This window comes from Mesocricetus auratus, unplaced genomic scaffold, assembly GCF_017639785.1.
Source record: "Mesocricetus auratus isolate SY011 unplaced genomic scaffold, BCM_Maur_2.0 Super-Scaffold_4256, whole genome shotgun sequence".
Taxonomy (NCBI): Eukaryota; Metazoa; Chordata; class Mammalia; order Rodentia; family Cricetidae; genus Mesocricetus; species Mesocricetus auratus.
Window position 1 is genome coordinate 34,816,744 of NW_024429182.1, and position 136,997 is coordinate 34,953,740.

Consider the following 136,997-nt stretch of genomic DNA (forward strand, 5'->3'; position numbering starts at 1 on the left):
TGACCGGTTAAGGACTACTGACCCGCATCTAGGGATGCCTTGAGCAGCAGAGAAAGTTTTTCTGGACAGTCACCTACCAACACTGTCTCAGTGGGGAAGAAATGGCGAAGTAGGAGCTGGCTGCCTTTGTATTAAAAGACCCGCTCAGTACCAGGATAGAGGGGCTGGCTCTATGCAAGTGCTGGCCAGTCCTTCAGCTTCTAGAACTTTCCAGCGACTCTAGCCTGGGGGGGCACACTCCTCACACACTCAGCATGGTTGAGACTGCCTGGCTCCAGCTTTTGGGGAGTGTATCTCCTGTATCACCCCACTCAAAGATTTCTAAGGGTCTTCCGATGAGCCGTCCTCCCCCGCCCCCCCTCCGTCCCCCCCAGCTTCCTGAGACCGTCCTGTTTTGGAAGGGAGACAAACCCTTTTGCTTAAGTGTGTGTCTAGGGGAACCGGATCTGCTGCTAGGTAAAATGATGGACGTCGACTTTATAACAGTTCAAATACACAGCCTTTCTGTAGTTTTAAAAACTCAAGATTGAAAAACAAAACAAAAAACCAAAACGAGACAGGTAATTTGGGAAACGTTCAGGGGACAAAGTAAATGTTTCCCTTCCCAAGGTCAACACCTCAGGAGCGTTAGGTGGACTTCTCCATGACTTTTTTTCCCCAAAAAACCTCTCTCCCCTTTCCCCCTCTCCACTCTGCCTTCTAACAGAGAACACAGCCGCGAGTAAAGCCAAGGTGGTACAGAGGGAAATTTCCCCTGTAGGGCGCCAGGGCCAGCAGCCCATCAGCAGGAAGAGGTGCGCTGCCAGCACCCTGTAAGAGTGCGAGCTCCACTCCTGGAGTTCGAAACTGGGGGACACTAGAACCACCAGGACTTGAGGTACAGTGCCTTACACAGGACCACAGTAGGCCTAGAGCTGGCCCCCTTCCCCCAGCACAGCGCAGCCAGAAGGGGCGACTTCCGGCGAGCATCCCCGCCCCCGCACACCTTGGCTCCTCCCACCACCTTCGCCCCGCCCCCGACCGTGGCTCGCCTCCACCCAGGCGCAGGGGGGTGGAAGAAGTTCGTGCGTCTTTTCCGAGTGTGGGCGGGAAGCAACTTCACGATCGCTGAGTGGACGACTAGAGGCCGCTAGTCTTCGCCTGTGTCCGGGACACGTTTCTATCCAGGCCGTGTGCACGCTCTTGACTAGCGGCCCTTCAAGTCCCAGACGGCCGAGTGGGACTCCAAAGGCCGCGTGGGAAAGTGGCCGGGCACTGCCGAGCCAGCAAAGCAGAGGCGCTCGGCTTCCCGCGTGGGCAGGCGTCTTCTAGCCGACCTGCAAAACCGCTGTGTGGGAGATCCGTGCTCTGCCGGCGAGGCTGGCCCGCTGGGGCCACTCTGCCTTTTTAAGTGCGTGGACAGCAGGCAACGGTCTACTGCCGGGGTGGCCGTGGGCCAGGTTCCGTGCGCAGTCTACACGCTCGTGGTGTAGGAACCCAGGGGCATCTGCGCAGTCGATCGCGTTGAAACGACCGGGCAGGGATCCCTGCGACCCCCAGCCTGAGCGACAGCTCCCTCTTAACCCTCAGTACTAGTCCTGAGGTAGGAGCTTGCCTGGTATCTCCATAGGAAGGTCAGCCTGCCTCGGTTTCCCCCCTGCGGGGTTTGCAGAATGGATAAGGCAACGACTCCCCGGGAACGACCCCGCACCCCCACTTGCACGCATGTGTTTACACTCGCTTCCCACACAACACTACAGAACCACAGGACTAAGTGGTTTTGCTGCTACAATCTGGGCGCATTTGAGTGTGTTGGTAAAAATCCCGCAGCTTGCGGCTGGCCAGATTTATTTTGAACTGGCTCTGAACTGGCCTCCTCCTTAGCAATCAAGAATAAAATCAAAGGTCGCCTCAATGCCGCTCTGCCAACAAGACCCAAGTCTCTTCCAAAAGCACATATTCCGCAAAGACCTGCCAGCCGCTGACACCCAGCTACTATCACTGGGAGTAACTCGGGGTGTGGCCCGTGTACCGAGTCCTGGACGCTCTCACACTGGGTTTTGGGCGAGCAGGTGGACATCAAGGCATTTTCCCTCGGGACCAGCGCTGACAGCTTGGGGGGGGGGGCGGACTGGACCGGACTGAGAGACTGAGGGCCAGGCCCCTCCAGCCTGGAGAACCTCAAGACTAAAGCCTGCTCCCAAGCTACAAAGATTGAAAGGGGAGGGGACCCCAACCATGGGCACAGCCTGGGGCCAGCGACAGGCCTCACGCAGGGACAGGGAAAGCCACTAGGAACCGTTCCCCTTCCCCGGCGGACTCCGATGTCGTCGCCACAGTAGCTACAGCTGCAGAAGGGCACAGGCTGCAGTAGCAGCGGCCTGACAAGTGTGATAAAATGATCTTCCTTAACTAAACTCGTAAAGCACTGGGCAATAAAACTCAATCTTCTGTAAAATCCAATTAAGTCATTATCTGACTGATTGTATCTTTAATTGAAAACAGAAGTGACAGTAAATTTCTGTGATATATCAGGATCAATCGATACCGCTATACGATTCAGCCCCAAGAAGTGATTTATAATGTCAAACCTATATAGGTAACTCCACATTATTCTCTCTAAAACCACTGGTGGATGAAATTAAGAGTAAGTGCATTTAATAAAAAACAAGATGGTCAGGTTATTGATTACAACAGATGGGGGTGAAATCAAATAGATGTTTTCAAAGCACAGAGCGAAAAAAATACAAGTAATTTCTTTTTTTCCTGTTTAATGCGGCTCCCCAAATATACACACAAGAAAATGCAGTCATCAATAACGTTTTTATTTCAGGTACAGCTGCAACCACACACCACAATTAATTTTTTAGACTAGTTTCATTTCAGGATGGCTTCTGTTACATAAGGAAGTACTCCAAAAGCAATTTTTAACAAAATAATGAACTCAAATTTCAGTGGTAACTTTTAAAGATGTACTTATTTTCAACTCAGATTACAACCTAAGGTTACAAAATCATCTAGATTGCATCCACTTTTCCCCTGTAGTAAAGAAAATATACACATTAAACTCATTCTAGGAACACCACCCAGGAAATACCTCACCAGGTTACTTCATGTTGTATTGCTTTTAAGTTACCCTTTATCGGGGAAAGTAGTAACAGTTCTCTCTCACTGTATTTCAGTTACATTTGGAGTTTGGATTTGGAGTGTGTGATACAGCTATTTCCAACAGCAACACAGAAACAGTGTCATTCCCATTTACTTTCTGCATATTTCTAAATCTTGCCTGCTCTTCTCTCTGGTCAAGTACTTGGCTTTGTTAAAATCCTGAAAACTTTCGAAGGCACCTAAGATTTCATTTTAACTCCAAAAGTAGCATGTAATTGTGACTAACTTGGGCCAATGGTCAATTAGTTGGGGGGGGGCAGGAGTGGGGAAGGGGAGAGATTCAACTATGGATTAAACTTGGTGAGCCAGACACTTAATTCTTGCAGTTGGTAGTCAGGAATCCTACACTGTAACAAGTGTTTTAACCTAACCCTAAGGAATATCAACCAAAACTTCAAAACGGAAAAATACAAATAACAAACCCTGTGGATAACAAGCCTTCTACTATCCTGTGGACACCGAGTCGACCCGACCGGCGGCTCACTCGTCGTCATCCTCTTCCAGGACCTGGTTGACAGTGTAGCTGCTGGGCTCAGAAGGTGCAGACTCGCATTCCAGAACTCCCTTGGTGCTCTCGTTGCTCATGGGAGAGCTGCTGGAGAGGGAAACCAAGCCCGAATCTTGACTGCTGGGCGGTGAGAACACTGGGAAGGGAGTGGAGAGAGTACATTAAAAATGACTAGCCTTTCTTCAGTGTTCAATTAGGCTCCAACAAAGAGGCACTCTGTGTTTATGGCCCCTCCGAGCCCCTCCTTCACTTCCTTAGAATAAAAGCTGTCATATTTACAGCACATCTGCTTAACTGAGGGGAAAGTGAGGTAGCAGAATCCCAGACTTACGGTTCATTGAGAAGCAACCACCAACCCACCACTCCACTCACTCTGGAAGACTTTCCACCCCTCCCCTTTATGTGAAGGATGCTGAGGAAACTCCTCTCCTAGAAAGATCCCCACCTGAGGCGTGATCCCTAAGCAGGACTCCGCCCCCTACACTTTCACCCAAGGAAAGGCAAGATCCAGCAGGTGAACTCGGCAGCCTGTCAACTCTCCTGCTATGTCTCTTGGCTACCACTGGGCAACAAAGTGGGGGAGGGGTGGTCAGCTTGCATAACTATGAAGAAGTAAAAGGTCGTAAGCAGAAGGGATTTTTAATAAAAAAAGATAAATTATATCACACTGAAATATGAGACTTAAGGAACTAGTCTACAAACATGAAAATTCCACTGGGAAACTGACCTTAAATATGAAGGATATAAAAATAATAATGGGCCCAACAATTTTTTTGAAACCTTAGAAGCCACAGTAGATACAAAATTTAAGCAAAAGGGTCTCTGACCTTCTTAACCTTAGCAGAGTTTAGATCCACCCCTAGAACTCCCTTCATGCCTAGTGTGAATGTAATTAAGGGGAAGCTGCCTCGGTAATTTCTCTCCTCATTAACTTCCTGATTGGTTTCGGCCTCAGGATTCTGCCGGGCAGTAGTTTGTCACCAATTCCAAATGGCCAATCGTTAATACTAATGTTTGTGTAACTAACTGCCAGCATCTGCCACGGCTTCTTGTACGACAATAATGGTGAAAGGGTACATTAGTGCTCCTGTGTTAATTCAGCTTGTGTTCATCAATAGGGAAATCTATGATGTAATTAGCAAAATGCACTGGGAGCTGAGTGCTGAAGTCATCTGTAGAGAACTAAATCACAGTGGAAGCTGAACTGGGTCCTGATGTGTTTGCCATCAATACTTATTATGTTTGGAATTTAATAAGGTATTTTACCATGCCGAAAAGAGATCCTTTTACAAGAGAACACTATTTATATTTGTTATGGGTTTGGAAATGAATGCCATTCGGTGCCACACAGAAATAACAGAACCCAGATCAAGAAGTGGGCCTGTAACCACTCTGCCCAACCACATTACACCCCAAAGCTCAAAAGTGACATTGACATAGACACTTCAGCATCCAACAAGGAAAGAGATCATCTGAAAACTCATTGTACAGAGTTAAGGAGCAATTTTCTAACAATTCATTTTTGTATTGAAGGTATTTGTTCAATTTTCTTTAAGAGAACACATGAGTTTGTATACTAAAAAACATATTAAATAGTATTTTATAGGTATCAAAGAATAGGTGTGTACATATATAAATATAGCAAAAACAGCACGCGCGCGTGCGCACACACACACACACACACACACACACACACACACACACACACACACACACTGGGGGCCCAAAAAGCTCTTACATTATTGCAGTACATAATGGCTTCTTACTAAAACCCATGAACTCATGAACTTCAAATTTTTTGCAAAAGAATTTGCATATGCATATGCCCCTCATCAAATACATCTACAAAGAGATGCCAAAAACACTGGACTTTTGGGCTGGAAAGTTGGCTCAGAGGTTAAGAGCACTGGCTAGTAGTCTTCCAGAGGTCCTGAGTTCAATTCCCAGCAACCACATGGTGGCTAATAAACACTAGACTTTTGCTCAGAGACCATCTTTGTAGGCAGATCTGAAGAGCAGATTGGAGTCTATTTGTTCATCTGCATGTTCTCACACCAACACCAAGCCAGGGAATCTTCTGTCTCCAAGCCAAGGGGGGGGGGATGAATGTTTATTGACTAAACTCCAGAGGTCACTTACTGTAGAGAGGTATTTCACCTTCAAGCCATTCACTAAGAGAATTCCTCTCCCTGTTTTATACACAGAGGACCCAGAGTCTCTGGCCTGCTCTTGCCCTTATACCAGCTTATTTTGAATTATCACACCGAGAAACTGGCTACTCAACCTCCCCACACCCAGTTCCTGTTTGAGATTAAGGGACCAAACTGTCCTTCTCAGACTGATGCAGAGGGCTTATGGGAATAAGCAAGGGCCTCCAGTGAACTGTCATTGGCACTTGGGGAGAAGCTGAAGGAGGTGCCCTGGTCCCTTCTCATTCTGCCAATTTAGCCCTAAGAAAGGCAAGAGTGAGAATTCTGCAAGAGAAGAATTTGGGAGAGACCCCCTTCTGTCTCAGTTGCCCTTTATATCTGTGAATTGGGACCACAAATATACCACCATTGAGGTTCTAGGTGCCTGGAACTGAGTTCCAGAGAGGAGGCAAAGAATGAACTCTATCTATCTGGAAAAGCACTGCTATTCTTTTAAGTTTCTCCAGTCCAAACTTAAAGCCCTGTTAGTTTCACATTCGCTCAAGGGCTAGTACTATCTTTAAGTAAGAGACTGTTGTTTCCCCCAGAGAACCTAGGTAACAAAGATGATCCTAAGAGGGACATACATGAATCTGCCTGAGAAGGGAAAAAGACAAGATCTGAGTAAATTGGGAGCTTGGGGGGGGTGGGGGGAGGCGGAGAGAGGAGGAGAGAAGGGGAATGGGGGAAAGTGTATAGTTAAAATAAATAAATAAATAGAAAGAAGACACTGACTCTAGAGAAAATGTTTCTAGAGGAAAGGAGGTAATAGTAGTAAGAATATATGTCTCAGAGTGTTAGTTCATATACTATTATTGTGGCTTCACTAGGAAATATATGGTAGAGTCAGGGTTGTTAGTAAAAGGGCTGGGAAAATAGTAATGTCCCTACATTATTCCGACAGTCACATAGTCTAGATTCTCTGGGGAAAAAAAAAGAGTTGAAGTTAATGTCACAATCTGTTTAACTCATTTTGGATAGCATCTCCCAAGTGCCCACTTGGTGTTGTTCGTGACAAATGCACACAATCTATTTTATTAGCATCCTTAAATATTGTCCATTTAAACAGACTTTATTTAACTTTTCTGGAGGCAAACATAGCAACTGTAGTCATAAATGATTTAGTACCAATTAGACAATTAAAAAACTCGACAGGATCCCTTTTGCCTTTTGAGTTGACCCTCATGGGCCCTGCAGGGGAATTTGTTTCAACCCAAAAAGCTTGTCTGTGTCATTTGGTAAGCCTGCTGCTAACTCCTGGTGTCCTCCCCACTGAAGGGACACAGGCAGCACTGCTATGAGGAGAAATTTGTTCAATCATTCTGGACAGCAGTGTAGTGACATGTGATAAGGAACCGTAAAACTGTTCATCCCCTCTGACCTGGTAATTCTACTCTGGGGAATAACCTAAAGAAAGAGTAATTGGTCCAGAGATGCTCAACCCACATAATCTTCACTGATGATGCCATGGCTTCACTCTTGTGCGCAGGGGAGAGGGCAGATGCCTAGGAAGGGGCAGGAAGCATGAGTAGCAAACATCAATTAAGGGTTCTCCTTCCCAGTGAGCATTGGGCCTTCGCAGAAACAGAAGAAATGCATTAAAATGTAGACTGCAGAGAGAAAAGGAAAACCTGCCCTCTCCGACTGTCCTTCTGTCACAGTCAGGGGTCCTAAGCCAAGGAGGCTGGCCCTTGTGTGAACCAGCAGGACTGGGACCACTTCCTCTCAAGCCACCAATTAGGCTTACAGCATCTAAGGGCTAAAAACAAACACACCTTACACATCAGGGTCCTCACCAGCATGGAGGAAACAGTTGAGATGGTTTCAGATGCTATCTAAACAAAGTGTTCTTTTCTGAGACACAGTACACACTACAAAAAAGCTAAGTAAGAAAAAAAACCTGGGAATAGTAAACACACTCAAAGCCACTCTGTCTTTTGACATTGCAAAGACCCCTGACTTTTAACTTGAATGATCTGTAGGAATGAAGTTGATGGCCTGGAACGAATAATTCTCTGTTGGTGATTTGAGAAAACACACGATATTCATGCCTGAAGAAAAAAAATGTTTTTTCTCTGTAGGTTAAACACTAGCAAAGCCTTACTAAGAAACCCTTCGAAAATAAAATGCAAATGGCCTTCCCTGGGGCTATGGGCTCTTTACCTGCATGCCCCTGCCAAGGGGTACTAAAAGTGCTTGCCTCTTGATAGTCTGTAGGCTTAAAGGAATCTGATGAAAAGCTGTGAAAATGTCTTCAACAACAAATCCTTCTGCTTCGAGATAACCATAGTGTTTGGAAATAAAATCGTGTCCAATCAATACCACTTAGCAGATATTTAATGTTTCACAATAGAACCCTCTTCCAGAGTGGGACTGTGGCCCTTCTCACTAACATTGAAAATAATTAGGATTATCTCAGCTGCCGGAGCTTGGCAGGATCAGTTTGTACTTTCAAACAGCATTAATTCTTGGCACTCAGAACAAGGGATGAAAGGTAAAGACCTGAATGGAGGGCTTTCTTCCACCTGATCTATCAGGATTAGCTCATTCTTTTCCAGTTCATGCCTGCTCTCCAGTTAAGAGGAAGGCTGAGCTGTAACTGATGTAATTAGAAACCACAAGCTGAGAAAAAAATAGCCCATTATTAATCTCCCCATTTACTAGAAATTTACTTTAAAAAAGTAATAATCTTTGAAACAATTAAGCATGTTTTCCCCCTAAGTGGAATTAAAGGCTAACGACAAGAGCTGGAAGGGATGTGTTGGGTAACTCGTTCCTTAAAACCGTGTCTTACTTGTCAGGTCCAAAATCTGGAGCCAGCTTCGGAAGGAGCCAGCTCTGTGTTTAGTGTGTTGACATGCAGCTACCCCGCCATGGCAAAAGGATGGGTCCAGAACCGGCTGCACTTCTCCTTCTCAAGGGATTATTCCAGCCCTTTCAAGCACCGGGAAATATGGTTCAAAAATGAGGGGAGCTGATACCTGGAAATACAAGTCTATGGAACAGTGGCCATATTTCTTTCCTTCTACCCGTGTTCACACACAATTCACAAAGTGACAGAATGTTTTTAATTCTCAAAAACCCACAAGCCTATCAAATGCCTTCTGCTACACGCCAGGAGAGCACTGTCCTGGGAGTCTGCCCATCTGTGCTCACAGCCGGCCTTGCTGTGCTGGGACTGGCCTGTTTGCTGCTGGAGGTCAGGGCTAACACACCTCCCGTGTTGTCCCGTTTGGTGTCAACTGTCAACTTGATAGAATCTAGGATCACCTGGAAGGCAGACCTCTGGGCACACCTGTGAGGGATTGTCTGTGGGAGATTATTTTAATTACAATAATTGAGATGGGAAGCCCCACCCACTGAGGGTGGCTGCATTTCCTAGTGGGGATCATGGACTGTGTAAGTGAAGGAAGGGAGCCGTGTTCATTCACTGCTTTCTGCTTCTGGGTTCAGATGCGGATGTGTCATAACCCAGCTGTCTTAAGCTCCTCCTGCAGTGACGTTCCCCAACATGATGGACCGTAATCTGAACCATGAGCCGGAATAAACCCCTTCTCTCCAAAATTGTTTCCGTCAAGGTATTTTATCACAGCAATCAGAAAAGAAATTCAGACACCTGATCACTTAAGAGTTAGCTGAGAGATGGTTCATCTGGTCAAGGAGCTTCCTGACCATGTGTGGCAAGCCAGAACTCATATAAAGGTGGAAGGAGAGAACCAACCCTGCAGAGCTGTGTCCTTTGAAACTCCCCGCCCCACGCACACACATTCCGTACACACAATAATACCTGGTTTTTAAAGTATTGTTTAAAAGGGGGAAATGGAGACAGGTGTCTGGGTGTTGCTCTTCACAGCGTGGTATCACTTGCTTGTGGGTCACCACGGTCGGCTTCAGTCTCAAAGCCTGTGAGTAAGGAATCCTTCAACCCGGCATCTCTGTCCTCATGAAGGCTCACCATCTCTCACCGTCTGCCCCCACAACACCTTGGCACTGGGAACTGGACCAGGAGCTCTGGCACCACAGTGGCCCCTTCTGACTCAGTTTCCTTAACCAGAAAAGGAATACGAGATAGGCAAGCCTCAATAACCAAAGGTTTGCATGTGCAGATCCAACCAACCTGATCGACAATGCTGAAGTCAAAAACATTTGTCTGTACTGGGAGGGAAAAAACAAAAAACAACAGCAAACTGCACTGTTTTGTTTTTTTGTTTTTTGTTTGTTTTATAACATCTATTTAAACAGTATTTACAGATTTGAGACAGTTTCACTGTGTGGCCCTGGCTGTCCTAGAACTCAGGAGATCGTCTTGCCTCTGCCTCCTGAGTATTGGGGTTAAAGGTGGGCACCACCACTGCCAGGCTCATATTAAATAATGTAGGTAATCAATATTAATTAAGAGTATATGGAGCATTCATTTCTATTATAGATAAGCAGGACACCATTTGTTTTGTTTTGTCTGAGACCGGGTTTCACTGTGTAGCTCCAGCTGTCCTGGAACTCACCGTGTAGACAAGGCTGGCCTCTGGGCAGATCTGCCTGCTGGGATTAAAGGTGTGTACCCCCTCTGTCTGCTTGACTTTATTAATTTTTAAGACTGTCTGAGACAGCTTCACATAGCTCGTGCTGACCTTGCTCTGATGACCCTGAGCTCACCTGGGACGCCAGGAGTGCACCACCTGCTTGGCCTAGGACACCATTTTATGGAAGGGATCTGAACATCTGACTTTATCACCCACAACCAGACCCTGATAACAGAGATTCCTGTAGCTATGCATCTGACACTGATGCTCAGAGAGACAAGCAGACAGATCTCCCATAGACTTTATGGTCAAAGGTTTGCCGTCACTCCTCTCTGGCGGCCCAAGACTGCAGTCTTCTCCACAGCACTTGGAGTGCATGTCTAAGGCAGAACCAAGAAATGAATAGATTCTTACTAAGCAGTGGTTTGGAAAGAAAAATAAGTCTCAGCCACACCACAGCTCAAATACCCCCCAAACTTCTCAGGCAAGTCTGCTTCATGCCTAATGTTCAGAGAAAGGGGGCACTGATTTCCTTCAGCTAAGTCTGCTTCATGCGTAATGTTCAGAGAAAGGTGGCATTGATTTCCTTCAGCTTTCTTTAACATAACAGAAAGGCCTGAGAGTTACCGTGAATTCCACACTGAAATCAGAGTCTACTATTTGTGCCTTTTGCAGCATTGCGTGTTGGACTTCAATTCCATATAACAGTTTCTGAAGCTGGGCCAACCTACAGGAAGACTTAACTGACTGCTTCAAGTCAGGGCAGAGAGCCACAGCAGCACCTCATAGCAGAGCTAGAAAGGCAGCTTGCGAGGGAAGAGACAAACCCTAGGTTACTAAACTAAGACTATCTGAGAGACCAGAGCAGTCTAACAATGGACACAGACATAAGGAGGACAGTAAGTAAGTGGGCATTAACTCAACCACAAAACTGGGCAAAGTCACACACTGGCAAAAAGAGCCCCAAGTCTAACACCAGTTTTAAGAATTTTAAGTACAAGGATTTTTTATTTATTTTTGTATGTGCAGTAGCATTAAAGTCTCTATGCAAAAACTTTAGAGTAAGACTCTTAATGTGTGGGTGGCAGGGGTGAGCGGCACGCCTTAGGAACTCTGCAATACAAACGAGCTCAAGTCCACTTAAAGATGCCATGGCAGGGATGATCACAAATGTGCAATTGTGTTTGAAGACAGACCTATGACTATCACAGCAACCATAGTCAACTGAACAAGAGAGAAACTCCATGGGCCATTTGCCTAACATGGTGGTGCATGCCTTTAGCACTCAGGGGTCAGAGGCAGGTGGATCTCCATGAGTCAAGGCCAGCCTGGTTTTCATGGTGAATCCTAAGCCAGCCCATGGCTAGTGAGAGCCTTTCTGGGACACAATGTCCTCAAAGCTCGTCCATATTAGAGCATGTGCCCCAACTTCCTTTCTATTAAAGGGTGAAGAATATCCCACTGCTTATGTGCAGAGTTTTGCTCACACAATCATCCACTGGTGGCCATCTGTGTTGTGTCTACAGTTGGGCTGTTGTGAATAATGCTACAAACAGGGGTTTACAGACGGCTCAAGGCTCTGATTCCCACTCTTTTGGGCAGAAGTGGAAATCACTGATCACACAATAATTTATTTAATTTTAAAAGCATTGCCACACAGTTTTACCCATGGTCTGTGTCTCTGGACTCACATATTCCTTGTACGGAACGCGGGTTTCACCGTACCGCTTTAGGCCACATGCCTAGGACACTTCTCAGGTTCACACCCCACTGCCCTGTCTTGCTCCTCCTCCCTCTTCCCACCGATTCCTCCATTTCCATATAGTGTCACCTCGGCCTCTGTGTCACACTGACACTTGTGTGTAGTTAAGGATTGGGTTTCGATCTTCGGGTACCCTCTTCCCCCTTCTTCCCATCTCCCTAACCCAGACTGGACCCTCTCTCCTGCCTCTTTTCATTATCCCCCAATTCAGCTGAAGAGTCACCTTCATCTCACAGTCCCTCCCTGAAGCATGTGAACTGCCAAGTGTCAAGAAAAGCTTCCCAGAACCCACTCACGATCTGCTGCTCATCCAACTCCATCTCCTTCTCCCATGCAGGATAAGGACACCATGTCTGTCCCCTGATCTTAGGTCACAAGGTTATCATGTCTCCAGAAGTTCATCCTTCTTCTCTCACCCAGCCCTGAGCACAGACCTCCTCCACACTGCTGGACTTGCCTCTTCTTGTCACAGATGGCTTTTGTACTAAGCATTCCCACAAAGGTGGCTTCATGTTTTGACTTCCCACAGAAAACTACATTTGCTTCTGAATGATACTGCTACTATCTCAACCCAAATGGGCTTCCAGCTAGCATAGTCAGCCTAAGAGGACCGCCCTTTTCTCCATCAACCACCCAGATCCTTGATGGTCTATATTACCTGTTCTCACCTGGGGCTCTGTGCTCACCCTACCCCCTCCACACCTAAGTAGCTACTGGGTCCTGCTCTCCTGATAACCACATGCCCCCTCCACTTGTCACCTTAACTCACTGGAATTCTGTCCCATGGTACCAGACACTTACCCTAATGGCATCCTCTCCAAGATAAAGGAAGTCTACTGGGGAAATAGATACTATAGCGATCATATTAGGTTTTACGTAGATTACTCTTCTTATAGATTGACTGACTGTCTAAAGCTGTGAGCAGTTTGAAAAATGAGCTTGATCAAGACACATCCAGCACTGTGTCCAATGACGGAGCAAACACACATCCGTCATATACACATACAAAATGATTGTGTAAAATGGCAGTGTATCAATTCACAAGATAATTCCACACAAGTGACAAAGATGTTTACCTTTCCAAACCTTTCAATCTTGGAGAGTTAAGTCTCTACTCTTACTATCAAAACATCCTCAAAAATGGGAAGGAAGTTCAATTAAAAAAATCAACACCACAAATGTAAATTCCACTGCCTCTCTGTAATTAACAGGCTGGCATCTGGTCACAATATAACGGATTTCACTCTTAATGCTACTGTTGGAAAGTATTTAAATGCCCGGGCATTGGCTGCAACCCCCACAGTGCGCCTTCCTGATCCCACATTCTGAGGAGAGCAGGTATTTTCACACTTGGTTCATCTTCAGTGAAGACTGTAATTAAATTTCTAATTTGAAAACAAGAATGAAAAGTCCAGCCCTCAGACCAAAGCAAATGGCGGGGAACAAGCATGTAACAGTCACCTCAGCTCCTTCAAGAAAGAGTTCTCTTCATTCTGAAAAGTACTGGGTTCATCTCCAAAGAGACTGATTTACATAAGGAGATGCTGCAAGCTTCCTAGCAACCAGAAATGTCAAATGGCACAAACTGTCAGGTCTACATACTAGCATTTGATGACACCATAGTTGCTAACGGATACATTTAAGGCAGTTTTCTACCCACATCTGAGATGCTGAACACAGAGTGTTCCATTAGGGGGTAGAATGCTTGGCCATGCAGAGTGGACCAAGTTCCTGTTTCTAATCTGCCTCCCAAACAAGCCAAACTCTCCCTAAGAATATGCAAATTGGTCACTTAATTCGGAGAGTTATTTCCTGTTCTGTGACTAGCACTGCACTGACTGATTACAAAAAAAAAAAACCTGTGAATAAAATGTCTCAACTCATAAGGAAATGCTTATGATCAGATATACTTGGGGGTCAAAAGCCAGCCTGATGACTTAGTAGAGACATGTCCCCAGACAATCACAGGACAGCTCTGAGCAACTCCTCATTCCTAAGGAAAAAAAGAGTTAATATTTGCTAAAAACATGAATTCCATATGAATTCCATTAGCAGAAGTCCTGACCTCTTCTTTGTTCCCTTAAGAAGGTAGAGCATCAGAAAGTATTCCAGACACATGACCCCAGAAACAGAATCAAGAACAAGATGAAGCTTGCTATGATGGCCTGTTTCAGAACACCTCATGCCTAGTGTTCTGATCTCAGATGTCCCCAGTCTCCTGGTCCTCTCCCAGTGTCTCCCCTCTGCCAAATTACAGCCCTGCCCCCCTTCAGGCAGCTCTAGAAACTGTTCTGAAGACTTGACATGGAGCTTTTTGATGAAAAGCATCCAGCTAAACTAACTCACCCAAGACACATGCTGCTCATTTTATTGTTGACAAGTTACACTGGGAGTTCTAGACACGAAGAAATGTCAAAACTCTGCAGCAGGGCAAACTTTTTAAAAAAAACATGTATTCATTTATTTATTATGTATACATTGTTCCTGCCTGCACACCAGAAGAGGGCACCAGATCTCATTATAATGGTTGTGAGCTACCATGTGAGTGCTAGGACTCAGGACCTCTGGAAGAGCAGCCAGTGCTCTTAACCTCTGAGTTATCTCTTCAGTCTCAGGGTAAACTTCAAGTGTCCTCTGCATCACTTACCACACAGAACACACTTATCAGTTGGCAAATCATGACCTTTCACTTTTCCTACGTAAGGGCTGGGCTCCATTTGAGACATGGCCTCACTATGCAGCCTTAGCTGGTCTGGAGCTCACCATATAAACCACGATGGCCTAGAAATCACAGCAATCCTCCTGCCTCTGCCTCCTAAGAGCTGGGACTGCAAGGGTGCACCATCACACCCAGCCATTAGATCACCATGTTCTACTGACATGCTCTAGCAGAGCGAGTTTGTAGCCAGTGCTCAGTCTGTCTGCATACTGGGACAATATCAGCTTTGGGACAGTATCAGCTTGCTCATGTGACTTGCCCCCCCCTCGGCACCAAGATCATTCCAGCTGACACACAATCAGTTTCCCTTCCCTCTGCCTTCCTGGAGATGAGTTAGGTGCAGCCCTCGTGACCACAAGTGGGCTACTATCTGAAAAGCAGGCATAGAGCTAGTTTTATTTTTCTGCTTACAGGGAACTCTCATGTTGCCCGATCCTATACTGAGGTCTTGGGGTTCTAACTTGGTACTTGTTAGAGAAATGACTACAATGACTATTCCATTATTTCCATTATGAAACAGTAATACTTATAACACTGAACTGGATAAAATTAAGAAGGGGAAAGACACAGATATTGGTAGCACCTAACTAATGCACTTAGAATTTATGGGGAGAATTTTTAATGTTAAACTTACTTATTTAAAATAATCATTTCTGAATGTAAAGAGGAAAGCAAAAGATTTCAGACAAAGTAGACAGATATCGATAAAACTGACATATATACTTAAATAAAATCACTTATAAGATAGAAAGTATTTAAGTAACAATTTTACATAAATACAATCTATTTAAAAAGCACCTAGAACCTTTTATGCCAAAACAAATAACCAAAAATAAAGAGTATAATTATTATTATTATTAGTTTAGTATTAAAAAGCAATATCCCAAAAGACGGCTGGCAAAGGAACCTGCAGGCGCCATGCTCCTGGATCCAAGTGCCTCACTGAAACTGTGGGAGTGAATCACTTCTTTAATGAGCACAGCTGGTAAGCTAGCACCAGGGACTTGAATCCCAGCCTTGGGAAGGCTGGACTCCAGCAAGGCAGCAGCAGCAAGTGCTGACTTAGGTAAGCCGGCTTGCAGATGAGGTGCAGCCCACATTATTTATTAGCATAATTATCAAACATAATGGCTCCTATTGTGTTCTGGGCATTGTGCTTTAAATGTCTCTCATCTTTACCAAAACCTTCCCTGGAGGTGCTCATTAATATCCTCCTCTGACAGGTTTGAAACATCAGACTCAGAGAAGATGATAAACATGCCCAAGGACACACCTGCTGGGTGTCAGCACCCAACCTGGACAGTCTACAAGAAGCCAGTGAAGCAGGATGGCTGGTTTCACCCACACCTGCCTACTCAGGACTCCAGTCCTTTGCAATCAGCATTCCCATTCTTCAGTTCAAAAAGTCAGGGGCCTGAGTACCTGCCCAAGCAGTCACAGCATTGTAGAAAAGGCAGCTCTGAGTGGAGTTGCACACTATTGTCTCCGTCTCTCTCTCTGTCTCTGTTTGTCTCTCTCTGTCTCTCTATCTCTCTCTCTGTTTTTCAAGACAGGATTTATCTGTATAGCTTTAGCTGTTCTTGGCTGTCCTGGAGTCCACTCTATATACCAGAAATCCACCTGCATCTGTCTCCACAGAGTGCTGGGATTAAAGGCGTGAGCCACCACCACCATCTGGCTGAATGTTTCCCTTCTAAAAATGAAACGAGGAGACAGCAATACAGGAATCCTAATTCCCAGTTCTCGTCTGATCCAGGAAATGCCATTATAGGTATGTAGCTCAAGGAAAGGAAATCAGGGTCATTTTCATGATCCCTGTTGCAGAACTCACAACAGCCATTATCATGGAAGCAACTTAATGTCTGTTTAGAGAGGTAGAGAAGGCATGCTATACACATCTGCATACTACTCAGCCTTCAAAAAGGGACTCTTGCTATTAACAGAAGCACAGGTGAACCTGGAGCTCATGCCAATCAAAATAAGCCAGACACGGAAGGCCAAGTGTTGCTGATCCCAGACTCATAGAGCATCCAGAAAAATCTCACTCACAGAAACAGGGATATGCAGACAGATTTGCAGGGTTCCAAGTTTCATTCATGCATGTGAGTAAATCCTAGAGATCTGTCATACGGCACCTACAGTTAGCTTCTATGTCAAGGAGAGAGATACAGTGAATGCAAATAAAACAACAGATGGCAAAGGAAGGGTTTGTCCGTAACTGTGGCAACGGTCCCCAAACACACCAAGTTGTTTGCTACATAGATGCGGTTTCTGATACTAACTATGGATCAACTGACTGCTTTATAGGAGATTTCAGGGATCCATCCTGTGACAGGTGGCTTGAAGCAGGGAGACATTGTGCAGCTGGACAGATTCCAGTGTTTGAAAAAACGAACTAGAAGTTACAGCAAAGACATGAATTTTCTTCTTAGAAGCACTTTTTTTTTTAGAGTCATAGCTGAAGTAAAGGGAATTCAAGAGTCCTAAATGTAAGGCACAGAGGAAATGTGGTGCTATCTGACCAGGGCAGAAGGGACGACACTCAGGGGCCCCGGAGAAGCCAATGACATCCATGGAAATGCCAACAATGGCCATGGAGACAGCAAGCACCCGATGCCTGAATGAAACTGTAAGATACGGGGATTTCAGAGTCACAGAAGTGATAGTAAAATGAGTTCAAGGAACTGTATTTTTCTTGGGAGAAGAGAAGGGAAAAGAAAAGGCAAAACAAACTCCCACCTTTCTACAATAGAGAGCGCTGTGCCTCCTGTTGTGTGCTTGTTTCCTGAAGGGAGCTCCTTAGGCAGGAAGGTAGATTACTCAAAATAGCTCCAGGAAGTCCCTGAAACTGACCAGATTTACTAGGCCCCTCCCTGACACAGTAAGCAATAAAAGCTGGCAGTCCCTCTCAGACAAGCCAAGCTGCAAAGACTGAGAACAGACCAGCTGTGTGGGAGAAGCAGAAACCAGTGAAGCTGCCTGGAGGAGGCTCTGGCCAGAGTTACTTGGACAGGACACAGCCTGCAGCCTGTGAAGTGTGCTCCAGGTTTCCCTGCTTTTGTGAGCTGTCACCCATGCTGGGGTGGGCCTTGGTGATACAGCTGTCTTGGAGTCATTTCTGCTCCTATAATAATAACCCTGCACCCAAATTCCTGTAAGTAACTCCAATAAAACTTATTGGCTCATCAAGTCTAACCCTGGTGGTGTCTCTTTGGTTTGTCACGGGCTCCCTCTCAGGGATGAGTAGATGTGTGAGTATCACCTCCCCACGGAAAGCTTTGTCACACAACAGCTCCCTTCAACGGACTCCTGCTGAACAGAGGAAAGCACACAGCCAGAAGGCAGAGGCTGGGTGGGCCCCTGGCAGGACTGTCCCCATAGGTCTTGTACCCAAAGCACAGAGTGGCAGGACAGGCCCGGTTGCACAGAGGTAGGTAAGTAATTACCCAACTCCACCTCCTGTGACCTGCCACGAAGCCAGGGGTGGAGACAATGAAAAATGAACCAATTCACCCCAGCAGGCTTCAGCACCCTCGGTCAGCAGTATCGGCTCCTGATACATCTAACAGAAACGTTTGCTGGCTGCCAGGTCCACTGTGGGGACCGATCTATCAATCAATGAAGCTAACACATTCCAACTCGGGCTGCAACTTGAAAAGCCTGAGTGAAAGGAAATGGTTAACAGCACAGTAATAAGCTCTTGGATTCTGACTGTCTCAGAACCATGCTGACACCCTGTGATGCTTTCTCTGGGGCCTCCGTTTTCAGATCTGTAAAGGGGAGGTATTGAGCTCAGTGACCACCTTATCTCCTCTCTCCTCTAGAATTGAGATCCCATCACTGTGCTGTGATTTCTCGGGTTTCCATCGCTGCTCAGCTCTAGTGGCTTAAGCACCTGTTCAAAGTCAGAATTAATGGAGTAAAAAACAAGAGTTGGGTAATTTAGCATCAAGTAATTGCTTCCGAAGCAAGAAATTAAGACCTTTCCATTCCTAACAGACATTAACATTTCCCATCAATAACAGACCGAGCTCTTTCCAATCGCCGGGACATGGCTGCTCAGTGGGATGAGGCTCAATTCCTCCACCTTTGGGCTGGAGTAGGAGACTTACTACCAGTGGCACAATGAGAGCCTCTGCCAGTCATGTAACCGTTTGATTGAAATCCAGTCAGCAGCAGCCTGGGCCGTGAATTTTCTAACTTGACTGGTTCTTTGGGACCCTGATGCCTCAGTCTGAGTCCAGCAAGAACAGCAATGGCTGCTATCTTGTGAGGCTCAGTGGTTGTGCAGTGCTGCCTAAACGGACACAGTAGAAACGCACACCCGTCAGCACAGAAAGGACATATCTTCCATCCTCCTACAAAGGAGACACCAACCTTGTATTTTAGACACAGCTATTCCGTATCATATCAGCAAGAGAGCAGAGTAATTCTCCTTTGTGTGTATGAGTGTGTGAGGACACGCATGTGAAGGCCAGGTGACAACCTCTGGTGATATTACTTCAGCACAGTCCACTGTAATGTTTTCTAAAACAGATTTGTATCTCTGGCCGGAAGCTACCACACAGGCTCAACTGGTTGGTCAATGAGTCTCAGGGATCCACCTGTCTCTGACTTCCCAGTGCTGGGAGTACAAACACAGGCTACCAAGTTGGTTTTCCCCCTGGGGTTCTGAGGTTTGAACTCTGGTCCTCAGGCTTGCACAGCAAGCACTTTAGTGATGAAGCTATCTCCACAGTGCTCAGAGCTGGTGATTTTATGCAGAGATGGATAGGGATTCAGCACAAGGTGGCTGTCAGGTAGACATGGACTATGATGGAGTGGACTTGATTTCTCACTGGTGACCCACTCTTACACTTTCCTTACAGGGTGAGGCAGGGGCAGTGGTGGAGAAAATGGTCCAGTTACCTAACACCTCAGGCACGGCCCACTGCTGGCTGAGAGTCCATTCACTACACCTGACTGATGGTGATGAAAATCACAGGACTCTACATTTCACCCAGACAAGAATGTAGATGTTGGGAAACACACCCTTGCTAGGAACATGCCACTGCTACACATGCAAGCTGGTCTTGAGGTTAACTTAGCAGCGTTCAACCCGGTCTGAAATGCAGGCAAGTCTCTGGAATGTCCCCTTTTCGTACCTCCACAAGAAACACCAGCACATCTATACAAGGACAGGCTTAGTATTTGGTTGCAATATCAAACAAACAAAAAAAGAAACAAGAGGGGAAATTCAAAATGAGGACATTAAGCAATAAACAATGATTCATCCAAACTGAATCATTTATTAGTAATTAATATTACCAGCTTAAAAGAAAAAAACCAGAGACATCCTACTTGTACCAGCATGAAAAATCTCTAAGATAACCTTTGGACTGGAAAAGAAAAAAGTGGAGAAACAACATGACCTAAAACATGACTTTGTTAAAAAATTCCAAACTTTCTGCAGAAATGCCAGCCTGTGTGCAGCTTCATGGCAGAAAGTCAGGAAGTCTCAAATGGGATAAACCAAGAGCTCAGCTTCAATAAAGTGGGAGAAAGAGAACACAATGTATTATTACACCAAGATTATAGCTGGCAGAAATGATGTGGTTTTCTTTTGCAAAGCAAGAAAAAAACAGATCTATGCATTCAGAAATATGTTCCTAGCACACAGCTTCCAAGAATTATTTAAAATTTTTAAAATTACATTTATTTATTTACTTATGTGTGCCTGCATCATGGTTTGTGCATGAAAGTCAAGAGGGCAACCTGAACAGTCAGTTAACCCTACATGTAATCCAGGTATCAAAATTAGACTGTCATCAGGCTCGTGGCAAGAGTCTTTACCTGCTGAGGCATTACCAGCCCAAGAATTACTTTATTCTCTTTTAAATTTGATTTTAAAGTACTTTTTAAAATGTTTTTATTAGATATTCATTTTATTTTATGCGCATTTTTATGTGCATCACATACTTGTTCCATGCCTGAGAGGTCAGAAGAGGGTACCAGATCCTCAGGAAACAGGGTAATGGTTGACTGTGAACTACAATATGGGTGCTGGAAAGTGAACTCCAGTCTTCCGCATGAACAAGTGCTCCTAACTGCTGAGCCATCTCTCCAGCCCCTAAAAGAGCTTTTTAAAGTGAGTGAATTATGAAAGCTATGTAGCAAGTTTCCCTTGAGGTCAGAACAGGCTGAAGCAAACTATTAAAGGAAAAGTCACTAGCTAGCACTTATACTGCTAAGATGAATCACCACAAATCTTCAAGACGAGAAAACCACTACTCTGAAAAAGTTCCAGCTCAAGACTTGAAGTGAGTTTGTTTTAATGCAGCCCCTCTTTATACAACCGAGGCCTGGTCAATTTATTAGTAGTTGCCCTTTGGGCGTCTGTGTTTTACACAACAACTTCAATTTGCTAGGCCATCCTGTGACCCTAGTAAGTGGTCACCAACTCCCCAAAAAAGTGACGGGCAACCAGAATCAAAGTACATCACACAAATGTGTGCTCAGAACACCACGGAAGAGGAAGTGTATGTCAGACATGCCACCTAGGGCCATAAGCACCCGCGATTATCACAGAGCATGGAAATAGAAGGAGGAATAAAGCAGAATTGAAAAGATTGCCAAAACCAAGGATCAGGGTTTGCTCCGTGTATACCAAAGAGGTGGGGGCTTATGAAAGGGTAATTTGAGGTTAGAGGCACCATTCTATCCTCATAACATGTCTGCCACCCAAGGACCAAAATATCAGTAGTTCCATCATTAAACATTCAATTCTTCGGAAAGAACATCAGCCTCCTGTTAAAATGTAAATAATCAAGAAGACCCAGGCACAAAAATCAATGTTACTTCACCATGATGTTGTTTATCAAATTGTTGTCTCTCAAAGGCAGAAGAGGAGTGGGGCTGCTGGAAGACAGAAAAAGTATATGTGTGTGTGTGTGTGTGTGTGTGAGTATGTGTGTGTGTGTGTGAGTATGTGTGTGTGTGTGTGAGTATGTGTGTGTGTGTGTGAGAGAGAGAGAGAAAGACAGACAGACAGACAGAGACAGAGACAGACATTCACATGCACACACCTGTGCACATGCAAATGTGTATTGACTGTGTGGGACTCTGGACAGAAAACCACAGGAGGCTAACTTCACTAATCACTCAGTTTCTTTCCTGGAAACGGTCTTGACTGGAGCACTTTCAACTGGAATCTTTTGAAGAATTTGGCAGCTGAAACTCAGTACTCTAGGAGACCAAGGATTCTTACAATCAATGAAAGTAACTAAAATGAGCCAAGCACCTAGAGAAGCCCTCTGCATGCATGATTTACTTGACCCACAGAGATGACATAAAGCCACACTATCAGCTCCAACCTGTAGCCAGGAAAACCAGGGCTCAGTGAGGGTAAGCAACCACCTACTGCCAGGACAGTCAGGCCACCAACAGTCAGGTCTGAGGAGACCCTAACTCAGTGCTCTCAATCAGGACGCAAGGCTGCCTCCCACATACATGAAGTGAGCTGGTCATGAGTCAGCGGCTATGTCCAAGAGGTATCCACAGTCCCCAAGGGGTCACAAATGCCTTTAAATTCATCCTTCTTCAAGTAGATAGAGTTGGTCAAGGAAGGCAAAAGTAACTCCTTTTCTCATGGTGCCCACTGTGTCTTCCCTATCAGAATGAATCATAAAATACCGTACATTGGAATCTTCTGGTGGACCTCTCCAATCAGTCCTTGTCACCTCTAACTGACGGTCACAGTGGCAAAGGAAGTCCAGCCGACAGTGGACTGTGTAATTCCCATCTCAGTGACTTCAGAGAAGCGCAAATTCATGCCACACAAAACCCAAGATGTAGTTAGTTGTTAGGGCACCCTGTCTCATCTCCACAGAAAACAAGTGCATAACTGTCAGGTTTGCGTTTGGGCACTCTCATAAACATACTCACTAGATGGCTAACCCTTATCCTTGTGACATCTCTGTGCAAGAGGGAACCTGTCTGACTGTGACAGTGTCCTAAATCAATGGCAGGCCATGAGTGGCTTACTTCTTGCCCTGCAATTTCTTTTCTTCAAGCACGCAGTCACCTCAACACTGAGACACCTCAGCACCGAGAGACAGGAAGGCCTTGGTCAGTGAACAGCTCTGCCACCCTCGGGTGAGTGAGTCTGGGAGGATTTTTGAGGACTCTGCAGAAGTCTCCATACCCGACCCTGCTACCCTCACACCTTCAAGCCTTCAGCCTCAGGCTGGCATGTTTTCCTTCCCCACCCCCACTCTCGGTCCCGAGGCTCACCATCCTACACATCAAACACATTATTAGCTTGAAGGTGTTTGTCTTTGGCTCTGTGTCTACGTGAAACCCAGGGTAATGCACAGATATTCTGTTTCCCTAGCTAAGAAGCAAACACAAGAACAAATGAAGTACAACGATGTTATGAAATACAATGCGATGGTAAATCATTATTGCCAACTTGACAGATCACCCAGGAAAGAAACCTCCGGGTGTCTACGATGGGGTTCAGCTCAGGAGGGAAGGCTCATCATGAAAATGGTACTATCACATAGACTGGGGTTCAGATGTCACCCCACCCCTCCCCCCAAAAACGGAGAAGAAAACGGAAAGCCAGCACTCATCTGTTACTGACTTCAGAAACGGAAAGCCAGCACTCATCTCTGTTACTGACTTCAGATGCGATTAGACAAGCCACCTCACGCTCCTGCTGTCACGCCTCTGCCACCATTACGGACTGGAGACTCAAACTGTGATTCCATCCTCAGCTATTCTGTCACAGCAACAAGGAAGTAACTAATACATATGACTATGAGCACAAGAAAATAAACTTCAGGGAAGAAAACAAAGTAACACAGAAAATGTATATTTCCATAACCTAGAGCATATTGTTTCCAAGAATTTATGAGACCTCAATGGTTAAGATGGCTACTCTTCCAGAGGACCGGGGATCTATTCTCAGCACCCACATGGTGGCTCACAACCATCTGTAACTCCAGCTCCAGGGGATCCGAGATTGTCTTCTGGCCTCCATGGGCACTGCACACACGTAAATGCCAAACACCCAGACACATAAAATGAAAGTAAACTTTTAAAAACTTAAGAGGTCCTCCCTCCCTCCCTAGTTCCCTCCCTCCCTCTCTTCCTCTCTCCCTTCCTCTCTCTCAACTGGGTTTTGCTGTGTAATTCTGGCTATCCTGGAACTCAGGCTGGCCTTAAATCCAGAGATCCACCTGCCTCTGCCTCCTGAGTGCTGGGATTAAAGATGTGTACCACCACTGCCTGGCAAGGTTATTTCTCTTGAGAGAAAGTCAAAGTACTAAAACTAAAATATAACGAAACTCATTTTTAAAAGATTGCCACAAAGGAAATAGGAAAGCTAAGCAAAAGATTACTCTCTAGTTCCACAAAGACTCAGTCTGGACGGCATCGTAACTCTATTCAAACAAAAGATGCAGCCTATCTTGTGTCACTTGAAAAGGAAGGAGACTAGCTCGATTTTATCCCAATAGCCTACCATTTGTAAGTGATGCTATATAAAAACATGATAGGGATACCACAAATCAGAATGGAAAATCAAGTTCAAGGTCCCTTATGGATATAAATACAAGCAAACTGAATCCAGAGAAGGGCAACGCCTCTTAACGAGGCACAATTTGTCACAGGATTCTGAAAATGATTCCACATTAGGAAACACATTGGTGTCATTTACTACATTGATCATCAATGTCATCATTTTGATAATATAGCGCTGTTGTATAACATCTTCCTCTGAGATCAAAACACTCTATCCTATAGGAAGTTCCTTAATCAGGAAGGAAGACAACTTACAATAGCTTCAGGAAGTCCCTGAAAGTGACTGGATTCACTAGACTCCTCCCAGACACAGTAAGCAATAAAAGCTGAGAGTCTCCCTCAGATGAACTGAAGTTGAGCTGTAAAGACGACTCACACACAAGTCACACTGAAAAGAAGACTCCGAGACCAGACCCGCTGCCTGGAAGGGGCAGAGGCCAGACCCGCTGCCTGGAAAAGGCTCAGCCAACTAAGACATCTGGAAAGGACACCGTCCTAGCTGCCTCTAGGCTGTGCAGTGTGCTCTAGGTTCCCAGTTTTGTAAGCTGTTATGGATCTTGGGATGTGCTTTGGTGATGAAGCTATATTTGAGCAATTTCTGTTCCTCTAAGCAACCCCTTGCCCATATCCTATGAGTAATCCCAATAAAACTCGCCAATTCACCAAATTGGACTTTGGTGGTATCTATACTCTGGTTTATTGTGGGTTCCCTATCTGGGGCGAGTGTGTGTGTTGCATCTCCCCAGGAAGGTTTTGTCACACAACAATTACAATGTCCACATTTTCTTAATGTGGCAATTGTAGAAAAATTTGCTATCTTCACAGTTTTGAGGGTGGGATGTCCAAACCATTTTTACTGTGCCACCACCTCCCTCCAGTTCCTGGACCCTTTCATCCTCCCATTCTGAAACAGTCACTCAGTGACTCTCCACTCTCTTCTAGCCTTGGTCTTTGGTGGCCATTTTACTTTTAGTGTCTAAAGTCTCTGATTAAGGAGCCGATCTGACTGGAATCGAGCAGTGCTTGCCTTCTGTGATTAGCTTTTCCACTTAGCATAAAGGCCTTCAAGTCCCTCCATGTTGTCTCATGTATCAGAATGTCCTTCCTTTAAGGTTGAGTAAAAGTCACTATTGATGAGTAACTCATTTGATTTGTTCCCTCGTTTTTAGGCTGACACTCGGGTGGTTTCCCACTTCACATAAAAAAAAACTCATTTTATTTTATGTATATGGGCATTTTGCCGGCATGTGTGTCTGCACACCATATGCATGCAGTAACCAAAGAGGCCAGAAGAGGGCATCAGGCCTCCCGGGACTGATCCTGGGACTGAAGTTACAGACATTGAGTCACTGCATGGGTGCTAGAAACTAAACTTGGGTCCTCTGGAAGAACAGTGAGTGCTCGTAAGTCATCTTTGCAGCCACTTCAGCTTCTGTAAACACTCCCACTATGGGCATGAGGTCACAAGTGTGTCTTTAAGTTGATGTGTTTAATCCCCTTTAGGTCCTGTGCTGGTTGGTTGGTTTTTGTCAACTTGATACAAACCTAGACATATTTGGGAAGAGGGAATCCTAACTGAGAAAATGCCTCCATAAGACTGGCCGAAAGGCAAGTCTGTAGGACACTGTGTGTGTGTGTGTGTGTGTGTGCGCGCGCGCGCGTGTGTGTAGGGGGGACTTGCTGTGGGCAGTGTCATCCCTGGGCAGATGCATCCTATGATGTTTAAGAGGGCAAGCTAGTGTTTCTTTGGGAATGCTGGGTAGGGAGTTCATTTCCCTTTCCCTGTTAGTGATACTGAGTGTCTTTTCATGTGTTCACCATGATGCATTTTCATGTCTAATTTGGGAAATACCCATTCAAATCCTTCGCCCATTTTTAAACCTGTTTGTTTGGTTGTGGAGTGCTGGCAGTTAGCTCTCTGTACACTCTGCATAGGACAGTATCTTCTGTGTGCAGAGTTAATTTTTTTCACGAAATTCAATTTTATGTTAACAGACCTTTGTGTTACATACAAGAAGTCACTGTCAAATCCTATGTCATGAAACTTTTGCCTCACAGTTTCTTCTAAAATTTCTAGAACTGTACTCCACACTTTGTTTCTGATCCATCCGGAGTGGAGTTGTACAGTGTTAGGTAGAAGAATAAACATTTTTCTCTGTCTCTGTCTCTCTCTCCCTCTCTGTGTGTGTGTGTGTGTGTGTGTGTGTGTGTGTGTGTATGTGTGTGTGTGTTGGGCTTTCTCGGAACCATTTCCTTAATATTCTCCTTTGCAGGTTCCTGGCAGGCTTGCCAAAGTTTACCTGACTGATATGCCAGGGTGGGAGTTACTGTGTTCTCTATTGTGTTCCACGTCTATCGTTAGGCCAGCATACTGTACTTTCTTACAGATATTAACAGGGGTTATAACATAGGCAGTAGAAGGAGAAGAAACAACAGATGTGATAGCCCCATGAGAGAAACCGGTAAACTATCAAACTTAAAAGCATTTATTCATGTATTGTTACCTTGCAATGAGTCCGTACAGACGTTTGTTTAAAATGACTGTAAGGGTGACATACAGAACACGGACATGGGAGGTACAGAGAATAACACAAAGCCCTCCCCAGACAGTCTCAAGTCACATGAGCTTCCAACAAAGAAACCACGTGACTCAGACAAACGACTGTCAGCACATGGAAGAAGGAAGTGGAAAGACCAACCAGGGAAGTTTAGTCTGACTTTTTCACTCGTTTTTGAGGTGTGTTTTTTGGGGGGTTTGCTTTTTCCAGACACGGTTTCTCTGTGTAGTCCTAGCTGTCCTAGAACTCGCTTTGTAGCCTCAAACTCAGAGATCTGCCTGCCTCTCCCTCCTATGTGCTGACATTACAGCTGGCTCTACCATGTCTAGCTTAAAATTATTAAACAATCAGGCGTGTGCGTGCGCGCGTGCACGCGCGCACATACACACTTTGAATTCTGTGAGGTAGCAGGACACAAAACAATACACAAAAATCAGCTGCATGTGTACAATCTAGCAATAAACAACCTGAAAAGAAAATTAAGAAAAACAACTATATTTATAATGGCACTGAAAAGAGTAAAATATTCAGAAATAAGTTAAATTGTAGTTGTGTGTTTATGAGGTTCACAATGATGTTCACTTTAAAATTCATATAGAACCGTCAATGAAACCTTAAGCTTCTGCAAAACTACCCAGTCCACAGAAGACAACAATCTGATAGTTCCCCCCAAAAAAATCAGAAACGGACTTTCCCGGTAACAGCACAATTCCACTTCTGAGTATATTCCCAAAGAACTGAGATCAGCATCCTGAGCAAGCATCTGCACACTAACATGTGAAGCAGCTACTTACTCCACAACAGCCAAAGGCTGGGACAGAGAACTGATGCTTTTCCATACAGGGTTTCTCTCGGTAGCCTCGGCTGTCCTGGAACTCACTCTATAGACCAGGCTGGCCTCAAACTCACAGAGCTCTGCCTGTCTTTGCCTCCTGAGTGCTGGGAATAAAGGCATGAGCCAACGACCAGCAGAAGAACTGATTTTTGAAAGGGTGATATATATATATGAATATGAAGTGGGCTATTATACAGCCATAAAAGTGAGTGAAATTCTGATTCACTCTATGTCGTGGATGAGCCCTGAAAGTGTTCTAGATGAAGTAAACCAGAGGCAAAAGAGTAGATTCTGCCAGATTCCAGCCATGTGAGTTTCTAGACTCTAGTAAATCCACAGAGAGAGACTGTGGAGTAAAGAGGATGGGGAACTAGCACAGTCATAGAGATTTTGCCTGGCATGCATGAGGCCCTCCATTCAATCCGCAGCACTGAAAAAAATGCAGAATGGAGATTGTCCAGGGACTGAGAGAAGTGCAAAATGGGGATTTAGTGCTTTAAAGATAGTTTTCTATTTGGGGATGCTACCAGAGAAACTTGGGGTCCCTCTTTTAGGTTCTTTATCTCACTAACAAGACAATTTTTAAAATGCCTTCAAGAGGATAATGAAAAATATCCTGCCAAAACATAGTGTGATGATTCCTCAACATTTTGTATTTAACATCACCAAACTGAACAGGCTTAAACAGTTAAATTGGCCAATTTTGTGTGTACTTAGCACATATGAAAGAGCATCACTTTAAAAAAAAGCAAAGCTTTTTAGGGGCTGCAGATCTGGCTCACTGGTAGAGTGCTTGTCTGGCATGCATAAGCTCTTGGGTTCAAACCCAGACATATACAGATACACACACACACACACACACACACACACACACACAGACACATACACACACACAAACACACACACACACACACACACACACAGACAGACAGACACATACACACACACACACACACACACATAGACAGACAGACACATACACACACACACACACACACACAGACAGACACATACACACACACAAACACACACACACACACACACACACATAGACAGACAGACACACACACACACACAGACACATACACACACACACACACACACACACACATAGACAGACACACACACACACACACACACACACACATAGACAGACAGACACATACACACACACAAACACACACACACACACACACACACTAGTGTCCCATTGAAAAAGGCAGTAATACAGCAGAGCAAGCCTTAAAACTATCAGCAGAAGACAACGGCTCAGCTCACGAAAAGAGAGAGGCACAAAAGACAAGAAAGCTGCCAGTGAGCTCTTCCAGAACATTAAATGTGAACCGGCTATTTCATACCAGAGCCAACACATCCAACTCTGTCTTGCCATCAAGGACAAGATGTCTGGTTAGTCTAACGTACAAAAGGAATGCAGCTATTTCCAGAGTTCCCTACTATTTATTTTATATACATGAGTGCTCTATCTGCACGTATGCCTCTATGCCAGAGGAAGGCATCAGATCCCACTAGGAATGGCTGTGAGCCACCATGTGGTTGTTGGGAATTCAACTCGGAACCTCTGGAAATGCAGCCTGTGCTCTTAACTGCTCAGCCATCTCTCCAGCCCACAGAGTTTTCTAAATACACACCAGGTAGCACCCACCCTTCCGAAGGCTGTGACTTCAGCCAAGCAATCCAAACAGAAACACATTTCCAAAACGTGGCTTCTCTGGCCCAATTCTAGTCCCACTCAGAAGTACAAGGTTCCCTTGTTAGAGCCCAGGACACTGGTGGACACATAGTTAAGTAGTTGTTTTCAGATAGGCTTGAACCTAGATGTAGGGTGACTACGATTTTGTCTCTAGCCTTGAAAATTACTTTGGGATAACTTCAAGGGAACAACTTCTCCAGCTCACTGTACAGAATTCCCTCTCTAACACTCTCTAACATCAGCAACGCACTACTAACAGGGTTTAAAAGCAAATCATTCGCCTCCATTCCCTGGAGACCAGCTTTCCGTTTGGTCAACAGAACAAGTGGCTTATACTGGAAAGCCCACTTGAATGGATATAACAGTCCTGATCTACTCCGATAGGTCTGGAGAGGGTGTAATTTATTATGGACCAGTTAATGCTGTAGCAACTGCTTTTCCAAAGCGACATTGATTCATGAAAATGAGCACTCAGGACTCTCCGCAGCACAAACCCTCACAGCCTCGGGCAAGTGCTGATAGAAATGTCGTACAAGGCATGGTGACAGTGGTATGCGGAAGGTGCAATTAGAGTAGCATTTAACCTAATCTATTGCTCATCAGAAAATGCTTAGCGTGGAATCAGACACGGGGCTGACAAGAAGCACAAGCCGCTCAACTGTCCCCTCCGGCGATCACTCTCTCAGCCCTGAGTGTGGCAAATTAAAACAACTACGCATTGACTTTTTGCTTCTGTAAACATTAAAGGGTGATTGACGACAACATCAGCCTGCAACCAGACTGCCTTTAATGCTGCCCCTCTTGGCTTATCTGCTCTATTTCCTCAGCAGCATTCCTGAGGGACAGGGAGGAAAGCCAGCTCTGCCACCGGAGCTCACCTAAAGCGGCAGCACACTACCTTGGGGCTTCAGAGGACTCTTTAAAACGGGGTTTTAAACACATTATTATCTGTCACTTTCCCACAGAAAAATATACTTCCAATTGGAAAATTTGGAAACCAGTATTTTACTGGTCTGCCATACATCCTGAAGGGAAGCAGTCATCGGTTTCCTTTACCTCAAAACTTCAAGGAGCAGGAAAAGACAGCCTAGGTAGCTGGCAAGGACCAGCAGACAAAAGAACAGACCACCAAGAATATACGCAGCAAGGATGGTTCTCTGAAGGCCATGGAAGGAGGACCAGGCATGCATCTTGCTCTAAAGCAAGACTTTCATCTTTTGGTGCAGAGAGGGGAAGGACAGTCCTGCCCACAATGATGCTGGGAATGCCGGGTATCCACGCAGCAAAGAACTGGGGTGGACGGTTACCTAGATACCCTAAGCCAATATTAACTCATCAAAGTGGATCAAATACCTGCTGTAAACAGAAGGGCTAAGACTAGAAAACTCCTGCTGAAAGAACAGAGAAAGTTTCCTGCTGCTGGATTGTGCAATTCTCAGTGGAGGCATCAAAAGCACAGACAACAGACAAAAGGTGAATAAACGGGATCTTATCAGAATGCAAAAACCTCTTTTCCAATCGAGACACAACAGCAGACCGTAGCGGCAACCCACAGAACAGGAGAACACACGTCAGTCATGTATCAGATCGTGATGAATGCCATTTCCCAGCGTTGGCTTTAATGGCAGCAATCCTTGCCAAGTCCCCAAGGCTAATGTGCTGCCCCAAGGCTACAAGGCAAGTTTTCTACCGTGGGCAAGCACTCACTCTTGGACTGAGATCAACCACATTTTGCGTTAGTCACTCCCCTTCCATCTTTTTTTTAAACAGCAAGGTGTGCATCGCGGCTCAGGATGAAGGATCAGCCAGTGTTGTCAGCACCCACTCAGCGCATGTCAGTAACACCCGCTCAGCCTGACGGGCTATTTGAATAAGGGCTGCTGTTCCCACAAAAGTGAGACTTTTTAGACGGTATTTGTTCAATGTATGGTACTTGTGTTCGCACCTTTGCCTGTGCTTTGAACTCTGAGTTATTCTTTCTGTCAATATGAAAGTCCCAAAGTGCTATTTAATGGGACACTCTGTGGTGACAGAAAAAGTCTACCTCTCCTCAAAACCAGGGCCTCAAGCCAAGAGCAGCTACTGAGTGAACAGCTGAAGGTGGCTGGCATGACAGAGGACCTGGACCTTTAATTAAAAGTTCAGAGCCCTGTGTGGCTGGGTAGCTGCTGTCCTAGAGGCAACAGGTCAAGGAGGACAAGCAAAGGCAGGGGTGTCGTGCTGAATGAGCACCCAGAGCCCACTGCTGCTGTAGCCAATTACCTGAGATGGAAACACACACGCACACATGCACGCACGCGCACACGCATGCACACACACAGACACACACACGCACATACACACGCACGCACGCACACACACAGACACACACACACACACACACACACACGCACGCACGCACTTAGCTCATAGTTCTGGAGGCTGAGAAGATGAAGACCATGGTACAGACATCCAGCAAGGGTCTCATACCATCCTATGGCAGACAGAGGAGCAATTGCCCCAAACTGTCAAGACAATGGGGACAGGTTCCTTCTTCTGTGTGAAGCCCACTCCAGACACAACTAACCCACTCGTACAGTCAGAGTCCTAATCCGTTGACTGGATTAAGAGGTGGCCTAATCATGTCTTAGTTCTGTTACAGTGGAATGAAGTACCAACCTGAGTTCTAGGGGAGTTCAAGCTGCAACATGCTCCACACGCTAGTTGTCACATGTCCTCTCTTCTGCAGTCCACTCACCTGTAACTGTTACTCTACCCGCCTGTAGTGTGACACAAAGATATCTGTACCCAGTTTTTGACACAGACATGCTAAAATCCTTGGGGTATCCCGAGAGAGAACTATGGCCAGAGTCTTTTTCATTCTGATAAGGTGACTCTTAGTGAACTCCCGCCTTCAGGGTAGTGACTCACTACCAGAAAGAGCAATCCCCCATTACAAGCTTGGAACTCAGAGGCTTGCAGATAAAGGTTTGTTCCCACCCTACCCCACCGCCAGAACCCCCCATTGATGCAGCACTCCTAGGTAAACTCCTTTCTAGAAAAATAGTAGACAGAGCAGCTTCCAAGTTCTGTGAGTTGTCTGGAAAACTGCTAAGCCTAGCATGAGGGTGTGGGAACCCCCAAACTTGTAGTCAACCAGCGAGAAACAGCTGGAGTCTGAATGGAGCACGTTTGGGGGTCTGAGTCCTCAGCCTATGGCATCTGGGTGACTACACAGGTAACTTGTGCCTGCATTATATTGGATCGTAGGACATCCACTGGTGTGAGGGGAAAATATCTCTCACAAACTGTGAGATTGTTGGTAGGGGTAGGATTAGACAAAACGAGCTGTTACGTGCTACAGAGTGGAAAAGATTATCTCCCATGTTTGGCTCTGAAACAGGCATCAGGTAGTTCATGAACACCAATCCTAAAATTATTTATTTATTGCTATTACATTATTTATTCTGTGCTGTATGTTAATTTTATTATAGTATTTATTCTGCACTGGCTCCTAGCTCCTAGAAGTAACTTACCACTTTCTCATTCACATTCAGGGGCCTGAATTCTTAATTCACTTGCCTGGAAAACACTGGCACCTGCGTCAGCATGTCACAGGGAGGCTGGTTAGAGCAGAGGGTCAGAATTTCTTTCCTGAATTCAGATATTTAAAAACTAATCCAAATCATAGGGATGGGAACTCAGAAATGAGGAGGAGACTACCTGGGAAACAGAGTGTACTGTACTGAAGTGTGACCGTTAAGAGACCCGGGTCCGGAGAAACTCCCTTGGTCCTGGCGACCTGGCTGCAGGCAAGGGCCTGACACCTGACATGATCAATGTGAGGAGGGCAATACCTACAGGGGCAGAAAGAGCAGGGGCTCTACCCTGGGACACATGAAATCTTAGTGTCTGTTTCCCAAAAACCTTACCGGAAGAGGCATATGGAGACACACAACCCTCCAAGTGCTGTGCACTGACTGTGTCCTTTCCTCCCCCAAGGCTGCTGAAGCCCTACCCTCTATGGAACTGAGCGGAGAAAAGGACTTCAGGGACATGGGCAGTGTTAAATGAAGTCATAGTATGATGGAACTCAAGTCTCTGTAAGAAACCAAACTGTCTGTCTGTCTGTCTTCTCTCTCTCTCTCTCTCTCTCTCTCTCTCTCTCTCTCTCTCTCTCTCTCTCTCTCTCTCTCTCTCTCTACACACACACACACACACACACCAAGGAAAGAGACTGTGCAACCAACTCCAACATCAAATTATCTTGGACTTCTGGCCACCAAAGAGGAAAAAAGTTCTGAGCCAACAGCCATCCATCTGTGGTATTTAGTTATGGCATCTTGAGCAGGAGACAGAAACAATATAACCTGGATCACCTACAGTCCATACACACCACATTCCTGTTTCACGTAGCCGACCCTGGTCATTGCACACACTTAGCTGTTCGGCAGAAGGGGCATCTACAAACTTACTTGAGATAAAGGACACCTGTGACAGGAAAAGCTTTCTGGGGTAGTCGTGTTGCTGGGTCCTGTGATAGTTTTCAGTCTCAAACTTAATCAAGGCCCTTCATAGATTAGGGTGTTACTTGCCCACATAAAGGGATGATATTTCGACAAATGCTCCATTATAGATAAACCCTAAAACCACGCTTAAGCGGTCAGATGCCTAAGACCGAGTATTATCTATCAGGTTCCATGTAGATAACAGTTCAGGTTAGGAATTTAGCTTAGGGATAGCGCATTTGCTAAACACACCAAAGAGCCTTGAGTTTCTTCCCCAGCAATTCAGGAAAAAGAAAAAGGAGAAGTTCACAGCGGGCAAATGATTATGGACAGGGGTGGGAGGGAGAGGGAAATGGAGTGTGGCGGCTAATGGCTGTGGAGACTCTTTCTGGAATGGTGGGGATGCTTTGGAACTAGATAGTGGCGATGGTTGCACAACTTTGCCAATATATTAAAAACCACCGAATTGAACGGCTTAAGAGGGTGAACTTTATGGAATGTGAAATATATCTCAGTAAAGCTCTTACAAACAAACTAATAAATCAAACTCCAGCCCCCTCTATAGCCACACAAGTAACAGAAACCAAGCACACCCGGGGAAGGCCGCGCATTGGCACACTGCACGGTGTGGCTGGTACACTGGCTTCTCTAGGTAAAGAAAACCCATCCTGAGCTCATGGCACACTGCACATCCTGAGCTCATGGCACACTGCACAGTGTGGCTGGTACCCTGGCTTCTCTAGGTAAAGAAAGCCCATCCTGAGCTCATGGAGACCAAGACCAAGCCTCAAGTGGGAGCAGGACCAGAGGGCACAGGCTATACTCAGTCCCACACCCTACCAAGGCAGTGCTGCTGGGCACACAACAGGGGAGAGAAATGTCCTTAAGACTCTGCCAGCATTCAGAGGACACTGTGCCCGCTTCGGGGCACATGTTAGGCACATGCTAGGCACAGACATGCAGTCTACACTCACTTAATTTATTTTCCTTTTCTTGTTTGCTTGCTTGTTTCATGTTTTTCAAGACAGGGTTTCTCTGTGTAGCCCTGGCTGTCTTGGAACTGACTCTGTAGACCAGGCTAGCCTCCAACAGACATCCACCTGCCTCTGCTTCCTGAGTGCTGGGATTAAAGGCCTACGACACTACCATCAACCTATAATTTATTTTTCTAAGCACTGAGGTAAGGCAGTATTTTCTGAGGGTTACAGAGAGACACTGAGGAACTAGCTCAGCAGGGTGACTTCAAGAGCCACTGTTATGACCAGCAAGATGCAGAAGCACAGGCTCCCCATTTTAACTCCCAGCAGGAATGACAAGATTTCATTGACTGCTGCACGTCTGGGTCTAACCTATAAAAGATGAAGGAGCAAACATGATTCCCTCAGCCCTCCTGTGCCTTCTCTTACCTAAGCAGCGGCAGAAACAATACAGTTATATGCCCAAGGATGAACTACCATCTGGGAACTTAAAAGAGAAACCCCTGAAATGGCTTCGGCCCAGTAAGGAAATTGGCCCAAGCAGCATTAGCGCCACCTCCTGGCCTATCCTTACAGGGATAAAGCTAACCTGCCCTCTCAGTCTGCCTCTTTCCCAGGGTGGTTCAGACAAGAGTGGTCACAGAAGGCACCAGTGGCCATGGGGAGCAAATAAAAGCAGAAGCTGGCACGTTACGTTTAAGCTTTACAGACAACAAGTAACTTTTAGTCCCATGAAGTATTTAGAAAATGATTACAATGGACATTTTTTTAAACTGTTTGAAATTAAAACTAACTGGGTGTTCACTTTCCATCAAAATCCCTGGGAAGGGATTCCACCTGTTGGCCCAATGACCTTGGCAAGAGGCGACACTGGAGAATTGAAGGGCAGTCTCTCCCTCCACTGGACACCGAGGACTGGCCTGCTCCTCTAGGCTCCCAGAAGCCAGCACCATACGCTGCCGTGTTTCCCTGAGGCCTCTTCAGAAAGATGGACAGTCAGTCAGTCTTGAGCACAACGACTTTTACAAACAGAGGAACTGACCCCCAGAGGCAGTGGGTGTGGCCTTAGCTTTTCAGTTAAAGGGTATGCAGGCCTAAGTGGGCACAGACCACAAATCGTTCTAACGGCCCTCAGTGCAAAACAGAGAATTTGAAAATATATGTGTTAAGCAGATGATCAGGGGACTTCAGGGGCAGCTGTTATCTCTGAATATTATTTTTATGGAGCCCATTTTTAATACTGGCGCTTTTAGGGTGAATGTAAATAAACCTGATCATTCTATAAATTCTGTCTTTTATTTCACAGATTTAAGTTAAAACAACATAAATCTCTTCTTTGGAAGCAGCATCTCTGAAGATAGCAGAGGCAGCAGCAGGATTTTGATACCCACTTAAAAAATAGTAATAAGGGAGTGACTTCAGAGACAAGCGTGGTGCTCAACTATTGGAGGAATCAGGCCACAGGATCTTCTCCTGGCCCCCATGTTAAAGGGGACATTACAGTAATCGTCCCGAGAGAAAAGGATCCTTGCTTGTACGTGGAAAAATGGTAAACACAGTCGTTTTACACACAGAGAGATCAAACTGAGTTCTTCAATGAATTGACCCTAGCTCCCCCACAAAGGTTCCATCTATGCCAAGTTCAGTGAACAACGGTTTGGAAGGAACATAAAACCTGGTCGCCATTCTTTACACCTGAAACCCATTTGGAAGCTGACCTCGGCAGGTATTGTATACCCTGTGCATATGTGCAGGATGGGAAGTATATGCCTATATATAAATATAAATACATATAAAGCTAACTTTCAGTGTTCAGAAAACAAAAGCTATCCCCATCTAACAGCCAAATTCCAACATAACTCAATGTGGACACCTCATCTGGTGTGCGCTGCGCTCACTGCCAGTGTAAACCCCACTGCGCCGGGCAATGATATACTGTAATGTCACATCGCAATCTGGATTTACTATAAAGGGCCGCTGACGGGCTGCAGAGCGGTAAACATTGCAGCGAGGTGTATTTCACACTGAGCTGGTTTTTATGAAGAACACTTCACCGCCCAGGCACGGCACCCGGGTGATGAATGGTGAGAGATGCATGACAAGCTTCATCATTGTTTGTAAATCTTAACTGTTCCTGCTCACTAACTCTGCAGGCAATTTTCAAAGACAGCAGCCGACAGAAGGACAGCACAGCTCTCCTGAAGGTTATTCAAGTTGTACTTGGCCTGGGGCCGTGCCTCCAAAGAGCTGGGCAGGGAAAATACACTCCCAAGTTACTCCTCGCTATGCTGGATGCAAAGCACCGAGGCCCAGCAGATTTGTCAGACGCGAAGTCTTAGCAGTGATCATCTGGCTGGTCTAACTTCAGTGGCTACAGCCACATGCAAGGCCCAGACCAAGGTTGGAGCTTCATGACTTTAAAAACAACAGTCACTGGGTAAGTGAGGATACAGGCAAACTTAGTGTGTGCTGTGCTCTAAATGGAAAGCTTCTAAGAGAAACTTGGTGTAGAGAGAGCTATCCCATTCAAGCCACCAAAGACCACTAAGAGAGTTGAAAACTGGTATCTTTATAAAAATATGATCTGTGAGGGCCAGTGAGATGGCTCAGTGGGTGAGGGTACTTGCTGAGTTCTATTTTGGGGTCCCCCATGCAGAAAGTCCCATAAGTATCCTCTAACCCCTCCCCCCCACAGCGAATACACACATGTGCACGTGCTCACACACGCTCAGACACACACACATACACAGTTACACATGCAAAACAAGTAAATATAAAAAAACTTTTAAATATCTGGGGAAAACTGGACTCCTCTTATTCATGTTAGTTAAACTAAAGAAACAAGCAGTATATCGTATAGAATAACAAACTGACTTAGCTTAGGATCAAGGAAAAAGTGAGTAAGGTGGCGTTCCTATCTCTAACTACTTACAGTTCCTAAGGTAACAACTGGGTACCTAACCTTCCAATACATGCCCTCATCAAATATGAGCTGTACTTGACTCTGTCCTGTTAAACAAGAAGACAATTCAAATACAGCCATAACACTAAGTGGCTTTCCCATCTGTAAGAGAACCATGTCAGCTGGCCAGCTGGCGGGTTCCAGGCTCTTCCTAAGGTTTGTGCTGGGAGCCGAAAGAGAGGCAGCTCGGGATGGGACATCTCGACACTTCAGAACCATGTTTCTGACATTTCACCACAACAGAGACAGAAATACCGTTGCAGCCACATCTAAGTAACCTCCCATCACAGCCATCATCTCTCTGAATGCATTTCAAACACAAACACGTCAGACCTTTAGGCCAGGGGGGTTTCAGAAAGACTATGCCTTCCCTCTGCCTCAGCTCCCATGCCTGGCATGTGGATACCAGGGCCCCTCTTCTTCCCGGCCCCTCAGCCACTGTCTCCACGCCTCATTGTCCTCATCTGTCACACGACAGTGATAATACAGAGTCTAAATACGTTATAGCAGTGAGTTGCACAGGGCACGTCTTAAAGACACTGCAGAAGTGACACGTGTTTGTAAGAGGACAAGAAGTGAAGTAAAGGAAGGGCAAAGAGAGACAGCAGCCAGGGAAAGTTGTTCCAAGATAGGAAGGAACCCTATCCCTACTGTTAAAACACTACGGACAAAGCTTGGAGGAAGCATCCTGCCAGCGCCCCTCCGTAAGTGGGAATACTGGTAAGGCCTCATCTGGGTCTCTTGCAGGGCTGCATTCTTCATCAAAAGCCAGACTCGTGTCAAGAATTAAGTGTAGAACTGACAGTTTCCCAAAGGCAAAATCCTACGTAATACAGTCCAGGATGTATGTAACCTAGTGGCTGTACTCCATACCTACACAGAACTAACATTTCATCGAGCACTTTTAACTCCAACTTGGTGAGATAAGAATAGAAATAATCCAAGAGTGGTCTTGTTCATTCAAGAGAACATGAAGCATCCCGGTAACCCTGTCCCCCGGCATGAGAACACACACTGGTCATTCCTGCTCAATGCTGAGATAACTGATCCCATGCCTTCCATGGAGAGTCTGACCTCCCCAAGGTAGCTCCCTGGGAAGCACCTGCCATTACTAGATGACAGCCTGGTGGCTGGCTGTATTAAACACTGGCACTTTGCACATGGGATATGCTGGGGGCCACCAGCTCTCAATCTTATTCAGATTGCCTTTGGAGGCTCTGCATTTCATGGAGAAAGAAAAAAAGACCTGAATAAAAACATCTCCGCTTGTCACCCAGAGCACATCAACTAGTCTAGACTGTTCTGTATGTTCTTTAGGAGTTGCTGGTCGCTCACAGTCTCTCTTCCTCTTTGCCAAGTTTCCATTCATTGGGAAATAACAACATACTTTATTCCCAAATCAAAAATGACTACCACTTCTAAAGGCTTAAAATGTGAATAGTCTAACTTCCCCATTCAGCAGACCACAATGTCTAAATGGTTTTGAAACTCTCAATATACAATACACATACACTCAGTTACATCAGGACGCCTGTGGGGCTACAACTTAAGCCTTTCTTTATGAAAACAACACTTTATTTTCACAGCCCACTGCCCAACACCTGCTGACACAGAAAGGTATAAAGGCAGGGTGATGGCCTTTGAGCCATCAGGAACGTGACACGGGGAGTCAGCGTGGACAGCCGTGTTCCAAGCTTTTACGCAGCTCTTTATGGATCCACAAAGGGAAACTGCTGATATCGCGTGCAGCTTCCCAGCTGAGAACTGGAGCTCTAAGATAGCGTATGAGCAGCACTGTACTGTGGGGCCGGGGCTGAGGACCTGAACTAGCCGTTCCCAACACGGGGTTCAAGTCTCTCCTAGGCACCAGCTTCTGTGACATGGGCCACTGAATGCTCCACTCACCTCTCTTCAAAGCAAGAGCTGACAATAACGGTCACATAAGGAAAATAAGGTTATCAGCCCAACTCTCTCTGAAATGTGGCAAACAAGCTACTTCCTATAGGCCAAGTTTAAATTAAGGGCAAACATCTTCTAAACACTGCATGAGACACAGTCACCTTTTCTTAAGGGTGGGGATGGTAAGAACCAGTGTTCTCTCCTGGGTCACAAAGCTCTCGGCGGAACACGCAGAACACAGCAGCCCTTGGAGTCTTGAGCCCACTTTCCACAGGACTAAGCCAGACCGGCACATTTTTAGAACATTCTTCTCCATGACAAAGACTGCCAGCAACACCAGCACTAACTAGTCTTGAAGGGAGGAAGTGGCTGTGATGACACCTGCCACCTTTTATGGTGATTGTACATCTTTACACTGGACCCCATCAGAACCTCACAACTCCCCAGGCAGCCTCTCAGAGCCCCACTGTTACCTTCACCTTCCAGAGCAGAGCCGAGTTTCTTCCCACTAGCTGCTGTCAAAACCTTACAACATCCATGTGACCTCACCTTCTTGCCTCATGCTTTCTGTAACTGTGAAGAAACACCATGGCCATGTCAACTCTCATGAAGGGAACCATCTATTGGGGGGGCTTACGGGATCATCCAGGCGGGACATGCAGGCAGACAAGGTGCTGAAGAAGGGGCTGAGGGTCCAACATCCTGCAGACAACAGGAAGTGATCCCAGACACTGGACAGGAATTGAGCAGAGGACTACCTCCACAGTGACACACTTCTTCCAACAAGACCACACCTATTCCAACAAGGCCACACCTATTCCAACAAGGCCACACCTATTCCAACAAGACCACACCTATTCCAACAAGACCACACCTATTCCAACAAGACCACACCTATTCCAACAAGATCACACCTATTCCAACAAGACCACACCTATTCCAACAAGGCCACACCTATTCCAACAAGACCACACCTATTCCAACAAGACCACACCTATTCCAACAAGACCACACCTATTCCAACAAGGCCACACCTCCTAATGGTGCCACTCACTCTGGGGGCCTTTTGTTTCCAAACCACCAGACCTTCTATAGCAGAATTGAACCTCTTCACATTGGACAGCATCAAAACCTCACAACAGTCATGTGACCTCACAGAGCCCACCCTCACCTTCCATAGCAAAACTGATGCTTCATCCCATTGGATGGCATCAAAACCTCACAGCAATCACATAGCCACATGACCTCACAGTGCCTGCCCACCCTCATCCTCCAAAGCAGGAAATGAAACCAGCCTCTGAGAAAGGATGCTGTTGCTAAGGCTACACAACTTCTGATCCATAGACCCATTTTAAGTAACCAGACTGTTCAATCCCCCACACAGCCCTCACCACAGAAGGTCACTCACCTCACACTGAAGGCGCCCATGACAAAGAGATCTGAGGGTGCTTCCAGATGGCAGCCCAGCCTTTGAGCTCCCACCTACAGAGTCTGGGAGGTGCTGCCAGGAGACCTTTCCACACAACACTAAACATGTCACAGGTGACTGCACAACCATTCTGCCTACTGTGCTGAGGAACAGGGGTCCAAGGCACCATTTCTCCTGACTGTGCTAAGATTATCACAGACGCTGACCCACGTCTTCTAAGTGTGTTTGACTTTCCCAATTGATCCAAACTTCACTGCAGGAGTTAATCTGCCTGCTAAGAACTTTTACTAAAGAGAGCAACACATAGAAAAGGTGTTACCCATGTGCGGTGGGGCACAGGAAAGAAGATGTCAGCATGAATGCTCCACGATGTGGTTAAGGTTGTCACTGTAGATATGAGAGCAGAGAGACAAAGAAGCAGACTGGACATGGCCAGGGTTAGGGAAGTGGAGATAGCGGGATAGCAAGGAATAGAATAGGAAAGGATAGGATAGGATAGGATAGGATAGGATAGGATAGGATAGGATAGGATAGGATAGGAGGAGAATATACGAACAGCGAGAATAGCTGGGTTATAAGGGGTTCTGGGGTAGGGAAGTCCCTGAGCTTGAGGGAGCTTAGGGTAGGGGAGTTTGGTGAGAAGGGCTGGGATGCTGGCTCGGACTCTGAAATGCATTATAATGTGTACTTGTGACACTAAGGGAGCCAGGAGGCAGCACAGACCTTGATGTGCTGACAGAAATCACAGGTAACCATATGTCCCTCTGCCAGGTGAGGGAAATGGCTCCTTTTGGCAGACAGGAACCGGTTTCCCAAGTCCCTGAGGAATGCTGGCTTTTATCTGTCAGAAATCCTCCTAAGATGCAGTTCGTTTCTGGATATACATACTGACTGCCTTGAAGACTGCCCGACACCTAACACTACACACCTACAGTGAGACAGACACACTGCTGTGGCACCCCCACGTCATCCACTCTGGAGTGGGCATCATTTCCTGAGTGTTCCCACAGACACTTCTCAAACACCCTCTGTGAACTGGCCACACTTTCTCTGACACCAGTCTTCTTCTTGGGCAAAGCAGTGATTTCCAAACTATATGGAGCGAAGGACCTACGCTTTATTTACTTTGAGTTTCTAATCTACTTTGATTAGATACTTTTATAGTATAATAAAGATGAATTGTGAGAGCTGTAATTGAGAAAATTAGAAAACAAGTTAGTGTTGGTAGGGCATGGGAAAGTGGAGCCTTCATATACTGATGGGAATGTAAGAAGGACAGCTGCTGGGACAGCAGGTTAATGCGCCTCAAAAAATTAAAAATAAAACTCCTACAGGACCTAGCAATTCCACTCTGGATGGTTTGGATAGACCTACACTAAAAAGGTCTTGTCTCCAGGATGGCACTATTAGGAGGTGGCAGAACTCGGATGGGGCCGCAGGGTCTGTAATTCTAAGGAGGCAAGAAGATGGCATGTTCAAAGTCTGGCAGGACTACTGAGTGAGTTCCAGGCCAGCCTAGGCTACCTGTGAAAACCCTGTAGCAAAAAGGACAAAAGAGGGATGGGATACATCTCAGTGGTACAGAGCTTGCCACCTAGCATGTGCCTGACCTTAAATTAGTTCCCAGCAGGAGGTGCTTGCATCACTGAGACACATACCCTTGAAGAAGGTACAGGGCTCAAGCCTCTTCCTGTTCCATTTCGTCACCTGGCTGACAAGGTCAATCGCTTTATTCCAGTGTGTACCTTTGGCATGTGACTCCCCACCAGAAACCAAAGCAATAGGCCACTAAGTGATAGATAGGGACCTCCAAAGCTCAGAGTCAAGACTAACCTTTACTCTTTGAAAGCTACTTAATTCAGTCATTGTAGGGAGAGATCTTAGAAACCTGTGCTGCTGACCACGGCCACTTTGGGCGTGGCTACAGGTGACTACTGGAGTGGGAATTTAAAGGCTGTGCAGGAGAGAAGCAAGCTCTCTCATGGGATTCCAGTTGAGTCTCGGAGACCAACAAAACGCTGATCTCAGGTTCTCGGCCTCTGGTATAAGTGACTTCTCCCTAACAAAGTATCAAACAACATTCCTTCCCTGTGTACCTTGTGAGCTTAATATTCCCCGATAAGTCATTTTTATCGGTGTAAATTCAGAAGAACCAGGAACAGATAATCAAAAGGCATGTATGAGTGTCATGCCAGCAGTATCAATTCAGGGAGTCAAAGAACTGTCATAAACCAAAGTCCACCAAAGGATGAATGAACACAACACAATACACTGCAACCACAGAGTAGTATTCAGATATAAAAATGGATGAAGTCCTAATTTATGTTAAGTGTGGATGAATCATGAAACTATGCACTTAAGAGAAAGAAATTAACACAAAGGGCTATGTGTTACCTGGTCCACTGGCACAAAGCATCGAGAATAGGGAATTCTGGAGGCAAAGAACAGGTTACCAGGGGCTTAGGAAAGGAAGAGTGGACATAACAGCTTCATGGATATGAGTCTCCTCTTCAGTGGGTAAACACGACTTAGAACCATACAGAAGTGACAGTTGCCCTGTGACATTCACAATGTCCCATCGGTTTAGTTTCAGATGTCTCGTGATTATCTTATGTGAGGTGCAAGTGAATTACTACAACAAAGAAAGATAAAAACTGCAAGCTCCATTTTTTTTTACATCAAGCTCACTAGACAGCTAGAGGCTCTGCCAAGTGTCTCCTAATTCTTGATTCCTTTGTGTGATACTTTTCTTCAACCAGTAGGGAAGGGATCTGCAGACCCACATGAGCTGTCACTCTGGAGGTCACTGGCCTGGCTCCCTGCGTCCTGCTGGATGGTTCGTCTTTGCTGGATATGAAACCAAGTAAGAGATACACCTCTAGGTGGGTCTTCAAGGGTATTTTCCAGGACTGATGTCTGGGGAAGGGGGCCTCCGAGAGACAAGGAAGTCCCAGAGAAAAGCTGTTGCTTTTTGCCTGCCCGCCTTCACCTCTTGCTAATGAGTCCATCTATCCTACAGCTGTCATCGTCACTGCTGCCACTGCCCTTTGCTAACACAGAAATACATTCCCTTTGGACTTCCAGAATGGACTGAACACCAGGGGCTGGCTCTCCACGGATGCTCCAGAGTGCAGTACCAGACTAGGACTTGCTGAGTCATGCAGCCTCATAGACCAGCAGCGAGTGGTTCCCAGGCTCTCTAAACATGAGGGAAGGCTCCAGCTCCGGACCAGATCAGCAAGGTCATCCTTCATGTTTTTCCCTGGGAACGGCCAATGGGCAATCCCAGCTTTCCTGTCCTATGGCCTGTCAGACACTGCTTGGCTTGGTTCACGGAAGTGCTTTCTTCCCTCAACTTCTGAAACACCACTCACACGCAGTTTTCATCCACATCACTGCCTCTCATCTTCTTCACTGGTCATTCTATCTACCAGTGCTCAAAACGCAGAGGTCCCCAGGCTCCAGACTCAGCCCTTTGTGTCCCCTCTGCAATCCTGTATATTCACTTCTCCAGGTCATCTTGTGAGACCGACTTACACAGTCTGTGTACTGAACTCTGAACTTTTTGTTTCTAGTAGAGGTGTTTCCCTCTCAACTCAGACTTCACACATCCACCTTCTGCTTAGAACCCACGTCCACGTATCACAGACTTCTCAAATCTGGTCTAAAATCAATCTCCCAGAGGCTGAGAATGTCCCGCAGTGGTACAGCACTTGCCTGGTATGAGGGATCCTGCATTTGATGCCCAGAACCTCGAACACAGAGAACAATCAATCCTGGGTGGCACACGTATGTGACCTCAGTTCCCACCTATGCACACATCCCAGCCATCGCTTCAGGGTGGGCAAGGGGTCTGCTCAGACCTTTCCCACAAAGAACAATAGGAGCAAGGTAGCAGGGAGGAGATTTGACACTTTTTCCTGCTGCCATTCATTGTAAATCCAGAGGGCAACATCAAGCTCACACCTATTTCTTTAGACACTAAGGTGAGCTGGACAAGACGGCACATATCTGTCATTCTAGCTACTCCTGAGGCAGGAGGTTCACAAATTTAAAACCAACCTGATTTACTCAGTGAGTTTAAGTCCAGCCTGAGCAACTATCTCAAAGTAAAACCCTTTTTAAAGGTCTGGGGCTGTAGCTTAGTGGTGCAGCACTTACCTGGCAACCATGGGTTCGAGTCCCTAGCTTGGGCAAAGAGAGCCAATAAGTTACATTTATCCATTTAAAAAATTGAAAAAATATATTAGTGGACAAATTCATACTCAAATAAAAATAAAAAACACTAAGCCCACTTAAAACACTGTTCTTCAAAGCACCTAGAAGACCATTTGGAATATTTGACAAACATGTAGAAATCATAATTTACTTATTTAACCAAAGGGTTTCAACTCAGCCATGACTCCAGTGCTAGGCAGAACTAGTGACCAGCCAACCACTGCCAGTTTCTCAGTGACTAAAATGATGTCCCAGTCCCACTCACCACATCCTGCCATGGTCTCAGACCCACTATCCCAAACGGCCCAGCCTGTTGGTGCTAGAGTAAGAATCCTAGGTGATCCCTCCTTACAGGGAACTTGTTTCTAATTTTCTATATGAAAATGAGTCTCTTGAACAGTTTCATCTCCAAACTGTACACTGGCTCTGTCTGACAGCAGAGTTGGGACCCTGACCAGGCTTTGGTTCGCCGATGGGGCAAGCTCACTTAAAACAGGCAGAATCCTTCATTCCTTCACTCAGTCACTTTCTCAGAGCAAAGAGTGGCTGTCAGAGCAGACCGAAAAGGAATGTGAGGCGTGTGCTCTTCTTAAGGAGCAGGTTATATGTAGATCCCAAAGGTAGCGCCTCGGAGAATATGGATATTTATGAAACAGAGAGGACCCAGTCTACTCCAAACATGGCGATCCAGCATTAGCAAAGATGAGCGTGCAGCCACCACTGTGCACTTCAGTCTCTTCACGTCAAAGCAGCTGTTTCCATGACCTAACTGTCCTGTAGCCACGGAAGCTATCATTGTATTTCAGGAGTAAATAAAGCAGCATTTGTCCCATCTTTTTGTTCCTTTTGCTGTTGTTGACAGGGTCACCTGCCTAGCTTTTAAAGATTTAAGTCCGTACGTGAAAATCTGGTCATAGTTCTGATTCTCATTTTACGAATATGCTTTGCAAAGAAACCCTTGGCCTGGACGATGGTTCAGTAGGTGAAGGCGCCCTACCCTGACCTACCTGAGGCTGCTGAGCTGGGCTCAGTGCAGGGTGGGGGTCTACGAAAAGGTCAAAGAAGACAACCACCTCCACAAAATCCTCTGACCTTCACACCCACACTGAGGCCCTCCCCCTTCCTTTGCAAAAAACATAGAATAAACGAAAAATTTAAAAACTCTTCCTCTATAGTCACGTTATTTAGGAAATTAACATCTTCTATTTAGTACAAGATAATCGAGAATGTCCTGATCAATCTCTTCCATGTCACTCAGGACTGCCCTGATTGACACTTCCGGGCTCCACAGTTTGCTTTCTAGCTTTCCTAAACCAAAAGACAATGCAGACGTATAAATAACTTACAACCGGGCTCTGGAAATTCAGCCAGGAAAGACCTGCCCACCAACTCAGCATAGCTGTTGGGGAGAGGGTTAAAACTGAACTTGAGGAATTGTGTATTTCAAAGTGCTTCGGTTCATTAAACAGTCTTTTTTTTATTTCAGTCATATCAGAATTATTTGCATTGCTACTGCAGAAGTCCAGATCCACTGTATTAAAAAATATTTTACTGTGTTATTTTATTTTTCCCCCAAGAGATGAATGCACTTTGACTTTTAGAGCAAAGATGTGAAACAACTTTCATATACAGAGCTTCACTTCATAAGAAAGCATGTGGATTTGAAACACATTTTAAGTCCTGGGCACTGGGGGATCTTCCCAGGGCCCTTGATCAACATCAGCAATGAGCGCTGGGGTTTGATCCCTAGCAATGGGGAAAAAATGAGCCTTGCATGTCACACTATTCCTCAAGAACACAGCATTCAGAGACTGCAAAGCCAGTTCATCAGTTAAGAGCATTGCCTGCTGGCTCTTCCAGAGGACCCAGGTTTTACTTCCAGAATCTGCATGTTAGCTCAAAACCATCCACAACCCCACTTCCAGGGGATCCAATGCTCTCTTATTTAGCCTTCAGGCATCAGGCACACATATAGACATACATGAATTTTTCTTAATTAAAAAAGATAAAAGAAAATAACATTTGTAGGGACAGAAGTCTACTGTTACCACACATATTCAGAAGGGAGGGAAATGTATTAAGAATAAACCAACTCAAAGGAGGCTTTTTATGTCTGGTATTGGGATTTTTGTCTGGTGGTCCTTGGCTCTTGGAGGAGTGCCATCAGCTCAGGTGAAAAAAGTTCATTAAAACTATATATGTCTATGTTCACACTGAATTACATGTTTTAAAGGTGACAGCTTGTAGTATGATTCCATGTGGTTTTTCAGTCATCCATGTTGTTGTTTTCCTTCCCTCACTCCCTCCCTCCCTCCTTCTCTCTTTCCCTCCCTCCCTCCCTCCTTCCCTCCCTCCCTCCCTCCCTCTTCAGGAAGGATCCCTCCATTTCCCCTGTACAAACACATAAATGCATGCAATACAACTGATGAAAAAGAAGGCATTAATTTGAGGGAGAGCAGGGAGAAGCATGGGGCGGAGGCTAGGAGGGAGGAAGCAGAAGGGAGAAATGTTATAATTAAAATACAATCTAAAAAGTAAACAAACAAAAAGACATATCTTTAATCCCAGCACCTGGGAGACAGACGCAGATAGATCTCTGTGAGTTTAAGGCCAGTATGATCTACAGAGTGAGTTCCAGGACAGGTTCCAAAGCTACAGAGAAACCCTGTCTAAAAAAAAAACCAAGAAAAAATGAATCTATAAAAAAGAATAAAATAAAACAAAAGGTAATCACCAATGTCATCTGGTTGTAGACCCTGGGAACTACATTAATGACCTGCCTGGTAAGTAGTTCTAATTAGTGCAATAGTGCTACAAGTGTTAAGGGAGTAACCAATCACTTGCTGCTTATTTTTATGGCCCATACCACAAAATAGGACCCATACTCAACATTGTCAACAAGATCAAGAACTTATGGCTAGATATATTATGGGCTCTAGAGGAAAACCTAGCATTACCCTATTAAACAGACACAGTACTAAAAACAACCGTAAGTCAATGCATCTCTCAACCTTTATCAGAGAAGCGTCTTTTTGCAATAGATGGTAATTGTAACAGAGACCCACAAGAGAGCTTTTAGAGTGCTCACCCCTATATCAAACCCCTTCTCCTCAAGGCTCAGGGGTCTATGTGAAAGAGCTGAAGAGCCAGATGTGGAGAGTGACGAGAGGAAGCACACTTTCCAGACATAACAGGGCAATTACACAGATGAACACACAGCAATTGTGACAGCATGCACAAGACCTGTGCTAGCTCAAGCCAGCGAAATGCCAGCATGTAAAGGCCCACCCCTAGCTAAGAAGCTATTGGCATTTGGTTGCTGCTTAAAGAAGAAAAGTCATGTTTCTTTACAGATGTGACATCTGGTTTATCAACCACACTCCAGGGCAGGTCATAACACAAATTGGACTCCACGGCGGAGGGTGGGGAGGGGGAGGAGGAGAGGGAGGAAGAAGTTGGGTGGATACAAGGTGTGAGATCTGGGAGGAGCTGATATTCTCGAAGAATTAATAATAAATCTTAAAAATCCCCCAGATCTCAAATCCTATGAGCCATACCCACAGAAAAGTACTCCCCTGCTAGGTATCATCTCAATCCCAGATACCCACCACAGAACCTACCGCTTGCTTTGGCTTCTGAGTAGGAGGGGCCATCCTCAAAGGTGAAGATCTGGGACATGCTCTGGCCCAGGTAGGAGGGAGGCCCGTAGTATGAGTGCATCCTGTACTGGGAGCTCACCGGGTGGCGGCTCTCTGCGCTCTTCATCTGCTTAAGAAAAATCAAACACCTTTGTTAGGGTTTGAATATGAAGTGTTCCCCACAGGATTGCATGCCCAAGGCCTGGTCCCCTTCTCATGGCACTAGCTTGAGAAATTCTGGGAACACTAGGAGATGTGACCTAACTAGAAACAGTAAGCTCGGGGAAGGGGGGCGACTCTAGAGGACAGTTTGTCTTTAACCCCTCCAGTATCTGTCTTTTCTTCCTGGGTCCCACAAGATGAGCTGCTCTGCTCTGTCACACACTCCATACCTCAATTTCGGCATATCTCTGCACCTTATATATCGAGGTAGGGTCTTTCACTTAAACCCAGAGTTAACCAATTCAGCTACTCCAACTGGCCAGCTTGCTCCAGAGATCTCATCTCCACCTCTTGACAACTGTAATTGGGTGCCCAGACCTGCCCCATATTTATACAGACGCAGGGCATCTGAACTCTGAGCCTCACGATTGCATGCCAAGCACTTTACCCACTGAGCCGTATTTTCAGTCTGTCTCAGATTGAGAGGGTGTTGCTGTGGATTCTGTAAGTGCTTCAGCAGAACTCCAGCACCCTTCAAACTAAAGCTGCAGACTTCCCAGGAGCCAGTTTCACAGTCTGAAAAATGAGCACTGGCGTAACAGTCAGGGGCCAACTTTAAGCACAGATGCCCATGTGAATAATGGGCTCCCTGTTCTGGGTGCTGAGTTAGTCGCCTCTCCTCAGGTTTGACAATATCTACAAGTCAGTTCTTCAAGGAAATAGTTCTCAATATCTCCTGTGCACAAAGCAATAGGACTTGAGCCCACAAGCTCTGAAAACTGCTGCATTTTTTCCTTTTGCTGTGGAAGTACATACAGATATGGAAATAGTTAATATTTACCATGACTTCAGAGCAACAGCCAGCAAGCATTTTACTATAAATGGCCAAATAGTAACTAATGGAGGGTTTACCATGGTGTGTCTAGGCAACAGCAAATGAATGGGCATGGCTGTGTCCCAATAAAACTTTATTTATAAATATGTGGACAAGCTGTCAATCTTGATTCTCACTGGAATAAAGGAAGAAGCTGATGCCTTGCTTCCACCCCTTGAAAATCTAATTCAACTGGTCTGGCAAGTGGCCTGGACCCTGGTCTTTCCCAAGCTCCCTAAGTAATTCTAACACATCCCAAGACTCTAAAAATAACCGATATGTATCATATACCAGAGAAGAACAAGATCCTATGTATTTAAAAACAGTTAAAAGGTCAAGTCTGACAAGCAGATTGGCCAACAGCTGCCACCCAGCATGCACACGGCCCAGAAAGCTATGCCAACAAATGGCACTCTTTCAAACAGCTCACTGAAAAATAAGCGCTGTTTCAAAACATACATATGCTTATCATCCCCCATTTAATTCTTTATCTTTCCAGAAAGCATCAAAAACTGTGATTACTTAGAAGTTAGAATTGAGTTATTTGTTTTCAATTACTCAGTTTCCCCAATGCCTCCCTGAGACAACAGAAGACTTCCAGCAAAATAAGGGGTGGGGGATACAAAAGGCCAAACTCCCTTTGAGGTTATTAAGATGTGAGTTTGCTGAGGTCATCAATCACTTCAGCTACATCCAACTCGAAGAATAATGCATAAGGGCTGGAGAGGTGGCTCAACCATTAGGGACTGAACTCAGAAAATGTAGGACCACTACAATAACCATCTACTCCCAAGCCTGCAAAAGAGGAAGGGTTTGTCCTCTAAGAATACCAAGCCCTCTTACACACCAAGTTAAAACTGAGTTGATGTTCACTCCAAAAAGCCTGGGAGTAACTCCAGGTCACTTCCTGTCCCCTTCTAATTTTAGACAGACAGCTGATAATAAACAACACAGTTCTGCTACTCTGGCCTTAGACAAGATAGGTAATGAAGCCTTTGAAATGTATATGATCTCAAAGCAGCAATTTTCATTTGGGGACAAGCTTGTCCCTGTGGGGGAGATTTGGTATCTGGAAACATGTTCAGTTGTCATACCTGAAAGCTAAGAGTTGCTACCGGCATCTAAAGGCCAGCAACACTGCTATACTCCCACAGGGCCCACACCAGTCCCCCTGACAACCAAGCCTCCACACAACACCACAACTATGCCAAGGCTGGGAGACCTCTTTCAAACTAACCTGATACCCTGAAGACCCCGTCCTCACCTCTGGGTGAGAGACAACCACGGCAGCAAATGGAAGAACTGTTCAGTTATGCTAACGGGTGTTATAACTCTCTCTCTCTCTCTCTCTCTCTCTCTCTCTCTCTCTCTCCTGTTATACAATACTAACTTGTTTCTTTGAAATTCCGTTTATTCCTTTATATTAAACACATAAACAAACCAGGCAAAACCTAAAAAATCCAAGATTCCAGTGAATTACGTCTGCTATTATTGTTAGCATGCGGTGGCTGGCAAGCAGGAGACATGTTTTATAATCTTATTACCCGCCCCAGTCTCTGAACTGTAGTGTGACCCAGACAGGATCCCAGCAGGCAGCAAATGCATACCCTGTTAGCATTAACTCCAGATGAAACCGTGAAGCTTGGGGCTTTGTTTACTGAACTGTTGAGAAAATGCACAACTAAAATCTGAGCCACGGCCTCTTTTCCTGCACCCTCACCCGCCAGTAACATCCCAGGGCAGCTCCAGAGCGTCCGACCTCATCACTTCCTTTCTGAAAGTTCTTGAATCCTATCTGCCGCCTGTCTATAAGGCTTCAGGTAGAAGTGCCCGACCTTATAGAAAGCTGACCTTCCTCCGGTGAGGAGCTCACGAGGCGCTAGCTCACAGGTAAATTAAAGAGAGCCGCATTCCCAGAATCCTCCACAGGGCAACACACCTACCTGCAGGGATTACTGTCAAGTTCCATCTGGGGTGAACTTTAGTTTTCAGATCAGAAACACCTTTACAGAAACACTGTTCACAGACTGGAACCTCGGGTCTCCAGCACACACAGAGCAAAAGCTGGGATTACCATTTGCCATCCTTAAAACAATTCCTTTGTCTTGCAATGCCTATTCCCAGGTTTACCCAGCCATCCACTCGAGCCAGGGCAGACCTCACCTGGGCAGGGCTCTTCATCAGAGCCCATTCACCCACCGAGACACACACATTGCGTGCTGTCATTTGTGAAGACTTCTTTTTAATGTACAGGCTATCATACACATGTAATGTGCCTGCTATCATACACACATCTCAGAAAAAACAGAACAACCAGGGATCAAATGCAAAGTCCTATGATGCTGGCACATTCCCCTCGGCTGTGACCCAAGGCTTCTTACTGCCTGTCTCTATCTAGTCTCAAGAGCCTCTAAATTTGTTACCTTCCTCTCTCTGTTCTCATCACCTTCTCTTAAGTGGCCACATAGTAAATGACCCAGAAAAGAAAGGGAGAGGAGAGGGGAGGGGAGGACTTTGGTAGGACACAGGTGCCTGTGAGGGAACCTAGGATCTGTCAAAACACTATGGGGAGGGTGCCCACCATAAGGACTGCCCTCAAGATGCTGAAGAACGCAAAAGATGTTTGTCTTTGTCAAGACACAGAAAAGATGCTCTTCCTCTCCTGGGTTGGTGGGGGTAGGAGAGGAGACCAGCAGAAAGCAAACAATTTAAGAACCAATATGTCTACACCATCTTAGACTATAAAGCCCAAGCTTACCAAAGCAACAGCAACAGAAAGAAGTATCCAAAACCAAGAAAACTCATGTAGATGGGGCTTTTCCAGCAGAAATGAAGAAAGGAGTTTATCTCAGTAAATTCAAGAAATGAGAAAAAAAGTCATAGGAGCAGGTCACACAGACCCAAAGCCTTGCCCCTGGACTCCAAATCCTGGAGCACATGGACAGTGAGTGACTCATTAGCCCTGAGTAGCTAGAAGAGTACCCTTCCCCCCACCATGGGACTTCAGGATCATATGTGGACTTAGGTGATCTACGGTGCTTGACTTCACCATAAAAGCAATTAATCTGTGGATATTGTTAACTTAAATCCTAAATACGCATTTTCAGCCACAATGATCAGTGTTCTCACTATCTTCATCAGCGGCGTTAACTTTTCTTAGACTATGTTTTCCAAAATACAGAACAGAACTGCCACTCATCACAGACCCTGAAATAATCCAGTCACCGTCCACACAACCACTTGGAGGGCTCAAACAGGAGAGTCCCTTGAGCCCAGAAGTGCAAGATCAGCAAGACCAGAGGAAAAAACAATGCCAAATCTGTGTGAGCAGAGTATGCAGTGTGTGGAAGCGCTTGGTGAGCATCTGTGTGCACACATGCCCACGGAAGCACACTTCTTACTGTGGGCTCAGTCTAAAGGCAAGACACCAAGGCTGTTAATCAGGTAAAGGGGAACAATTATATTAAAAAACCTAGCTAGAGAAAGCAAAGCAGAGTCCCTTTTCCTGGGAACTGGAAGGTCTTGGTATATTCCAGGGGGTTCATGAAAGAGAGGACTGGGTGTCTGGAACAATCTCTAGCTAGGACTACCTTAGGATCTTTATCATCTTGGTAAATTCTACAAAGAATTGTCTGGGCTCTTGAGACAAGACCTTGCGTTTGTACAATTCACCATCTAAAATAACTAGGACTGGGAAGGTGGCTCAGGTAAAGGCGCATGCTGCACAAACATCAAGACCCGAATTTAAATCCCATAAACAAATCAGCCAGGAATGGTTACCAGTATACCTGTAATCCCAGTGCTGGCAGGGGAATGGGGAAGAGCAGAGACAGGGGGACCGATGTAACTTGTACATTCCAGATTGAGTGAGAGATTTTGTCTCAAGTGAATAAAGGGCATCTGACAACTTCCTCTTTTCTACATGCTTGTGCACATGAACACATGCACCAACACACTGGCACAAAACACACACACACAGAAAGAGAGAGATAATTAAAAACAAAATAAAATTCCAATCCTAACTTTTCAGCCAAATTCACACAGGCACAAATGACAAAAGCAATTAGATAGATAGATAGATAGATAGATAGATAGATAGATAGATAGATAGATAGAAGACAGACAGACAGACAGATAGAGACAGACAGACAGACAGAACTTTTCAACCAAACTCACACAGCCAGGCATAGCATAGCAATTTAGATAGATAGATAGATAGATAGATAGATAGATAGATAGATAGATAGGTAGGTAGGTAGGTAGGTAGGTAGGTAGGTAGGTAGGTAAATAGATAGATAGATAGATAGATAGACAGACAGACAGACAGACATATCTAACATTACATATTGTTTAAGAACAATAAAATAGCTGGAAGAGAAGACAGAACAAATTGTATCTTTAAACGCCTGGCTAATAATTCTGGGCAGCAGGGCCTTCCAAGTTGCTAACACACTGAATGTCTGATGGCACCATACAGCAACTCTCCAGTCTGTGGCAGAGGGCAGGGAAGGTACCCCATGGTAGTGCCCTGAGAAAATACCAGTTATTGACTTCAGGAATAAGGAAGATCAAGAGAGTGAGCATTACTGAAAGATACAAGAGACCTGTCTTTTTATCTCCATCAACATATGGGGACACTGTCAACACAGACCTTGGTTCTCCTCAGAGGCACCAAGGACAGAAGGCGGGGCTGGGAGCAAACTGCTCGAGCCCTTCCCAATTTCAATGGAGACACTTGTCTATTTACAGAGCTCCTACTTGCTGCCACTGCCTTTCCACAACCAAGCTCTTTTCATCGCTCTGCATCAAGTTAAGAAACTGCATTTTGGATTGTTTGAAAATGAGAAGCAAAGATGCCAGCAACCGCACGTTCAAGAACTTTGATTTTAGAGCAAAATGCATCGGAGTCATCCATATGTGTTCCCAACATGATGGACAAACTTAATTAACCTTTGCTACTCTGTTCCAACCTACTGTTTTAGACAAAGCTAGTGACCCAGAAACAATATGTTACCATCAGAATCTCCGTGGCAGATACCAAGAGATATAGCCCTATCAGCAGTATCGGGAAATAAGCCACTTGGATTAGCGGCTTTAAGAAATATGGATTATATTCATGTCACACATGAGCTGTCAGAAACATTAGGATACTTTTAGCATAAATCAGCAGTATGAAGGCTGTCTTATGAGACCTGAACATGACAGACTGCTTGCAGGGCAAGGTGAGGCTGTCCAGAGCCTCCTCCAAGTGGGCCCAAAGGCACACGTTCACACTCTTTCCCCAAACGGGAAAACATTCCAGTGCAGACTGGTGGCTCCTAGCGGGCACCCCCAACTCATGAATGGCATGAATAGCCCCATCCCCCTCTAAGACCACCATGAGAGCCAATCACATGAGCCAATCAAGAATAAATTCCCTAAAGCGCGCTCTCTCTCTCTCTCTCTCTCTCTGTGCATGTGGAGAGGGTGTATCAACATATTTCGAGAAACAAACCTAAGAGGTAGCATATTCAGTGTCACTATAATTTTAAGGCTTGATTCAAAGACTAAGAAAGAGAAGACAGAGGCATTCTGGGAAGGAAGAGCCCTCCATATATGCAGAGCCCGTTCACATTCCAGCTACCCACTAACCAGTAGTGTGATAATCCTGAGTGCGTTTGTTTCTCTGGGCTTCAATTTCCTCCTTTAAATGGCATTGACAGGACCAGACAAGGCTGTGCTGAGGGCTAAGACAAGAAGTGGTACCCACTGAACATTCAAGGACCTCGTGTTGACTCAGACAAAATATGTCTTCCTGTCACACACTTTAAAATTATTTAAGTATATAAATATTTCACTGGATATGTCAAGAAAAATCTATTGTGACATGTTGCTACATTTCAATTTTTTGAAAGTTAAAAACTCAATATTTAACACTTTACATTGTTAACACACACACGTACACGCACACATACACAGAGGCATACACGTATGTGTGTGTGCAGTTGCTCATTCACTACAGTTCCAGGGCTTCTCATTTTCTGGTTTTATATGAATACAAAACACAGGATTGGACTGTCTGTCTTCTTTCTTCCAGTATTGGTTGGTAAAAAACAGAAAAGTCGAAAAGACTATTTATGCCACAAAATGTGATGGTAAATTGTAACACGAATAATAAGAACCCAGAGACAGATATTGGAGTTCAAGCTGGAGATCAAAGAAGCAAATCGGTCAAGCCATCAGAGAGCTCTCACCTCTACCAACGTTGGGTGATCCTGACCTCAACATGGCTGGAGACTTATTGCAGACTGAGCCCAGCAGAGACACTGAGCTGTCAGATATACCTCTCTAATGTTGGGATTTAGGGATGAGCTCTGTTTCCCTTTTAGACTGATTTCACTTTCATGTAGCCCAGGGTGGCCTTGAACTCACAAAGATCCATCTGCCTCTATCTCCGGAGTCCTGGGATTAACGGTGTATAGCACCACTGCCCAGCTTCTATGGCTGTGGCTAGCTTTGCAGTCTGATCTCCAGGAAAGCTTTGTTAGATCATAAACAATAGATCACCACAGGAAATGGTATTAAAAATGAGGTAAAGAGGTGGCAGTTTCTTCTTCTCTCTTTCCTTTAAACCTCACGCATGAAGCTGTACACCACGGGCGCCCCTCAGAGGACTGGAGACAACAAGAAGAGGGTATGGAGGAGTGCCTAGGAGCAGGTAGAAGTGGTGTATTCTCTGTGGAGAATCTTAAAATACGGAGACTGTGTCTATCTATACTTCTCAGTGTCAGAGTTGATGAAATGTCCCTCCCCCATCTCACAGCACATTCTGTCCAGACTTCTACAGTGCCCCATCTCTCTCTCCCCCAGGAAGCTGAGCTCTAGCCTCCAAACCTGAAAATTACGCTGCCCTCTGGTACCTCCTCAACTGCTTCCATGTATGCTACACAGTTGAGCATTTGAGAATGACAATGGATCAAAGTTTCTTATCCACGACTTACAATACATTGAAGATACTTTAGAACTGTGCTCTCTCTTTTCTCTTATATTTCTAATACTGCACTGAAACAAAGAAAGAAACAAAAACAGAACCAACCCGTCTCTGCTATGCGGTCCTTTGACTTTAGTCTTTATTCAGATCATGAGGAACCCTTAAGCATCACAGAAATGGGGATCTCAAGGGATGTGAGACTCATCCAAGTACTTAAATGTTCTGAAAAGCATCTAACTTTATATCAGATTCATATCTATCAGTAAGGGGAAAAAAAGGTTAGCCAAAAAGACAAACACAAATAGAGGTGGTTCTGGCCACTAGCCCAAGGAAATCAAATCTGAAAGCCTTCGAATCCTGTGACCCAATGATCTAATTTCCAAGCCCATCACAGGATTCCCCAAGGACTGCTTTCTTTGCTAACCGGATGCTGCTGTGCCACAGAGCACCAGTAACGCGACAACCCTGCAACAGAGCGCTACCAGGAGTCTTCCAGCCTCCAGTTCAATCGCCAGTTACTCGAGTGCTCCGCACATCACAACGAGTGCCAACTCAGTGCAGGTCAAACTGAACCACCTACGGACGCCGACCACTCTGCAGGACAGCCTGGCACTGACACGCCTTTCCAAGGCTTCAGCACATCTGTCGCTGTCTGGACGCTCTTGGCATTGCTCCACCCAGGCTGAAAACACAATTCCTTAGGGTGCCCAGGGCTGTCTTCTCTTGAGTCAGGGTCACCTGCTCCCTCCTCCCCCAGGTTCCCAGAGGCCAGTTCAATTTTCTCCTGGGGTCGACTTTGTTTACTTGGAACTCTGTAAAAATAGACAGTCCTCTGAGCTCAGCATATTTTCCCTTAACCGCAAAACAGTAACACCTTTATCCACCCTCGACATCTAAGCTGAATATGTACTAAAGACATACATCAGAAAAAGAAATATTTAAAGTCTTTCCACAAAATGACAGCCTACTAAAAAGGTAAAAAAGGCAAATGTAATATTACTAGAATTAATGAATACATAATATATAAAATAAATACACATGATAGCAATGGAACATGAATGAAAATAAACCATTCAGGCATCAAAGAGTTATGCCTCTGTATTTTTTTTTTTGGTTTTTATGAGACAAGGTTTCTCTGTATTGTTTTGGAGGCTGTCAGTCCAGCCTGGCCTCGAACTCACAGAGATCCGCCTGCCTCTGCGCCTCCCGAGTGCTGGAATTAAAGGCATGCGCCACCACCACCCAGCATTTAATCTTTAAGAAACCAAAGTATGTGGTTAGCTCTAATACCTCTAGAACAGACACTATACCTATTTGCCTGAAAAAAGAGATAGTTATAAAATATTTAAAATTGCACATATCTTTATAAAATTCCTTTATGGTGTGTGAATGCTGCCAGTTTCTCTCTGACAAAGAAGCCAATGTCCACACCCTGTCATCAGACAGTAGATGTGGAAGTTTCAATGAGATATCCCTCATAAGTCTTGGGCATTTGGATACTTGGTGTCTAGTTGGTGAAGAGGATTAGGAGGTGTAGCCTTTCTGGAAGAAGTATGTCACCAGTGGTGGCCTTTAGGGCTTCAAAAGACCAATGCCACTCTTAGCTTCCTGCCTCCTGCTTGTGGTTTGAGACATGAGTTCTCATCTGTTCCTGTCACCATGCCTTGGTCCTACCATCATGGACTATAACCTTCTAGAACCATAAGCCAATTAAATGCTTCCTTTTTCTAAGTTGCCTTGGACATGGTGTCTTTATCACAGCAATAGAGAAGTAATTGATACAGTGGCAAATGACCATTTAATTCCAGAAAAAGAAATGGGTTCTAGTAAAGGAAGTGGGACAAGTCGAATCTGCTGGTGACAATGTGGGCCACAGGATGGGCAGGCAGCTCATAAACGGCAAAGACTGTAAAAAAGTATCCTTGGCTGAGATGAAAAGATATGGTCAGGTTCCTCACAGAAATCAGACCAACCTTTTCAGGCCATAAAAGTACCTTACATTCTCCTGTCTTCTTCCTGCTATTATCATTTTAAAATTTAAGAATATCTGAAAGCCAGGTATGCTTGTACATACCTGTAATTACTTAGAAGGCTAAGACAGGGGGATAGACATCTAAATTCAAGGCCAGCCTGGGATATAGAGGAACATTCTGTCTTTGAAAACATACACACAACTGGGCTTAGTGGTGCACTCCTTTAATCCCAGCACCCAGAGGTAGAGGCAGACATATCTTTGTGAGTTCAAGGTCAGTCCAGCCTACATAGACAGTTCTAGACAACCAGGGGCACAGAGAGACAGAGAGATCCTGTATGTATATATATATATGTGTGTGTATGCATATATATAATTTTATGGTAATATATTACACACAGTAATATATTGATATATGTGAATATTAGATTATTTATATATATATTAATATGCTAATATATAAGTATGTTGGAAATAGTAAGATAGAAACAGACAGCACACATAAAATGATTTAAGGACTATTAATTTTAACGTTTCCTGGGAACTGGAGTGGCTCTAGGATTTGGCTTCACACAGCCACACTTCCTATGGGACAGACACGGCACCATGGTGAAGGCAGCGGTGTGACTACCTCCACATAGCCTGCACTTGGAAAGTCACTTCCTTTTACCACACTGTAGCATGGCTTTCCCAGAGCTAAGCTACTCCAGAAAAGAGGAGCTAGTGTCAAGCCGAGGACCCGCTCAGACTGTGGGGTCGGCAGACAACAAGTCACGGGCAGCTTTTGTTAAATGCTAGGCCTTCAGCGAGATGAGAGGACCAGAACACCACACAGGAGCACCCACATTAGGTGTCTTTTATGGTGCTATGTCATATGCCAGAATCTGTTTCCTTCCTGCCAGTATCTCAGTTCAAACCAAGGACTATTTGGCGACTCCCAACATCTCTTCCCGTTTTCCCCATATACAGACACGCTATGGGATGATCAAATCAAGGTCTTTGGCTTATCTACCCAACACTGTCTCTTCCAGCTTCATGAACTATCGTTAACTGCTGTTACCTATTGTGCTTTTCTCTGTTTCATTTGACAGCCAAACCTAGTATGTAGCAGTCCCTGGTGTATGTTTATTTAATACATGAATGGCTTTCAGTGAGAGGCATAGCTGTCAGTGGACAATCATGATGCGATGACTCAGACTGAGACCAAAGGAGCCACCAGAGGAATGCCACCCCTAAGGCTGCCACCTGACCACACCCTGACTGAGGTGGGAATGTGAACCTAGACGTCTGGCTGGCACAGCTTGGAAACAGCTAACAAAAGAGCGCCAGCTGCGAGCCTGAAGGAGATCTCAGGCACGGCTCTTGAGTCCGCCCATATTTATTTCTGCTCACTTGATATGCACCTCTCCCTTGTCAACCAGGTACAACATGTTTATTTAAGAGATAATGTTGCCGTGGAGGAGTGCACAAGGCAATAAACAGCTTTTGCAGGCAATTAAATGCAGAAGCGAAATTGAGCTGCTGGTCAGCGGAAGCAGCCATTCATCGTGAGTTTTGTTCCAGTGTCACAAATGTTATTCCTGTTTCACAACAGGACAGGAATCTATGATTGGGCCACAAATCTCTGCAGGCTGGAGACAGACCAGAAGCCATTAAAGCCCTTCTCAGCACGCTTGGTGGTGTTCCGAGGGTGCGCACTCTGGGATTCCAGGATGCTGCCCCCAGAGGCTGGGAGAGGAAGCAGGCTTGCAAGAGCTCTCTCATGCTCTCTCTCCTCCCTCCATTCCTCCCTCCCCCTCCATCCCACCCTCCCTCCCTCCATCTCACCCTCCCTCCCTCCATTCCTCCCTCCCCCTCCCTCCCTCCCTCCGTCCCTCATAGATTTGGTACTCAGTAGGTGCTGAGTCAGTCTGTGGCTTGCTTGCTTTTATAGGTTAGGCATGCAGGAGGCCTAACTCCACATAAAAGTCAGTGTTTTGTTTTTGTTTTTTCTGATGTAAAAATGGATGCCCTGCTTGTTTGTTAGGAAGTCTATCTTTAAAATAAAATCATGTTCTCTGACACAATATGTATTTTCTAGGAACCAAAAGAGGTCTTTGGTTGAAAAACATCCATACTGCTCCCTAACACGCAATGGCATTCAAAGTAGCAAGGCTAAGAGAGATGATATTTGGAGCACAGAGTAGCTGCTCAAGGTGACATGGCTAAATCGAAAGGTGTAACTGGATGTGGACCTTCCAGGGTTACAACTCCAGGTCTTCCATGTGTCCTGTTTCCCATCAGCAGGCCCGATCATGGAGTCATGCATCTCTGTATCTCTCTGCAGCAGAACTCCAGGACCCATTTCAGGCCTGCTCATCACCGTACTGATCTGCATCTGGCAGTTTGCAAATTGATAGCTTACAGCTATGCTGGCTCTGTTTGAATGTATGAATTTACTTCCAATAGAATTTGGGGGCAGGGCATTTTTTAAAAGTCAAGTGTGTTTACAGTTGCTTATCAGAGTCCCTTTAGTCTGTCTCTTAGGATCACTCTTTGCTACATAATAGACATTGAGAATGTCCCTCCTTACGCCTTATTTGCCATCACATTCATGGAAAATTGTTATGCAGATTCCAAAAGTAACTTCAAATTAGCGAGATGTAGCTTATTTTAGACAGTGACCCGTCTTTAGACAGGGACTAGGTCTTTTCAGAACTCATGAAAGCGCTACCCTCAGCCACCTCAAACAGTCGCACATCAGCTCTCATCAGGACACTTGTGCTTGTTTCTAACCAGCACGGGTGAAGAAAAACAGAAGAGAGTTCCAAGAAGATCTTCAACAGAAAACACAAGGTTTATGCAATGTCTCTAAGCCCTAAACAACAAAGGATCTGAGCGGTTACAGAGGATCCACCCACTCCTGAGGTTGGCCTGCAGAGACCGTGTGCTCACAGGTATGCCCAGGGTCCCCACTCCCAGACGACTCGGGCAAGGCACATTCTGCAGTCCCGAGTTTGTTGGCAGATCGGATCCAGTGATTGTCAGACACTGCTGGCAAACACTTCAAAGCCGGGTTCAAACCCTGGATCTTTCCCTTGGTGGTGTGGGGACCTTGGGAACGTCATTCCTCTCTCAGTCTCTGGCTTGTAGCAAGACGCTAAACACCAAATCTGTCTCTCACAGGACTAAGGGAGTTTGCCAGTTTCCCCTTCCACTCTGGCTGGCTTGTATGTGTGTCTAAGTAAACTGTCTCATAGCACATGCCTTCCCCCTTCTGCATGAGGAGAGGGGCGGTGCTACCCTGGGCACAACAGGAGGTACCCTCCAGGCCCCAGCAAGGTGCTCCTGGTGAGTGGCCACATCTCCAGACTGAACTCCCACATGACTTTGCTGGTCCCTGGCAGAAGAGTGAAGCCAACATCATTGGGTCAGGGACTAGCAGCTACGGAAACGGTTCTGACAAAAGGAAGAGACCACTGGTTTAGAAGATGTGATTAATGTTCAAATGGAGATGGCTGTCTTTCCCTCAGCCTTTATCAACTAACCTATCAGGTTCACAGACCCACCCAACTACCCTATTGCCAAAGGCTAAAAAGAGCCAGAAAACTGGCCAGTGGCAACTGACAGCCCAGGGCCTCTGCAGGACCGGCGAGAGGGTCTGCTCTGCTTAAATCTTCTGTTTTTCAAGACAGGGTTTCTCTGTATAACCGTAACTGTCCTGGAACTTGCTCTGTAGACCAGGCTAGCCTTGAACTGGGAGATGTATCTGCCTCTGCCCTCTGAGTGCTGCGGTTAAAGGCATGTGCCACCAGGTCCTGCCTTATTTAAATCTTTAAGATGTTTCTTTCCCACCACAGGAAGAGAGCTGTCAACAGAAGCCAACTGAAAACCTTCCCCCTTTCCCAAACCTTAAAATCTGCTATGCTTGAAAGGTCTGAAGAGGTCTAGGTGGCAGTCCTTCAGATTCCCATTGTCCTCACAACACCTCTCAATTCTAAATGACACAAGGAGTAAAGTGTTTGCCACACAAGCAGGAGGACCAGATCTCCCAGACCCACATAAAAAGTGTCAGAAGGCATGGTGGCCCCCCCATAATCTCATCACAGAAGAGCAGAGACAGGAAATCCCAAGAGCAAAATGGCTGATAAGACTAGTCAAATACAGGCATTCAAGAGAGAGACCTCCCCTCACTGGATAAGGTAGAGAGCAACTAAGAAAGACACTCAAGCCAACCTCCGGTCTCCACATGCCCTCTATAGCACGTGTACCGGCTCACACAGATGCCAGCATGCGTACATATGTGCACATGTGAAAATGTAAAGGGCATGGGAAACTTAAGAGAACTCTGTAGTTCACAGGACTAGTCAGGTCCCTGAGCGTGGCAAGAGACTCCTCAAAGTGGGATGTCTTGAACATTAATAATTCCCTGACGGGGGGGGGGGGGAGATGCAAATGAAACAGACTTGACTAAAGGGAAATGTCAGATCACAATGTTTCACAAGTTGGCTTTAGGAAAGCTTGGTCCTGCCTCAATGAGATGATGAGACAGAGTTGGTAGACTTCCTAGGGGAGACCTTACCCTCTCCAAGGAACAGATGGGAGGGGGGGATGGGGGAGAGGGAGGAAAGGAGGGAGGGAGAACTGGGATTGGAATGTAAAAAATAAATTAATAAAAAGTGAAAAAAGAAAGTTAAAGACTATTCAAACAAAACTCCCTTAATTCTCAGAAACAGAAATTTACAACACTGACTTCCAGAGGCTTGGGGTTAGGGAAGTAGAGAGACATACATCAAAGTTTCTACTTTCAATTTTAAGTTCTGAAAGTCTAATGTACAATGTGGCAGTTATAATCAATAATGCTTGGTATCTGAAAAATGCAGACTAAATCTTAAGGGAATGTACCTTCATTAGCCCTACTGTGATCAGAAATGCAGTGGTCACATACCTCAATCAGGACAACACAGTATACAATATGAATGTGTCCGATTTGTCAGTTATACCTCAATAAAGCTAAGGACATAAGAAGAACATCAAAGATCTGCACCAACTCCTAGGTATATGTTACTCGTAACTGAAATCAAATGCTGGCTGGGAAAGGCTCAGCATGTTCACACAGCCGTGGCAAGCACGGTTCTTACAGGATCACAGCATCTTCTGTGGCCTGGTGATGTGGCTCTAACCTCTCAGCTACACACTCCTAGGACAGAAGCACACACCATCATCTAGCCTCGGGGTGCTTCTGGTACTGAAGCAATGAATGACCTGCGGGGAAACTGTTCCACCCTCAGAAGCATAACCACTCCAGACAATGCTCTTTCCCCAATGCAGCAAAACACTCCAAATCTCAAAGGCTCTTCACCGCACACTATACGTGTGTGTACTTTGAAAGACTGATATCTATTTCTAAAACACACCCACCTATGTTACTGGGCCATGGCAATACAACTTAATTCCCTTTCAAACCTTTCTGTCATGCAAACACATACATCATAATACTTTTCTCTCCTGGTGTAAAAATTTTCAGGGTGACGACTGCTACCCAGGAAGCTGCGCCTAATAAATTCTAAGGTGCCCCAAGATGAGGAAGGCTGGAAGAGGTGGGGCCACAGATACATCTAACTCTGGCCAGATGGGCATTTCTGCAAAACGACAATGTGAGAGAAGCTAAAACTGAAAAATCAACCCAAATAACATGCACAATCCCTTCCAAGACCCTGCAATCAAACTCTGAAGTTGAATGGCATTATCAACAGCTGGAAAGAAAAACCAACGTGATTTTCATACTTTGACTACATGTGTGCTGAATTGGGCATGTGTGGCACATGTGCGCATGCATGTACATTTTACGTGCATGTGTGTCTCACATATCCTATTAACTCTGGGTCGTACCTGCCACTGGTTTCCAGTCTGCGCAGGCACATAAGGTCCTGGCAGACTCCGAAGGCTGTTCTTCACAGGGGACCCCCCAAGGGGATTTCCCACATCCCCAGAGGAGGACTCGGCAGACAGGGCCATGGAGTACTGCGGGTAGTTGTACAGATTGTTGTAGTAAGGAAACAGAGATGGCTGGTAAAAGCTGCTGTAGTAGGCGGGGTCTGACACCAAGTCAGGTGTGTTCTCGGCATGCCCTCTGCTGGAGACAGCAGGAATATCCTGGATGACCATGCGCCCCTCTAAAAAGGAAAAGAGAAAAGAAAAAGATTTAATGTAAGGGGTCCACAAATCTTGTCCTGTAAACCTTGGCTCACCCTCAAGATGAGCAAAGAATCTGGAAACGCAAAGGAAAAATCGTCTCTGTTGCTTCAACCACAAGGAGAGGGCTCCAAGGCTGGCTTCCTGCTGCCGGCACAGCCGAAAGACCCTTGGCCACGTTATTTTTATCGGGAATACCAAATGATTTTGGAAGTGGATTAAATGACATAAAGTCTAACAGTGCAACCTGGACATACCCCACTAAAACGTCGAGAAACCGAGATCAAATCCAATGAACCTGTCTACGAATTCTTACCATGTGATAAAGTGTATGCCACCCCAGGAACTCAGTAAGGGGGCTGTTTGAGCACACAATGTTCCCTTTATGTCCTTCCAGGGTGGATACTGAATTCTTGAGTATGGACCAGGAATAGACCAACTTGTTCTGAAAAAGTACAGTTAGCACTTACTTGAACTTTCATGGACCAGCCAATCAATGCTGTGTTGCAATAAAGCTTTTTCACACAGTTGAGAAGAGAATTGGTTTTGCCCCCAAAGGGTAATTAGCCAGCCCATCGCATTCATCAGGATCTGGCAAGAATCTAGAGATCCAGGTGACAAACGATCTGCTGATTCTTCAGCTGAAATGGAGGAGGGTTTCAACTGTGTCCTGTTTCTATAAGAGACTGAACTAATGCCTCTGGCCTCGATCCAATGGACATTCACTCAAACAGTGTTCTAAGAGATGAGCCAGTGCCCTGAAATGGCCAGGAGCATCCCCTGTACAACCACACAGAGCCTGCAGTGTGGGGTGAAAGCTGTGGTGGGTATTTCCATCATACTGCCACCCAGCATAACAGCAACACCTGTAAACTACTATGGAAAACCAGAGGACGGATTAACTTGCAGTTTAGATAAGAACTGACCTTTGCAGGAAAAAAATCTGTGCCACACCCTGGAAACGGAAGGAGAAAGCTGAGGACCGGGCTGACTGGTGAGGCCCAGGGTTCAATCCCTAGCAGAGGCGGAGTCGAGGGCAGGGCGGTAAAATAAAAGGTGGGAAACGAGAACGAGAAAAGGACATGGACAAAGAGATAACAGAGTGACAGGCGAAGTATCCGGCAGAAGAGCAGGATAAAGATGGGGACAGACTGGGCTGAAAGGCAGGCTGGAGCCAAGCCTGGGAAGTCTTTATCTAATTCTCAAGACGGGACGTAACAGGCACCAATGAAGATTTCTGAGTTGGAAGGTTAGTGGACGGGGTTGTGCTATGAGAGCTCCACCTGATGGAAATTCTTGGAAAAAGTGAAGGAGAGATGAGAAAGACCAACTAGAGAACAACACAAGATCAGACAGAGACCATGTTAGGCTACAAATGTAAGGGTAGCCTGGTACAGGAACAAGTGGGCTATGAAAACAAAAAGAACAGAGGAGGATGAGACATCAGGACTGAAGACAAAGGGGAGACGAAGAGCAGGAGTCTGGGTGTGGCAGAGTGAGGGAGGGACATGTTCTGTCTAATCCAGACACTGGGCATGAGGTAGGGAGCTGAGTGAAAAAGTAAGGAGCTGGCGACTTCCTGGGAACCACTGAGATCCGGAATCCCTACCCAGCAATGGCTATATCTGGGGAACGGGATGGCACTAAGGTACAAACCGAAGAAAGCAGATGCAACGCCACAGAAGCCAAAGGTGACACAGATTGCAGAGAGTTCAGCTGCAGTGTCAACCCACACTCAACAACCACACAAATCCAGAGCTGGTCAAGGGTTTCTGCTGTGATGTAAAGGAAGCAACAGCATCTGGCCTGCTAAACAGCTTGAAGCAAGCAAGCAGAGATGGATGATGGCTTCAAGTAGCCAGATGATCCTGAAAGGAGCACAGCCCTGTAGGCTGCCACACGCCCCTGTGCCAAGCGTAACACTTTGAGCAGTGTTTTTAACTACAGAGAGCAATAAATGACGGCTTTTTAAGTAGCATAAATATGAGGTAAAAACGGAAGCTCCAAGAACCACAGCTCTTGCTACTTGATAGTTATGACACAAAGAAGGGTCCAGAATATCAAGGCATGAAGAAGGGGCTCCCGGAGAAATTCCCAGCATGATGTGTGGTCCAAAAGCATTAAGGGTTGGTCCTGGGTACATGTGTGGACAGAGGAAGAGAAAACATCCAAGGGAGGGTGTGTGTACTCAAAGGGCATGCTCTGCAAGTTTTGGGTCAAGTCTACAATTGAAGCCTCCACACAGCCTCATTTTAAAGTGAGAGGATCCAAATTCATCCACCATAGGCTTCCATAACTGCACTGGAAAGTCACCAATTTGTTTCTTTCCTTTCTCTCCTCCTCCCCACTCTTCTTATGCAAAACAACAAGGTGGAGACTGGAGAGAGGGCTCATGGGTTAAGAGCCCTTGCTGCTCTTGCAGGATGACCCGAGTTCGGTTCCCAGCACCTACATGGCAGCTCATAACTGCCTGCAACTGGAAGCTGCAATTGCCAAGGGATCCAATGCCCTCTTCTGGCTTTTGCAGGCACCAGGCACACAAATAGTGCACATAAATACACAGAGCCTCAAAGGGCAGTGGTGGCACACCCCTTTAGTCCTAGCACTTGGGAGGCAGAGGCAGGCAGAGCTCTGAGTTCAAGACCACCCTGGTCTACAAAGCTACAAAGAGAAACCCTGTTTCAAAAAAACAAAAACCACATACACACATCACAAATAAAGTAAAGCAATTCATTGTAATAGTTGGTAATTTTTGGTATCTAATCCTATTGTTTTCAGTAATGGGTCCTTTATTCTTTATCACCTTACAAAAGCAACATAAACCTCTCAAAAAGGACAAATCACGCAGACATTAAAAACAAGAAATGGACAAATGAAGTAGTCGATCACCCAGCCCTAAGTACTGGTGGTTCATTTCCCCAGCAATCTCAGGCACTGACGGAAGGCGTGTTAAATACCACCCCTGCTCCAATGATGGGAAAACCTGGAGACACCTTAGGGTCTGGGCCTCACATGACATATTCTTACTAAAGAGAGCAAAACAGGGTAGCAGGCAAAGAAAGAAATCAGAACCTAAGGCATCAAGTGTCTAAGACGGATGCTAAAGCACACTTTCTCTGTGTCTGCCAAATAACTGGGTGAGCTCCTCCCCTCACAGTTTACCGAGAACAAAATAACGGTGGTAATAACGCTCAAGGTAACAATAGCTTCAATGAGCAGTATAGTAAACCTCAAATTTAAAATGCTAGGTCAGGTCAAATCATACTGTGCTTGGCTGAGGCTGCTTGATATTAGTTAATGATACCATCGTTTTCCCACCTATCTGAATTTTGTTTTGTTTTTCAAGTTATTCTGAGCTTTAATGGTAAAGTTAGGAAAGTTCAGTCTCACAGCAAGATTTAAATAATTAAGTGCATACCCACCCCCAAAATTTTACACACAAAATGACTAAATGCCCTAAGAGTTGTTTTCTTTTTTTTTTTTTTTTTTGGTATTTATGAGACAGGGTTTCTCTGTATTGTTTTGGAGGCTGTCAGTCCAGCCTGGCCTCGAACTCACAGAAATCCGCCTGCCTCTGCCTCCCGAGTGTTGGGATTAAAGGCGTGCGCCACCACCGCCCAGCTCAAGAGTTGGTTTTTAATCTCTATATAAACCATCAGTTTTTTATGGTGTGTGGAGGTGTGTGTATGTCTCTGTGTGTGCATTTCTGTGTGTGTATGTGTGTGCATCTCTCTTTGTGTCTATGTGTGTGTGTGTGTGTGTGTGTGTGTGTGTGTCTGGATGTGTTTCTAGGTGTGTACGTGTATGTGTGTGTGTCTCTGTGTGTATATGTGTATGCCTGTGTGTGTGTGTTTTGCCAAAGACTAAACCAGGCCCTTGGCACATACTAAGCAGGCACTACACCTAGGAAGTTACACCTCCAGTTCAGAATTCTCTAAGTTACACCTCCAGTTCAGAATTCTCTAAGTTACACCTCCAGTTCAGAATTCTCTAAGTTACACCTCCAGTTCAGAATTCTCTAAGTTACACCTCCAGTTCAGAATTCTCTAAGTTACACCTCCAGTTCAGAATTCTCTAAGTTACACCTCCAGTTCAGAATTCTCTAAGTTACACCTCCAGTTCAGAATTCTCTAAGTTACACCTCCAGTTCAGAATTCTCTAAGTTACACCTCCAGTTCAGAATTCTCTAAGTTACACCTCCAGTTCAGAATTCTCTAAGTTACACCTCCAGTTCAGAATTCTCTAAGTTACACCTCCAGTTCAGAATTCTCTAAGTTACACCTCCAGTTCAGAATTCTCTAAGTTACACCTCCAGTTCAGAATTCTCTAAGTTACACCTCCAGTTCAGAATTCTCTAAGTTACACCTCCAGTTCAGAATTCTCTAAGTTACACCTCCAGTTCAGAATTCTCTAAGTTACACCTCCAGTTCAGAATTCTCTAAGTTACACCTCCAGTTCAGAATTCTCTTAAGTTACACCTCCAGTTCAGAATTCTCTAAGTTACACCTCCAGTTCAGAATTCTCTAAGTTACACCTCCAGTTCAGAATTCTCTAAGTTACACCTCCAGTTCAGAATTCTCTATCTCATGATCCCAACTGAAACTCTGTCAATGGCAAACACAGCTTCATGGCTCCCAGCTTTAATGAACATGCTGTTTCTGTATGAAAAACCTCAGGACTGGCTAAATCAGCACCCAAGGAGCAGCATGCAGTTCCAGAGCTTTAGCTCGGGGCAATAGCATCACCCTGGAACACTTACTGTTAGTCAGGGTTCACTACCACGGCAACACAGTGATTTAATTTTCATTTTAGTTTTTTGCAGATATAGAAACAGACAGTAGATTAATAGACAGTCTTAGGTACCAAGGATGGAACCCAGAGCCTTGCACATGGAAGCTGTTATACCGCTGAGTGATATGCTCAGCCTTTATGTTTGTGTTTGAGATTTCTGTGGGACATCAATAAATAGTAGGGACACATTCTCCGGGGACTATACTAAAAGGGAAGGTTTATCAAGGTTTCTAGGATGAGCTGAGATGTGAGTGACTTAGGGAGGTGGAGAACACTCATAAGGAGGCTAATATGAAGGGTCATAAAGAGAGAAAAGGATGTTCCAGAAGCAGTGACCAGATAAACATGGCTGGCAGGCAAGGGTAACACTGAGGGTCATCGGAGAAAGAAGGAAGCTCAGTCCCCAGCTGTGAGGGGAAAGATCTAACTTTCTATTACTGTTTGCATCATGGCAGAGGACTGCTGAGTTGATGATCCTATAGGGGGTCACTGGTTAAGAAAAACACAACCTTTGCTTGGGCTCAATGCCATGGCTATCCCTTATTTTATTAACAGCATTAAATAATACTAGCTAGTTTTCATTCCTGAAAGACAGAGTGGCACCTAGTTTCAGATTTTTTAATGCAATCATTAAGATACATCTTTTACAGTCTGTGCCTCTAGTCTTTGTATCTGTGGTATTGGCTGTGGAGTTTAAAGGTCCCTGATATGATGTCTTGGAGTTTCTATTGTTGTGAAGAGACACCATGGCCACAGCAGCTCTTACAAAGGAGAGCATTTAATTGGGGCTGGTTTCTGTTTAAAGGTTTATTCCATCCATTATTGCCATGATGCAAACAGTAATAGAAAGTTAGATCTTTCTCCTCACAGCTGGGGACTGAACCCAAGGCCTGGAACTTTAACCAAACATTCATGTTTGTTTTCTGAGTGAGGGTCCCCATATGTAACCCAGTCTGGCTTCGAAATCTGTGATCCTTGTGCCTCAGTTTCTAAGTGTTAGGATCACAGGAACACAACACCACAGTCAGAAAATCTGATGTTTCAAGTGTTATAACTACTGATATATAGGCCTAAGTTGCACAGAATACCAGCAGGACCAGATCCAGCTGGAAAGGTAGCAGAAGGCAGAGAAGTGGATGAAATCACATACACTCTGAGCTCCTTGTCTCCACACACCCATCTGCAGGCCTAGGGCTTGTAGACTACCACCTGCTCACACATGGCTCAGTACAGGTACCTTCTGAACATCTCCTTCTCCGACAAGCCTTCACAGTCCTGTAACTTTTTTTTTGTACTAATATATGCAATGTGAAATATGACTCACTCCTTCACGAAAGATCAATACCCATACATGATAAACACCTTTATTGATCTCAGAGTGTTATATGCTGGTCTCCAGGCTTGCAGCATATTAATAGTAGTTAACCAGTAATTCATTTAAGGTAGGTGAAGGCTTTCCCCTCTCTAGTGTCATAATTCCCAACATTGTTGTACTTTGAATTCTCTCTATTCAAACTTGGAATTATACCCACTTCCACATGTTAAGGAACAAAAGGATCACAAATGAAACCAGAATTTACCACTTCAGACTGTAATACTTAATTCACAATGAAGTGTTTTCACAATAAAAAGAAGTGTCTTTCTTTTTATCTATACTTCATACTTTGTAGACATCTATGCTAATTAGCTTCAAAGCTCTATGTGTTGCCAGTCAGGCAAAACCTTCATCAGTAAATATAAGTAAATCTGAAACACAAGATTACCCTTCACCAACTAATATGAACTCGGAACTAGGAGGTCCCTGTTTGGCTAACACTGTCCTGTGAATGTGACATTCTGTGGATATGGAAGGTAAGACTAGGGTATTCTTCACTGGGGCAAGAAAACAAACTAGTTACCTGTTTGTTTGCTTTTTAATCATTTTTAGAGGGCATTTCCATGTCCATATTAATTAGTGCCTGGAATGTCCCACACTAAGGAACAATTGAGTAATCTAAGCCATGAAGGGTGCTGGACAGACAAGCTGCTGTTTACCAGTTTCCTCAGAGATGGAAACATCCTTCATGGAAGCTCCTTAAGCAGGAAGGTAAACAACTCAACAGCTTCAGGAAGTCCCTGAAATTTAGCAGATTCATTGGACTCCTTCCTGACAGGGTAAGCAGTAAAAGCTGAAGCTGAGCTGAAAGGAAGACACTGGGACAATCTGAGCTGCCTAGAAGAGGCTCAGACCAACTGAGGCACCTGGAAAAAGCACCCTCCAACCTGTTGAGCTGCCTGCAGGCTGTGCAGTGTCCCCCAGGTTCCCAGCTTTGTAAGTTGTCCTACATGCTGGGATGGGCCTTAGTGATGCAGCTGTCTTTAAGTCATTTCTGCTCCTGTAATTAACTCCTCACCCATATTCCTATAAGAAACCCCAATAAAACTCATTGGTTCATTAAATTGGACTTTGGTGGCATCTGTACTTTGGTCAATACTGGGTTCCCTTATCTGAAGTTAGTAGATGTGTGTGTGTGTGTGTGTGTGTGTGTGTGTGTGTGTTGCATCTCTCCTGAAAACGATGTCACACAACATAATTGGTGCAAGAACAGGAACACGAAGAACCAAAGATGAGTTGGGGAGTGAATGCACAGGCCTGCTTATGAGTAGCTAGGAAGGCATGCAATGCAGGCTGTGGTTGCATGGTTATTGCAGTAAGTAGTGAGACACGCTGCAGAGGCTGAGCCATCAGAATTAGGAGTATCTGTGGGAGGAATCCCAGCTGACAGTCTTAGTCTCTGCGGTAGGGGTGACAGGCCTGCTTGATGAGTGGGGTCCACCGTGTGAATATGGAGATGCCTTGTAAAGAGTGAAAAAGTTTAGAGGAAACTTTTCAGTCCTGTAGATTATGCACAAGAGTCGAGACTTCCAGAAAGCAGCAGCAGAGATTGCCTGACCTCTGTTGTGTGTGGTTAGAAACTCGTATGAGGCCAAGATGGCAGCCAGGTAGCAAGCTGTTTGTATAATTGGAAGAGCAATTGGAAGAAGAAAGGGAGATGCGGCAGGATTCTCCACCTTAGCTTCTGATTTGGCAAGTAAGTTAAACAAGAGAATGAGGAGTAAAGTCACCCCTCAAGTCTGACCTTTAGTAGAAAAAGAGCGGAAAGTTGTGATCAAACATGCAGATGGGGACCTTAATAAAGGTCCCTTACAAGGAACTTGTGAAATCAGGAGATAGCAACTGAACTGCTGGATTAGGGAAGACTTTAAACAGACAATGAAAGAGCCTTCTGGAAGCCCAGTTCATGATGCTGTGGGACATAAGAGCAGATGCAATTAGTCTGAATGCTATGGAGGCAGAAAAACTGAGTAATGTAGCTCCCCACCCCTCCTTTAGGCAAAGGCTGCATAATCTGAGACAGTATGAGGGAACTCAGTCCTTGATGGGCTGACTTATCAGAGTCATTGGGAACACTTGGCTGTCTCCATCTGAAATCCCCATAAAGCCGAACAATGGAAAACAATAGAGGAGCAGCTGCTATTGAGGAACTAGGAATAAGAAAAGCTGTGTTTGAACCCCAGTTCACTGAGCCAGACACAACTGTGTACACTGAGGAGCTAAGCAAAGGTTGATCCAGCAGGGACTTCCGGGCTGCTTTGGAGCCTTAGCAGTTTTCGAGGAAATGGCTTTGTCAGAGCTCAGTGACTTAGACCTCAAGCATGTAAAGAGTCTCAGTAAAGTAAAAGAACTCAAGGGCATTTAAAAAAATGGTAAAGCAGAAAAAGGGATCTGTTGCAGAATGTTTAACTATACAAAGATCTGTTGCATTTGTTCAACTATGAAAACATATGTTGCCTTTATGTTGCACATTATTTGTTTAACTATGAAAAGAAAGATGTGTTGCATTTGTTTAACTATGTAAAGAGGTGTTGCATTTGTTTAACTATGTAAAGATGTGTTGCTATTTTACCCGGCCTGCCTAAGGCACCTGACTGGCCTAATAAAAAGCTGAATAGCCAGTAGAGAAGGAGGAGGAATAGACAAGACTTCTCTACAGCAAAAGGTTATGCTAGAAGTTCAGATGGCTTTCCCAGCCAGGAACTCCCCCAACAGCCAGGTATGGTGGATGGAGAGAGACAACAGCTACAGCTACAGCCATCCAGAGCTACTCTGACCCAGGGAGCCAACAGGTGCATCACGGGAGGGCAGGTCATGTTCACCTTTGGCCCTGGGTAGATCCGAACAGATTAAATCAGGCTCACTGAGGTCACCAGTTGTGGAGAAATGTAAGGAAGCTCCCTGGAAGAACTGTAAAATTATGCCTTGGAAAGAATGCCTGAGGATTACAGTGAGCTAATTAAGTTAGTGCCTCCTATCCATGCTTTACACCCAACTTTGATCTGTGGAGGAAGCAACCGATGTAAATGGTCAGAACACTTCCAGGCAATATTAGACCTTGCTCGTGTTCCAACTTTAGTGTCATCTTAGTTGTGATACTCCAGGATCACCTGATACTTGTTCAGAACAGATGACGATGTACTCTGACGGTTACCAAGGCCACCATTTGCTATGGAATGTTGGTTCAGGATGTTGCCTTGCCCTGTCCATCATCTGAAAAAGGTTTTGTTACAAAGACGACATAATGCTGGTTCCCAAAGGGGATCTGAAGTGAAACAGAAGACCCCTCTGTAAAAGTAAGGAGAGAAAAATCTGAATTTTACTTCATATTGCCTCACATGGCTTTTGTTCAACTCCAGATTCCACAGGGCAGGGAGGGGAGGAATGGGAATAATGGAGGAGGGCACAGGCTAAAGCAGGTGGTGCACAGGTACATATGTAATCTCAGAGCTCAGAAAACTGAGGCAGGAGGATTGCCAGTTTGTGGCATATTGGCTACACAGTGAGTTCTAGACTAACTTGAGCCACACAGTGAAACCCTCTCTCCTCTTCTCATCTCCCTCTCTCCCTTTCTCTCTCGCTCCCTCTCCCTCTCTCTCGTTCCCTCTCCCTCTCTCTCTCTCTCTCTGGTTTCTCGAGGCAAGGTTTCTCTGTGTGGCTTTGTAGACCAGGCTGGCCTTGAACTTACAGAGATCTGCCTGCCTCTGCCTCCCAAGTGCTGGGATTAAAGCCGTGCGCCACCGACTGGCTTGAAACCATGCCTCATATAAACAAGAAACGACGATTTGTCAAGTATGGGTCAAGAACAGTGCCAGTTATCTGAAAAGGCTCTCTGGGCAATTCATCTTTGTGATGCTGTGTTATCTTCACTGTCTCAGTCAAAGCAGGGGCCCTCAGCAATAGCTATGCAAGCCTGGCTGAGCCTTCTTAGCTACACAGAATGGAGATACAAAGGCATGTATAGAGATGCTCTCATTCTTAATTTCTCAAGATTTTTTCACTAAAATACTTTAGTTATTATGGCAGCAATTCTTGGGCTTATTGTGCTGTGTTGTTGTTGGGTTTTGTTTCATTTGTTCTCAACTTGATACAAGCAAGCTAGAGTCATCTGGAAAGAGGGAAACTCAATTGAGGGATTACCTCCATCAGACTAGCATGTAAGCAAGTCTGTGGGAGGGCTCAGCCCACTAAGGGAAGTGCCACCCCTGGTCTGGTTGTTCTGAGGAGCATAAGAAAGCAGGCAGAGCAAAACAGGGGGAGCAAGTCAGTAAACAGCGTCTGCCCATGGCCTTTGCTTGAGTTCCTTCCTCCAGGTTCCTGCCTGAGCTCCTGCTGACACCCCCCACGGATGGACTGTTACAGGAATGTGTAAGCTAAATAAACTCTGCCCCCCCCAGGTTGCTTTTAGTCACTGTGCTGGCTAGTTTTACATCAACTTGATGCAAGCTAAAGTCATCTGAGAGGACAGAACCTCAACTAAGAAAATGCGCCAAGATCAAGCTGTAAACGAGCCTGAAGGACATTTTCTTAATTAGTGATTGGTGTTGGAAGACACCATTGTGGGCAAGGACACCCCTGGACTAATGGTCTTAGATCTACAAAAAAGCAGGCTGAGCAAGTTAGGAGGAGCAAGCCAGTAGCTCACACTTCCATGGCCTCTGCATCAGCATCTGCCTCCAGGTTCCTTCCTTTCTTGAGTTCCTGTCCTGACTTCCTTCAGTGATGAACAGTGATGTGGAAGTGTAAGCCAAATAAACCCTTTCCTCCCCAAGTTGCTTTGGTCATGGTCTTTCATCATGATAGAAACCCTGACTAATTGTGTTTTGTTACAGTAATAGAAAGCTAACTGGGACCTTTACTCTAATTTTAAAAGATACTCTGAGTTTCTCAACTTCAGGCTTTGTATGGTATCAACAGATATGACCCATATTAGCAAAGGTTCTTGAAACCATCAATCTTTACGACTGCTAAGGAGTTGGGCAACTGAAACGTTTTAAAACTTCTATCTTCCAAGCATTTATTTTTCTGGCAGTTGGAGGCCAGTGCATAATTATGAGGTGACTCTCTAAACAATGAAATAGCCTAATCCTTAAGCCTGGGATCACTGTGACAACTACAGATGGCCAGGCAATGAACCTCAGGGTGACAGCACCCACTCTGAGTCACACTGCTGAAACAGATCTGGAATCTCCTGCCACCTGGCCATCAGGCAAATAACTTGAGTGTTTCACACCCCAGAACCTATACCTGACAGGAGCATAATTGTCTAAAAAGTCCTTAAACGTCTAATATGTGGGCTCCAGCCCATGGCAAGTGTTCTGAAAAATGCTATTACTGTTATCTTGACCACAGCACAGTCACAGCATTCTCAGCCATGCAGTCAGAAAGCCATCAGACAACTCCCGGGTGAAGTCCTTGTCCAGAGTGCTCCTCATTAGGGCACCATAGGAGGCTGGTTTGCACCTGCAGGGCTTCCCAAAGGCAACCTAACTTGGAACAGAACACAGACCTCTGTCCTGGCCTTCCCAGAGGTCAGACGGTAGCCTTGAGTGCAGTCAGTGTGATATCACTCCCTAAAGCCATAATCAGGAAGCGCGGGAACAATCTTGCTTCTCCCACAAGGCAGTCATGACAGGGCTATTTTAAATGTCAAACATAAATCTGGTGCCAGGAGAGCAACAACCACTCACTGTGCACTCTTGGGAACAGGGGCGACCGCTACTGAGTGACAGATTCAACGAGGTGGGGCACAGCTCACCATTCCTTCCCTTTCCAAAATCATATGCCCCCACCCCACCCCTTCCTCTATGCTTCTAACTTAACTGCTGCTGCTGCTACAGCGCTTTCCCAAAGACAGAATTTTATTTATATGGGAGTGGGGGTGGGGGCTGCAGTTTCAGGGCCGAACTTTCAGCTTGCTATAAAGTTAATGTGCTATTCAATGTTCGTTCCAGCCAAGAAGGTGGGGCTGTGTATTTTCTGCCACCCTGGAAGGCCATTATCAGTAATTGCCCATTACAGCACATAATTATTTCTCCTAGCATCGTCTGTGACCTCCAGGCTTTGCACGCTGGTATAACAAACCATTTCATCTTACCAAATTTGTGAAGGAAAGCTTTTGACCTTTAGGGCTGTGGTGCTACACTCTGTAAGGCCATGTTCAAGGCCAGGTACACATTGCAAGTACACGGAACCACAGTCTAGACTGTTTCAAATATCACCGCAATGTACTTGCCTCACCGCCACAGTTTTACCTCCCCTCGAATAAGAATAAAACATAATCAACTCTCCATTATGGGGGAGTTGATAGCCCAAACAGGAAATTATCTCAAGCCCTTTCTACTCCCTTCCCTTTGATTTTGTATTTAATTACGTCTTAGCCCCTGTTCTATGGCTGTGAAGAGACACCAGGACCAAGGCAACTCAAGAAAGAAGCATTTAACTGAGGCTGGCTTACAGTTTCATCCATTATCATCATGGCAGGCAGCATGGAAGCACACTTGATGCTGAAGCAGTAGCTGAGAGCTACATCCTGGTCCACAGGCCAAGAGAGAAACACTGGACCAGGTGTGGGCGTCTGAAAACCTCACAGCCCACCCACCCCCAGGAACGCACTTCCTCCAACAAGGCCACATCTCCTAATCCTGGTTATCTTTTCAGTTCCACAAATTCTATCATGCTTTTTGAATACCATGACTAGGAAAAGGTAGACTAGAGCAAACCATAGAAAGAGAGTGGGCAAATGTGCTCCCCCGTCTATGAGGTAGGAAGAGAAATTATGGTCAAATTAGTGATGAAAATGAGATTTGGAGATTTCAATGATTTTAAACTGACATCCAGTGCCACATCCCCTTTACATTCACACAACTGCTCAATATTAGCCAGGAAAGAGCAGAGGGTGGGTTGCAAGCCTAGCCATTCCTTGGTATTTCTTCTCCTCTACTGGCATCTTCTCTGGAAGCCCCAATTTTCCCTGTGAATGGAAGGCACACCTCTATGCTACCCATGTTTAGAAACAGCCCTAAGGAGTGTAAATGCTAGGGGTAAGACAACTGGGATTCTGGATGGTTGCCCTGTGAATCCTTCTTCCCTTCCTTTGGAATAAAGCTCCCCTCAAATACGAGCTGCTTCTGCAAACAGACGCTCGTCCTTTCTCTCAGCCTTCATTTTTACCAAATGACATCATATAAAACACAGAGAATTAAACTTAGTGCTGTTTACAGACTGAGCTGTAAGGAAGGTCCTACAAGCAGTTTTATGCATCTTGAAGTGCTAGCAGCAGATCAAGACACACAGGTAACTGACAGTGAGGCCCAGTAGGAGACCTGGCATTTGTCCTCTACGCTACACAGGAAAGGAAGAGAGTATGGTGTGTGGATCCTGCTGATGGTTGACAGGGAGTCGGTCTCTATGGTCTTTATGGTCCCAAGAGACTGAATGACTCCTATTAGAACTCAGACTGGAAGTGTGGTTCACAGAAGTCAAGCGTTCTCAAGACACTGTGGCAAGGCTGTTACAGTCATGGTCATCTTTTCACTGAGAAATGCTGAGTAAAGCAGGGGCCAAGGGCCAAGGGCCTCTGGCTGCTATGCACTGTCCCAGAGCCTTCAGGTGGGGATCTTCTGGTTCACCCTTAAAACAACTCCCTTTAGCTATGCTGCACTAGGCTCCGTCAGCCAGCCGCAGCCAGCATAGCTGTGTGCCGTTCCCAGGCAGTGTGCGTAAGTTACCCTGAACTGCAAGCGGTGACTTGGTGCCAGGCTCTCAATGTCTTTACAGCTACCTGCCCCATCATAAAGTTGTCAACCACTGAGGTATAGAGGGCACTTGTGAAAATGTCATTCTAGAGGCTAGGATACCAACTTCCATAGAGACAGGTGGCATAGCTTAGCCAATCAGATGTGGCACCTTACTATCATTGTTCTTCTGGATGGCATCACAGCTTGTGGGTTTTAGTAAATGACGGCAGAACTGGTTATTTTGCCAGCAATTCAAAAGCAGGAACTGGGAGAGTAGAAGAACAGGCTCTAGAAACTAAGAACACGTGTAAATCTGTGTGTATGTGTGTATACATGTATATGTGTACACATCTATACATACATATATACACATACACACATTCCTTGGCTAGCATCAACCTCTCAATCTTCTACCTCAGCTCTGGGTGCTGAGATTATAAATATGTCATCACAGCCAGCTTAATTTTTGCTTTTCTATTGACTTTTCCCTCCTCCACCCCAACGATGAAGATATAACTCTGGGTTCCAGGAATGCTAGCCTACATTCCCAACCTTTGTTGCTGCTGTTGTTTTATTTTAAAAATGTATTATCATGTGTGTTTGTGTGTGCATGCACGCACGTGTACGTGTGTGATGTGTACATGTAGGCTTGTGTACCAGGTTCCTTTACTTGCTGACCCATTTTACCAGCCCCAGCCTTACATTTTGCTATAAGACAGGGTACAGCAGTTTTTTAAACTGGTCTTGAACTCCTAGATTCACATGGTTCTCCTGCTTCAGCCCAAGTATCTATGATAATGAAGTCTGTGTCACCATACTCAGATAAAAATATTTTATTCTTTCCTTTTCTTTTGATGGAGTCATGGCTTCATCATTCTCAGAAAAATGCTCTTCCACTGAGCTATATATTTCCAGTTATCTAGCCCTGGTTTTGCTTAATGGAATAGTCTATGAAATTTTAATACAAGTTAGAAGCTGCATGAGATTATCACAAGTTATACTGGATCTGTCTAACAAACTACCATAGTGTCTAAAAAAACGGTAATACGATAAAAGCCATGTCACTGGCCACTCAGTCACCTGCTTCATATGGGAACTTGCTTTCCCTTCTAATGATATGTTCTGTACCTCTGGATCACCAGGAACCTAACATGCCTTGGGAAATTCCATGGCACAAAAGTACCAGGAGCTACTCAGTGGCCATACCCAGTATGGAAAGAGGACAGTAAGTTCCACACCACCAGGCACAGTCAGGAAGGGACACCTATCTGGTGGCAGGGCACCTATCTGGTGGCAGTCTTGTAAGCCCATGGGCAGTACTTTGGTATCATCAACCAACCGCTAAACTGTCCTGGGAGACTGAAGCTTCAGTCCCCTATGGATAAGAAACAACACTGGCTTCTTCTAAGCCGAAGAAATACTTGCTGGAAGGCAGGAGAACACAGTGTTTCTTTCCTTAATGAACAATGAAGCAAGGGTCATGATTTGAACAAACAATTCATATGGCAGTGAAGCAAGGCTTTAAATTACGGCATTGCTGTAAGTAAGGATTACAAAATAAAAACACCACAGCTGGATTATACCTTTAACTCTTTATTATAACATTATACCCTTAATCCCAGCACTCAAGACAGAGGCAGGAAGATCTCCAGAGAGTGTGAGAGGAACTTGGTTAACATAGCAAGTTCCAGGCCAGCTAGGGCTACCAAGTGAGACTGTCTCAAAGACATATATATTTCAAAGGTTATTAAAATTCCCAGAAATGAAAGAAAAGGAAGTTAAGACAGAGACAGCTTTCATGTGTTCAGAATGTATGAGAAAATTTTCAACCAATAAGCACAGCAGAACTTGAAAGGAGGGATTCTACTCTGCTACACAGACTCCTTAGGGGTGTGATTTTGAGATTGTTTATGAAGTCACAAAATTGGGGTGCTGGAGAGATGGCTCAGTGGTTAAGAACACTGACCACTCTTCCAGAGGACCCGGGTTCAATTCCCAGCACCCACATGGCCGCTCACAACTGTCTGTAGCTCCAAGATCTGATACCATCACACAGTCAAAAACAACAATGCACATAAAATAAAAAATAAATGACGGAATAGGAACACATGATTTGGTATATTCAGAAATGTCTGGAAACTGGATAAACCACACACACTCCACATTCAGTCTGTTAGTAATTTAAAAAGGACTTAGAGGGTTCTGGACAAAGGTCAGTGATACAGTGACTGCCTAGGATGTGTGAGCCCCTGGGTTTGGCTCTACCACTTGAGTGCACACATTCCTCATGCACACACACACACACACTTGTGTGGCACAAGCACATTCATGTGTACACACACCCTATACAAAGACATCAAAAAGTGCTGCAATAAATGAGCTGACGGAGAAACAAAACAAAAACTAATCATGCCTGAATATAAAAACGGATCCATCCTTAATGTCTGAATTAGAAACAGGGCCCATGATTTTTGAGAACTCAAACAATCCTGGTGTCCCTACACATTATTAATCAAAACTTACAGAATCTCAACAAGGAAAACGGTCTCAATAAATAAATGTTTACATAATTAAAACAATCACACACACATATATGTACATACATATACACACAAAACACACATATATATATGGGTGTGTTTCATGTAGCTCATGCAGCATAACACAAGGGACAAATAAAACACTGGGGTTTTGCTGTTGTTTGGAGACAGCCTTACTATGCAGTCCAGATTGGCCTCAAACTCAGATCCATGCACTGTTGAGGTGTTAAGAAATAGGAGCCCTCTACTTGCATTGCTGTGGAGATGTAAAATGTTTTGTAGTACAGATGTCCCTCAAAGTAAGAAACATCTGTGAGCCATCAATTCTACTCCTGGTGGTACATGCACAGAAATGCTCTCTACTGCCTGGTAGGTTCGTATAATAGGATACTAAACAATAAGGCAAGAAAAGTAAGTTTAAAAAGATACTTACTACACATGGATAAAACTTAAAAACATGGTGCTGAGTAAAAGAAGCCACATGCACGCGCGCGCACGCACACGCACACACGCCTATCACATTGAGATGTCCAGAGTAGGCAAACCTACAGAGAACGAATGAAACACTAGTGGTGGCCAGAAGCTATCTGGAGGAGGAAATGTGCTATGACTGAGTATGGATTTGGGGGGCAGAAAACCCTGTGAAATGTTTTAGGATTAAATGATGGATAAGCAACTTTGTTAATATATTTTCAGGGATGAATTTTATATGGCATATACTTTACACCTAGGTAAGGCTGCTATTACTTTGTAAGTACCCTAAATAATATGAAGGGAATATAAGAAATTGAGTTAAATTGATTTCTAAAGAAATAGTTGCTGATTTAAACTTAAAGCAGTAGTTTGTAGACAAACTCCTTAAAGAATCAGATGAAACCACAATGCAAATCTTCCTAGAGAAATAGAGTTCAGAAGGTGTTAGGCCTTGGTGGTGCAGGCCTTTAATCCCATTACTCAGGAGGCAGAGGCAGCCACATCTCTGTGAGTTTGAGGTCAGCCTGGCTATGAGCCAGTCTCAGGACAACCAGGGTGGTGCACGCCTTTAATACTAGCACTTGGGAGGCAGAAGCGGGTGGATCTCTGTGAGTTGGAGACCAGCCTGGTCTACAAGAGCTAGTTCCAGGACACCCTCCAAAGCCACAGAGAAACCCTGCCTCGAAACACCCCCCCCAAAAAAAGGGAGGGAGGGAAGGAAGGAAGGAAGGAAGGAAGGGAGGAAGGAAGGAAGGAAGGGAGGAAGGAAGGAAGGAAGGAAGGAAGGAAGGAAGGAAGGAAGGAAAGGAAAAAAGACTAAATAAGTTCAGAGGGTAACTGAAACCCACCGTGCACTCTAGTTTTTAAAAAGAGGCTATGACATATTCTAGTGTCAGAACATAACCTTCCATGCACAAGACCCCAAGAAGAAGGGCTTAAAGAGTTGAGAGAAAAACATGAGAAATTCAAGGTCCTAGAGCCTTGGGACTTCTCTGGACCAGGGAAATGCCAGCACACCTCACTACAGAGGAAGAGGCCTCAGGGCTGTGCCTCAAAGCCCCTCTCACCTGAAGAGTAGGGCTTAGTGGGAAAAGCACTGTGGATGCCACCTCAAGGAGTCACACAAAGTCTTTCTCAGAGGAGGTAACATACTATTATTTCTTCCATGTGAGTAACCATAGTTTGTTCCCAGAGAGAATTACTCGTCTGGACAGGTTCTGGTAACACACATGACCACGTATCCAGCAGGTAGGTGTTCCCAGGTCCAGCCGAGACTGGCAAGTCCACCAACTCCAGACTGGGCACAACTTTGCTTATTTACTGACACCATGCACACTTGCATTAATAGTGAAAATAAAGTGAATGGGCCGACAAGAAGGAAAGATGATTACCATTGCCACAGAAAATATGGCACCGTAAAAACAATATGAGAAAACAGTAAGAAACAGATTATTAAATTCTCAGGGACCGAGTATGAACTAGGGAGGAGAAACAAAGTCCTGCAGATTAAATATGGCGAGCTTTAAGCCAATTATAAAAGATCAAAGACAACAAGAAAGGGGAGGAGTAGCCTTACAAGTAACTGAGATAGGAGGCCTCGGGAGAAATATGGTCGGGGAGAATCATTACAGTTTACAGCTAGAGTAATCCAGGGGTGACTTCAGAATGGAATTCACTAGGAACCGCTACCACAGGCAACTCACAGGAACAGAAAACAAAAGGCTTCTTTAAAAAAAATGCATACAGTCCCAAAGGAACAAAGATACCAGACTGGCACACAGGAAAACTGCCGCCGAAAAATGCCAGCATCTTCAGCCACATGTTAGATTTCCATGTCACCATGGCAGTGGCCTTCACCAAATGCCACCACAGCTAAAGATACGGAAAAGGGATTTGTGGCATTGGTACAGTAATATCCTCGAAACGGGATGGCACTGTTCCCTAATACAAATCTGATGCTTGAGCCAGGTATGGTGGTGCATGCCTGTGGTCTAAACTACCTGGGAAGCCTGAGCCCCTAAACCTAAAGTCAGCCTTTTAAGAGAATCCGTAACCACACACTGCCTTCCATTTCTCATACATGTACATAATGTATTTCAGTCATAGCTGCCCCTCATTACTCGCCCCTTCCCTTCCTGATAATCCACTCCTTCCTTCCCAGTTAGCACACACACACACACACACACACACACACACACACACACACACACACACACACACACGCCGCACTTCAATGCCTTCTTTGCTCTAGATGAGCCAGTGAGTTCCACTATGGAAAAGCTCTTCAAATATCAACAACCTCCCCCAAAATGCCAACTACACGTAGAAACTCAGTATTTACCAAGAGGAGCCACACCTAAACCTGCCAACGACAGTAGAGCTAATGTTGAGTCACTCCTTTGTAACACTCTCTGAAATTTAAAAATCTAAGTTCAAGTGTTCTGTCCATGGCTATGTACAATAACCCCTGGAATCTGAGAGTGTGGGGAGCCAGATGGAGCCAGGCCCAGAAAGGTGCCTGGCACACAGGTGTGCAGCAACAGGAGTCTGCTTTAAAGTCCAGGCCACTGGACTCCAACTCTAGGTCCTTGCAATAATGATGAAGAGCCCAGATATTCAGATCTTTCCTTTCTTCACAGCTAAAGACTGAAGGGCATTAAGTATGCACCCTACTGTTGAGCTATAGCCCATCCCCTCCGGAAAAATCCACTTTTACTGTGAGTAGCTTATTCTGCCTAATTGTTCTGGTGTGGGGTCACCCTAACTGAAAGCAGTAAGACCAGAAAGGCAGAATACCACAAAAGGTACCCATCCCATTGGCATACGAGGTCCAGGATAAGGCCTGATGTGACAAAAATTCTTTTCTCTAACAAGATTCTCCAGAACACTCTATAGGGATGGCTAAATGCGTATGGGATTAAGAAAACCAATATATTCATTACACGCCACTTACTGAGAAAGTATCTCTCAAGAATGAAAAGGGGGCTGGAGAGATGGCTCAGTGGTTAAGAGCACTGGCTGCTCTTTCAGAGGACCTGGGTTTGATTCCCAGAACCCACATGGCTCTCATAACTGCTACAACTACAGTTTTGGGGATGCAATGTCCTTTTCCAGCTTCTGCGGGCATCTGGCACATATGTCGTGCACAGACAGACATGCACGCAAACACCCATACACATACGATAATAAGATCAGTAGTGAAAAAAAGTAATAAAAATAGTTAGAGACTAGAAAAACAGAGTTCTGAACACCATCCATTTTACTTATCCCTGCCCTTGGATACAAACTATTACCTGGTGGATCCCAGCTACTACTGTAGACACAGTGACCGGGGCCATGGAGTCTGGCAATGATCACATTCCAGACTGTGCTGTGATCTCCAATCCTGCCACTCAATACACATATGATCTCCAGCAAGCCACTGCATCTCCATTTTCCTCATAAGCAGAAAAAATAGTTCCTATTTTACAGAGTTGTTGTAACAGTTAAATGAAAACAATAAATAACAAAGCAGCTAAGACAATCCCTGCCACAAGGCAGACACTCAGTGAAAAAGAAAGCTGGTCATGTTAGAATTACTGCAAACACTTCCGTAAACCCAACACTGGAGTTGGAAATTAAACAAAGTACATATCAGAGAAGGAAAGAATGAAGCCAACAAAATAAGGAAAATGAAATTCACACCGTATGGGTCCTCGGTTCCCGAGAACATCACTTCATCCTGCCATCCTGGCTCCTGGCGACAAAAACTAGTATGAGAATGACATTTCTTAGCTTAATCACACTTCTTAAGCTTTGTTTTTTTTTTTCCTCCCAGCCTTATTCAATTTCCCACTGCTTCTCGATGCAAGCTTTTGTTCCCTGTCAAAATCCCCTCCACTGCTGTAAATAATCTCTCTCCCTCTTTTATATTACCTTTCAAATATTTATAGACTGTTATTCTCCTTCCCTCTGAGTCATACATCATTTTTGTTGCCCTTCTCCTGGATTCGCCCTAGTTTATCTACATCTTTTAGAGAAAAACAAACCCAGGTGCTTCATGATGAAGACAGCGCACCCAAAGCTAACAGCTAACAGCCCCAACCCCAACACTCTCTCTCTCTCTCTCTCTCTCTCTCTCTCTCTCTCTCTCTCTCTCTCTCTCTCTCTCTCTCTCTCTCTCTGTCTCTCTCTCTCTGTCTGTCTCTCTCTGTCTCTCTGCCTCTGTCTCTCTCTCTGTCTTTCTCTCTGTCTCTCTCTCTGTCTCTCTCTGTCTCTCTCTCTGTCCCTGTTTCTCTCTCTCTCTCTCTCACACACACACACACACTCTCTCTCTCTCTCTCTCTCTCTCTCTTTCTCTCACTGATGCGCCTGTGACTCCTTTTCTCCAATAACTCATAATTTCATCTCTAAGACAACTCAGGAGAGAATGATAAGGGAACAGGGATGATGGGATGCTGCAGGCCAGCAGCTCCTGAAGAAGGATGCTGGGGGAAGGTCCACTCCTACTAGTGAGAAATTATGCATGCTGTCCACTACTTCTGCTTGTTAACTCCAGGCCACCTCCTGCATTTGGCACCACTGCGTTCGCTGAATAACATCCATGAGACCCTCTTTTGTTTTGTTTGGCCTTAATGGAAAGAAAAGTTAACACTATTTATTTGCAAACAAACCCAGGTTTTCTAAGAGATAAAAAAAAAATTCCTAACACTATACAAAATCTGCCAAGCAAACGGTCCCCTTCTCATTGGAAAACACTGTGACGACATACCCAGCTCAGTGTCTCATTTGTTCTTGAAAGCATCTCTAGCCCATGCCCACAACACATCTGTGTGGAGGTCCCGCTGCTTACTCTCTGGTGCGTGTTCTAATGTGTGTCTTCCTTCTCAGCTGTGAGGCCAGCAAGGTCGGGAGGTGCTCCCCCAATATGCTGAAGCTAACCCCAAACCTCAGAATCCTGAGTTGTGTGGCTGTCCAACACTCCTTGTTACATTTAGGAAGGATAAAAGATGGCTAACATCACACACATTATCAGTGAAGTTGACAACAAGAAAAGCATGATCTCGAAAAGGGAGAAGCTGACTTACATTTCAGCGTGAGGACCTAACGTTTCAGTACAGTTGAATGTGATGGAGTCTAGAGGGACTTGATGTGTTTATATTCCTTATCTGGGAATATAATGGTTACTGCTCATGCAGCTTAATGTTTTCAATTCTGTTTTTGACTTATTTTTATTTTCTATGTACAGGTATTTTGCCTGCACTGCTGGGGATGCCAGAAGAGGGCACTTTACCTTGGAACTAGAGTTACAGGTAGGTGGTTGTGAGTCACCATGTAGGTGCTGGAGAATGAACCTCTGGTCCTCTGGACGAACGGTCAATGCCCTTAACCACTAACCCATCTCTCCAGCCCTGTCATGCAGCTAATTTTTACCAAAACCAGTTTATGGCTGCATAGTAGACCACAATCATGCTTGATCATATCAAGAACTCATCTGAAATGTGTGTTCCAGTCCCTCGTTTTTTCATCATATCTTAAGTATTTTGTGAAAAATATAAGTGTGCTAACATATCCAGGAAACATATTTAATTTACTTTGCAAGTGAAAAAATGAACACACAAACCAATGAAGTCACCTTTCCCAATCCAAGGGGTAAGAAGGCCGTTAGAACCGTATCTCAGATTCTTCCAGTCTTTCTCTCCAGATAAAAATTTGTCAAAATAACAGAATCGTCAATCTTCAAGACATTTGGTCAAGGGTTTTCTACCATATGCTGTTCTCAGAGTGGAGCCTGGCATTGTGTCTGGAATTGTATGACAACACTCCTTCCACATTAATGAAAACTCGACTTCAAAATACCTGAATGGCTGCAAGGTAAGAACAGGTTAGTCTCTATTAACCTATATAGATCTGACTAGGTAGACCCTTTTCAGGGTCTGCAATTGAGCCAACCAACTTCAACTGACATAGATTATTTTTTAAAATTACCCAACTCGCCAGGCTTTGGTGGTGCACGCCTTTAATCCCAGCACTCGGGAGGCAGAGGCAGACGGATCTTTGTTGAGTCGAGACCAGCCTGGTCTACAGAGTGAGTTCCAGGACACGCTCCAGAACAATACAGAGAAACCCTGTCTCAAAAAAACAAAAAAAAAGAAAGAAAGAAAGAAAGAAAGAAAGAAAGAAAGAAAGAAAGAAAGAAAGAAAGAAAGAAAGAAAACCCAAATCTCCAAAATGTCTAACTTGAATTAGGCCTAATCCACATGAAGTCGTCAGTGTTCTGGGCTCCCTCCACTCTGCAGATACTCAGCTACTTCCTTCCTGTCTCCTTCACTGGCTATGTGGTATGGCCTGAGCATTGTCGCTAGACTATACATATACAAGGCTACTTTGTTATCATTATTCCTTAAACAACATAAAAAAATAACCTTTTCTTGCAGTACTTGGAATTGAACCCAGACCTTGTAGCCAGCAGGCAAGCACTCAAGCTACATCCCAGGCCATTATTACAGATATTTATACAACATTTTCATAGCATCAGTTATTGTTAGCCCTCTAGAGAAGACTCAAGATACTTGAGAGTCCAGTGGTTAATCTCAACATCACCCAACGAGCTCTAGAATCATGGGAGATGATGGGCCTCTGGGCATTCTTATGAAGGGTTATTTTGGTTAGGTTAACTGAAATGGGAAGATATGCCCACCGTGGGTAGCACTATGCCCTATGCAGGGACCCTGAATCGTATGAAAAGGAGCAAGTGAGTTGAGCAAGGCACTCACAGATGTCTGCTTCGTGACTATGGATGCAGCGTGACCAGCTGCCTAAAGCTCCTGCTGTTGTAGATTTTCTATCATCACTCACTACAATCTCATCGTGAACCAAATTAACCCTTCCTTCCTTAAGCTACTTTTGTCAGTATATTTTATCACAGTAAAGAAAGGTAACAAATACATTAAAGATGACTTGACCCTCCCAGAATTATATATGGGGCGGTGGGATGTGAAACCAGTTCTCTAGGCTACTAGGACATGAATGTACATCTACTTATTCCTTACTGCTTAGTTTTTACTACATACCAAACAGTAGCACTGGAACTTCAAATATCAGATATTTGCATTACAATTCATAACAGTAGCAAAATTACAGTTATGAAGTAGCAATGAAATAATTTTATGGTTGGGGGTCACCACAACATGAGGAACTGTATTCAAGGGTTGCAACATTTAGGAAGTTGAGAACCACTGTTCTAGACCATGACTCTGAAACGATTCAGTCATTGACTGACACCTTTAACTTTTAATCTGCTGTGGCTAAAACTGAACTAGAAGTTGAAGTTGGGTTAAAAACAAAACAAAGAACACACTGCTGTAGCCTGTCGTGGCCCATTTTCACTGGTCTGGCTAGAATGGCCCAATGAGACTGAAAGTGGTGGTCTGGAAAGATGTCTCAGTGGTTAGGAACACTGGCTGTTCTTGCAGTGGACAAGTTCAATGCAACACCCTCTTCTGGTCTTAGCAGGCTTTACACGCAAGTGGCCACATACATACAATGCAGGCAGGCACACGCACGAATACAGACACAAGCGCGCACACACATAAGAAATACGTCTTGAAAAATAAAAAAAAAAGGGCCGCATCCTCTAGTCGTTTGCTTGCCCTCCATTATGCTCAGTTATATGGCTCCTCTTGTCTCTATTCTCTACAGGGCCAGTCTCAGTGTGCTTTCAGGGTCTAGAACGCGAAGCATACACTCAATTTTTATAACCAGTAGGAAACTCCAGTATGTTAAGAGGAGGGATGCAAATGAGAAATGGGCAAAGGACAGGCATGGATGGTTCACTGAAAAAGTTCAAATGGTACTTAAAACATATTGTCAGCAGAGGGGGTGTTCCAGGCCTCAGCTGCCTCCTGCCTCTCTTGCGGTGGATGGAGCTTCTTCTACCTTTAAAGCTGGCACCAAGCACATCAAGTGTGTCATCTTCTGTTTGGCATTATCTGGGGTACCAGCAAAGCACTCTACTCTTGAGGGTTCATGTAACCAGATCCCAGAAAACCCTGGATCATCTCTCCTTCCGAAGGTCTTTGCTTAATGGTGTCTACCACGTCCCTCCGGCATTCAAAGTCATCATCTTCCCTGGATTGAGATTAGGGAGTGCACTTTTTCCCTTCTTAAAATAATTATGTGTATCTGGGGGGAGGGGTATGTGGATGTGACAAGACACTTGACATAGGTGCTGGGAACTGAACCCCAACCGTCTACAAGAACAGTCCATGCTTTCCATCACTGATCCTTTTTTTTTTTTAAGAAATGAGTCTCCCCATGTAACTCAGGCTGGTCTCCAGTTTGAGATCTTCCTGATGCAGCCAATGCCAGGATCAGAGAAACGTTCCACTACACGTAGCCTTAAGGTCCCTTCATTCCTCTGGCCAAGCTGAAATATAACTATTCACCATTCAATCTGGTAGAGTCCCCATGAGAGTTTAATCCCAGAGCTGCTATGGCAGCCACTGTCTGGAAGGAGTACCACCCATCACAGCTACCCAAATGGCAGGTAACCTTACTTCCAAACAACCTCCTGTCCACGCTTTTTGTCTCTAATGCCACCAACTGTCCACCGAGTCTTCCCATAAACCCCTGCTCCTACTTGGCCCCTATCAGCCACACTCAGCAGCAGAAATATTAGACAAAAGTAAATCAGGCCATGTGCTCACTGCTTCAACACTCCAGTGACTTTCCATGGCAATCTAATAAGATCCCACCCCACCCCTGTTGGCCTACACAGTCCAGGGTGATGCAGGCCCACCAATGTCACCCTGTTCAAGCCACTGTGGACACTGTCCACCTGCCTGCTGTAAGCAGTTTCGCCCTACTTTCCCCTCCATCTTAAATGCTTTCCCATAGACCATGCCTGGAACAACTCATTATCACTGAGAACTAACTCAAACTCATTCTTATGGGAGAGCTTTTCTACCTGGACCACACTATCTGAATAGCGAGGGTACCATCCATCACATCCATCGCATCCATCCCATACCGTTCTCTTCATAACAACCATTCATGAAAATACCTGATTATGTACTTATTTATCAAATATCTCACCCCTGAAAAAAAAGCTCAATGAGAGACACATGTTCCATATGCAAAGCTATGTATCACAAGCTTAGAACACAGCCTGCTCGATGAATATTTGTTAAAATAAATAAAATGAAGAAACCTGAAGACGGTGAAGAAGAGGAGGGGAAATCTGCAGAGGGCAGACTCAGCAGGTGAGAATTTGCTTTAGCAAACACTTCTCAGTGCTTCATGAACACAGGTCATGCCACTGACTTAACCTATCACCTGTGTATTTTAGACAGCCCCCCCACACACACACACCGTGAGCTCAGAATTAAGGGAAAGTACCAAAAAGAGGGAATAAGTGTGGTAATCAATGCCGAAAATCACGTGTTAGTGTTCAATGAACTGACATGACATTTGGCTGGAAGAAGCAATAGCTAAGAATTCTTACTGCCAATAAACATCAGAAAATCTGCTATAACTATAACACTGAATCAATATTTTCCTTTGACAACAAGCCAGCTATTTACAGTCGACTTTAAAAGTCACTTACCCATTTTGTTCTGGAAGGCATGTTCAGGGCTTGTAAACTAAGACCAGATTAGCAATTATGAAGTCGGTCCACAGGCATTAAGCGACTAGAGTCAACTTGGTTTGCAATGTAATTTGTTCAGCAACAGCGATCAATATTAATGTGAATTTTCACAAAGGAGTCAAAAACGGCCCGTGAGTTTAATTTTTTTGTCAAGTGAAGGGCAGATGGCTCAGATGGAGGCAGAAAAGCAGCAACGCCCTTGCATCAGTTTGAAAAAAGCACAAAAGTGTAAGACTAATTAAGAGCTAATTAGAGCCACTGAGGGCCACAGATTTCCCTTCCTTCACGTGTGACTGACTGCATGCCTAGGCTCAGAGTCCAGGTCATCTGACCAAGGTATGACATTTCTCAATGCAGGAGTTCACGTCCCCCAACCCCACAAGCCTGCTCTTTGAGAGATGAGCTCCCTTACCCCAGTGGAATACATAAATAGAACAGACCCAGAAAGAAAACAGAGAGAAGGTGATGACACAGAACAAAGGGACTGGGAAGAAAACCAAATGGATGCTGGAAGGGAGTAAAGTGTCTTAACACATAATTTACAGGTGGTTTCAAAGTCTGTGATGCTGGGAAAAAAGCAGAGCTGGTCCAGGGGGCTTTCCACAGACGAGTTAGCTAACGATGGGAGCAGAGGCTGCTGTCTAATGAGAACAAAGTTTTGATGTGGGAAGTCCTGAAGACGAATGGCTGAGTACATCAAAAAAAGACTTACTACGGGACTGCAGAGAGGGCTCAGTGGATAAAGTCCTTGTTGCACAAGGGTGAAGACCTGGGTTCGGATTCCCAGAACACACGTAAAGCTGGGCACAGAGACAACATGTGTAATCCCCGTGTCCCCATAGTATGACGGGGAGGAAGGCAGAAGAGTCCCGAGAGCTCAAAGGGCCAGCTGCCCTGGCGTATACAGGGACAAACAAAAGGCCCTGCCTCAAACAAGATGGAAGGTGAGAACCAGCACCGGAAGTTGTCCTCTGACACACACCAGAGTATGCACACCGTGACACATGGCACATACACACACAAAAATCAAAACTAATTACAGTAGCATAGCTTAAATTGCAGTGTAGTTTGTGATTAAAAAAAAGAAAGGTTTTTTTTAAGTTAGTTAATAAAAACAGGACAAAAAGGCATTCACGAGACCAGAAGAGAAACATGAAGCTGACAGGGTACACAGGAGCCTTCAGCTCGTGCTAACAGGAGTATGTGGTCCAAGGACTCCAGGCAAACACTGAGACAGGTGAGGGACTCTGATGATAGAGGAGCAGTCTCTGGGAGTGCACGGGTTTCCTTCGCAACCACAGCAAGACTACACCGCCTGAACTCAGTACCTAGCGTCACCATCCAGAGAAAGTTCTCCAACACTGGCAGGAAACACTGAGTCCTCGTGATCTAGCCTCTTCCAAAGATAACATGAAGGACAGCTGTCCATTTCAGCAACTCTCAGGTCTTCAGAGACACAGGCTGGGTTTTAGCACCTGCCATGTCTGCCAAAAGAAAGTCATCATGTCTCTTTGCCTTAGTGTTATTATTTTCATTATTTCATCAGACTGGAAATCAAACCCAAGGCCTTGTACATGCACATGGTGAGTAAACCCCCCACCCCACCCCCCATTACAGCCTCAGTCCCTTTCTGCAAACAGGAGTTTGCTAAATTACCAGTGCTGTCCTGATCAACCCTCAACCAGACCCTCACTGCTAGACAGTTTCAAAATTGTAGGCCTATGCCAACACACCTAGTTTATCTCTTTAAAGTTTGAATTTTCTGCATCTTTCATACATTGCTGGCGGGAACATAATAGAGCATGTCTGTAGGAACGCATAACAAGAACTCAAAATGTCAAGCACACAGTTACGTAAGACTCAGCAACCTATTCCTTATGTGCAACCAAGAGAATGAGACACACGTTTAAACAGAACTTGTGAACCTAAATCCTTATCCCAGCATTGCTCTTGTTAAAACGTGTAAACAGTCCAGTTGTCCATCAACTGATAGACAGAAAAACAAAGTGTGGATAATATCCATACAATGTGCTATCAAATAGCAGTTAAAGGAAGAGGAATAGGAATAAATCCATGCTGCAACATGGATAAGCCTTGTAAATACCAGGCAAACATGGGAAAAGACATACACAAAACGTCACACATCTTATTTCATGGCAGTATATGACATGTCCAAAATAAGCCAATCTGTAGAGACAAAAACAAGTTAGTGGATACCCAGAAACTGGGGAAGGGAACAGATGGGGAGCAACCACTAATTACACGGTGTATTTCACAACATCCTTAGTTTATTTTAAAAAATATGTAGTTTATGCTTTAAATGGGTAAATTATATACCACATGATTTTTTTTTCTTACTGTTAATCTCGGGCTAGAAAGATAGCTTAGTTGATGTGACATTTAGCTTTCACTGTCACCTTGACAAACTTAGAATCATCTGGGAAAAGTTTCAATAAAGGATTGTCTAAATTAGTCAGCCAGTGGAAATGTCTTCAAGATTGTCTCATTTAAGTTAACTGATGTGGGAAAACCCAGTCCAGTGCGGGCAGCGCCATTCCCTAGGCAAGGAGTCCTAAACTTAAGAGTGGAGAGATGGGAAAAGGAGTAGGGAAATCAAACTGAGTGCAAACAAGCGAGCATGTGTACATTTGTTCCTTCTGTTCTTGGCTGGGGGTCTGATGCAGCCATCTGTCTCAAGCTCTTGATGCTGTGACTTCCTTGCACAAATGGGCCACCACCTGGAATTATGGGCTAAAACAAACCCTTTCTCCCTTAAGTTGCTTTTTGTCGGGGTATTTTTTTTATCACTGCCACAGAACTGAGACTAGAAACTGGTAACGTGTTAGCTGTGAAAGCTTGAGCATCTGAGTTCACACCCTCAGCAGCCATGTTGAGGATGAGTGTGACAGTGCCTATCTGTAACCCCAGTGCTGGGGGCAGATGGAAGAGGCAGATCCCTGGGCTCTCTCACCAGGCAATCTAGCCAAATGGTGAGTGTCAGTTCTTCGAGATTGAGTAAAGAGACCCTATCCCAAAGCATAGGTGGAAAGTGACTGAGGAAGACACCTGATGTAGACCTCTGGCCTACACACACACACACACACACACACACACACACACACACACACGCACGCACGCACTCGTGCTCTTCACCCATGTGGGTTCTGGGGATTGAACTCAGGTCATCAGGCTTGGCAGCAAAGTGCCTTTACTTGCTAAACTATCTTGCCATCCCTAAATTTTCAACCATTTAACAAATTTCTATGGTATTTAATATGGAAATCAGTGTTTTTACCATCATATCTATAGGTGAGCCTGTGCTCACTCGTGATTTAAAACACAACTTACCCACCACTTACTGAGTCATTTTGAAAAGACTTATTGACTGTTGCCCATAAAGTCTGATACTGTCCCATTCAGGGAAGGGTAAGATGAGTGGATTCAATCCATGCCCTTAGGCTTGTTTTCCACAGGAAGGTGTGAACCAGTTAAAATTCTTATGTGCTTTATATGCTTCTCATAAAATTTACTTGAGACCTTAAATTCTGTATTTACATGTTTCATGACTTAAACATCCTTTCCAGGCAAAGTCAGGATGACAGGCTACCATGTCTGTAGGTTATAGTTCTAACTGCACTAAAATACTACCCAGAGAATTCCCATGAGGGCTATACACTTGTCAGATGTGACACAGAAGCAGATTGGCCCTAAACAAATGCGACTAACCCTGTTTACAGCAACAGGACATGGGATGGACACCACCATCCAGTGTTTTCTTCCAATTCAGCCTTCCAACCATTGCTCCCGTTTAAGTTTGAAAACCTTTTTGACTCTGAAAGTAAAATTTGAGAGTGTTTTTATCTGAACGCTTTTAAATACTTAACATCATTTCCGATTCCATTTTCAGCTGAGGGTGATCCTACATCATATTACACCCATCTTATCCAAGTCTCCAATCTTTAAAGATGAGCTCCCTACCCAGTTTGTTTGAGTTGCTTTTACAGCCATCTGAATGAAATGCTTCCTTCCTTACAAAGTTAAAAAAAACTGCAGATAAAAAATGAAATGTTATTTTCAATTTCTATATCCCCAGAGAAAAGGTTAACAGTGAAAATCCACTGTGTAAAATGATGTAGTCGTGGGTACACACCTGTTGGAATTGGAGAGAAGTGCAGAAGGGGCCTTCCCACAGTTAGATACTGACTCAGGGGACACAACTGGGAAAGGGGAGTGAATCCAGGCCACTGGGCTCCACACAAGCAGGAGTTGCCCGAGAGAGCCCCAGACATAGGGCAGAGCTTGATCTGGGGGAGGATGGGTATGTGTGTGGATGGAAGTCCAGGGTGCTCCCAAAGGGAGAGCCCAGGAGAGATAACATTCAGGTCCTCACAAAGGCCATGCATGCAGAACCCAGTGCTCTACAATGCAACCCTTCATCTGACAGCTGTGCAGTAAAGGAGAGGAGCGGAGCCGTGCAGGGCGCAGGGAATGCTGTGGGTAAAACGGTACCCACAGACACAGGAGGAGAGCCGTGCAGGGCGCAGGGAATGCTGTGGGTAAAACGGTACCCACAGACACAGGAGGAGAGCTGTGCAGGGCGCAGGGAATGTCACAGATAAAACAGGATCTATCGACACAGGTGGGAAGCACTATCCAAAAACTTTAGGAAAAACTCAATTTACTCTAAAATTCAAAAGATGAAATAATAGGGAAAATTTTCTGGAACTGCTGTTTTAAGTCACTGTTCTTTGAAGCCCCTCCTCCTAAAATGTTCTTTCCCTAGGTGTCCCCCAAACTGGGAAGGAGCTGTTTGCTGAGCAGTGGCGTATCTGCTGGTATAAGCACCAATAATGAACAGGGAATTTATTCAAAAGGCTGTTTACACTAATCCCCACCCAAAATAGCAAGACTCTCATAGCCATTACTTGAGGTCGGTCCCATCCAGCTTGTGGCTAGTGTTAGCCAGTCCCTGACTAAGTGCAGAGATCATCACCTGGTGTACGTCCTGTCCTGTCCTGTATGTAGGCCTCAGTTCCTCAAAGGCCTGGTAAACCAATTTCCTTTGAAGCGTCCTTAAAACTCAGCTGATAGCCTCGACAATAACTCTCTTACTCACATTTGGCATTTTAAGGAGCCAAAAGAAGATAACTAAGATTCAAGGACAAAAAAGTTCATTTTACCAAGTGAGAAGTCATGCAAAGACAGAACTTCCAGGCCCCTAGGGAGCCAGGATGGCAGATTTTACTACCCAGCTCCAAGCCTACCCCTTCGGTCAGTTACTAAGTCACTTCCAACACTGCCCTCCCATATCTGTGTAAGGAAACGCTAAGCCGTTAAGAATTCCAAGCTGGGCCAAAGGGATGGTTCAGTGATTAAGAGCACATAGGCTCTTGCAGAGGGAGGGTCAGAGTTTAATTCCTACACCAGGCAGCTCACAACTGCCTGTGACTCCACCTCCGGGGACACAAACACAGACGTCTGCTTTCAGACCTCCATGGGTTTCTGCACTCATATGCACCCCCCCATTCATGTGTGTATATATGTATGTGTATATGTATATATGTGTGTGTACATATACATAATTAAAAATAAAACCTTTAAGAATTCCAAACTGCACTAGGTGAAAAGGCTGTGTATAAGCATTACACTCATGTATATAATAGGGGTCAGAAACTCTTATGTGCAGCAAGTTTTATTGGAATGATGTCTGGGAACTTCAGGCTGGACTCAAAGAACAGTGATCTTTCACTAAAGACGTGTGGGGGGGGTGGCGCGCTGGTGTGTGTGTTTGTGTGTGTAAGCCAGAAACTGGTTGTGTATATTTGTGTGTGTAAATCTGAGGCTGGTGTGTGTGTGTCTGTGTGTGTAAGCCAGAGGCTGGTGTGTGTGTGTGTGTGTGTGTGTAAGCCAGAGGCTGGTGTGTGTGTGTGTATGTGTGTGTAAGCCAGAGGCTGGTGTGTGTCCGTACTTAAGTCTGAGGCTGTGTGTGTGTGTGTGTGTGTGTGTGTGTGTGTGTGTAAGCCAGAGGCTGGTGTGTGTGTATGTGTGTGTAAGCCAGAGGCTGGTGTGTGTCTGTATTTAAGTCTGAGGCTGTGTGTGTGTGTGTGTGTGTGTGTGTGTGTGTGTGTAAGCCAGAGGCTGGTGTGTGTGTGTATGTGTAAGCCAGAGGCTGGTGTGTGTCTGTATTTAAGTCTGAGGCTGTGTGTGTGTGTGTGTGTGTGTGTGTGTGCGCGCACGCTCGCGCGCACGCACACCAGAGGCTGGTATCAGATGTCTTCCTGTCACTCTCCATTTTATTTTTCCAAGATTTATTTGAACATACACAAATTGCCTGTATGTATGTATGTGCACCATCTTAGTGTTTTATGTGTATGGGTGTTTTGCTTACAGGTATTGTGTGCACCATGTGTATGCCTAGTGCCTGCAGAAGTCAGAGGTGGGTATCACATCCTCTGGTACTGAAGTACAGAGGACTGGGAGCCACCATGTGGGTATTGGAAACTGAAACCTCATTTTCTGTAAGACCAGCAAGTTCTCCTAACCACTGAGCCATCTCTCCAGCCTCTGTGCTTCAACTTTTTGAGAGAGAGAGAGAGAGAGAGAGAGAGAGAGAGAGAGAGAGAGAGAGAGAGAGAGAGAGAGAGACTGACTCTTTCTGAACTTAAGAACTTGCTGTTTCAGCTAGGCTGGTTGACCAGGACACTCCAGCGATCCACCCGTCTCTGCTCTCTCTACAGCACTGGGTTACAAACACACTAGCACATAGGACTTTTTCACATGTGCTAGGGATCTGAACCCAGGTCCTCATGCTTACCCAGCGAGTACTTTACCCAATGGGCATCTCCATGCCCCCGAGTGTGTGTGCGCACGTGCATGCCCATGCACGCTACAGGTCATGTGTGGGGTCAGAGGACATTAATCAATTCTCTCCTTCCACTATGGGTTCTAGGACTCTGGTCACCAGGCCTGCATGACAAGCCATTTTAACCATTAAGTCATCTCACTAGACCACTACCTACCAATTGCCTGCCTGAGTGAAGAGTTATTTCAAATGAATCTCTACATTATAAGACATGTGTTTGCCAGCAGCAAGCTACCTAAGAGGTTAGCTTCCATGTGCTGCCTAATTACTGTCTGTCCCCCCTCTAGATGCAGTAGTTTAATTCTACTCCCATCTCCATTTCCCTGATGCTCACACCCTGACCAGGTCCAGAAGTTATCATCAGCTGCAGTGCAGATGTCTCACGGTCAGGTCTGTCAGAGCTGAAGTGGCTGATGGGAAACCTGTCTCCTCCGGAAGACAGAGTGAGCCTCCAGGCCAAGGCTGGCCCCCACTTGGTCCCCAGTAAATGAACACAATACTGACTGGCCCAAACATCCCCCTTCCCTTTGCTTGATGATTAAAGATGCCAAGAGGCCCCTGGGGTTTGTCAGCTCCTGAGGCAAAACAGGAAATCGGGGTTGGGATCCTCCTTGACCCTGATCCCTCTTCTGCTCACCTGTGGCTCCTTTCCGTGACTACCACCACCCCTTGAACATACCCTGACAGAACTTCCCTGGTGCTACGAAGAGTCAAGTTTGGAAACTATTCTACATATGTCCTGTGAGCATCAACTCTAACGAAAAATAAAAAGTACTGTGTTTATGTCTTCTTTTTAGTATTGGTGCCAAAACTGGCAGAAAACAATACTCTTCCTATAGAAACCAGATGTCAGACTGTCTTCTCCTAAGCTAATTATATGCAGGGTAATTATCCCACAACTCTAGAAGAAGCAGAGCCTCACCTCCCAGCTCCCAGGCTGCACACAATCTAAACTGTAGCCTCGGTAGCTGGGGGATAAATGCATTAGTGTACCTTCTACGCCCTTCATTCCTGGGATGTAGTCCCAGCACCTACATTAGGGGCATTGGTACCTTTTCCTTTGTTAGTTCAATGATCTACAATGACAGAAATACAGACACACATACCTGCTTCTTGGAGGCATGCTCACCTTTTCCTTCACAGCCAAGATTCACAGGAAGACACTGCCCCCAGGAACCATTTCATTTTTTTTGAGAGGGGGGTAACAAGAAGCCCAGAGGACCTGAGAAACTTGGCTAAAGTCACCCAGCTACTTACACATGGCTGAGAATGTTATCCTGGTGACTCATGAGGACTTGATTAAGATGGGTCACAGTGCAAGGTTGGTTTCATGAGCCACAGCAGGGCCTAGAGATATGCTGTGACACTCAGTATGCACAGTAGCTCTCTCCTACCCTGTTTCCTCTGCTGGGGTTTCACTTACCTGAGATCAAGAATGGTCCGGAAGTATTAAGTGGAAAATTGCAAAAAAAAATAACCCATAAATCTGAAATAATTTTATTATAAATATGTTGCTATAATTACTCCAGTTATTAGTTATTACTAATATCTTACTATACCTAATTGACAAACATAACTTTGTCACAGGCATGTAGATACAGAAAAGCAGTGTGTTTATGCGCGCATATGTACAGAATGTAAATATGTGTCTATGAATTAAAATGTGTAAAAGTGTGTATGTGTGTACCTGTGTGATTGTGTTTACATGTCTTCATGTATGTCGGCGTTATCTCTTTCAGAGTATGTTTGAATGTGTGAGTCTGTATATGTGTTGTGTATCTGTGTGTGTGTATGAATGTGTATATGTGTTGTATGTCTGGATGTATGAATGAGTATATGGGTATATGAGTGTCTTTCTGTATATATAGCATACAAGTGTGTATGTGTTTATTTTCTTGTGTGTGTATGTTTTTAAATCTGTATGTGTGTTCATGTATGTATTTGTGTGGATGCGTATATGTATGTCTCTACATGTGTACCTATATATGTGTTTGTATGTCTGTGTTTGTATGTATATTTGTATGTGCCTGTGTGCCTTGTCTGTATGTGTGTACACATGTGCACGTGTGTGTGGTACAGTACTGTCTTCATTCAAGCACTCACCTGGGTTTTGAAACCTGTGCCCCACAGATATGGGGCCCTTCTTATTTAATTGCCAAAAACTTCAGAACTCAAACACTAGCAGGTTTCTTAAGCACCCCTGTATTCCAAACCACCATCAACTTTCTACGATTTGTTTATTATGTGAGTGAAAGGTGTGTGTGTGTGTGTGTGTGTGTGTGTGTGTAGATGCCACATGTGAGGGGCCCATGGACACCAGAAAGGGGCACTGGATCTTCTGGGTCTGGAGCTACAGGCAGTGGTAAGCTAGCTGGGAACTGACCTTGAGTCCTCTGGAAGAGCAGCAAGTGCTCTTCAAACCCCACTATCAACTCTGGAGGACAGAAATACAGTATTCCTTGTGGTAGTCCTGGGCCATCTATGGCTACTGAGGACTTGAACTGTGGCCAGCGCATTGGAGAAACCAAATTTTCTCATTGTGTTTCAGTTAAACAGTTCTGAAGCGCATGTGTCAGGAGGCTTCCACGGTAGATAGTGGACGCTTACCTTCTTGGTTCTCCGGGGTTGAGTGAGAACACTGAACTCTGAAGACACATGGACTGATTTGAACCTCCTAGTTCAATTAATTCGCCCTGTCAGTTAGCTCCTACCTCAGCTGTCAAGCACCTTACAAGGGATTACTATTACTATCCCTACCTCATAGACTTACACAGCCCCTGGAAGGCACTCAGCACACGAGGAGAACAAGCCTCCTGTGTTCCCTCTCTCTATTTAACTGTAAAATCTAGAATTTACCTAAGGGATGTAGTCCATGCCAGAGGAAGAGATGTCCACTCAAGGAAATAAGGACTCCGAGTTCCCACCCAGGAGGACCCCACAATGGGTGGAGATGACACCCGAACAATCTCACTTCTCTCCGGTGTTCTGTGCCTACAACTTTTGATACTGATGAACACCAAGTCAAAGCTGCTTACACTTTGCTTCTAGAAGCCATGGGCATCTTGGGAAGCAGTCAAAGGCAAAGCAGCGGAGGCAGAAAATGTCATGGGGAGCTCAGGAGGGTCCTGAGACGGTTTCCTTGGTTGCCGCCCTCCTTGCTCCCTCATATGGGTCCCATGGAAACCCAAGCCCCTAGTTACCTGAAGCAGCAGCGGTGGGGGTACTGGCCGGTGGAGGCTGGGCGGAGCTGCTGGTCTCAGCCATCAGGCACGGGTTGCTAGCATTATTCTCTCTCTTGACAAGCAGCTCAGCTGCACTGGGCAGCGGGATGGGGTGGCTGATGCCCAGTTCCTCTTCCTGGGCCTGCTGTCTTCTCAGGGCCACCTGGAAGCACAGGGCAGTGAGTGACCCTCCAGCACACTCAGCTGCAAGGTTCTGCTAAGCTACTGTGCCTCTCAGCATTCCGCCTTGTCCAGTCACCTGACTCCCTAGGTGTGCTGGCACAAGCTGGAGTCACTGGAAAGGAGGGAGCCCCAATTGAGAACATGTCTCAATATGATTGGGCTACAGGCCAGCCTGAAGGGTATTTCCTTAATTAGTAATTGATGTGTGAAGGCCCAGTCCATTGTGAATGGGACCACTCCTGAGCAGGAGATCCTAGGTTCTGTAAGAAAGCAGGCTGAGCAAACCCTGGGGAGCAAGCCAGTAATCAGAACCCCTCCATGGCTTCTGCATCAGCTCCTGCCTCCAGGTTCCTGCCTGTTGGGAGTTCCTGTCCTTGCTTCCTTCAATGGTGAATGTCAATGTGGAGGTGTAAGCCAAATAAACCCTCTCCTCCCCAAGTTGCTTTTTGGTTATGGTGTTTCATTGTGGCCATATAAACCCTAACTAAGACACTACGTAACTAAAATATGCCAAGCTGGAAAAACTGTAGAATGGACTTAATACCAAGAAAAGGCTCTGATGGGTTAGAAAGGAGAATTAGACCATTCACTCCTTCATTCGGCATGTGAATATCAGCCAGTGAGGTCAGCTTAGACCCAAGTTCCTCACCACGTAGGAGAAAATCGAGGGAAGCGAGCACGCATGCAAAATCAAGACAAAAATGTGCTAGGCACCATGAGACATACGCAGAAGCCTATAGAAAAAATTCCAATGAAAATATACTTAAAACGTAGGTAAGCATTGTGGCATATGCCAGTAATCCCAGCATGCAGAAGGTTGAAGCAGGAGGATGGAGAGATTGAGGCAAACCTGGGCTACAGAGCAAGCCCCTACCTCAGAAAAAAAATTATGCCTTTAAAATATAAGCATCCAACAAAGATTCAAGCAGAGCAGTACAGAATGGGTGAGCAGGGTTTGTAACAATCTGGAAGAAGAGTGGGCAGGAAAGTCAGGGACTGCTCTGGTACCCCAGAAGAGCCCTGTTTCCCAAGGCAGGGTGGAGCTAGGGAGGAGGGGGCTGGAATCTGGTGCTTGAAGTCCCTGGAGTAGGTGATTCCGGTAGGAAGGTGAACTGGAACTGAGAAAGAACCCAACATGCACTTACTAAACTCTGTGTGGTCCTTATTCAACTTGTCTTTTAAATAGCTGTTGTTAAAGATGGGTCTCAAAAAGGCTTAGAGAAAATGAAGCGTTTGTTGACTGCATATAACAAAAGCAAAGACTTCTCTGGAAACTGACCATTGATGATGTAACAGAAGGTAATGTACCAAGACCTCAGAGGCCTAAAGTCAAGAGCAAAGGTAAAATCAAAATGCTGACCCAAAAGCACCATTCCCCAGGCTAGGAATGTAGCTCAGTGGTACTTGCTTCACTGGTACTTGGTACTAGGCTCAGTGTACAGAACTTAAGAAAAAACAAAACCCCTAACTGGACAGAGACATGGCTTAGTGGGTAAATGATCTTGCAGTAAATCTGCAGCCCCAAGTTCAAGGGAAGAAGGACCCAACTACACACAGTTGTCCTCTGCCCTCCACACCTGCCCCCATGCTCCAATTTTTACAATTGACAACTATAATCAGTGTATTTTTAAAACTACTGTCCAAACTTAACTGATCAGTGTGGAAGTTTTGCTCATAATCAAAGGAAGCTTTAACATTGAATGGGAAACTTTAAGTAAGCAGGTATTTAAGACTAGATATGCTTGTCTTGTTTTTGTGGGGTTGTTCGTCTTGTTTTTTACATTAGTCAAAAGGCTTAGAAGCAAAGCAACAATAACTTGGGCAAGAAACCACTGCCACTGCAGCCCTCTGAAGTGTATCGAGACACAGCTACACAAACCCCATGCCCGGGCACACCCCAAATGCACAGCTTAGCTATGCCATGAGCCCATACCTCTTTTCAAAAACCTTCTCTGTTGGGAAATGCTTATTCAAACAGGGAAGGAGATGACAACTGATTAAAGACACAATTGTTCTCAACTTATGTTTAATATATATTTCAAATTATTTACAAGTGAGTAAAACCCAATATTATCTGGATTTTTAAGAATTTGTCTTGTATAGCATCCCATTCCTGATGTGGAAAGTCCTGATACCCCATTCTGTAAGAAATTTTCAATTGTTTTTTTGTTTTTAACTCAGCTTTTAACAACCTCAAAATCAGCCCCCTAATCAAGGTGATTCAAAATAAATATCTCCGTTAGAATATTTTTATTCCTTGGAGGAAACTCCTTCCAACTATAGTCTTCACACTGAACACATAACTCAACCATTTTCAACTACAAGTATAATTTAGTAGTTGTTTTATAATCTCATCGTGATGCTTTTCAATGTAATATGGTGCATATTCTGTTAATTCATTACAGACCAAGCTAAAATGTCTTTTAAAAAAAAACTTAACTACACGATGTGAAGCCAAAGTATACATAATTTAGGACATATTTTTAAAGATATGATGCCCATAGGGGTGTATAATCCTTAAGGTTTGTGCAGCCCTGTTCAGGGCTCTCATCTGCATCACTTTCAAAAGATGTTCTTAACCAAAAGTAGTTCGTCTTTAGCAAACATTTCTTTGGTATCTTTTCATTTTAAATAACCTGCTTTAAGATGAAACAACATTTGAGGAGAAAGAATGTATATTATTGCCTTCTAAAAATCCTTTATGATACCGACATTTAACTATTTCCGTCATGATGCTAAATTACTAGCCTGCTGTTCAAGCTATTAAAAAAAAAATCTACAGAGCTTCAAACTGACATATTCCCCCTGCACCTGTATGGTTTTTTTTTTCATTTTTAAGCATGACTAAAACATTTTCAAAGTAATCTGAACTGAGATAACTTGGGTCGGGACTACAAACAGCATTTTCAGACCTCTCAAAATGGCTGAGACGCTCGCCCGGGTCCGCGGGGCGAACCCGGAAAGTGCGCCAACAGAGGCGCGAACACGCAGCGCTCGCGCCCATCCCAAGGACTTTTCCAGAAAACCCCAGGAGCAGCACATTCCCGCGCCGCCAGGGTGAAACCTGGACCAGGAGCCCCCTTTTCCGCCTAATGGGACAGCGTCCTGGGGACTCCAGGCCAGGGACCCCAGGAGACCGAATCCCGCGACTCTCCGTATAATGTGGGGTTCGGGGCTATGGGGAGTCCTCCCAGAGGGCCGAGCCCCTCAACTTCCAGCTTGGAACCGGAGTTCAAATCCGGCAGTGGAGCAAACCCCGCCAGTTTGCTAGCCATGTCCGGATCTCAAGAAGTCCGCGCCAACGCCCCAACATCCCTGGCTGGATGGCGCGGTCTCCGGGTCTCCTGAGTCAGGGAACCTCGCGACTCTGCTCACAGAGCGCCCTTAGAAACCCTGGGGCACAAGTGCTTGGCGAACCCCGAAATTCAGCTAGAGAGGGGGTCAGGACGGAGGGAACTCTGAGCAGAGTTCCACTCGGCTCCGGAGGGCGAGGGTGCGTGCGCGTCTGCGGCCCGAACGCAGCATCGCCCCGGGAGTCCACGAGATTCAGAGAGAACCCTCCCCCTCCCCGTTTCTTCTGGGTCGGTAGGGTCCCCGACCCTCCACCGCCCCCCAACCCCGGCGTCTGGAAGCCGCGGCCCGCTCCCAGCGCGTGTCCGTCGGTGGGCCCCCGCGACTTCGCTGGTAACGCCGAGCTGCGCCCCTGTCCCCGGGACCCCGCACTCACCTGCGCGGCCATCACGCGCTGTCGCTCGGCAATCAGGCTACACTTCTTGCACTGGCAGTCCCGCCACATGCAGAAGCGCTTGTGGCCCTTGAGCGGCGACGCGTAGCCGTGGTTCCTGCAGCGAGCGCACTTGGGCAGCCTCGGAGACTTCTTGCTTCCAGAGCCCAGGCCCGACGGCCCGGACCCCGAGGCGCCTCCGCTGCCCCCCGCGCCGGAGCCCCCGGCCGCTCCTGCCATCGCCCCGGCCGCTTTGCTGTAGCCGCCGGCTTTGCCCTGCGGCGGAGCCCCCGGAGCGTGCGGGGCCTCCGACGGTGTAGAGGGCTTGCTGAATGAGTCGTCGTTAGGCATCGGGCTTCGTCTCCTGCTCGCGGATCCACCCAACAAGCCGCTTAACGCCCTAGAAGGAGTCCAGGAGGCGGGTGCAGCGCAGACGGACGTGCAGTCCAAATGAAAAGCTCGAGAAGTGGGTGGGGAGTTGTACCTTTTTTTTTTTCTTTTGGCGCGCCTCGCGCAGGACTTTTGGATACTTCTCAGAACCTTCCGAGGATTGCGTGGGCGGGAGAGGGCGCTACTCGGCGTGGCCACGCCCACTGTCCCCCAACTCCATCCACTGCGCTTCTGTGTGCAAGCTTGCAGCTGCTGTACGCAAGAGCGTTGCTGCAAAATCGCTACAAATCACAGCCGTGCGCAGAGCACCAGCACGAGCTCCCTTTGAGCTCCTTGCACCAAGGAGTTGAGCTGAGTGGCGCCCATTGCTGGAGGAGGTGCAGACCACCCTGTGTTGTCGATTACTCTCACCGCTAGCCCCAGGGAGGCCCCATTGGATAAAGGGGACTGCCAGCCGTTTTTTTCCCCACCCCACCCCCACCCTCCAGTAAGAGTGAGACACGGGATTGAAAGTCCAAGAAAAGCCGGTTCTATGTTTATGTCAAATAAAGAGCCTCAGTGCACGGGGCTCAAGCTCCCCAAAAGTTAAAGGTCGGGCTTTTTGCCTCCCACCTGCCTCCTACACCCCTGTTTATTTGTTCTCAGGATCTCTGCCACCTGGCTCCAGTAGATAACTGTCACACCAGTTCATTTAGCTCTAGCCTTCGATGCTTCTCTCAGTAGGAGATAGCTTCTGCCTTTGAAGCAGCTTCGTTTAGAACTTTGAAGGCATAGGGACCTTGGGCATTTAAAAACGGAATTTGACCAAATGGAATTGGGTCCAGCATGGTGGCTCAGGCCGGTCGTCTCAGCACCTGGAAGACTGAGAGAAAAAAAAAAAAAAAACACTATGAGCTCAAGGCCAGTCTAGACCACATAATGTGTTCCTAGTCATTTAGAGGTATAGAGATCTTGACTTAAGATAAATAAATGAAAAAAATACATACTGACTTTGGGGCCACATAGAGTGACCTGAATTTGTAATTCCCACACCCTGGCAGAAGCTAAAGGATTCCTAAGTTTGAAATCAGCCTGGGCGAAGTAAAGAAATTCTGCACCCAAAATTAAAAGAAAAGAAAACTGAATCTGTGAAAGGGATCGTGCAAATGGAGGCATTACTCAAAACTTAGTCCATGCTTAGATCTGCTAGTTCTGGGGTTGGAGTGTGTGTTTCAAGACAGCGTTTCTCTTTGTAGTCCTGGCTGTCCTGGGACTTGTCGTGTAGACCAAGCCTGCCTTAGAAATTCACCTGCTTCTGCCACCCCAGTGCTGGGATTAAAGGCATGTGCCACCACTGTCCTGCTTAATTAAGCTCTGTTATTTTATTGTATGGGAATGTGCCCCCCAAAAGCAAATGAAACGCCCCAGCTCCATCATTTTGGAGCCCTTTCTAGGTTCCCTGTCTGCTCTCCTCCAGGGCTGTCTGTCTTCTGTCTGCACTTGCACAGCAAACCTGCCCCTAAGGTCTGCTCATGAGTTTTCCACAGCCACCGCCATAAGGCTGAATCTCCAGCCTAGCATGATGGCTAATATCTGTTATTTCAGCAATGGGGAGGTGAGGGGTTGAGATTGGAGAAGTGTGAGTTCCAGTCCAGCATGTGCTACATACAAGAGGAAATCCAGTACAGTCCCCAACACACACACACAATTTCCCCAAGACTCTGAGTCCCTGCAGGAGCCTCCACCTGAGTTATTTCTTTAGTCTTTAGTGTATTACCTGCACACAACATCCCAAGAGCCTAACAGTGGCTTGGAGCTCTCCACTGACTCTTTACAGGTGTCTGTTAAGTGTCTCATTTCTAGGCTTGCTTTGTACGATTAGGAGACTGTCATTATCTTACCCTCCATTCCTCTTGGGTTTCACCAGTGTCAACACCTGCCTTCTGCATTAGGGCTGTTTCCCCAAAGGAGCACAGCCAGCCTGCTTGGCTTCTCAAGGTTACCCAGTGGCCATGCCTTTTTAGCAGTGTGGCATGGTCAGGACACCTCTGAAATGCCCCTAATGCGCCTGTCTCATTCCAATCCTAAACCTTCTGTGTGGATTTTTTCCATTATCTGAAAATATCTTTGAAGGAAGCTCCTGGCTTTACAAAGGACCTTAGAGGAGATGCCAGGGAAACTCCACTTCAGAAAGGGGTCCTGATGTAACCATTCACCCATCTTAGAAGCTCTTAAGTGATGACCATTGTTGTCATTCAGGGATACCCCAGTCCTGTAAAAGTCTCTCACTGAAATTTACAGGCCTCTAATCCCAGTTACTCTGAAGACTGAAGCAGGAAGGTTTCAAGTTCAGGGTTAGCCTCAGCTACATAATAAATTCAAAGCCAACCTGGGCAATTTAGTGAGATCTGTCTTAAATTAAAAGTAAAAAGACACCTGGGGGCAGGGTGTGGTGGCACACACCTTGAATCTTTCTTTAATGTGGACTCAGAGGCAAGTACACCTCTGAGAGTTCAAGGCCATAGGGCAAGTTCAGGTTATCTGGGGCTGTATGACGAGACACTGGTGGGGGGAGGGACTAGGGAATGTATAGAGTGCTTGTCTTTCAACCCTACGCTGGACCCTCAATACCACAGCATTAATTAATTAATTAATAGTTAAAAACATGCCAACTGTTCTTAACCACTGTTTATTTGCATTATTTTCATACTAATAAGCTGCAGTGGAATCACTCCCAAGGCCCTGTCCAGCTTTAGACATTGAAATAGATGGGAGAAGACGCATCTTCTGTGAAAATCCCAGATCGTGAGGCATCTTCCACAGAGTGACTTAACTCTACATGACTTCCATAGGAACCTACGAGTTCTAGGCCTTGAAACCTACAAGACTGTGAAGAAACTAATGGCAAATGAAGTTTCTATTTATAAAGCACAGAGGATGGGCCTTGCAGGAAGTCCACAAAGGCAGGGGAGATGGAGGCTATACCTAGTAGGAGGGCGCGGCTCAGTTTCCAGAGCAGAAAACAGGCCTCAAGAATGAACAGTCCTACTTGATCTATTTCTTTGCGCATTAAAAACACAAAGAACAAAAACAAACAAACAAACAAAAAACTGTTTGAGACCCTGGGGGTGGAGCCCAGGGCCCTGTGAGTGCCAGGCAAGTGTACTACCTACTGCACGGCCTCCTCAGTCCTTTCTTGTATTCTTTTTTAAGTTTTAAAACAGTCTCAATAAGATGCCCACAGTGACCTTGAACTCTCTTCGCAGCCCAAGAAAGCCTTGAATTTTTGATCCTCCTGCCTCAGCCTTCCTAAAGCTGAGTTTACAGGCCTCTACAGTAATCCCACAGGCCAACCTCTTACTAATGCTTTGAAAGTCCTGGCCTTGTTGTCTCCTTCCTTTCCCAGACTACCAAAGCCCCAAAGTGATGTCACAGATCCGTACACGATGATGCAGAGCTGTGTCCACCACACACTGACAAGAGGAGGCAGTTTCAAAATGTGTCTTTAAAAATAGCTAAAACAGAACCAAGATAAAAACTTCTTAGTTAGGAAATTTTTTAAAAATAGAAAAAATAATTGATAAATTGGGCTTCATCAAAATTTAGATCTTTTGTGCCTCAAACACTACCATTTACAGATGGAAAGAAAATATTTAAAAATCATGTCTGGTAAAAACTTGCATCAGGAATATGTAAAGAACTATTTTGACTCAATAATTTAAAAATGGGGGTGGGGGCCAGGCGTTGGTGGTGCATGCACGCCTTTAATCCCAGCACTCGAGAGGCAGATGCAGGCAAATCTCTGTGAGTTCGAGACCAGCCTGGTCTACAGAGCGGGTTCCAGGACAGGCCCTAAAACAACACAGAGAAACCCTGTCTCAAAAAAAAATGGGGTTGGGGGTGGGACTCAGGGGCAGAATGTCTGCTTAGCATGCTGAAGCCCTGAGCTTGATTCCCAGTACACACACACACACACACACACACACACACACACACACACACACACAAAATGACCAATAGGATATCTGTGATTTAAAAGCACAGACAGGTTGGAGAGATGACTCTGGTTAAGAGCACTAGCTGCTCTGACAGAGGACCTGCATTTGGTTCCCAGGGCTCACATGTTGGCTCACAACTTCCTGTAGTTTTAGTTTCAGGGGATCTAAAGCCCTCCTCTGACCTGCATAGGCACCAGGCACACAGGTGGTACATATACATATATGCACACAAAACACTCATATACATAAAATTTTAAAGCTTGAAAATAAAAACACAGACAAAAGCAGGTATAGAGACATGTACCTGTAAACTCAAGCACTCAGGGCAGCCTGAGGTAAATAGTGAGAGCCAGTCTAAAAGAAAAATTTTAAAAGACAGCTACAAAAATAAATAAATAAATAAGCCACAGACAACAGCAGATATGGAGAAACTAGAACTCTCGGAGACTGCCAACAAGAATTTAAAACAGTATAGCCACTTTGAAATTTTTACCATATGACCCAGTAAAAATTAAAAAAAAACATGAACATGCATCAGTATTATTCACTTGAAACAAATCAAATGACCTAGAGACAAAATTTACTGCATCTACATGAAATATTAATTTGCTCAGCAATCAAAAGAGTGACATAATGATAAATGTTCCAGCATGAGTGAGCCTTAAGAACATTACTCTAACTGGAACAGCAGTCACAGAGCCTGCAAGGGTCTTTGCTAGCTCCTCTGCAAATATGTTATGGTTGTTAAATTGGTGTTTTTGTGGGACTCCTAACAGTGGGAGTGGGGGGTGTCTTTGACTCTTTTGCCTGCTCATGGGACCCTTTTCCTCCTGCTTGGTTGCCTTGCCCAGCCCTGATACAGGGGTTTGTGCCTAGTCTTCTTGTAATTCTTTATGCTGTGTTCAGTTGATACCCCTGGAAAGCCTGCTCCCAGCATGTATTGTATGAGAAAAGAAAAAAAAAAAAACAAAACAAATATAGTCTGGGACTGGGAAAATGGTTCAATGGATAAAATCCTTGCAACACAAGTGTGAGGATGAGAGTTCTGGTTCATAAAACCCATGTAAATGCTAAGTAAGCATGATGGGATTCCTATAGTAACTTCTGAGGGACAGGATTCCAAGAGACGAGTTAGCTAGACAAGCTGAACAAATGAGCCGGTTTGAACTGAGAGATCCTATATATGTAGAAAATTATACATACATATATACATACATACATACATACATACGAGAAAGATTGAGGAAGAGTCCCAGTGCCAACCTTGGGCCTCCACATACATGTCCACATGTGTGAACACACCTACACACATGCACCAAAAAAAGCCCACATTATTATGAGTTAAAGAGACCAAATATTACAAACCATTTATTTATATGAAATGCCCAGAGCAGTAAAGCAATACAGAAAGAAAAGAGACTAGCAATAACTAAGGATTGTGGGTAGGAACTGAGAGTGATTGTAAATAGGTATAAAATACTTTTACAAAGTGACAGAATGATCTGTGTAAAGTGATAGAGTTTCAGAACTCTGCAATTTTCCTAAAATTAGAATGCAATTAAAACAGGTGAATTTTCTGGTATGTGTATAGTATATTCTACCTCAAGATGGCAGTTTGAAATGTTGAACTAAAAGAAAAAACCATGCTATACATGATATACATGATGGTTTAATTTTCAAAAATGTTTCTGTAAATAACAGGATCCTGACTAGGTCTCCTATTTTACCATCTGGTTAGTTGGTTTGTTGTGGAGTTATTCCAAGGATGAGACCCAAGGCCTCCTGCATGTTGTGTATATGCTAGTCACTAAGCTGGACCCAAAGTCCTTCCGATCTTTCCTTATTCCTTTTTAAACTTTTTGTTTACTTTTATGTATGACTGTGCGTGGTGAGCCTGCAGCGCCCAGCGAGACCAGAAGAGGACACTGGGTCCCCCGGGACTCAAGTTACTGATGGTTGTGAGCCACCATTTTGATGCTGGAAATCAAACCTAGGTCTTCTTCAAAAACAGCTAGTGCTCTTAGCTGCTGAGCCACCTTTCCATGCCCTCATCCTTCCAATTTTTTTTAAACAGGAGGCATTTACTTTTACTTTAAGGAAAATGTGCATCAGTTTATTGACAAGGCAGTATTATAGTGACCTAAACAAGCTACCTAGTTGATTTTTTACTCAATTAGCTCGTCTGTGAAAGGGACAGGGAGATAAAGCCAACTTCAGATGCTTGCTTGTAAGAAAGGCTAAGGTAGCTGATTTTTTTGTAACATATTTAGAAAAAAATATCTGATATATGGAAATATACCTGTTGTTATTTCCACAAAGAAAAAAGTAGGAGCACAGAGTGTGCACACATGTTTGCCTTCTGTGTGTGGGAAGAAACTGTGTGAAGGGGTACTGTATTTGAAGGCATTGATAGTAAATTTACCTACTTTATATTTTGTCCAGGAAGAACTTGTTTTGTTCCAGGTCATGGCCAAGGGAAAATTCTCCAGGGTTGGCTTTAACATATATATCAAATGAGATGCTATGCGAGTGAAAATAACTCCATCAGCTCACCGTGTCAAGCATGCCGCTGAGTCCAGTGACCTGAGCACAGAGAAGTGGTGAACCATGCCCCATGAGTGGAGTGAGCCACAGAACTGAAGGCAAAGATAGGCCAGGGAGGGCTAAGCACTTAATGAGGACTTGGTATGAGATGGAAGAGGTCTCCCATAGGGGATCTGAGGAGGCATAGAGAGAAAACAGGACATTCTAGGTCACGGGAACAATGGATGGAAGTGTGGGTGCTGGGAGCAAGCCCGAGGGTTGGGGGAGAGGGCACAGACATGCCAGTCTGGAACAGAGGAGTGCTGAAGCCCAGCAAGAGATAAGCTTGGGCCGATAGCATGGCACCTAGCCTGCCAGTGGGCCTGTTGGCGTCGATCCTCTAGGCCAATGGAGGATGATGGAGGCTTTTGTCCTTGAGTCGTTGGAGAGATGAAAGTGGGTTCTGCTAATCACTGTGTGATTTGAACAAACCATTCAGTGTATTTGAGTTTTCTGGCCTTAAGTGGGGACAATAATATCATAGGAATTAGAGATATTTGAAAAATGCCGAGAAAGATGCCTGCCACTAGGAAATGTTTAATCACTGCGGTTAACGGGTGCTGGTTGTGGTCAGAATGGAAGAGCAGAAGGAATTTGAAAGGGGATAATGTTGGCAGTGACACTGAGTATTCAAGAAGATGGATGTGCCTGGGGTGGCATAAACTAGTCAGAGTGACAGCCACTTTCTCCACACATTTGAATTCCTACAGGTGTCACGCAGATGGAGGACAGGCAGCCAGAGCACCAGTGTCATGACAGTAGGAGCATGAGCTCTGCAGTCACACCACCTGTATCAGATGCTCAACTTTGCTACTTTCTAGTTATACGTGTCTCTAGGATAGTCACTCGCCCTGCTTTCCCTCATCTGGAATCTGGAAACAACTTGGGAATCACTGTGAAGACACAATTGGTGATGCGTAAGACAATGAGCGCTAATGGCGCCATCTACCAAGGGCATGATCTGCCAGAATGTGGGCAAGGGCATAAGAGATGCTGGTTTTGTATTCCATTGGGGATTTTGAAGTTCAGAGTGGTGAGAATGGTGAGCTAGGAGGCAGGTCGGAGGATCTGAGCTGTTTAATACTTCTTCCCAAGCAGTTTTTATCAAGAATATAAAAAATAGGAACCCTACTAAAGGCCTGGAAGTAGATGACAAGGTTTCTAGGCCAGGAAGCCCACTGTCCTCACATGACCGGAGCATCTAGGGCCAGTCTCAGGTCCTTAAGAAGACAGTGAGTTCAAAAAGGGGGACACATCTATCATATGCAGTACACTGGCCGGCCATTGAGGTGGGGGTTCTAGGAGGAGGCAGCAGAGCCACGAGAGGAGGGAAGCCCTGGGCACTGATCAGCAGAGGCCATCGTTATTTCTTAAGAATAGTTCATAAGCAGTGCCTAGAAGCCATCACCCAAATATTAAGTCTGTTATTCTCCATTTAAGAATACAGTGGTCAGCTACGCGGTGGTAGCGCATGCCTTTAATCTCAGCAGTAGGGAAGCAGAGGCAGGTAGGTCTTTGTGAGTCCAAGGCCAGCCTGATCTGCATAGTGAGTTCTAGGACAGCCAGGGACACATAGAGAAAGCCTGTCTCAAAAATACCAAAAATTAAAAAAAAAAAAAGGAATACAGCAGTCTTGGGTTTCTTTTTCCAAAAAATTGAGAGGTACATGTTTGGGTATATATCAGAAAAGGACATTTGAAAAAAATCAAGTTAAATGAACTAATCCACAAAAAATGTCCTCATAATCCAGACCAGGCAAATTACAGATTGCATTTTCAAGATAATTATAAGATTAGGGAGATGACATAGTGGGTAAAGGCACTTACTGCCAACCCTGACTGAGTTTGACCCCTGAGACCATGAGGTGGAAGAGGAAAACCATCTACATCTGGGAGGGTCCAAAGCGGGCATGACCAGGCTGATCTGGACCCTGTAGGGTAGGGAGAGGATGGAGAGAGAGAACCAGGTGCAGCAGCCAGGAGGCCAAAGGTACAAAAGGGGCAGGTAACCAAAGTCTGAATTATTTGGGGAAGAGCCTTTGGGGGAAGGGCATCCCAGCCTCTGGGCTGGAGAGTTCAGGGGAGGGGGAGGGGTGTGCCAGCCTTACCCTGTAACAGGTAAGGACTGAGGGATGCAGGGAGAACCTGGAGGACATGGTCCACTTTGATATGTTAAATAGGCAACTCAGCCTTTTGTCCGCGTTTTAAATTTAACAGTAAGGACATAGAAACAAGACAGGTTAGCAAAGCTAATTCTGCCAGGGTAAATACTACAGTGCCTGTGTTAGTTTGTTTGCTTGCTTGCTTGTTTTGGCTTTATGTTTTGTCTTAACCACACTCCCCTGTCATGGGGTAGAGAACTGGACACAATAAAATGAGTATTTTCACATAGACACCCAATCTTATGTATTTTGCCAAGCTTTTTTCTTTTTCAGTCCGAGAAAGCCTTATCAGGTTTCTACTGTACTAACTCATGGAAAACACCCTGTGCTGAATTTAAGAGATGTGCTATGAAAACTAAGATCCCACCTATGTAAGAAAGAATGGTGACAAAGAGCCAAACAGCAGTGATGGCGTGGTGGAAGCAGTATTTGATGCCAAGGAGTACATCAATGGGTAGGACAGTTGTGACACATTACTCAGAAGCCACCTGCAGCTATAAGATAATAATAAAAATCAGTCTGTTCATCTAGCCAGATATAATGGCTCATGCCCTCAGTCCGGAGGTAGAGGCAGGAGGATCAGACTTCAAAGTTATCTTCTAGTCTACAGCATATCAGGCTGAGGCTAGCCTACAAAAACAACAACAAAAACTGCTTGGGTAGGCAGTGTTTTGTTAGCTACTGGGACTGAAGAGGTCAAAATGTCAAAACCAAACACACCAATATGAAAGATGTTCTTGGCACTGAGAAAACAAGACAAACAAACAAACAAACAAACAAACTACTTGGCTATGAGAACATTAAGGAATATTTCAGTTTAAGAGGAGCCAGGAGCTGTGGCAGGATTCAGAGACAGGTCAAAGTGGCAGTAAGGGCCAGCTCATCCCCTGGAGGCTTCCTGAAGAGTCTGGCCATCAGGAGAGCAGTAATTTGGATTAACAAACAAAACCAGATTATTCCAGAAGCTTTAATCCCAGCACTGGAGAGGCAGAGGCAGGTGGATCTCTGTGAGTTCATGGGCAGCTTGGTTTACACAGTGGGTTCTAAACTAGGAAAAGCTACATAGTGAGACTCTGTCTCCAAAACACAACAAACTGAAACAGAAACAAAAAGAAACCCTACCGACCCTACCTGGGGAGCCTCTGGAAATGCCATGTTCGTTCCCAGGACCACTCTGGAGTAAACGCCTTCTGCCCACTGCTCTAAAGCACGCTGACCCTGTGTAGTGTGGCCTGAGAGCTAAGGATGGGCTTCTCATGTTTACATGGTTAAGAGAAAAATCAAAGACAGACTGGGAACTGTGAAAAGATACGAAATTCAAGTTTCAGGGACCACAAATCTATGGGAACACAGACTCCACTGGTTTTTTTGTTTCTTTTCTTTTTGGTTTTTCGAGACAGGGTTTCTCTGTGTAACAGTCCTAGAGGCCCTAGAACTTGCTTTGTAGACCAGGCTGTCCTGGAACTCATGGAGACCCACCTACCTCTGCCTTCTGAGGGCTGGGATTAAAGGGGTGGGTCACCAAGCCCGGCTCCAGGCCCCATTCTTTACTAACCACTTGTATAACTACTTTGCAGACACAAAAGCAGATACCACAAGAAACCTTAAATATTGAATGATTTTTACCTAAAAAGTGTGTGACACCTGCTATAGAATCCCTTTCACCCACACTTTTTTGAGACTCACAGTCTGAAATATTAAAATAAAAATATATTGAAAGGTGGTGGCACATTTAGAACTAAGTACCAAGTGTTTTCTAGAAGGCAGATTTGCTCTAAAATGGCATCACTGTCTGCCTTCCAGACAGCCTCCCAGGACCCACCTGGTTTAAGCACTACCTGGTTTAAGCATTACCAAGAAAGATGGACTTGCTGGCAGTGTTCTAGAAAAAGGGTTAGAGGCAGGGGCATTCTGAGGAGGGAGCTGATAATGTTGCCTGGAAGGGATAAGCAGCCTTATAGGTTGACCTGGAAGGCAAGAACGCCTATTTCAGCCTATCAGGAGGATATAAGGGCACAGATACAGATACAGATGTGTGTGTATATATGTATATTCCAGAAATGAAAACAAAGTGCGTGTGGCCGAGCCTGAGTGGCAGAGCATAGCCAGCCTGGAGCCTGGAGATTAACTGGAGGAAACAGGACTAATTAACACAATTCTCAGCTTTCCATGAGCATGGTACACATGCCTTCAGGGTTGATTCATTTCATTACTGTGATAGCCCTTGACCTAGGTAGGTCCTGTCATTCATTACTCCCACTTTATAAACGGGGAACCTGGGATGCTCCAAGGTTCTGTGAATTCCCAACCTGAAAGAAGAGGAATCATAGCAGCTAGATCCCTAACCATATCCAAGAAAGATGTCATTTCTCATCAATTGTCCCTCACTGGCAGCAGTAGCTGGGAGGTAGTGGCACTGATCTGTAATCCCATCACTCAGGAGGCTGAATCAAGAGGACTTACGAATGTAGGTCATCTGGGCTATAGAGCAAGCCCTGTCTCAAAAGACAAATGGTGGCAACAGAAAACAAGGAGTAGAAATGGAGAAGTAAGGTATGTCTCAGGTCCTGGGACTCTTTAGAGGAAGAATGGTGAGGACTCCGTTAGGGTGCTTGACACTGAGGACACTTGAAGCCACACCAGACAAAATAACGGGGCAGACAATTAAGTGGTATGTCTGGTGCAGACTATAAATTCCACAAAAATTAGAGAAGGGAGGAGAGGGACATTCTGGATCACAGGAGAGAGTCAGTCCTTGGTGTTGGAAACAGGAATTATAAAGTCTACAAAAATCTTACAAACCTCCTCTGCTTGGTTTAATCCTAACTATACCTCCAACATCAAAATCAGGACCCTGTATACCCAAGGGCTTATTAATATTTGTGGAATGTACAAGTGGGCTTTAAATATATAGTTTGTGAGGCTGGAGAGAAGGCTCAATAGTTAAGAGCACTTATTGCAGTTGTAGAGGACCTGGGTTCCATTCCCAGCAGCCACATGGTGGTTTGCAGCTAAACATAACTCCATTTCAGGGTGTGGTAGTTTAAATAAGAATGACCCCCATAGGTTCATATATTTAGGGAATGGCACTATTTGAGAAGGATTGGAAGGCGAGGCCTTGTTGGAGTAGGTGTGGTCTTGTTGGAGGAAGTATGTCCCTGGGGGTGGGTTTGAGGTTTCAAAAGCTCATGCCAGGCTCAGGCTCTCTCTCCCTGCTGCCTATGGACCAGGATGTAGAACTCTGGGCTACTTCTCCAGCACCATGTCTTCCTGTGTACCTTCATGCACCTCACCATGATGGTCATGGAGCAACTCTGAAACTGTAAGAAAGTCCCCAATTAAATGCTTTCTTTTATAGGAGCTGCTTTGGTTGTGTTGTCTCTTCTTAGCAGAACAGTGGCTAAGACACAGGGATACAATGCTCTCCTCTGGCCTCTGCAAGCTTCAAGAAGTCACAGATGCACAAAAAACACACATAAAATAAAATGATCAAATATTATATATATCATATATATGTATATATATACTTATATGTTTTTAAACAGGTAATGCATTTGCATGATTCAAAAATTAACATGATTTAAAACACTGGAGTGAAATTCTTGTCATTGTCCTTTGTCACCAAGCTCTTCTCTTTAGATTCAAGCTGGTTTCACATTTTTTTTGAAGTTTTTTTCCTTCTAGTTTTTATGAGCATATATAAGCAAATACAACTCTTAACTCTTCCCCCACAAACACAATTTAAGATGAGTTATGACATAGCATGTGTGCAGTGTTCACTGTATAAGAGAGATTTCCCCCTAACAGTTTCTACGGATCTTCCTCTAACTAAAGTTTGTTCTGATTTGCATTTGGGGGCACTCTGCAGAGGTTCCTGTACCCTAATGCTTGGTCCCTTATAGAAGCAGTGTTCAGAAGCAGGGTTTTGGAGGAATGATTGTATTGTGAGGGCTCTTGTGGTGATATATTGCTTATGATTTAATAAAGTCAGTGGATATCAAAATGCAAAGTGAGCCACAGCCATAGAGATGAGGCAGGGGTGACACACACCTTTAATCCCAGGACTCAGGAGACAAAGGCAGATGGATCTCCGTTAGTTCAAGGCCACACTGAGCTACACGAAACTGGTCCAGTCTAAAAGAGAAACAGCTCACACAAAGGTGACTTTAATCCCAGCAATAGGGAGGGGGAGACAGGAGTGACTTGGCTGGGTAGAGAGAGGAGTATAAGGTGGGAGGAAACAGGAACTGAGAGGATTGCAGTCTGAAGTTTGGTGGAGAGCATCGTTCTCTGAGGATTCCTGGAGACAGGCTCACCCATTTTGGTCTGAGGTAGTGGTAAGAAGCTAGTGGCCAACTACTTTGCTTCTCTGATCTTCAGCTTGAACCCCAACATCTATCTCCGGGTTTATATCATGCGTGTTACAGGTTCTCATCTCATGAGCAGACTAATCCGTTGATGAGTTCATAACTGTATGCACTATTGGGAGTTGGGAGGAAGTGGACCACTTCACAGGCATGCCCTGGAAGGGTATGTCTGACTTCTCCTTTCTTGCTCATCCAGGGCCAGAAAGCTCTGCCTTGACTCAGGCAAAAAGCAATAGAGTTAGTTGACCTTGGACTGAAGCCTCAGAAACAATCAGCCAAAACATTTCTTTTTGTTTGTTTGTTGTTGTTGTTGTTGTTGTTTTGAGACAGGGTTTCTCTGTATTGTTTTGGAGGCTGTCCTAGAACTCGCTCTGTATACCAGGCTGGCCTCAAACTCACAGAGATCTGCCTGCTTCTGCCTTCCGAGTGCTGGGATTAAAGGCTTGCACCACCAACACCTGGCTTTTTTTTTTAAAGAATTATATTCAACTTTTATTTTATGTGCATTGGTGTGAGGATGCCAGATCCCCTAGAACTGGAGTTATAGACAGGTGTGAGCTGCCATGTGGATACTGGGAATTGAACCCGAGTCCTCTAGAAGAGCAGCCAGTGCTCTTAACCACCGAGCCATCTCTCCAGCAACATTCCTTTTTTAAAAATTGTTTTTCTCAGGTATTTTGTCACTGTGACCCAAAACTGGCATCACACAGCTGTATCCATTGTACGATCTGTCTGTCACCTTCTTCACTTCCCAGCCTTGTTCCTGTGGCTGTGCTCTTCATCTGCTGCCAGTAATAGGATTGCAATGTGTCATATATAGGAGCTGAGTGAGGAGGATCTAGACTAGGGAAGCAAAAGGCCGTAAAAGCATGGTGATAGATGATGGCACCTTTTTCACCTTAGAGAGATGTCCCACCACGTACGCATTGAAACCTTTGCCAGAGGTGACCCAGGCCAGTGAGAGATACTGCACTTTGGGGTCAACAAACTTGCATTCTGTTCCTTATGACCCTGTGTTGTGAGTGATTGTCCTCTGACCCAGGAAGCCTCCACCTTGGGAGTTCAGGGGTGTCCTCTTGCAAAAGGATCTTCTCAGTTGGGCTTGTTTTCTGTTTACACCCTCTCTTGGAGGGCTGGGGAGGGACATAAGGCTTGAGTACCCAGCCACTCCCTACCACCCATTGTGTTTGATTCTGCCTTAATTGCATCTGGCCTCAGGGAGGGACAAGAGTATAAGGGCTTGGCAAGACTACATACAGGAGGGGCGCTCCATCTAAGCTACTACTGGCAAGCCCTTATTCTTTCTGAATAAAGGATTTTCAGGTGCAGCCTTTTGTGGGAGGAGTATCCACGCACCAGTAAGAAAGCCCTCACCTATGCTCTGTAAGGAAGCCCAATGAACGCATTGGTTCCCCCAGAAGGAATTTTGGCAGACTCCTGCCTCAGTCAGGACCTCAGGAGAAGGGGTAGATGCTGTTTATGTCTTTCCATGAGAAGGAATTTTAGCAATATCTGCTGTTAGCCTGTCCTTAGGCTTCTAACAGAATATCCCCTGAGCTGCAGCCACTAAGAGTATCACCTATGCATATTCCCTTTTAAAAGGACCCTGCCCACCTCCCATCCCCCATCCCCCTCCTCCTCTCCTTCCCCCCTTCTCCCTCTCTCTTCCTATCCTTCTCCCTCCTTCTTCCTCTCCCCCTTCCTCCCCTTTCTCCTCTCCTCTCCATCTCCTCCCTCTCTTTGCCCTCTCTCCCCCTCTTTCCTCTCTCCTGCTAGTCCTGTGTCCAGAGGTTGGTCTTCCCGGCTTCCCTTCCCCTTTTTATGATCCCTTTCCATAATGAAAAACCCTTCTGCTTGAACCTGTCGCATGGTGTCTTTCTCTGGGGCGCTGCTTTTCTTAAACTACAAAATGTGCATTCCTTTGGAGAGCCGCAGACTCCTAGGGCATTTCACATCGCTAGTGGCTCAGTAGTGGTCCTGGACTACGGAGATTAAGTTAAATGAGATAACGAATACACATGGACAGCAGAAATGTACAGAACTCGAGAGAGAATTGTTCTTGTTTTTACCTTGCGGTGGTGTCATGCTGTGACCCTCAGAATTCTTTCTCATTTGTCCCTCTGTGGGGGACGATGTGACTTAGTGCCTGCTGATAGGGACAGGGTTCTCTCTGTAATGGGTTAAAGCAAGGCCAGCCTCACAACAACCAGATTTCTATTCCCAGGACCTACCTCGTGGAAGGACTAGAAAGACCCAGAGCAGCAGAGACTGTGCACAAAGTGAAGGCACAGCTCTGGACCCAAGGGCTTCATCTGAGTCCTGGCTCCACCTTCAGCTGGCTGTGACCTTGGGGAAGCCTCCTCACCTCTGTGTGCTTTCTTTGCCTTGTTATATTAGAAGAGAAAGAGAGAAGTGAGAACAGGGATGTACCTCCTGAGGACTTAAGTCTGCAGTGCGCCTCCTGACAGGCTGGAGGAGGGAGGAGCAGAGGGAAGTCAGAGATAGGCAGCTAGCAGATATTTGCCAGGCCTTTCCCTCCCCCTGCTCTGCATCCTGCCCTCCCCTTGACCTCTAGGTCTTTGTTCGGCTTCCATCAACCTGGAAGTCCATGCTTGTAGGACAGCGTGTGAGGTTTGGGCACGGTCAAGGTCATGAGGAGACCCAGACGTGAGCCACACTGTCAAGTGGTATTCCACTTCCAGTAATTGGTAGACCTTGGGAAGGAAGCAGTTTGAAAAAATGAGGGGAGACTCACAGTAAACTCTCCAGGCATAGAGGGTTTTTCTATTATTTTCTATTACTTAATGATAAAGAGAACATTCCCTCATTAGGGTTCCATAGCATCTGTTAATATGTGGTAGTAAGCTGCATTCAACTACACGTGGTTTGATTTTTTATTGTGGTAAAGCATACTTTTTTTTTAATCTTTGCCATTTTAAGTGAACCATGCAGTGACCTTAATCTAGTAACATGTTTGTACAACTGTCATGCATGTCTATTCTGTAGTGAGACAGGACACATAAAAACTGCAGAATCCCAAATGTTCCTCTCCACGACCTCTTACATGTAGCCTGTAACTGCCCCTGCTTCTCCCATGCCCTTCCCATCAATTTTGCTTTAGCTATCTGCCTTTGTTAAATGTAAGCCTCTGCTTGGGAGGCAGGTAAAACAAAGAACAGGGCATGGTAATTTTGACTTTGTTTGGTTTTTGCAGGAGGCTTAGGTGCTTTTACAATTTACGTGGTCAGTGTCTCAATGTTTCATCCCCACAGGCTTAAATCCCCATGGACCTGGGCAGGAAAGCACAGTGCAGGGACAGGAACACTCTCCAGAAGATTTGCTGTCTTCCGGTCAATAGCATTCCCTTGTCCTACATCCCAGGGCCACATCACACATTGTGACGTTATCACTGGAGAGTGCTCAAAATTCTCAGTGCAGATGGGACACTGGCGACAGCCAAGGCTTCTGCTCAACAGATCAAAGGTGGCACAGGCTACTTACTCCCTGTCTGGTGATTTGTTGAGCAAGACATCCACACCTGGACCCTGTTGGTGACTTCAGGAGGGTTGCTTGCTTTGTAGCCAGATTCAAAATGACATTGGTCCAGTTTCCCGTTCTCGAGAAGAAGAAAACAAGGAAACTAAAAATGCTTGATATTTGCTTGATTTATTAGTATTTTCAATATTTCAGTCTGAGGTGCTGGGAGGTTAAGAGAAACTATAAGGTCAGAATGCAGATTACCAAACAAGAAAGGGGCCAGTGAAAGGCTGCCAGAGGCGACCCTGCCACACACTTGAAGAGGTTTAAATCAAAACAAACCAGAAGGGTCTCTTTAGGCCCAGAGACAGGGAGCAATTACACGATTTTGTCCAGAAACCCAAGAGAAATCAAAACCAAGTAAAAATGTAAAAAATGTCCATACCAAATCTTCAGTCCTCCATACCCCCCTCCCAACCTTCTGTCTTCTTTCTTGCCAACTCTAACTTCTCTACCTGCAAATGGTCACTGTGTGTTTTTAATCATGTGGAGTCCCTGGACAGCTTGTGTGTTTCTAGGGTTTTTTCCACCGTGATCCCCCTAGAGCATGCAGGAAATTGCCAAGAACAGAGACACAAGGAAAAACTGGGTACACAACCCAGATTCTAACAAAGGACAATGGCCAAGGCAAAAGGGAAGACAGGGGTCTCTAAGGAGACAGTGTCCTTGTTCAAAAGGAAATCTAGTTCTGAGGATTTACAGTGTAGGCTCCTAGGAGAAGAAAGGAAGACGTTCCAGGGGAAGTTTAATAAACTTTAGTTGTGGTGGTATTGTGAGACAGTTTCTCTCACTCTGTAGCCCAGGCTAGCCTGTTAACTCACTATGTAGCATAGGCTGGCTCACACTTTTGGCAGTCAATCTGATGCAGCTCCCTGAGTGCTGAGATTATAAGCATGGAAGAAAACAACAAAACAAAACTCTTTCTTTCTTTCTTTCTTTTTTGTTTGTTTTTCAAGACAGGGTTTCTCTGTATTGTTTTGGAGGCTGTCCTGGAACTCGCTGACCAGGCTGGCCTCGAACTCACAGAGATCCGCCTGCCTCTGCCTCCCGAGTGTTGGGATTAAAGGTTCGCGCCACCAATGCCCGGCTATGAAACTCTTTCTTAAAGTAGGAGAAACAAGCATTTGGAATGGGACAGAATGGCCTAGGGAGTGTGAGGGCAGGGACAACACATTCTTCAACTCAATCAGAACAAAGCAAAATAGAGCCTGGGAAATTTAAAGGGAAAGCAAGAGGCATGTTGAGATCTTTAAATCCTCTTAAATACATAAAAGTGCGGAAATCTTTTGTCAGATCAAACCGTGAACACATAGGCAGAGAAGTTTCAAAGTTAATGCTGTGGATGTCCTGTCAGTAGAATAAAATGTATACAATGTTATTTTCCAAAAAAAATCTGTATTTATAATTTATTGGGTTTTTGTTTGTTTTTATTGTGTGTTTTATGTGACTTCACCTATGCTCAACTTGGAAGCATGTTTTATGGCTGTTTACATGGTGGTGATAGCTGGAAGGGTTAAAGTTTTATTTATACATGCATGTAACTTCTGCCTTCCAGCTCATTTTATTCCCAGTCTACATCTTTGCCTTATGCTTACTTGACCTGTGGATTTCTAGGAGATATGTAGCATTCCCCCACGAACAGAAGTTTGTTAATTTTATTTCTTTTTTTTTTTTTTTTTTTTTTTTTTGGTTTTTATGAGACAGGGTTTCTCTGTATTGTTTCGGAGGCTATGGGTCCAGCCCGGCCTCGAACTTACAGAGATCCACCTGCCTCTGCCTCCCGAGTGCTGGGATTAAAGGCGTGCACCACCACCGCCCGGCTGTTCATTTTATTTCTTATGGTAATATGCCTCTGTGAAAATATTCTGAAAGCTTGCCATTGGAGCATGAGGACTGATAGAGGTCAAATTTTCTCAGTGGATTGTGCCTTTTATGGAGTGAAGTGTGTCTTCTTGACATTTTTTTTAGTTCTTTTTTTTTAGAGATGTATTTATTTATTTATTTATTTATTTATTTATTATGTATACAGTGTTCTGCCTGCCTGTATGCCTGCACACCAAAAGAGGACACCAGATCTCATTATAGATAGTTGCAAACAACTATGTGGTTGGCTGGGAATTGAACTCAGAACCTCTGGAAGATCAGACAGTGACCTTTTTTAATTAAAATATTTTTAGACTTTAATATTTTTATTTTATGTGTATGATATTTTCTTGCATGTATGTGTATGCATTGCATGCTTACGGTGCTGGAGGAGCTCAGAAGAGCCTGGTCTACAAAGCGCGTTCCAGGACAGTCTCCCAAGCAATACAGAGAAACCCTGTCTTGCCTCGAACTCACAGAGATCCTCCTGCCTCTGCCTCCCAAGTGCTGGGATTAAAAGTGTGCGCCACCAATGCCCTACTTCAATATTCTTTTTTTTTTAATGGCTGGAAATTAATCCATTCTTGCTATATAATATCCAATGTGATACTGTATTTATTGGTAAGCATTTGAGTTCTACTTCTGAGTGACAGGGAAAGAGTGTTCATATGTAAGTCAAGGCCAGTGCTTTCCTTTTCCTCAGAGAGATCCCTAGAAGTACAACTGCTCGCTTCTGTGTTAATTCGGTTTAACTTTCAAGAAACTGCCAACGTGTTTCCCAGAGTTTACAGTGTGGGGACCACTGCTACTTTTAGGATGAAGTTATTGATCAGTCTGTCTGTGTCTGTGGGTGGTGCTAAACAGGTGGGGTTGTGTACACGCCCACCAAAGTGCAGAGTCATCCTGTGTCTGCTTTTGTGCTGGGAAAGGAGTCCAGTGCTGCTGGTAAAGGAAAACACAGTCTGCAAACCCACACAAATGGAGTCACCTCAAGCAACACAGCCTCGCTGCTGGGGCAGGCACAGAAATGACTCTACATAGCCACCCCGCCATGTCCAGGGCTACAGGTTCCAGGATATTGCTTCCAACCATGAACATGCGAATCCATAGGTGCTCAAATCTCTAGTATGAAATGACAAGTATCTGCTTATGACTTATGTCCATCCATATTATAGCCCGCTATTTATTACAAATCATCTCTAAGAGCCTAATTCAATGTAAATGCTATGTAAATAGTTGTGGCTCTGTATTGTTTCTGGAATAAACAACATAAATAAATTAATAAGGGAAACTGTCTGTCCTTTTTACCACACTTTTTCCCTTTATGCTGGAGATTAAATCCAGAGCCTTTCACATACTAGGCAAGTACTCTTACCATTAAACTACACCTGCTGTCCTCAAATGCAATTATTTAATTTAATTAATTAATTAATTTATTTTATGTGCATTGGTGTTTTGCATGCATGTTTGTCTATGTGAGAGTGTCAGATCTTGGAATTACAGACAGTTGTTAGCAGCCATGTAGGTGCTGGGAATTAAACCTGGGTCCTTTGGAAGAGCAGTCAGTGCTCTTAACTGCTGAGTCATCTCTTCAGCTTTTAGAAAGACGTATGTGTATGAGGGTTTGCCTGAATGTATTTATGTACACCCTGAGTATGCTTGATGCCTGGGGAGGTCAGGAGAGGAACTAGTTACAGATGATTGTGAGGGACTATGTAAGTGCCGGGAACTGAACCTGGGTCCTCTGGAAGAGCAGCAAGTGCTCCTAAGCTCAGAACCATTTTTTCCAGTGTCCAGATGCAATGTTTTTGATCAAATTTTTTAATATGTGGTTGGTTGATCCATGGGTGTGGAACCAGAAGACACAGAGGGCAGACTGCACCCCTGTGGTGTCAGGAAGTAGTGAATGAGTGTCGACAAGAGGCTTCGGCGGAGGAATGGAGGAACAGCTGGTAGGGCGATTAAGGCGCACCAAAGGATTTCTCTGAGGAATCTGAAGGATGAGCCCTAGGTACTCAGGCCAAGACTGTGCAGGGAATGACACATGTGCTGTATTTCCTTGTTAGTCACAAACTTATGGATCCCAGAGTTGGGTTCTGTTGCCTCAGCATCCTCATTCAGTGATACTTGGGGTTTTACCTGTATTTTCCCTGACTTGAGTAGGCCAGCCTCGCCATCCCCACTTTTAAAATGAAGTCAAGTCAAGGAGGGCTGCCAACATGGTTCAGTAGATAATGGGCTCACCATATTACCCTGGTGTTTAGTCACTGTTCTATTGCTGACAGACCATGACCAAGACAACTCTTATAAGAGAAAGCATTTAATTGGAGGCCTACACATAGTTTCGGAGGTTTAGTCCATTATCATTAAGGTGGGAAGCATGTTGACATGGAGGCAGAGAGAAAGACTACCCTCAGTGACACACTTTCTCCAACAAGACCACATCTCTTACCACCCTTCTTCTAATCCTTTCTAACAGTTTCACTCCCTAGTGACTATATTAGTTTATGGGGGACATTCTTTTTGTTTATTTTTTCGAGACAGGGTTTCTCTGTGTAATAACCCCGCTGTCTTGGAACTCAATCTGTAGACCAGGATGGCCTCAAACTCATGGAAACCTGCCTGCCTCTAGCTCTCAAATGCTGGGATTAAAGGCATGCCCCACCACCTGGCTATGGGGTGGCATTCTTATTCAAACAAACACATTCCACTCCCTGTCTCCCATAGGCTTGTAGTCCATATCATATTGCAAAAATGCATTCAGTCCAACCTCAAAAGTCCCCATAGTCTATCACAACCTCAACATTGTTTAAAAGTCCAAAATTCAAAGTTTCTTCAGACTCATGTTCCTCTGTAAAATCAAAATGAAAAAGCAGATCACATATTTCCAACTTACAATGACACAGAATATACATTACCACTCTAAAAGGTAGGAAAGGGAGCATAGTGAGGGAATTGATGACCAAAGCAAGACCTAAAATCTCCAGGGCAAACTCCAAATTCTGCAGCTCCATGTCTGATATTAAGGACACTCTATCGAGAGCTCCAATTTCTTCAGCTTTGTTGGCTATAGCACAGTTCTCTCTCTTGGGCTCATGCCACATCCTGTCTGCAGTTCTCCTCAGCAGACATCCCACAACTCTGGCAACTCCAACATCTTGGAGTCTCCAATACAACCAGGCTTTACCTTCACAGCTTCATGGAAAGTCCATATAGGGACACCATTGACACCCGTCTGGCCTCAGTGGCATTCCTTATCCACAGACAAATATTCCACAACCCCTTTCTTGTATCCTTAACTTGAAAGCCAGAACCACAGAACTGAAGCTGCCAATTTCTGCTGTTTGATGGAGCTGGAATTCAGCCTCCTCTTATGATTACATCTGCACCAGTTTTCTGTTGGTGGTGGTCTCCTTCTCTGCCTAAGCTTTTCTTTAATTATTTTTCACATGTTGGAAACTTAGCTGAGTGGGGTCTTGCCCTGTGATCACCACCCTCTTTATTCCATTTAACCTCAGGTTTTTCTTTCTTTGAACACCAGACTTAGTTACATTTCTTTTCCTGGCGCTCATTCTCTCCTCAGACTGTACATTTGGAATTTCTTTTTGCCTAGCTGCTCCTTTTCATTATAGATCTGCATAACAGTGACCACTATCAACCACATGACAATACTAGGCTGCCTTGAAATCTCCTCTGCCAACGCCATTAAGTCAAAACTCTTTAGTTTAGCTTCAGGCAGATTTGTGGGGGAGCAAGGACAGAAAGCAGGCACATTCTTCTCCAAAATATCACAAGAACTGTCTCTAGGCCACATACTAATATTCTGCCCCTATCGCCTCTTGAGAGAGGCCTCTTGAGCAATAATCCACATCACTCTCAGCACCACTGTCTTTGGTGCTCCTAAGGGGGCTCCAGTAGGCCCCCTTAAATCATCCAACCACTTTTCTAGTCTAACATCCCCAAAGTCTTCCATAATACTCCAATGAACAACTTGGTCAAGCTTGACACAGTAATACCCTACTCTCTAGTACCAGTTTCTGTCTTAGTCACTGTTCTATTGCTATGAAGTGACTCCATGACCCAGGCAACCATCATAAGAGAATGCATTTAACTGGGGGCTTGCTTGTTTCCGTTTCAGAGGTTAGTCCATTCTTTTTTTTTTTTTTTTTTTTTTTTGGTTTTTACGAGACAGGGTTTCTCTGTATTGTTTCGGAGGCTATGGGTCCAGCCCGGCCTCGAACTCACAGAGATCCGCCTGCCTCTGCCTCCCGAGTGCTGGGATTAAAGGCGTGCGCCACCACTGCCCGGCGAGGTTAGTCCATTCTTAATCATGTCAGGGAGCATGGCAGCACACAGGCAGATGATGGAGCTGGAGCTGAGAACTACATCCTGATCTGATCAAACGTAGAGAGAGGCACACCGGGCTTGGCATAGGGTTTTGAAACCTCAAAACCCACCCTCTGTGACACACTTTCTCCAACAAGACCGCATCTCTTTATTCTTTCAAATAGTGCCATTCCCTGGTGACTGAGCCTATAGGGGACATTCTCATTCAAACCACCACTCCTGGCAACCTGAATTAGATCCCTCATAAAAGTGAAAGGAGACGCTGGGCAGTGGTGGTGCATGCCTTTAATCCCAGCACTCGAGAAACAGAGGTAGGCAGATCTTTGTGAGTTCGAGGCCAACCTGGTCTACAGAGTGTGTTCCAGGACAGCTAAGGAGATTACACAGAGAAAACCTGTTTCGAACAAACAAAAATGAAAGCAGAAGGAGAGAACTGACTGCACAAAGTTGTCCTCTGACCTTCACATTCATATGCTTGTGAATGTACACACACACACACACACACACACACACACACACACACACACAGGAACGCACACGGGCACGCACATGGGCACATAGTTGTTTAAGTCACTCATGTGCACAAGGAAACATCAAGAGGTCTCAGGCACTAATGGTCTCATTTCAAGCTCATTGGATGACCAGGCAAAGAACCAGCCATCTCAAAATCAATGGCATTTTGAATAGGACACAGGCTCCTGAAGGAAGAGGTCTTAGCTGGAGATTTAACTATAAGCCATCATCATAAATAAAACTTGTTTCATTAGACCTGTAATAAGGTTCTTGAAGGTGCAATGAAGTGAGGTGCTTGGTGCAGTATGTGGGTTTTGCTGTCAGAATTTGACTAATGCAGAGTTAGTGCCGCAGCCATTGACAACAGAACAAATTTCTATGGAAATTACTTTTAATACTGAATTACTACAACTTAATGGCCACATTTTAAAAAAGATTGGCTAAATCAAAAAACACTAGCAGTTCTCATCATTCATGAAATTAAAGTTAGAACAGCGAACATGGTGGGAAAACCAACCTATCAATGAAAAATAGTTAACTCACTTTCTTTTGTTGCTAGAAATAGTTTAGATAGGTTCTGCAACAAGGCCCAAGGCAGTGTTTCTTCTCTGTCTTTACTAACCCTCCTCAAATACATTCAGATTCTGTAACAAATCATTCTGAAATGGGTGTTTGGAATGAGATGCCCCTCTTCATTATGGAAGCTGCAAGTCCTAATTAGGGCGTGGGATGATTGGCCATGTTGTTGAGAGCTTGATTCCAGAGTTGCTGATTCCCACCTTCTATTTGTGTCCTCATTTGGAGCAATGAGGATAGGAGGACTCTCCGTGGTGTCCTGTATCAGGACACTTATCTCACTGAGGGTAGAGGACCTGGGTCCCAACACTCTCTCTCTCTCTCTCTCTCTCTCTCTCTCTCTCTCTCTCTCTCTCTCTCTCTCTCTCTCTCTCTCTCTCTCTCTCTCTCTCTCTCTGTTTCTCTCTCTCTCACCCCCTCCTCACTGCCCCCACACTAAAACAAAATACAGTTTGTCAAATAAGGTTTGATTTTTGAGGGCTACACACCCAAACATCTAAAGTTTTGGTCTTTAAGAACAAATTTTTTGCCAGGCGGTGGTGGTGCACGCCTTTAATCCCAGCACTCGGGAGGCAGAGGCAGGTGGATCTCTGTGAGTTCGAGACCAAGCCTGGTCTACTGAGTGAGTTACAGGACAGGCTCCAAAACAATACAGAGAAACCCTGTCTTGAAAAACAAAAAAAAAAAACAAAAAACAAAACAAAAAAAACAGTTGGAAAGACGGCTCAGCAGTTATGTTAACATACTATTCTTGCAGAGGCCCCAAATTTGATTTCCAGCCATTACACCAGTCTGCAGCTATCAGTAATTCCAGCTCTGTGTGCTCTGATGCCCTCTTTTGGCCTCCATGGGCACTGCACTCAGATTTACAAGCTTTCATTCATAGATACTCACAACCACTCATACACATACTTTATGATTAAAAAAACAAAAGCAAAAGGCTTGGGCAGGCACCATACCCAGCAGTAGATGGCCAACACAAAACAAACTCAAAGGTATTTTGGGAAGTTTTTTTCTCTCATATTGTTTTGTTTAGGCTTCTTTTTATTGTTGTTGTCCTGGAACTCACTGTGTATACCAGGCTGGCCTCAAACTCAGAGATTCCCCTGCCTCTGCTTCCCAAGTGCTGGGATTAAAGGTGTGTGCTGCCAGCCCCCAGATCACCTTACTGGTCTTGTGTATTGTGATTTCCAATTTTGAGTTTTTATGGCTTTTGTTTGTGTGTCTGTGTTTCTCATACTTTTCCTTAGAGTTTTATTTTTGCTTATTTATTTTGTTTTATCCTTATTTGTTCGTCTTTTTATTTGCTTGTTTTTTTAAGAGAGAGAGAAAGAGTTGGTGTGGAGTTGGAAGGGTGGGGAGGTGGGAAGGATCTGGGAGGAGATGTGGGAGAGGATGCCATGATCAGAATATAGTAAGTGAAAGTAGCTTTATTTATAATTAAAAATAAAATAAAAGGATTTAAAACCCAAAGGCCTTTAAGCCCAGCAGCACTGGAAAGGAAGAGGCAGACAGATCTCTGTGAGTTCCAAGTCAGTCTGGTCAATATAAGTTCCAGGATAGCCAAAGTTACATGGAGAGACCCTGTCTCCAAAGACCGAAAAAATAAGAAAGAAAAAGCCTACCTTAATGTGTAGTTACCATTCCTTGAATGTTAAGCTTGTTAATGATCACTGCTGTGCTAGCCAACTTCTTAGAAATCTCTCAATAGACTAGCTATAGGTAGATCTATGCTATGTCCAAAACCATCTGAAAATCATTGTAACCTAAAAGAAAATACAATGGAGTGCCTCTTGTGTGATAATCATTCATTTGGCTTTAACAATAGAGCTGTGAGGTTGTGTGATCACTTTTATCCACAATGAAAAAAAAACTGTTTAAGGGAAATGTGTCCAGGGTCTGAATCCCAGGCTCCCCGGCTTAACAACCCCACCCCCACTCCACTCCCCCCATGCCTGCCTCTGCCTTCCAGGAACTGATTGCTCAGAGTCCTCAGTGAACTTAGGGGAAGGGCTTCAGCTCAGCCACACAGAACCCTGGATAGAGTCGGGCACAGCCAATGCTCATCAACACTTGCTTTGTTAGAGCAAACACCTGGCTGCAATGTCTGCTTACACTTCTGAACAACTCAGTGAAGCACCGTCTAGTGGTGTTCACTTTTTATACCCAGAAGGTTCTGGGAGACTAAGTGCTCCAGCTCCTAGATTTTAAATTTTTGATTGGTGTGTGTGTGTGTGTGTGTGTGTGTGTTGTCCACCTGTATGAATGTGTTAAATGTGTGTCCTGCAGCTGAGGAGGTCAGAGGAGGGTGTGTCAGATTCCTCTGGAATTGGAGTTATGGGTGGTTGTAAGCTACCATGAGAGTGCTGGGAATCAAACCCAGGTCTGCAAAAGCAGCCAAAGCTCTTAATCATCGAGCCATCTCCCATCCCCATGTTTCAGCTTCTAAACAGCAGGATGGTAATACCAAGCTTCTGCCCACTGCATCCACTGCAGAGGACAGCATATTCCAACGTCCTTAGTGTCTGTCCAACGTGTATCTTTGGGGGACATCTTCTCTCTCATTCCCATTCTTCCAAGCTCATGGTAGAACATGGAGGAAAATCTTTTTTTTTTTTTTTTTTTTTTTTTTTTTGGTTTTACAAGACAGGGTTTCTCTGTATTGTTTTGGAGGCTGTCGGTCCAGCCCGGCCTCAAACTCACAGAGATCCGCCTGCCTCTGCCTCCCGAGTGCTGGGATTAAAGGCTTGCGCCACCACCGCACGGCTGGAGGAAAATCTTATTAAATGGCTATTTGCAGGGATCTGAGAAGGGTTAAGGGGAGCTATTGTGGGATGGAAGTACTGTGAATCTAGTAGCACAAGGACCATTAGCCCCTCTTCCTAAAGGGAGAAGGGAAGGAACAATGGTGGAATCTGGAGGGTTCCTGGACCCTTGTTAAGAGAAGCTTTATCTTTGCTAACCGCTTTGGTTTATCCCCCGCCAGTTGCCTGGGCTCTGCCGCTTTGTACTCCCCAAATAAACACACAAGACGCTGTATTAATTATGAAGCTGTTGGCCTTGCTTGTTTCTTACTGGCTAGCTCTGACTTAAGTAATTACCCCATAATTGTTAATCTAAGTATGTCTCTTACCGGAGAATAGTTCCGGCCTTCCTACCCCATGGCGTCACATGTCGACTCTCCTGTGTTTCTCCTTCCCAGAATCCTCCTCGACTCCTAGTCCCTCCTATCTAGGTTTCCTATTGGCTCAACAGTACTTTATTGACAAAAGCACAGGACTTCCCCCAACAGCCCCTGGCAGAGACAATGGCTTCAGCAGACTGCAACCTCTGGTCACCCAGCAGGGAGAAAACCAGAGGAAGAAATCTCCCCTCCCCTTGCCAATCTTCTTGCCTTCTTCATCCATGAGAGCATTGTCCATAGCCCATGCCCAAGCTGAGACAAAAGCACAAAGGGGCCTGTCCCTGTTGTCCCCGAACACAGAACACAGTAGAGAAAACAGGACAGGAGCCTGAGGAACAGTGCCACAACCCAGCATAGTGGCGCAAGGACAGTGATTCAGTAACTTTTCTATTTCTATTGGGTTTACAGATCCAAAGGGTTAGGAGTCCTCACTGTGGGAGACATAGCTGTAGGCAGGAAGGCCAAGCAGCTGAGCAGAAGCTGAGAGATCACATCTTGAGCCTCAAACATGAAGGAGAGGGGCACACTGGGACTGACACCGCTATTAAATTCTCAAAGCCTGCCTCCAGCAACACATTTTCTCTAAAATGGTCCAAACAGCACCACCGACTAGGGACCAAGCATCCAAATGCTTGAGATTGGGAGGGACATGTCATCTCATTCAGTTCATCACAACCCGTGTGGTAAACGCTACCTCAGTTGTCACTTCATGGATGAGAAGATAACCGAAGACTTGGGCCTGGAAGCTACACTGCCTGGTTTGAAGACTGGTCCAGGGCTTCCTACCTTGGTGGCTCTGGGCCAGTAAGGCAATGTCTTAGTTATGTCCCATTGTCATGAAGATACTCCATGACCAAGGCAACTGATGAAAACATTTGAGTGAGGTCTTGCTTACAGTTTCAGAGGGTGAGTCCATGAACATCAGGACAAGAAGCATGGCAGCAGGCAGGCAGGCAGGCAGGCAGCAGACAGGCAGCAGGCAGGCAGGCAGCAGGCAGGCAGGCAGACAGGCAGCAGGCAGCAGGCATGGAGCTGAAGCAGGAGCTCAGATCCTCATCCACCAGCAGCAGGCAGAGAAAGGCGGAGCAAAGAGAACAATGAGCCTGGCAGGGGCTTTTGAGACCTCACAGCCCACCCTCAGTGACACACAGTAAGGTCATGTCTCTTAATCCTTCCCAAAATAGTTCTACCAACTAGAAACCGGGCATTCAAATATATGTACCTGTAGGAGCCATCAAGTCACCACAGTTGCCTCATCTATAAACAGAGATGAGAGTGTCAGTTAGTTCTTAGGATGGTCAGAAAACTCAGATATTTACATTACAATTCATAACAGCAGCAAAATTACAGTCATGCAGTAGCAATGAAAGTAATTTTATGGTTGGAGGTCACCACCACGTGAGGAACCATATTAAAGGATCGAAGCATCAGAAAGGTTGAGAACCACTGGCTTCATGGGTAAAGACACTTGCTGTCAATCATAACAACCCAAGTTCAATTCCTTGGACCCACATGTTGGAGAGAGAGAACTGACTGTCCCAAATAGTCTCTGATCTCTACATGTGCACACACACACAAAGGTAATAAATGCAGTTTTAAAATGCCTCTGTCATTTATATATACTATTTTTTCTTTTGTGTCCCTGCATAATTTCTAGTGAGAATTTGTGGAGTCCACACACTTCTACCCACTGTTTGTGGATGTATGTTAGTCATGTGACCAGCATACTGGTTTCTGTTGGTTGAGGTTGTCCCTGTCTAAACCATGGCAAGTTTGTCTTGTCATAACGAAGCATCTTCCCTGGAAGGGTCTTCAATGCTTCTCAGGTACGAACTCACACATCTAAGGCCATTGGTTCTCATGTCAGAACAACACAAAGTCACTTAGCAACCGTGACTCAGGCCCCTGGAGCCTGGGAAGCCCAAGACCACGATAGTGGTCGGCTATATGTCCTATGTCCTGCTGTGTCCTTTCATGGCACAGAAGCAGAGAGAAAACTCACTTCCTACGCCCCTTCCTAAGGACTGCAATCCCATCCAGAGGCCTGACCTCTGCTGTCTCTCTGGTGACTGAGTTCCAACACAAAAACTGGGGACGAATTTAAACCACAGCACCGTGGCACTTACAAAGGGTTGCTTCATCCTGAAGTGAACCCACCTAAACTCAACTTTTGCTATTTCCTTTCCCTAAAGATAGGCCAACTGAATGACTTAATAGGATCAATTTCTCTTTAAGTTAATCTAAAATTTTGCCGGGCGGTGGTAGTGAACGCCTTTAATCCCAGCACTCAGGAGGCAGAGGCAGGTGGATCTCTGTGAGTTCAAGGCCGGGCTGGGCCACAGCCTCCAAAACAATACAGAGAAACCAAAAAAAAAAAAAGTTAATCTAAAATTTCAAAAGGTGGATACAAAAATGTCTTCTTTGGGGAGTTATGGGGCTACATTACTATGGGAGCTAATTATAAATTTATCACAATTTGGAGCATACCCCAGGACTGTTTCTCTTCTCTCATGTTTATAAGGATATGTTTGAAGGTGTTGTTAAAATTCCTTCCCAGGGAAAAACATGAACAACATCTTCCCTCCCGGCCCAGCACCCCTGTCCCAATGACAAATTGAGACAGGATTCTATCAGACTTCACTCTGGGGAACCAATGATTTATTGGGCTAACTTACAGAGCATAGGTAAGGGGTGACTCAAGGGGTGTGGGTGCTCCTTCCTAAAAGAAGTGTTTACCCAGCAGGGATGAGGGATTTCCCATAGCCACATAGATGGGATCACCTCCATTCATCCCTCTCTCTCTCTCTCTCTCTCTCTCTCTCTCTCTCTCTCTCACACACACACACACACACACACACACACACCCTCTAGTCTTTCCCAGAGACTCCTAGGTCGTGTGCAGTTAGGGCAGAACTGCATGCAACTGGCTGGGGGGGGGTTGGGTGGCTGTGTATTCAGATGAGGGCTCCCTAACACTCCCTGCTCAATCTAAGAGGGAATGACCACAGTCAGCAAGGCCAGCTGGGATAGTCTTTGGAGACTAGGATCTGCTAGACTCCTGAAGATGGCAGCAGTTTGTCTCAGAGGATATTCCTGTACAACAAAGGGTTAACACTTTGTTTTGCTTCTTTTTCATTATATAAGAGAGCAATTGTGCTGGGCAGTGGTGGCACATGCCTTTAATCCCAGCACTCCAGAGGCAGAGGCAGGCAGATCTCTGGATCATTGTGAGTTCAAGACCAGCCCCTGGGCTTATCACCAGCCCTACTTAAATCAACCATGGTAGCATTCACCTATAATACCATCACTCGGGAGCTAAAGACATGAGGATAAGAAGTTCAAGGTCATCCTTGACTACATAGCAAGTTTGAGGTCAGCCTGGCATACAAGAAGCCCTGCCTCAAAACAACAAACAAAGAAAGCAAGTGTAAAAATATAAAAGGAAGGACTGAGTTGGGCGGTGTTGGCTCATACCTCTGATCCCAGCATTTGGAAGTCAGAAGCAGATGGCTCTCTGTGAGTTCAAGGCCAGCCTTGTCTACAGAGTGAGTTCCAGGATAGTCAGAGATAAACAGAGAAACCCTGTCGTGGGGGAAAAAAAAAAAGGACAGAAATCTCAGCTCCAGTGTCTTTGAAAAAACAATTGGGTTCACTGCCTGCCCTTTTCTGTTTCCTATTTTTTCTCAT

General features: G+C 45.1%; 1 protein-coding gene across 2 annotated transcripts; it reads right to left on the reverse strand.

The window, feature by feature from the left end:
* Positions 1–2,783: 2,783 nt before the first annotated feature.
* Positions 2,784–106,350, reverse strand: Dmrt1 (doublesex and mab-3 related transcription factor 1). Of its 2 annotated transcripts, none has more exons than XM_040732395.1 (5): positions 105,816–106,350; positions 101,885–102,068; positions 64,973–65,256; positions 49,106–49,253; positions 2,784–3,791 (listed from the first exon to the last, which is right to left on the reverse strand). In XM_040732395.1, exons 1-5 carry the CDS (start codon positions 106,161–106,163, stop codon positions 3,628–3,630), a joined length of 1,128 nt encoding a protein of 375 aa, XP_040588329.1. In that variant the 5' UTR covers positions 106,164–106,350; the 3' UTR covers positions 2,784–3,627. The 2 variants fall into 2 exon arrangements, with proteins under 2 accessions (XP_040588329.1, XP_005063785.1); XM_005063728.4 differs by having other exon boundaries at positions 49,106–49,250; positions 105,816–106,347.
* Between the last annotated feature and the right edge of the window lie 30,647 nt (positions 106,351–136,997).

What these genes read in the sequence shown, in the direction of transcription:
- Dmrt1 (XM_040732395.1), bottom strand. Translation starts at nt 106,163, where the DNA reads ATGCCTAACGACGACTCATTCAGCAAGCCCTCTACACCGTCGGAGGCC. An exon ending in AGCGCGTGATGGCCGCGCAG is followed by an intron (nt 102,069 to 105,815) that starts GTGAGTGCGGGG and finishes CTGTGCTTCCAG; the next exon opens with GTGGCCCTGAGAAGACAGCA. An exon ending in CCCCACCGCTGCTGCTTCAG is followed by an intron (nt 65,257 to 101,884) that starts GTAACTAGGGGC and finishes TTTCCTTTTTAG; the next exon opens with AGGGGCGCATGGTCATCCAG.